The sequence below is a fragment of the Xiphophorus maculatus genome, chromosome 20, assembly GCF_002775205.1.
Source record: "Xiphophorus maculatus strain JP 163 A chromosome 20, X_maculatus-5.0-male, whole genome shotgun sequence".
Taxonomy (NCBI): Eukaryota; Metazoa; Chordata; class Actinopteri; order Cyprinodontiformes; family Poeciliidae; genus Xiphophorus; species Xiphophorus maculatus.
In genome coordinates this window covers 27,232,534-27,374,602 of record NC_036462.1, presented here as the reverse complement: position 1 = coordinate 27,374,602, position 142,069 = coordinate 27,232,534, and the positions used below count along the sequence as shown (strand labels likewise).

The 142,069-nt window shown below is 40.5% G+C and overlaps 8 protein-coding genes across 14 annotated transcripts; 4 read left to right on the top strand and 4 right to left on the bottom strand.

Annotated features, from left to right (window-relative positions):
- Positions 1-6,633: 6,633 nt before the first annotated feature.
- On the bottom strand, positions 6,634-20,660 carry LOC102226563 (RNA-binding protein 38). The gene is made up of 4 exons (XM_005800639.2): positions 19,910-20,660; positions 16,252-16,375; positions 14,261-14,315; positions 6,634-8,246 (listed from the first exon to the last, which is right to left on the bottom strand). The coding sequence occupies exons 1-4, from the start codon at positions 20,120-20,122 to the stop codon at positions 7,895-7,897; spliced, it is 744 nt and encodes a 247-aa protein (XP_005800696.1). The 5' UTR covers positions 20,123-20,660; the 3' UTR covers positions 6,634-7,894.
- Positions 20,661-22,173: 1,513 nt separating this feature from the next.
- Positions 22,174-28,462, bottom strand: rae1 (ribonucleic acid export 1). Of its 3 annotated transcripts, XM_005800638.3 has the most exons (13): positions 28,381-28,462; positions 27,706-27,824; positions 27,512-27,616; positions 26,731-26,823; positions 25,893-25,979; positions 25,729-25,815; positions 25,107-25,178; positions 24,921-25,028; positions 24,713-24,819; positions 24,530-24,605; positions 23,287-23,481; positions 23,110-23,195; positions 22,174-22,574 (listed from the first exon to the last, which is right to left on the bottom strand). In XM_005800638.3, coding segments are annotated over exons 2-13 (1,107 nt in total). In that variant the 5' UTR covers positions 27,796-27,824; positions 28,381-28,462; the 3' UTR covers positions 22,174-22,573. The 3 variants fall into 3 exon arrangements, with proteins under 3 accessions (XP_005800695.1, XP_005800694.1, XP_023180567.1); XM_005800637.2 differs by lacking the exon at positions 22,174-22,574 and having other exon boundaries at positions 23,106-23,195; XM_023324799.1 differs by lacking the exon at positions 22,174-22,574 and having other exon boundaries at positions 23,106-23,195; positions 28,351-28,432.
- Positions 28,463-32,184: 3,722 nt separating this feature from the next.
- Positions 32,185-45,875, top strand: LOC102234096 (bone morphogenetic protein 7-like). Its single transcript, XM_005800669.2, has 7 exons — positions 32,185-32,659; positions 39,230-39,419; positions 42,826-42,974; positions 43,937-44,143; positions 44,228-44,301; positions 44,385-44,495; positions 44,584-45,875. Exons 1-7 carry the CDS (start codon positions 32,275-32,277, stop codon positions 44,731-44,733), a joined length of 1,266 nt encoding a protein of 421 aa, XP_005800726.2. The 5' UTR covers positions 32,185-32,274; the 3' UTR covers positions 44,734-45,875.
- Positions 45,876-47,985: 2,110 nt separating this feature from the next.
- LOC111605914 (ataxin-1-like) lies at positions 47,986-58,917 on the bottom strand. 2 transcript variants are annotated; one of them, XM_023325636.1, is made up of 4 exons: positions 58,874-58,917; positions 58,550-58,651; positions 51,422-52,544; positions 47,986-49,759 (listed from the first exon to the last, which is right to left on the bottom strand). In XM_023325636.1, the coding sequence occupies exons 3-4, from the start codon at positions 52,412-52,414 to the stop codon at positions 49,421-49,423; spliced, it is 1,332 nt and encodes a 443-aa protein (XP_023181404.1). In that variant the 5' UTR covers positions 52,415-52,544; positions 58,550-58,651; positions 58,874-58,917; the 3' UTR covers positions 47,986-49,420. The 2 variants fall into 2 exon arrangements, with proteins under 2 accessions (XP_023181404.1, XP_023181405.1); XM_023325637.1 differs by lacking the exon at positions 58,874-58,917 and having other exon boundaries at positions 47,986-49,756; positions 58,550-58,695.
- A 3,580-nt stretch (positions 58,918-62,497) lies between these two features.
- LOC111605818 (dysbindin-like) lies at positions 62,498-81,157 on the top strand. The gene is made up of 5 exons (XM_023324645.1): positions 62,498-62,709; positions 62,817-62,863; positions 79,111-79,263; positions 79,352-79,495; positions 80,660-81,157. Exons 2-5 carry the CDS (start codon positions 62,821-62,823, stop codon positions 80,935-80,937), a joined length of 618 nt encoding a protein of 205 aa, XP_023180413.1. The 5' UTR covers positions 62,498-62,709; positions 62,817-62,820; the 3' UTR covers positions 80,938-81,157.
- Positions 81,158-82,706: 1,549 nt separating this feature from the next.
- Positions 82,707-93,943, top strand: LOC111605921 (cadherin-like protein 26). The gene is made up of 16 exons (XM_023325666.1): positions 82,707-82,820; positions 83,129-83,251; positions 83,449-83,598; positions 84,385-84,529; positions 84,615-84,778; positions 85,102-85,233; positions 87,389-87,571; positions 87,673-87,989; positions 88,602-88,744; positions 88,822-89,046; positions 89,125-89,343; positions 89,428-89,549; positions 89,627-89,689; positions 89,768-89,851; positions 93,097-93,312; positions 93,392-93,943. Exons 1-16 carry the CDS (start codon positions 82,800-82,802, stop codon positions 93,629-93,631), a joined length of 2,547 nt encoding a protein of 848 aa, XP_023181434.1. The 5' UTR covers positions 82,707-82,799; the 3' UTR covers positions 93,632-93,943.
- LOC102233839 (protein LSM14 homolog B-like) lies at positions 93,607-97,543 on the bottom strand. The gene is made up of 8 exons (XM_023325667.1): positions 97,010-97,543; positions 96,737-96,900; positions 95,767-95,893; positions 95,474-95,662; positions 95,168-95,242; positions 94,396-94,536; positions 94,193-94,319; positions 93,607-94,107 (listed from the first exon to the last, which is right to left on the bottom strand). Exons 1-8 carry the CDS (start codon positions 97,134-97,136, stop codon positions 93,951-93,953), a joined length of 1,107 nt encoding a protein of 368 aa, XP_023181435.1. The 5' UTR covers positions 97,137-97,543; the 3' UTR covers positions 93,607-93,950.
- A 978-nt stretch (positions 97,544-98,521) lies between these two features.
- LOC102233582 (transcription initiation factor TFIID subunit 4-like) lies at positions 98,522-115,906 on the top strand. Of its 4 annotated transcripts, none has more exons than XM_023325224.1 (15): positions 98,522-100,309; positions 100,624-100,757; positions 100,835-100,954; positions 101,754-101,843; positions 102,411-102,533; positions 102,656-102,745; positions 102,868-103,083; positions 105,019-105,160; positions 105,265-105,370; positions 106,419-106,591; positions 106,672-106,802; positions 109,185-109,310; positions 111,266-111,322; positions 111,418-111,540; positions 114,914-115,906. In XM_023325224.1, the coding sequence occupies exons 1-15, from the start codon at positions 99,547-99,549 to the stop codon at positions 115,076-115,078; spliced, it is 2,559 nt and encodes an 852-aa protein (XP_023180992.1). In that variant the 5' UTR covers positions 98,522-99,546; the 3' UTR covers positions 115,079-115,906. The 4 variants fall into 4 exon arrangements, with proteins under 4 accessions (XP_023180992.1, XP_023180993.1, XP_014324852.1 ...); XM_023325225.1 differs by having other exon boundaries at positions 98,524-100,309; positions 106,422-106,591; XM_014469366.2 differs by having other exon boundaries at positions 98,524-100,309; positions 109,182-109,310.
- Positions 115,907-142,069: the final 26,163 nt, after the last annotated feature.

Below are 142,069 nucleotides of genomic sequence, written 5' to 3'. Positions count from 1 at the left end.
GCATCTCAATGGGAGCTCCCGTCTGTAAAACACAAAGAAAACCAACATCAAAATCATCATGTTCTTCTCAACTTGAACGATAAAATGTCTTCTTAAATTGGCTTCAAAAGTCAAACACCCCCCCTTAAGTACTTTGTAGAGTTACCCTTATGGTGCATTCACACCAAATGCGTTTTGAACGTCTGGTTTACATTCAGTCTATGTGGAGCGTCGGATGCGTTGGATGCGTTGGACGCGCTCAACGCGTCAAACGCTCAAAACGGTTCAAATCTCGCCGCGCTAGACGCTCGAAACGCACCGCAACGGCCCTCGACGCCTCCACTTACGTAGACCAGACGCGCCTGACGCTCAAAATGTGTTTGGTGTGAACGCAGCATCACGTCATCTGCTTGGTAGTAAGAACTTGACTTTCTTCTTCTTGAAGTAGATGTCGCTTTCCACTGACCTGCAGGTTTTAGCCGATAAGTTAGTGTCCGCCCATTGACTGGTGTTGTGCAAAAGGAAAGAGGATGTCCCATGAGGCCGCGCGCTCTTCCTGCGTGTAATAATCGTTATCGAGTTAAACTTAAAATTGTAATTTGTTTCTGACATTTAATATTCGCTAGATAGATAGGCATATGTATATGTTTATGTATAAATAGAATGAATTAGTCCAGCGTTTCCCAATTCCGGTCCTCAGGCCTCCCTGCTCTGCATGTTTTAGATGTGCCTCTATTCTAGAGCAGCTGATTCAAATGATTGCATGACCATCAAGTGCTGCAGAAACCTGTTGATCACCCATATATTCAATCCAGGTGTGTAGCAGAAGGGAAACACCTAAAGCATGCAGGGCAGGGAGGCCTGAGGACAGGAATTGGGAAACGCTGAATTAGTCCATCACTAACCACACTCCATGCCAATAGGTGGCGGTAATGCTACTAAAAGTTTTTTGCCAACCGCCAATAAAAAGCAACAAGACATTTAATATCTTAAATGTCTATGATACTGATAAGTTTAAATACCTCTTTCTCAAACTGTCACATAAAATATTAAGTTTTTGCAAGAAAGATATTTTGTGAAATAATTACTTACCTTTTTCTGTTAAATAAATGTAAATAAAATTCCTTAGTTTATCACCAAAACATTTGTTAAATTTTTAAATAATTATTTCAGTACACCCTCCTGAAATAATCACTTATACGATATTCTGAGGTTTTATTAAGTTCATCTAACTTATAAACGCAACATTTACTAAGCCTCTGAATGAGTTTGTAGAGTGTAGACGGAAATAAATACAGGGACATTTTAGATGAACATTTGTTCAAGGCTGCAAAAGATTTGAGACTGAGATTGATGTTTACTTTCCAGCAAGAAGACAACACCAAATATTACAGACCTGCAGCTGTGACCACAGGAAAATGGTGGTTCAAAGGAGTATTTATTCTGGTGGGATTCGTGTAAATGAATGTCACACTTAGGATTTTTACATGTAAACTATTTTGAAGACCACATATCCCTTTTTCTTTCAGTTTACAGTAAAGGCTTTTTTTTTACTTTTAGTTCAAGGGGTACAAATACTTTCTCAAAGGATTGCATAAGCAAATTTGCAGAGACTACTTTGCCAGGAAGCATCCCTCCCTTAGATGAAGTCATCCTCAGAAACACCTTTTGTCTCGTGTTCTTGTCACTCTCTGCATTTATTTATGTCTGACTCTCTCCAGACCCTTCATTTTATCCGAAACGTTGGAGGTGCTTCAAAAACGGCCACGTGAGTCAGAAGGTGACGGCTTTCTGGAGTCTGGTCGCCTTCCAGTGAGAGGCCGGGTAAATTTAGCCTGTGGCTGGAGCTTATCTGAGGCAGCAGCAGCAACACTCCCCAGGCCCGGGCAGGCCCACTGAGGGGCTGAGTCACACCGGGGTGGGGGGCGGGATCTGCAGACGGGACAAGTCAGGTGGAACGGGCTCGGTCTGAACTTTACAGGGGTTCGATTTGCATAAAGTAATTGATTATTGGTGCTCAACGAAAATGCCCTTTTTGTTTGACTTGAACTTTAGGAAAAAGAGGATATTGTGTTTAATATTAAATATTTACTTTGTGTTTAACATAAGTAGATACGCTAGTTCTATAACTTGAGATGGTGTGTTGTTTTTAACCTAGAAACCTTTGTAAAGTTAGCGTTGCTGGAGTTGCTACTATAAACGGTTCAGCGAGGCTGAAACGGTTAATCGGATAAATCGCGATTAATTCGTCATTGAAATACTCATCAACTAATTCTGTAAATGATTAATTGTTATCTAGAGGATGCAAAAAAAGGCCATTTGTTGAAAAACATAGAGCAATAACTAAGCCAAAACTGTAGAAATATATATATATATATATATATATTGCATTTAAGATTTAAAAAAAACCCTCCTAAAACGGTTTAGCTCAAGCTTCACCCACTTCTGTAAAAAAAAAAATGTTTTTAAATTTTTATTAAGCTCCTTTTAATCCCAAAAAATAATCAACAGATTAGCGCTATACTGTGTCGATGTTAGGTCGAGCATGTTAGCATTTATTTTTAAATGTTTATTACTCTATTTTAAAAATAAAATTATACTTGTATATAAGTGCATTTGAAAAGTTTTTTTAAAAAATTATTTCTAATATCAGACGAGAATAAGCTTATGTGGTGAAATAAAAAGAAAACCGCAGAATGTGTCAATTTTTTATCCAATTAATTGTCCGCCGTGGTTTACGTCAAATCAAGACACAGAACTTCTCCAGTTTGTTTCTCACCTCACAAAAATCATAACGCATGTGGAAAGAACAGTCTCTTTTTTTTTTGATGCAAGTGTTTGACATCATGGAAACTAGAAGTTATCTCCAGCAGGTTGCTGTGATTACACTGAAGCTGCCGGCTGATAAGGAGCGATGATGATGTTTCTGAGGAAGCACCGGACGTCAGAGTTACACGACAGAGCGAGATGTGTGCAGGGAGTGAGACTCGGCCGTGCCTACTTTGTATGTGCATGTTAAAGTGAAGATGAGGTGGGAGGAGAGGGGGGGGAGGGAGAGAGGCTTTATGATGACCCAGCATTTAACACGGTCTGCTGGGCCTGCGTGTGACCTCATTCGTCAAGTTGACACCCGGTTCTGTTTCTGCCCTGTGATTCACCAGAAGGGAAAAAAACCCCAAAAAACAACAACAAAAACAGCGAGAACGGAGGAACTAGAGGGTGAGGCAGGGGTGCAGATGTGCAGTAAGAAAAAAAGAAAAATCCACAAATGAGAAGTGGGGAAAAAGTAAACAAATGTGTGTGAAAGACAAGAGAGAGAGGGAGAACAAACGGAAAGCGCGGGGCGAGATAGCGAGAGATAAACAGTGACAACGCGAGGAGGACGAGAGGAGGACCAGAGCCGCCTCGCTTCACTGACGTCCAGTAAACACCAGCAAGCAGCAGCAGCAGCAACGGAGACATCCATTCTGCTGAGCACCAGTGTTTGGAAAAACCGTGACATGATTCAGCGATATTTAAAATGCAGCTTGTCTTTTGGTGTTGGCATCCTGCAGCCTGTCCTCCTAACACATGTCATGGTTTCCATCAAAACCATTGTTGTGTTGTATTTTTTCCCCCCCTTCAGTTAGTAGAGAACATGTCTTCTTCCAAACACAAACGCACCGAATCATGTCGACATCAAAACACTTTGAATATTTGAGGCGCAGCGTCACTTTTACATGTTACCTTGCATGAGGGTCTTGCGGAAATATTCAAAGCCCTTGATCTATTTCTCATTTTTGTCACGCTTTGCCGCAAGCTTCCGTGTATTTCATTTTTTCATTTCAGAGTAGTGCATAACGACGAATTGGAATGGAGAATGTTATGGACTTAAGATTTTTGAACGATAAAAAAATCTAAAAAAAGAAGCCGCAGTACTCGAAGCGGCGGTCCTGGGTTCGATTCCCGTTCTAAGACCATTCGCTTCCTACCTTCCTCTTCTCTCTCCAACCTATTTCCTCTCCATCTACTGTTCAATCACTGCAAAAACACAACATCTTGCCAAGTATTTTTTTGGGGGGGGGGGTTGAGTTTGTAGTGCAAATATCTTAGCTTACTAAAAATAAGACAAAACTAGCTTACAAGTAACTTCACAGCATGATATAAGAGCTTATTTCAAGTCAATAATTCCTTCATATTGTTGAAAAACCACCTGTTCCACTGGCAGATTATTTCACTTGTAACATTTTCCCCACGTCATAAGTGAATACAAATGCACATTTGAGATTTTCATTCAGAAAACATACAATTTTCCTTCCACCACACACTTTGTGTTGTTCTGTCAATTAAATACTTTGACAAAATATGAAAAAACTGGCAGGGTATGAATACTCTCGCAAGATGCTATAGCAAAGCTGCCTTCATTAGCTGGACATCCTCAAAGAGAAATGTTTAGAAATCCCACTAAGTCCTCTTTTGTTTACTTAAATGTTGCTCGGCTCTTGCATGCAGTGATGTCATCTGATCCCAAAGCCAGTGTAGTCAAATATCACTAATTTACATTCATATTCAGCCCCCCCCTTTTTTTGCATGATGAAATATAATCCAAAGGCAATTATTGCTTCCTGGTTTGAGGAACGTGGGAAGTACAGCGATCCTCCCAGACACTACAACCATCCTACTGCTCCGACTGGTTGTGATGAATTTGGGATTTTCTCGTTTTCAACCTTCCCACACTTCAAACGACTAAAGCCATTCAATGTTTCCTTGGAAAGCCTCATACTGTAGTCTGATTAAATCATTTCTGGGATGCACGTTCAGACATGTTCCTTTGCATGTATCCCCACCTTAAGAGACAAATGACAAGAAATTGATACCTTAAAACTCGATGCTTAAAGTGAAAATAAAAACAGATTCTGGTTTAAAACAACCTTGTGAACTCAAGCTCCCACTAAGGACGGGGCTTAAGCCTTAAGGGCAACATGTCTGTGTAACAAGTGGAACAATCTTAAGAGTAAATAAGCTCTTAATGAAGTTCAATCAAAAGCAAACGCATTTTAGAAAAACCTCTATTCAGTTTAAAGCTGTGTTGTAAATCATTACCAAGTAGATGAATTAAAGCTAAAGAGAGGACAACAAGATAATGGATGGGCTTTTTGTCTCCACTAACCTTGTCTCTGTTGTGTTCTGCGGGCTCAGAGGAGGACTCTGAAGTGACACGTTTTGTGAAGCAGCTGATGTAAGCACAAACATGTAAAAGCGCTGCTGGGAAAAACTGAGCCAGCTTAGCTTGTTTGGCAATGTGGGGGGAAAAAAAGAATGAAAGAAAAGATTTTTACACGAAGCTCCGGGCAACATGGCTTTAAATTGATAGCTTGTGGTTTTTGAAGTAGAGTTCAGTTCTTATCTGCAATAAATAGCTTTCCACATTTCCAAACTAGCTGCTCCTGGGGTGAAGAAGCTAACGGCTAGCTCGAGAAAAGGAGATCCAAGGCTATGGCCTGGCTGAGCAACGTGTCACAGTATGCTTAATATCAGTCAATAGATAATTATTTTTTGTTTGAAATATATCTATAATATATCTACAAAACTGCCAAATTAATAGCATAGTCCGTTCACTCCACACCGTTTTTTTTTAATTTAATTTTTATTTTTAAGCAGGCGAGGCAGGTGGCAAAGCATAGAGCTGCTGCGGTGCACATTAACAAGGTTGTTGCTAGGTAACCAAAGCAAACGGTTGATCCAACTAGCCTAGTTTTATCGGACATTTTCAATCCTGTTTATCACATTGTTTATGATTTATTGCCCAATCCTACCAAGGATATAAAAACGTCATGGCGGTTTTACCCAAAGGCTATTTTACAACCACCTTTACTATTTCTGACTTGGGCCATTATTTCTAAAGACATTATTTACCCCTTCTTGAATACGCAGAACAGAATATAAGAAAAGTGTTCCCATGAGGTAAAAATGTAAAGAAGGGTACATTTTAAAATAAAGTTGATTTAATTTTCTTTTTATCACCTGCAATACTACCCTTCAGTGTCTGCGACTAACTAATCTGGGTTTAGAGAGTCTTAAAAAGATGAACTATCCCCTTAACAACTTTGCTACTAGCGCTCTCCTTATTCCTTCAAAACAGAAACGTCTCAGTAAACTAGCAAGGCCATGTCATGTGCCGGCCCAAGGGAACACCCAGCCTCCCTGGCAGGTGGTGGTGGTGGTGTTGTGGCTTGATAAAAAGGGTTTGGGCCCCCTACCCCTGGCTGATGTGCTGCTCCTGACAGCCTTGATAACAAACACGTATAACTGCACCCTATAACCTCTGAGTTGCTGCACACCCACAGCATGCTGCGTGACAAATTCAGCTGTTATGAAATATTTGCCACCACTAAAGACACCAGCAGTTAGTGTAGAAGCTAAAAGTTATTGTAAACTTTATTAAAACTCCAGAAGATCAGCTTGCATAATGTGTAAAGCAGCAGACTGCAAGCTAGCTTAGCCTGACTAATCAACCAGCAAATTACTTATGGTTCTGTTGCTCTAAAAAAGGTGTGTATTTTTCTGTAAATATTGTTGAGCCGCACTATTTTTTTTTAACTTATTTACATGGTCTCTATGTGACTTTTGTTTCCTTTATCATGAAAAAAAAAAAAGAACACACCGGAGGGCATCTTGAGTAGAAATTTTTATTCTTTATGGCTTGTTTGAAAGGATTGTAAAGAACAATCTTACTGGAAAATTAAAAAATAAAAAGAATTTCCAATGAACCCAGTCAAAGAGCCACTGGTAATATGATGAAAAGAACGACGACACTTTGTGGATCTGCAGCAAACGACTGCAAGTTAAATGACGTCAGTGTCACAACTACAATCACAATAACAAACTTTAAAATAAAAAAAAGGAAAAAAAGTGTTTTTTTTTTGTTGTTTTTTTAACTTAGTACCTTTTATAAATACCTACGTATAAATATTGAAAAATGCAGGTGGTGACATCTGAATGTGCTGTACATGGAGCAACAGTCCAACCATCTCAGTACAGAAACAGAAATAAAAACACTGGTGTTTTTGCTCAATGTCAGCGACCTCATCGATACACACAGCTCCTCACCCCCTCCGATACTGTTTATGATTATCTACATCAAATCGAAGTTAGCTCTGTTACAAAAGGGGCTCTCTGTCCTTAAACTTGGTTTAGAGTGGAGAGGCACAGGAAAAAATTATCTGGAGATTCTCTTCGTTTTATATCCATTTATTAAGGCCTCTTGAAATCAAATATTGGGGGAGTAAAAAAAAAAAGCTGTGCAGTCACTTCTCTGAGTTGAAATCTCTCCTGGTGTTCCTGCGTTGTGGAAGTCTGTTGGTGAGGCAGAGCTCTGCTGCGTTTCTCTATCGCCGTCATAGAAAAAAAAAAAAACAAATAAAAAAGACTAACATGAACGTCCCTCAGCATCTTCAAAATGTCTGCCGTGTCCAGCCAAGACGCTCTGGACTTTGAGAAAAATAAAAAAATAAATAAACCAATATCTAGCAAGGACATGCATGACCTCTGCTGATTGAGCTACAAAACGACGCCAACATGGATAATAATGGCAAACGAATAGTGACAAAGACATTAATAATACAATAATAGAGAACAATAAAATAATATTAATTATAATAATAATAATGATAAAAAATTGAAGTGTCATGTTCTGGAAGCCCTTGGAAGCAACCACATACTGTATGCTGGTTCGGCTTCCCCTCCTGTACTCCCAGCAGTCCTCCCTCCCCTTGTACCAATGAGCAAGCAGCCCATCTTAGTCGTATAGTGCAATAATCCCGACATTGTTTTTCCTGAAACCTGCTGCTGACGACAGCGGTGGTACCCTAAAGGGGTCAGCTCTTCTGTCCTCTTCCACTTCCTGTCACCCTGCCGTCCCCCGTCGCCTCTGACTTCACTGCATCCTCTCTGGCTGGATGTGCTGCTGCGGGGCGTAGTGCAGGAAGGTCGGGGCCTGGGCGGTGGCGGAGGGCAAGGTGGGGTGCACGGTGGCTGTTGCCGTGGTGGTGGCGGCGGCGGACGGGCCGGCGGACGCTGTGGGGCTGGTGGTGTAACCGTAGCCCAGGAAGCCAGCCGGAGAAGCGGCGTAAGGGTACTGCTGGTCGAAGGCGGCGTGGGCGTACTGGGCGTAGGCTGAGCTGTAGTCCAGGTAGGGGCTGGTGCCGACCGAGGCAGCCGACACCTGAGTGGGCAGCAGCAGGCTGGGCTGCACGAACGCTTGGGGGTAGATGTACGGCTGGGCCAACCTGCACAGAGACACGCAGAAAGGGGGGTTAGGGCCAGGCTACGAGAATTTTTGTTCCACTATGAGAATATTAGCAGAAAAAAAAAAAGAATTTCACAAAAAAACATCATAAAATTGTGCAAAAAATGAGAAAAGAAAAAGCTTACTTATCCAATTAGCTCAGTTTGTGCATTTCTTGGAAACAGTAATTTGCTTGATTATTTCAAAGACTTGCTACTGATAATAATTAGACTCTGACGTGTTAAAAGATGATGTTATACCAAAGCATAACTTCACAAGGTGTCCAACATTCCTCATTTTAATTTTTAGGACTTTATTCTGGTAATTAAAAAAATAACATAAAATTCTTAGCCTGGCTTTAATATTTTGTTGTAGAGTTGACCTGAATTCAAATTGCAAATAAACAGAAGAATCCAAACATGACTGTCAAAGAAGATCGTCACCCTGCGCGTGCTGACATCACTCTGAACGATGGAAACACAAACGGTGGATTGGTGGGAAAAACATATATAATTTTCCAAAACATAAATCTTCAAAAACCAAATATCTGATTAATCGATTTTAAAAATAAAAATGTATTGCCCAGCCCTAGAAACAATTAAACAAAGAGGTTAGTATCGAAGGTGACTCAATTCTCTGTGTAAACCAATGAGTTAAAAAAAACAAACAACAACCACCAAACCTGTTGGGTCGGACCTCCTGCGCTGTACGAAAGGGACAAGCAGGAGGGTGGGGGGGTAAATGACAGAGGCAGCCGTTACTGGCAGCTTTTCAAGCTCAGGCATCAGCAATGTTTTAACAGCTGCTGCTCTTCACCCTCTGAACACACACACACACACAAACGGGAGGGGGGAAAAAAGAAAAAAGAAGAAGAAAAAAAAGGGGAAGTGCTTTAAGGGAGGGCAGAAGTGAGTCTTTTAGTTCTCAATCAGTTTGTAACTCTGCCTCACACACACACACACAGTCTCACAGGTGGTGGTGGTAGCTGGGGAGCTGATCAGGACCGGTGGCTGCTGGGTGGGAGTGGTTGGTGGATGAACAGCGTTTATCCACAGAAGAAAGAGAAATGTTTTTCAGGTGAGATTAAAATATAAAAAGCGTTCCCCATTCCTACTCCAAAGCAGGTAGGGTTGACCAACGCTGCATATCAAGGAGTTGACGTATCTGGCTCTAGAGACATCTTGAACCCTTGACATTACAGACTTGGACCAAAAACAGCACGGAGAGCTAAGGTGGCAAAAAAAAACCAAACAAAAAAAATGTCACTTCAGTTGCATACAAGGAACCATCAAAGTCAACTCGGTTTCACCGTTTTGCCGCTGCAAACGGGTCCCATTAGATAAATATTGCTTATGAAAGTCACCTACGAAATCAAAGCATGCATGTACAGCGCCTTGTGAAGTTATGCTGCTTGGCGTTTCTCCACGTCGTCGCATTACGGCCAGCAACTTCAACGTATTATTGGAATTTTAGGTGGTAGACCAACACAAAGTAGTGATAATAATGATAATCAGAGAAACAGCCAGGAGGCATAAACAGCCATAATGACTCTGGAGGAGTTTCAGAGATGTATCCATTTTTGTATATGATTATAAACCAAAATGTCCATTTGTAGTCTGCCTGGGACCCAGTAAGTACATACAATGTGGTGTTCTGCTCAAATGAGAGAAAAAAAAAACTCTTTAGAATTTATAAAATTTATAAACCAGCCCTAGTTATTAGTTTGACACAAATAATGTGTCGACTAGGGCTGGGTGACAAATATAGAAAATATAGGAAATACAGTTCAGAGTGATGTCATCACATCCAATACCTAAGCTTGATGGTCAAGCATGTTTTACAGCTATTTATTTGCATTTAGGTCAACTCACACATGGGGATGATTGAAAATGAAAAATGATAAATAATAATAATCTACTAACATTTTTTTGTCATTTTTTTTTTTTTAGGAAAAAAAGGCAAGAAATAAAATTGGATTTGATATGAATGTAATCAAGATTTAATTTGTACACCACATTGCCCAGCCCTGATAAGCCATATATCATTTTCTCACCACTTCAGAATACGTCATCAGTTTGGTCCATCACATAAAACGCACTGAAGCCTGTGGCTGTAATGCAACAAGTTGTGAAAAATGCAGAGTATAAAACTCCCAAGGCACTGGATAAGGATGTACTCTACATACTTCCTGCGCACACAAACGCGCTCCGTTACCTCTGCTCACACACCAGTTACCACTGCAAACCCCCAAACCATGCCATAATAGGGAAAGAGTCACACCGCAGTCAGCATAAGCTCTTCAGTTCATATCACACAAACAGGAGAGGGGAAAAAAAAAAAAAAAAAAAAAAGATAAGACACTCCAGTCCATCACAGCACACTGCACTGCACTCTCAAGCCGTCACTGGCACCTTGTAGAGAGGCTGGCTGAGGGGAGGCAGGAGAGTGTGGGCAGATATTTTCCCAAACTGAGGGCATCACCTGATCCTGAACTGGTGCACTTGGTCAGCTGGCAGCAGAGGGCAACCATGGCATAAAAATGAAATTAAAGTGATTAATTTGCACACAAATAAAAAAAAGAAAGAAAAAAAAAAGAGGCTTGGGGTCAACGTGAATCCTCGTGCAACTGAAAGGAGAGTTAGACCTTAAATGCCCATATGAAAATCTACAAAAGCAAAAAAATAAAAACAAGAAACAAGGATGTGTTAAACAGTGCATGAACATTTGAATTGTGTACTAAACAAAAGTAAATGAGAAGTGAAGGGAACATACAGGCTATGGACAATAGGGGCTTCAGAGGAAGTAAAAATCCCACCACTGGCGAGCTTCATCCACACTTCAGCCTTGGGAGACGACTGAACGTCATTGGCTGCGGGGCATGAAAGCCCTCGCGCCAACTCTAAACGACCTCAACCTTGCGTAAGACAGGATGATGGTGGACCGCTGCTCTGGTGCAGGAATAAAAGACGAGAAGAAAAAGCAGGGATTGGGATCACAGCGAGTCCAGGGGGCAGCAGAGATGCCAAGCACGCTGCGTAAACAAGTAAAAAATAAAAACAAAAACGATGGGAGAGAGGCCATAGATGACAGCCGGAATATTGTTGGTAAGCTGGATTTCTGCTGACGGCTGGTCATAGCGGGGCGCTGAGTGGCAGGCCGGGACACCGGAGAGACGGGCTCGCCAGAAAACGCTGGCTGGCAAAGAGCGAGCCAGTCTAAAGGCTGGAGCGTTCGTCAATGAGGGGAGAAACATAATGAGCTGCTGGGGGAAAAAAATGGAAAATGCCTAAGAGACGTCGCACCAAGCAGCTAAATATCTCACGGATGGTCTCCAGCGCATGACTCGATGCGACGTGAAGTGTGAAACCAGGCAAGACTGAACTGGGTTGGTGTGGATGAGGTAAAGCCCACCTCTTAAAACGTCTTCCCCCCCCCGGAAGAACTGCAACGGTTCTTTGAATGGGGAGCGGCAGGGGGGGACAAAGGTGTTTTATTTGACACCTGTAGAGGCGAGTTACCATGGAAGCGCCCCATTAAACATTAAGTCAGAGGATCTCCCTCTCTCCCCCCCCTTTGATTCTACTTCTCAATCCCCCTCCAAGTCTCACAGAGGTGTCGGTTTTCAGAGACTCCATCGGATTCAGAAATGGAGGGAGGACTCTAATGGAAGAAGAAAAACAAAGAAAAAAAGTGGCAAGAATCCAACAGGATGGAGGGAAGGAGTCGATTCGTGATGAGAGATGAGTCGTCTACAAAGGCCGCAGCTCCGGTGACCCCGTCGGCCCACCCCTCCCTTACAGTCCACACCTTATCCACAGTAGTCTCTACATGCAGCATCAGCGCACAGCTCAAAATCCTGCTCAACACCCCGTCTTCCTCTCGCCATATGTCCACAAGCGTCGTGGGGTCGGGGGAGGGGGAGGTAGGAAAGAAATGCCCCCCCCCTTGTGCAATCTGCATCCTTAGCAACGTCTCCGTGTCCAACACTCGAGCCGTGCAGAGGAACCTCGGGAGGACAGGTGTTGGGCGAGCCTTGGAACGTCTCAGGGGCGGTGGTCACAGGAGATTACGGAGGGTGGAGTTACTGAGGGTGGAGGGGAGCAGCACCTGTTGGGCACACGCCTCAGACAGCAGTCGAGCAAAACAGAGGAAACATTCAGAGTTTGTCCAACCCTCTCTGGACCGGCGGGACGTTGACATGGACGGGACTTTCCTTTGTCCTCCCCCCTGAGGTTTTGGAACATGATGGGACGTGTTCCTAGTGGGACTTCAGCTAATTTAAGCAGATACAAAATCCTGCCAAGTTTTTTTTTTATTTTACTTATTTGTGGAATTCTATGAACATCTCATCCTTTTAAAGCTCTTCATCCGACGTTACTACAACCATCTCAATACAAAGCAAAAAGTTTAATTTCACTGTATTCAGAAAAGGGGAGTTTAAAAATTATATAGGCTGGTTTCACATATAAAAGTGTTTATTTTAGCTAACTTTGCTAATTATAGGCTGCAGCGACAACCCAAATGAGATTTTCTCAAAAATTCTGGTTATTACCTCTCCTCTCTACAATAAATAAAATTAATAACTTATTAAAAGGAAGAGTTACTATCCCACACCCTCCAAAGAAGGGTAACCCGCAAAAAGGTTTTTGGTAAAGAAGCTGGTTATTGGAGGTGCTATACACGTCCTGATCCAGCCATGTTGGTGGGAAGAAGAGAGGAAGGAGCAAAAGGGAAAATCAGAACCTGTCAGCAGTTCTGTGGAGATTCCTCATATTAAGTCACTTCTGAAGTGGAGAAAAAGAACCGGACTGTGACTCAGTGGTCCAAAGTCGGTTTTTCAGAGTAGATTTTACACTTCATTTGGAAACCAACTCCTCAGAGTTAGAACAAGTTGTTTGTCAGTAGTATTCTAAATTTCATGCGCTGCAAGCTGCGATCATCGAGATGAACAGAAATAAACACCTTAAATAGATCCATCTGTTATAAATCTATATAAACTGTGTCCATTTTTCAACAAAACTACTGAAATAAGTGACATTTTTAAGGTTTCCCACTTTGTATTATAAGCCTGGCTTTACTTGTGCCCACAACAGGCTTAGCGTTATTTATTTATTTTATTTTTTTTTTATTATTATTGCCTTTTTTTTCAATCTTCCAGTCTTCCAATAACGCAGAAAAAGGGGAGGGGAGGCCGCCATGTAAACCCAAAAACATGGCGGCCAGCTGGATGACTGTCTGAGCACCTCGAGCACCGGGCTTAGCAAGTTTTCTTGCCCTGCATCATGATAAGATTACATTTTTTTAAGATGACGTTTTTCATTATGTTAGTTTGAAACTAAATTGCTAAATTTAAAATCAATTTACTCTACAACTACAAAAATAAAAAACAACATCTAAACTTGATACTGACAAGTAACTTATGCTCTTACTGTTTAACTTTATTTGCTAGCAGATTAAGCGACTTGGAATTTCAAGCAACCACAACCACAAATGCCAAACAACTCACTCCGATTAACTTCCTGAACTCCTGCTCTTCTAACAGAAAAGGAGGCTGTGCATGTAAAATCCAAACAGGCCTTGGGCTGCAGCTTGGAGCTTGATATCTGAGAGCTGCAGGGGGAGTCAGAAGAGTCATAACAGTGAAATGGTCGTTAGCTGCTCGGCCGACCGTGGCTTCCAGACTCTGTGGATTTTCCCGCCCCCCATTTTCCACAACGCTGATAGAACTCCCCCGTCGGTGACGGAGCTCGCTCGGGCCGGACCACGAGTCAGGAGGCCCCTCACGGAGGTTAACGAGTGAGTCACACGTTCACCTCTGGAACGCGCGTCCATTACCACGGAGATCTCTACGGCCTCCTTGCCCCAGACGGGACTCGATGTATGCTAATGGCTGGAGTTGCGTGTAGACACTGGAACTGGCGTGTGCTTTCCAGAGGCTGCGTTTTGTCAAAGAAATAGCAGCCCGGTGGCATAATAGCAGAGAGCATAACAAGCGCCCACTCCCTGCTCACTTACCCATACTGCCTCTGGATGAGTGCCGGGTGGATGGGCTGCACTCCGATGGATATGCCTGGAAGAGAGAGAGGGAGAAGAGAGGAGGATGGCTGTCAGACACACATCTGCATTTACAGAGGAGGAGCAGAAGAACAATGCACAGAGGGCACTGAGACACAGAGGCACGGCCTGTTTCCAGCCTACCATGGAAGAAATATTTCAAATGTTCCAGAAAGCAAGCAAAGAAAACATATACGCCGTTTCAGAGCTGCGTGGTATTTGTCGCTTAAATCCGAGGTATGCGAGTTCCTAGATGGAGCTGCAGGCTGTGATCATGTGACCCGGCAAATTAAAAACAGCAACAGTTTGTCTGTTAGCCTGTAAAACAGCCAGTTTTTTAACAATTAGGCATCCAGCAGCCCTGTCAGATGCTTTCTCTCCACTATACCTGCTGCTAGGGACGATGGGCATTTATCATAATGTCTATCATTTATCGGCAGAAATTTCATACAAGATTTTTGATTTACAATAGTCACAATAAATTCTGTCTGTTTTGTTTTTCTCCAATGTTTGTTCAATGATGGAGCATCAATAAATATGAATAAATGCAGTTACTGTGGGCGTTTTAGAGATGCAAATCGCACTTTTGGATGTGATCGATGTCCCATAGAAATGGTGTGTTTTTCCAAGAGCGGCGTTTGTGTTTGTGGGGCTATCGACGCTGTGCTGTCACAGCCATGTAGTTACCTAAAAAAGTAGCAACAAATAGTTCCTATTGTTACTTTGATCATCATCACAATGCTACCACAAAATACCGTGATAAAACTTTATGCCCCCCATTATGTCGCCCACCCCTACCTGCTGCACTGGTGGGATAAAACAAGGGTTTTCAGGTTTCATCAACAAATTTAAGACTTTTTAAAAGTGAAACTTAAGACCTGTATCATGACAGAAATGTACAAAAGAATTTGTTTTGCGCAGAATGCCCACATCATCGTTTGGGTTGACGACAGAAGTGAGTTGGCGGCGACGATGAACTTCATCCAGCCCACCGGCAATAAATTTACACTTACTCATGATGGATGCAATAAAGCTAGCTCTCTAGCTAGCTATCAAGAGTATGTCGGAAGCTAATTAGCGATAGCCGCATGGAATAAAAATGTCTGGGTGCGACTCAAACCTTTGCCTCAGAAAAGCGGCGTGGGGAAAAACAAACCAGAAAATAAAAGAATAAATAGTCCTGCCACGACAAAATTTAAAACCTGTGATTAACATATTTAATGCCAATTTACTTTTTAAAATAAATGTAAGACATTTTAAGGCCTTACTTGTAAATTTAACACTTTTTAAGGATGCATAGACACCCTGTAAAATGTCACATTGCAATAAATCATTAAAATGATTTTAAAAATTCAGTATTTCATTAAAAAGTACATAAAATGTTAAAACCCTTAATTTGATGTTATTGTGGTGAAATCAAATGTATTGCAGGTATTCCAGTATTTATTGACTCATTTCATTTTCCTGTGCTGCAGAACATTGTCACTTATTCTATCCATCAGTCTCAGTGTGTAGAGCTAACACTGCTAAACATGCAGATTAACACACAGATTAGCCAATCAAATGCTAGGCTCTATTTAACAAACCACAGTGACTGTTTAGATTCAAGCTCTGTAGCACAGGACATATTTCATCATTAAATACCAGCATAATTACACATCATTTCAACCAAATGAATTTACATTTTTATGAATAATTACACATTTAATAATTTTATTGTGAATTAAAACATACTGCATGTGTTTTATATACAGTTATCTGTTCTACTTACCACAGTCATTATACATTGACTTAACCTATATAAAAAATGTAAAAACAGATATTTACTGCAAAATTGTTGAATTGTGGAACTGTTAGACCTCAATACTCATCACTGTCTGCAAAGACGCAGTACTCCCCACCCCTATACTTTCTAGCTAGCCTGAGCTCCGCGCAGCCCCTCTGTATCTCACCTGTCTGCAGGCTGCGGGGCTTGGCGCCCAGGTACGCCAGGTTGACGTTGGCCTTTCTACCGTCTATGATGGGGTTGGGATCCTTGCAGGCTCTCTCTGCGGCTCCTCGGTCAGTCATCGTCACCTGGCAACCACAGACCCAACTGATAATCAATCATGGTTTAGCGTCGTAGAAAACCCCCCAAAACAAAACATGTGCAACAGGATTTCAACTGGTCCACTTTAATAAGAAAGACCAGTTAAAAAGAACCCTGATATTTGCTTGTTCAGAAATAGGGCTAACTGCTCCGGTACCAGCTGCCTTTAGCTGGACAACCGGTTTAGAAAATTGCATTGGGTGGCGCTTCTTGAGTTTCTATACTAAAACTGGTTATTTGTGGCTGGATATGTGTCAAAAAAAGACACACTTTGTCAAAAATACAGCAGTTTCTTTCAGCCAGCTGACAGACTGTGCTTTTTCTGCCATCTCAGATTGAATTTAAATCATAGGAAAGACGAGGTTCGGATTTTAGTACTTTTGAAATGGCAACTTATTAGAAACCCCAGTGCACCCTGATCTTCTCACTTAGTTTGGGCCCGTTCATATGAAGAAAAACAGAAAACTACCACTGAGGCAATAAATAAATAAATAAAAAATGCCCACAGCAGCAGTAGCCAGCCTATGACTGCCACTCAGACATGGGCAGAGCTGCTGAAATATGGATCTGGCCAACAAGGAGCTTATCCAATTAGGAACAAAATAAGGAGATTGGTATTAGCCCACCCCACCCCTTCCCCCCGGCTCCCTCCTGGCATTAGATGAGCCCTTCTGCCTCGATTGCCACATCCCTGCCAGTTCTCTGTCTCCTCTGCACATGATCCGACCCGATCCGAGAACACGGAGCTGAATAGTTTCGGAGGACACTCTGCATCTTTTACGGTGAGGCTTATTGGGAACAAAGCCCACTGCGGCGCCTGTGTTGTGAACACACAGGAAGGAAACAGGCTGTGTTTACAGTGAAGCGCCTTGCTGCGGGGTTAGGGTGGTGCTGGGAGGTGGGGGTCCGCTAATCCACCTCTGAAGTGTGTTTAAGACAAAAAAAAAAAAAAAGAAAAGAAAAAAAAAGTGCACTTAGCTTCAGGCTCCTTCTTGTTTCAAGCCAGACAGAAAAAAAGCAAACAAAAAGCGACCCAGGAGTAAAAACCGGTGAGGTTAAAATCCCTGGAAGCAACCCGCACCGTTTGACGAAGAGCCCGTTTAACCTGAAATGCCGGCCCACCGACAGAAAGCCGGTCGGTACCTGCTCGACTCACCGGACAGCTTCCCCCTCCGACTTTCATCAGCTTACGTGTAAACAAGGAACAATTGTCTTCCAATTCCCCTTTAGAGGTACACGGAACCGTTTTCCACTCCTTCTTTGGCCCGATCAGACAGCCGAGCTGAAGCGTCTCTGCTAAGTTCTGGTAAATATTTGCATTTTTTTTTCTCCCCAACTGCTGCTTCTGTTCTTTATGGTTTCATCTCCCAGGGACCAGATAAATCAGCTATTAACGCAGCTAAAAACCCGATATTGCAAAGAATCTTGGGTCATTTCGAGTTTTTTTTGTTTTGTTTTTAAAAAGAATAAGTTGTTGAAGTTATGGAATTATAAACAAGAGTCATTTTCCCACAGAACTCCAAGAACTGGGATAACAAGGAGCAGCTAAAAATGCTAGGATGATTTCATTGGTCCAGAGAGATTAGATCAAAGAAAATGTAATCGGTTTCTAAAACTGGAACATGAAAAGTTGACATGAAAGCTGGGTAACGAAGTATGGATTTCTACAGCAGGATTTCACAGAAAAAAGAAGAAAGACAAAAAGAAGAACCCAAAACAAAAATGGTTCCCGTTTGTCAGCATTTGGCTGGATGGCACCACAAAGATCACACATCAGCCTGATCAGGTTGCATTAGTAACCATTGGCAGCAACTTTTATTAGACATTGACATAGCGATCCCGTCGAGTCCAACCTCCGGCGTTTGATTTTGAATCCTGCTTTGAGAATCAGGATCTAACGTCATTTTCAACCGTCTCCTCATGCTGTAAGTAAACGCGGTTAAACGAGTCCAGCGACATCAAGCAGTAGGAACTCACTTTGCTCCGATTGCCGTTTTGGTTCGATTGTGATGCACAACCTGTCATATTCCACTCAACTAGCCCAAAAAGGGGACCATAACCAAAACTATATGGACCGCAGAGCCACATCTATTCAGTATCCATGGATTCACCCAGTCGCGGACTTTCCTGTGGAAATAATCTCCAAATTAGTTGCCGATAATTTGCCAAGTTGCTTATTTTTCTACTAAAAACAGGCAAAAGACACAGGTTTCGGTAGCTGAAATACATAGCCGAAGTAATACTTTGCAAATCAGCCAATCCAGGCGCCCAATTTAATTTTCTTCCTGCTGATTGGCTGAAGCGTTTCCAATGTGCACATTAATGCATATTGAGGTATATTTAGTGTTCAAACTATTAAAAGAAGACAGCTACAAGTTTTTGTAGGGATTTTGCAGAGATTATATATTTTGACCCCCCCTGGAGTTTCCAGGAAATTTACAATGGAAGCATACAATAGATTTGACATTTCAATGGACTGCTCATAATTCATCAACATACCCAACTATGGAGGCAAACAAACTGGTACCATATGGACAGGGTACATATTGGAGGTAAACATGGACAAAACAGCAATGTAGTGGTACAAAATGAAGGTATAAATTGGGGGGCGGGGGGAAATCATGAAATTGTGATAACATTGTTGAATGTTGTATACGACAAATGATTATAATTAACCTGCATATTCTCCATCTCCAGTTCTCAAAGCTTGGTCACTAAGATTTTGAATATTTGGGCAGCAATAGTTTATCGAAACTGATGGGGTCATTACTGACATGCAGAGTCAGAATGAAGAGCACTTGCAAACATTTCAGTGTTGATTAGCTATCGACATTAACCCGATTAAATCATTTAAACCGACCATGACAGGTTGTTCTATAGCAGAAAAACTACATCTGAAGAGATTTTTCTGAAAACTCTAGCATTCATCTTAATGTCCCCTTTTCAGCAGCCCGAACTGTGATGTAAATCATGTCTTCTGGTTCCTGACAATGGAAAGCCAGAGTGTGCAAGGTCAACCTCCCCAGTGCTCTGAAATAACCATATAAAGCAAGCAAAGAGTCCAGCCTCTCTCTCTCTCTCACACACACACACACCCACACACACTAAATACACACTTCCAGAGCAATAAGCTGGGGCTGCTCAGGGTTGAGGGGAGGTGGGGGTGGGGGGGTTATAAATGAGGAGTGGACATTAGACATATGCTGAAATATAATCTTCTTAGTTACCCATCAACTTCTGTGATCCCTCATCCTCATTAATCGAAAAGAACAGCCAACCAGGCAACAAGACAAAAACAAAGATGCTGCGCAATTACGCGTTTAAGCCTGCGACGTCTGCACGAGTGACTTCAGACTTTAACCGTGTTCTATAGCCAATGACCCAGAAAACAACTTTTTACAAACTGACAGAAACTAGGATAAGTGTAAAAAAAAAAAAAAAAAAAAAAAAAAAAAAAAAAGACAGGTTTGATGGAGCTAAGCAAAAACGAGTGCGTGTGTGTCCGTGTTGTTCATACTTACAAAGCCGTAGCCCCTGGATTTACCGGTCTGCCTGTCAGTTATCACAACGGCCTCGTCGATGTCCCCGAAAGCCTCGAAGTATTTTCGGAGCGAGGCGTCAGTCGTGTGGTACGGCAGGCCGCCGACGAAGATTTTAGTGAACGTGGTGTCTTTCTGGACCGGCGTGGGAGGCATGACTTCCAGGGATCCGTTCATGTACTGATGCAGGAGCATTGGTCAAGGCGGAGAGACGGACCGAGGCACGCAGAGTAACTACTACACTAAGCGCTCAACTGTTCCGCCGACATCAAAAAAAAAAAAACAACCCCACGCTCTAAATCTCTAGTGGAGCGACGCCGTTTTGTTTTCGCTCTCTGTAGACCCTGGTAAAATTACACACAAAAAAAAAAAAAAAAGAAAGAAAGAAAAAAAAAAAAGTTGCGACAACCTGTAGGAATCCGCGCTTCACGCCGCGTGTAAGCCGTCAACAGCCAGCACACCTAGCCTGGTTTGTAGTCATAACGAGAAACCGTGCGAGGAGTATTTATACCAAACGATATGACTCCACCCCCCAGCACAACTGTTGGCCAATGAGCGCGGACTCTTCGTGCACAACTGTTGAAGCGGGTCCTCCCATTGGCTCATCGTTTCACGGTGCCAGTTGCACCTGCTTTTGTCTCTTTAAGCACAAAGAAAAACCTGTACTGTCCTGGACTGCTCTGAAACTGGAGGGGAAATACCACCGACCTGTCGCCTAAAGCCTTCCCTACATGTGATACTTAGTAGCACAAATTTGCCTTTTGCAGATATGACGTGGTAAATGTAGTCTAGAAACATAGACATTATAAACATGTTTAAGCCAATAGCGATCAAAGTTATTTTAGATGCAGTTTACACCTGCAGAAATGCTTTTGCTCTTTTGTGGTAACACATTTACTCAGGATAAACGCTACCCCCTCGAAAACAAACTTTACAAACTTTCATAACTCGGGTGAGATAACACAGAAAGAAACTAACAAAGAGTTCTTTTGAGTGCGACCATTTGCATTTGCTGTGTTCAGATTGTCTCAGTTGTGGGAGTTTGGATGTGGGACAGATGTAATGGTCCACTCTACTTGCAAGTCGGAAACCCAGCAAAAATGTTCCCCTCGTTGTTACGAGCTTATAAAATTGTGTCTTCATTTTTCTGCGTTCAAATACTAAACGAGCATGTTCAGAGAGATAATTTCTACTCATGCCGCTTGTGCTTGTTTAATGACATGGAAATACACTGAAAACATTCATGAACTTATTTCCAGAGGTGCTAATATTCTGATAACACAGCATTCCAAAATAAAAACAAATCAAAAACAAAACAAAAAGTTCACGCTTGTTCTAAATCTAAAGGAACAAGCAGACATTTGGACATTTGTTAAAGATAGATATCTACATTTTCTCACCATGGGTCAATAAAGGATCATTCTATTCTTGCTTTAAAGGAAACTATTTTAGAGGTTTCGTTGTCTTGAACGCAAATTGCCCGTTGCAACTTCAGTAGTGTGGCACATCACAACAAACATAACGTAAAGCTTAAATTCCAAAGAATCTGAAAAGTAATGCTTTTTATAACTCAGGTTAGTTGGCGCTCTACCCATTTGGCTGTTTTCTGCATGTGTAAGAGTTGTTGCATCTCCAGCTCCAGAGAGACACGTTAACCCTGCAGAACAAGCTGATTTTAAGACCTGAAGGGATTTTGTTGCAGCTTCGCTGAAACGTTGCGGAACCTGATGAAGTGAAGGTTGTTCTCCGAAAGCGTAGCGGGGACGTTGAACTGTGGTGGCTTTAAACCTTTCCGCCACCGTTGCATTGGAGGTCTACTGCTAACTACCTAGGGTCAGTCTGACAAAGAGGTGACGCTCTAATGACCTCTATAAAAAGTCACTTAACTCGCACCTCTACCTCTATGATCTGGTCCACTCTTCACACAAGGCCTTTGTAGTGGCCCCAACTACCTCATTCAGATCCTCCTGAAATCCTCGACCCATCCAGGGGAACTGGATGGGAGAGTCTCATCACACACCTTTGGTCCCATTTGTCCTGCTGAGTTAAAACTGTTGGGGAAAATACTCCACCTGCTGGTTAACTGTGAGTATAACAGGCAGGTGGGAGGGAGTAGTTAAAACATTTAGCATCCAAAACGTAAGGTGAGATCTTTAAATATTCCCTTTGTTCTGCAGCCTCCGAACACAGAACTTTACTGAGATCCTTTTGGTCACAGTTGACTGTCTTGTCGAAACACAACGTTGGAATCTACGAGGGCGCACTTATTTATTTTACATCCCAATATCTTTAATGGAACAATAACAGCAAAATTACAAGAAAATGAAAAACTTTTTGGAAGTTGGGGTGGGGTGGGGGTGGAAACCAACAAACCTGGACACAATGAAATAGTCATTAAAAAAATATCAAGACAAATATCAAATTAAAGCCCTCTTCCCCTTCTACGAAAAACTTAAAAAGGCCAACTATCATGCAACATCGAGATGGGTTGGCCCCTCTGATTGGTCCATGCAAGGCACCAGAGAGCCACGACATTGGTCCAGACGTCTGTCGAAAAGGAAGGAGCATGTCTCGAACGCATACACGCACACTAAAGCAGCAGGTCTTCTGCAATTCTCCACAAGAGGTGCGACTTGCCGCGGCGAATCTGGAGACAAGAAGTAGCAGTCAGTGACAGAGCAGCAAGGTTGTTTAATCGCTCGTTTATTTCTGAACAAAAGGATGAATGGCTATTCTACAGGCAAAGCGCTTACAAAATATGCTTGGTTTCTGTATTTAGGATATTTTTCATTTTTAAACTTCAATATTCCAAAAAACAACATCTTTAAGTACCTCTCCTTAACATTAAATACTTCATGTTTACAGGCTAGACTCCTTATTTAAGACAGAAGGCTCCATCCTTTACATACAACCCGGTTTGAGTACAAGAGTAGCTTGTGCACACACACATTTGGAGCAAACGACATTACATATTTAAAGTGCAAAGTGCTTTTACCAAACCGGGTGGCTACAAAGAGAGGCTGAATTAAAAAATATATATCATGTCAGTATCCTTACTGCCCACATTCATGCATGCCCTTGAGAGCCCACAGTCAGAGCCACAACAGCAATCAGGAAATGGGGCAGCCCCAGTCATTGACCACGGTCTCCACGGTAACAGACGGCGGCTGCCCTTCTCTCACCATTTCTTGTTCCGAGGCTTCAGCTCCTCAGCGGCGTTCCTCAGAAAGATGTAGTTCTTTTTCTGGGGGTTGTAGTACTCATGGCCCTAGAAGATCAGGACTCGTTTCTTTTTCTTTTTTTTTTTTTTTAAACTAAAACGATAAAGAGAGGTGAAAAAGCGACCGTGCGCCTCGTACCTTTGACCAGTCGTAGCTCGAGGCGTACGCGAAGATGTTGCCGTTGTGGTTGAAGCAGCAAGCTGTGATTGGCTGGTCGAGCTGCTCGGAGGTCTTCAGCTTGGTGCGCGCGTCTTTGTCCCAGAAGCTGAAGCGTCCGTCGGAGCCCACGGTGGCCAGCGTGCCGTGGACAGGATGGAAGGAGATGGCGTTAACCTGGTCAGGAGAAACGGAAGTGCAGTAAGGCTGACGACTAACGATTATTTTAGTGATCGATTGGAATAATCGATTATTCTGACGATTAACCGGAGAAGAAAATGTGGCACTTTATACAGCTTTCTCATTTAACCACTCAAGCCTCTTGTATACAATCTTAGAAATATATTGAAAGATACAAATAAAACAATTCAATTCTTTTTTTAATTAAGAAAAATACAATATAAGCATTCTTTTAGTGAATTTGAACTGGGTGAAGCTAAAACTGGGCCATTTGAGGAGTTTGGGGAAAACGTGTTTACAGACAACAGGTTTTCTTTATATTAAATGCGAAACATATACAGATATTACATACAGTTTTGGCTTAACTACTGTTCAGAACATGGTCTTTTCAGCAAACTCATGTTAATTACCAAATTAGGCAACAATTAATTCAATAACTGATTCAAGATTAATCCAGTTATTTGTTTTGTTAATCTAGCTAGTTGATAACTGTACAGTCTCCCATTAAGATTTAATGAGACAGACCAACAGAGGAAAACGATGCATCATTTTTTAAAATGGTTTCCACATACAAATCTGAAAAGTGTGTCACGCATTTCTATTTAGCCCTTTGTCTTGTCGATACAGCTGCATCTCTCATGACAGGTTTATGCTGTCAAATTGAAATTTCTGTTTCTTGTCCCAAATTAACAATTGGATTTAGGTCTGGACTTTGACCGGGCCACTATAACACAAAAATACATGTTAATCTAAAACCATTATGCCTGGGTGTGTAGGGTTGATGCTCTGTTGGGACTTGAACCCTCAACCCAACGCTCAAGTGTCTTTGAAGTTTAACATGTTTCTGATTTCCATCCATTTTCACTGTCTCTGCTGAATACAAGCAGCGGCATGATGCTGCCACCACCGTATTTCACCATAGTTGGGATGTGTTCCTGGTGATGTGTAGTGCTAGTTGCTTTTGCCAAACTTGGATCAAAAAGTGGAGAAAATCTGTATTCCATCCCCAACTGTTAATAGTGTTAATACAAGAAGATCAACTTACAGCATAGATGTCCTGTGGAGTGGTTGTGTTGGTTCCATTGGACCTGTGGCACTTGAAGGTGAAATTATCTTTGGCTCTAAAAAAAGATTAGAAGATACGGTAAAGTTGTTGTTTTTTTTTTTTACTTTTTTAGGTGTGGAGCAGGAAGCTTGTATGTGGGTTGTGTGTTTTAGAAAAACTCACGGGTTTGGCGGATTGATGTAATGAATCGCCACTCTGCCCTCAATGCTTCCCAGTGCAAAGCCTGTTGGCTTGTTCTGTTTGTCCTTAAATATGGCAACACAACGGTGCTGAAAAGCAAAAAAAATAATAATACAGACAACACTGAATTTGCATAACAATAAAACATTGCAACATTTTTAAAACCTCAAAGAGTTATAAAACAGCTCACCTGATGTTTGAGAGGGGAGTCTATTCTGCGAAACTCAGAAGGCTGGTTCTCTAACTGGTACACTATAAGGCCTCTTTCAGCTGTGGCTACCACTGCCATGGGATACACCTACGTCCAACAGGGTGAGTCAGTTCTCTCACCAGGAAGCTTTTAGAAATGACCTCATGCTGTTTATAACGGACTTACAACGTCGGCACAGTAGCATCTCTCGGGCATCTGCAGGGACATCATGGGGTTGGGGGAGCGGGTGTCCCAAAACTTTAAAGAGAAAAACGTCAATGTTTCTAAATGCGACAAAACGTCAGACGGATAGATAGATGTGTCTCAGACTCGAATTACTTTCTCTATAAATGCAACAAACAAATGTGTTCAAAGTGCTTAAAGTAGCAGGCTTTCCCACAGAGTTTTATGAGCCTGGCGGGCCACCAGGCTAAGAATTGTTTGTTTGTTATAGGGGTTTTTTATACACCAGTTTCTGCAACCACTGCCGATGTTTACTGGTCTACATGCCAAGAACAAGCAAATAAAGTTGGCGGATAAAGGATCAACAAATTTTGGACACTTCAATTAGTGTCTGAAACTACTGCTTTTTTGTTTGCCTTTTTAAAGACTTTACAGTTGGTGTTTAGGTATCGCAAATAATATCTTCCAATAACACATAACTACCTAGTCATATTTTCACATTTCCTGTCAACTTTAAAACATTTTTCACTCAAAAACATGGTGGGCTGCAGGATGACTGCCCTAGCGCTCCTACCACCGGGCTTAACAAGTTTTCTGTGGGAAACCCAGAAGAAGGCTGTCGTACTTTAAGCGTTTTATCCCAGCTGCCGGTCATGACACAGCTGTAGTTTGGGGCTTTTATCCAGTGGATTGATTTGATTGGACCGTCATGCTGGGGAGAGAAAGGAGGAGACGTATGAGATGAAATCAAGCTGATCGCACGGCGGACCCGGCGGGATCTCGGCCAACCTGTGCAATCTGCATCGCTTGGTTGCTGTTAAGATCCCACATCTTGGCCGTCTTGTCGCATGAAGCGGTGAACACCTTACTGCCATCCTGCAGAATAAAAAAAACAAACATGACATCATAAGCTTTTTTTTGCAATCCAGCAGCAAATATCCAACACATGGATTCAGCGTGCGTACACTTTTCCCACATTAAAATTCGAGCACTTTACAAGCATTTTCAAGGAATGGTTTTAAACTTTTCCAGCATCAAACTTTGAGGATAAAAACGACACAAATAAACAAAATTTTATTTTTTTTTAAGTTTCAATTTACTATTACATCATTTATTACTGTTAATGTCTTGTGAAAATAAATATTCATCACACTGATACAATATGAGGTATGATAAATGACATTGCTGATCCAATTAAATATTTAAACAAAATATACATTAGAAGTCACAAAAAATCTCCCCCCCCAAAAAAAAATTTCTTGCCAAGTTTTCTGGTATTTAGCAAACAGAGATAATTTTGTTCATTCTAACTGACCCAAAACATAAAGAGTTTAGTCTGATTTAATTACAGACAGTGAGAAAAAGTGTCCGTCTTTTTATTACCTGTACTAAAATATCACAAATATCACAACTGTAAATAATGTCAAAGTTTAGGACTTTAAGTGTTAGATTTCATTTTATTACAAAACTCTGCTACTGAAATATCAAACACTTTCAATGCCTTTATACATAAACCAAGCACTTTCCAAACCTTGAAAACACCTAATTGAAATTCAAGCGTTTTCAAGGATTTCAAGCACCCTTATGAGCAGTGTGGGTTGTTATATTTTTGTAAAATGACACCTACGTCGCTCCAGCAGACACCCAGCACCGGACCCGTGTGCATCTGTTGGGCTTTGGGGACGGTCTGTCCGTTGTCCTGCACCTCCCAACATCTCACCTGAAAACACACAGAAACAACAAAATGCGACTGCAACTGTGCGACTTTTGTCCGGGTTGTGGAAACGAAGCTGCGCTCTGCTTGTCATGCAACAGGATGGATTTGAGAGAAACACCTTCAAGTCCTGAAGCAAAACCTCTAAACCCAGAAAAAAAAATAAAGAAAGTGCTGCAAGTCTGGCTTTACGCAAGATAGTGACCCAAAGCAGTCCTCCAGGTTGGTCACAAACGTTTTAACTAGTACACAAAATGTTTTGTCTAACCAACCTTTATCTAGTCACACTTGGCACAATTTCATTACTAGCATGTTTAAAAAGGATGTTTTCCATCGTGCAACAAAAATGTTATTTTTAAATTTTTAACATGGAACTCCCTTTCTTCATCTTTTTAAAATGTGACTAATGCTAGAGCTTTTTGAAAGATATTGAAAGTATGAATACTACTTAAATAATGTATCACAAAACAAATACGGCATCCAATGACACTACCATAATAATGAATTTGACAGCTTGTCCCAGTTAAAGTAAGGACCTACATTCTCCACGGAACAGACCTTTAGAGCTCTACTGTAGCAACATTTTACAGCAGCTGCTCTCTAACAAGCACATTGGGTCACAAATCGTACACAAAATCCATCCTTGGTTTCTGTCGACATAGATTTCTACTGATTGACTCAACAACCAACTCACATCATTCGCCCAGGATCCCGCAATAAGGAAGTTTCCTGGCATGGTTGGAGGACTGAACGCCATGCAGCTGATGCTGTCATCTGGAGGCGAGGTCACTTCGACATCCTGTAAGAGAATATCCGGCGAACAGGTGAGAGAGGGATGCACGGGAGTCACGATTACTGCACCACGTCCAACGAGTTCTTTCCGTTCACCTTCATGGGATTATGGCTGTCGGTTGTCGTGCTTCCAAAAACACCAGTCCCTCCTGTTCCAAAGCCGGAAGCCGCTCCGAACAAACTCATAATGCGTTAAAGGCGCACCGAGTGTACGGCTGCGGGAAAAGGCGCAGAGATGAGAAACAACCCATTATTTTCATTTTAACTATTTAAATGATCCATTACAGACTAAAAATACATTCGCAAAAGGCAGTACACAATCATATGTAGCGAATGTTGTCACAGGTGAAACCAGAAGGTAATTTCATGACATAATATGGACTAGCTTTACAGCTAAAGTAACGGTCTTGCTAACAACATGTCAAGCGCCGACTGAATATGGTTTACTCTAACACTCTTTTAAACAAATAAAATAATAAATGACCAATTATAAATAGCACTTAAAGACGTAAAGGTATATGAAGCTAGTCTTGGTTTAATAAAGTTGAGAAATAAACGCGAATGAGCAGTTCAGACACTAATGCTAGCTCCGTCCGCCTGTAGCTGCGGGGCTAAATACATTTTTAACTTCTTCATTCATCATTTTAATATTAGCAGCTGTTTCTAGAAGCTGTATTAATAACGAAGCTCTAATGGGTTAAATTAGATCATTAGCACAAGGTCTAAATATAACAAACATACATTATTACAGAGCAAAGGTGTGGCGCTCACCACTGCAGTGCGTCTGTGTCGCAGTTTGATGACCTCGTTTAATTCGGCGATTCCATAGATGTTCGAAAACCAGCTGGTAGCCTCATTATCGCCGCCTGCTGGATTGAAATGTGAAAGACGAAAGGAATCCCTGAAAATATCCGGAAGCTTCTCCTTTAAGAGTTGAATGATTTTCCCGAACGACAGTGTTGGGATTGTCCTAATTTTTCTGTAAGCGTTTCGCATATTTCATAACTACAAACTTCAACATGTTTCAAAAGGAGTTGAAAGAGAAGGAAAACCTGTCGTCTAAAAGGTTTGGTGTGTGTATAGGTATTCAGGCTCCTTCACTTTTTGAAAATGGTTCGGTGCTCTTCAAATTTGTGCTTGTGCCACTATAGGCATGGTGTGTTCACGGCCAGGATGAGTGTTAATTTTAGCTGAGAATAAACTAGATTTAAGTGACTTGGCTCTGACTTTAATTTTAGGGCACCGTGACCTGCATGTGTCGGTGCATCTTAACACGAATGCATATGATATTTTTCAGATTTTTATATTAAAATAATAATAAAAAAAAAACATATCAATTTCTTTCATATTTTATTATATTACATAATACTGTTTACATTTTAATGAATGCAAAATATTATTCATAGATTATGTAGAATCTGTTTTTTTTTTAAATTCATGATACTAACTCCCTAAAGATATCAGCATATGATTTAAAAAAAGGTACGAAATGTTGTGTTTATATCACTTAAAACAACAGAAAAGTCTGCCTTACATTGTGTAGCTGTGTCTGTTTACATCCAGAGATAATTAAATCAATTTAGAGGAACAAACTGTAGTCTAAATAATTACAGCTAAGGGGATGCTGAGGTTTACAAATGTTTGCGTCCCACTTGGACGACTCGTGAGTTAATTTGAGTTTACGAGGGACGAGTCACATTACGTGACCTGCATGTGTAAACAACTTCAGCTGCGTAATGTCTGCTGCGGCTCAAACCGAGTTTTCTGCCAATTCAGAAGCTGCTGCTCATGAAAGTCACATTTTGAGGATAACATAAAATTTTGTTTTATTTTATGGGGATTTTATTAGATGAACCAATGCAAAGCAGTAGATAATTGTGAAAAGAAAAGAAAAAGATGGCTTACAACTTTTTTTTTATGAATATAAATATTTCAGCACCAGTTACACTGATGACTTGAATTAAAATCCATTGTTATGTCCTGTTACGGCTCTGAAGTGTGTTTGTTGTTTTTCGTGCGTTCCAGTAATGAATAGTAGGCGAGTATTGGGATCAACGTTGTGGAAGTCACAGTGTTCTGCCAAGATGACAGGGTGTGTTACTTTTGCCATGACGATACCGCCTCGTTTATTCATTGTTTTGCCTTTTTTGAATTTAAAGTTAATCTGTCTGCTTAAGGATGGGGGAAAAAAGTAAATTCTACAGTAAAAATCGGCTTCAGCTGTGGTAAAATTACGGGTAAAACACTTTTGCTTTCATGTTTACATGGCATTGTTTTTGTTGATTTTATGGTTATGAATGGTGCTGGAATCAATGTTTTACTTTAAATGAAACGTTTTAACTTAAGGAAAAATAAAAAAATTTCTAAAACAAATGTACAAATCGTTGTTTTCACTGCAACTTCATATCATATTTATAGTTCTATGTTTTTTTTTTTTTTTTTTTTTTATCGTTTACTGATTTTTCCTGTCTCAATTTTACAGTTGGCGTGAAATATACGGGTATTTGTTTTTAGGGCAGAGACCTTGAACACTGTTCCAGAGCTGCGTTGATGGCTTAGTTCAGGGGTGGGCAACTCCAGGCCTCAAGGGCCGGTCTCCTGCAACTTTTAGATGTATCTCTACTTCAACACACCTGAGTCAAATAATGAGGTCATTAGCAGGACTCTGGAGAACTTGACTGCACTTATGAGGTGATTCAGCTGTTGGATTCAAGCGTGTTGGACCAGGGAGACGTCTAAGAGTTGCAGGACACCGGCCCTCAAGGACCAGGATTGCCCACCCCTGGCTTAGTTCAAAGCATGCGGCCTAGTCAAAGTAGAGACCTAATTCTGATTGCGTAAACCTTAAGTTTGAGAATAGTATGAAAAGAAAAAAATGGAGAAAAAAAACAAGAATTGCAAACCTGGTAAAGCTCAAAATACTTGAAATAAATACACATGCACATATAATATACTGCTCAAAAAAATAAAGGGAACACTTTAAGTGTTAAACACCCGTTTAAGTGTTCCCTTTATTTTTTTGAGCAGTGTACTTTAGATTTGTACTTTAAAGTGACTTCAGAGTTCATGCCTTCTCCGCAGAGTATAATGTGCTTCTTTGTGCTGGTTCACCTCATAAAGCCTCACGAAAAACGCAACAAAGGCAACAGGTGACATGTGACAAATGTGGAAAAACTAAATTGAAGGTGTACAAATAGCAGCGGTGTTTCCTCTCATGCTTTACTTAAGCCGCAGTAAAGCTGGCCTCGCTTCTCACCTGCTCCCCTGCTCTGTGAAAGCGGAGCTGCGGCGTCTCTTTGGAAGCACATTTGCATGTCCCGTCATGCACCCAGACTACCGCTGATCACTCAGCAATTAGGGCGGGCCTCCCTTTATTGTCTCGGTTCAAAGAATTTCTGCGCCGTAAAGGGGATTATGGGATTTGCCCCTTTTTCAATGCAGATTGTTCACAACAATTCAAACCACTTTATGATAGACAGATAGGAGGGGGTTTGTGTAAGAGCTGGCCTCAGAGTCCCGAAATGCAAGAAAAGGACTTTAAATGCCGAACTACTTGATCCGGCTTTAAACAAGCAGCACCTGAAGCAGCCTCATCCAAACCAGACGGCACTCTGACCCCGAGCCTTCAACGGAATATCAAAGCTTCACACCCATTCATTTAAGATAAATGGCACTTTGTGTCTTCCATCCGCTCCTCCGTGCACTGTAAAAACTTAAGTTTTAGAGGGTACTAAATGCTGGCTATCAAAATAATTGGTATTTTAATTTGTGAATGGAATATTTAACAGTTCAATTGTATCACAATGAGCTCATTTGTGTTTTGAAAAAGAATAATAAAAATTAAAAAAAAATAATAAAAAAATTCTTAACACACACACTTTTTTTTTTGTAATTCTTATTTTTGTCGTACCTATCCAAGCAGCAGGTGAAGAGTTTTATCATCAGTGAAAAATAAATTCACTTAGCAAAGGCGCAGAACTGCCCTAACACTCGAACTGCGTCATCGTTTCTGTTTGTAAGTTGGATTTATTTCGGAAATACAACAAGATTTGTCCCCGAATCGTCAGGAAAATGACCGATATGTCACCCTTGTTAGAGAAGATTTTTTAAAACCTTCTTCTATTTTGGTTTCTTTTAAACAAAGCAGTGGGGGAAAAAAATCCAATGAGACGTTAGGAGAAGAAAATTTAGTTCAATTCACATTAGTTCACGTCTGTGAACAAAAATGGTTGAAATTTAACCCATTTATTTTGGTGTCTTTCGTCTGTTAAACGTGTATCTTTTTTTTTTTACTGGATTAAATCTTTAGAAAACCTTGTGGAGAGTTTGTTGTTTAAATGTCGCGTGTCGGTCCTTTCCTGAACCGCTCGCGCCCCTCCTCTGACGCAGCGCCGTCATAAAAATCTTTTCCCCGTGGAGCCGTCAGAGGAGCGCGCGCGGCTGTATCACGGTTGCACGCTGCCGCGCAAACTGGGAATTATGAATGAATGAATGACACACGGCGTTGATAGTGGGCGGCGTGTTTTTTTTTTTTTTTTTTTTTTTTTTTAACTCTCTGCACATGTCCGAGGACCGCCTGGGGAACAGATCGCATCTCCGGCGTCTCCTTTAAGGATTAGAGCCGTGCGTAAAAGTTGGGAGAGTTTAAAAGAAACATAAACTAAAATGCTTGTGGCTCTGCTCCTGCTGTCGTGCTGGGGATCCTGCGCGTCGGCCACGCGCGTCTCCTTCTCCAACTTCTCCGTGGACAGCGAGGCGCGCTCCAGCTTCATCCACCGGAGACTGCGGAGCCAAGAGCGCAGGGAGATCCAGCGGGAGATCCTCTCCATCCTGGGCCTGCCACAGCGCCCGCGGCCGCACGCCCACACCAAGCACAACGCCGCGCCGACGTTCATGCTGGATCTGTACAACACCGTGTCCACGGAGGCAGAGCCGCGCGCTGTCTCGCGGTACAGGGCGGTTTTGCAGGGTCAGGCGTCGGCGGCGGTGAGCCAGCAGGACAGCCGCTTCCTGGACGACGCGGACACGGTGATGAGCTTCGTCAACCTCGGTGAGCGCTCACACTGATTATTATTATTATTATTATTATTACTATCGTAACAATTAAGCTGCTGCTGTGTGTGAGACATGGAAATGTTTAATCTGGAAAACATTACAGCAAGTTCATATTTAATACCAGCGCATTCCTGATGGGCTAAGTGATCCCCCCCCAAAAGTGATTTTGAAAAAACAAAACAAAAAGCAAACAAATGTTTCCCCCAAACTATGATTTAGGCAAAAAAAAAAAAACAACAAAAAAACATAAAAAAAAAAATAAGTAAAAAAAAAATCACTTCTTAGGCCATTATTTTATGACGGTGACGCCATATGACGTCATCCATAAATAACAACAAAACGTTTCATACGTAAAGAAAGGACATCCTCTATCATTTGTCAGTGTTTACGTGCAAGATCCCAATAAAACATCAAAAAAAGCAGAACAAAATAATAATTTTTAAAAAATAACCTTTGATGAAGCCAAATTAATGTCGGAATGTGTGGGAAAAACAAAGAAAATCCACATTTCAGTAGCTTTTTCAGCCTCTTTTAACAGCAATATTTTGGATTAATTTTTTATTTTTTTTAAATTTATGATCAATGGCTTTTCTTTTTTTTACTTAAAAAAATTCATTGGTATACAGATTAGGTCATTTCCCAGTGAGTTCCAGAGCCCAGGGCCAAATCATCAGCACTCCACCACCGTGCTTGACATTTGTGTTGGTCCTGGTGCAGGCTGTGCTCTGAGCAGCCGGGCTTCTCGTTTTTTTGGGGGGTCTCAGCAGTTCAAAGAACATTGTTCCAGAAGTTTTGTGGTTCATTACAACGCAGCTGGGCAAACCCACAATGTTCGGCCCTTAAGTCGTTTTGGAGAGAAGACTCTTTTATTGTGGCATTCCTGCTGAAACAGCCGTTCGTCTTTCATGACTTTCTTTTTTTGGAGTTCTTTGTAATTGTACTGTCATTAAATTCAACTTTCTTAACATGCTAAGTGATGTATGAAGAGAGTTGGATACTCTGGCGATGGCCTTTCCATGCCTGGGAAGATTGTTTCAAATGTCTTGCGCTCGTAAATCATCTTTCTGTGTGAAGAATAATTGTGATCATAAAACTCGCTCCATGTTGAATTTCTCCTCTAAGACTGCTCACGCTGTTGTCTTTTGTTCTTGGTAACACACGTTTTATCTCGTGTGTTAATTCACGAGATGATCGAAAGGAGAACATTTGCACTTTTGCTGAGGTGATTACAATTGCTGATTTTCACTTGGCAGCACCTGATTCCTTTGCTCTTAAAGGGGCAGCATCATGAATTAACTAGGCACATAATGCCACATTAGAGCACACAATCAAGTAACTATGTTCCCTTCAGTTGCTATAGAAATGCTGAAGGTATTAAATGTGACTCAAAAGACATCTGAATTTGTGTTTCAGTGCCTTGAAACTGGGCCTCTGTCGCTTTAAAAACTCCTGCTCTTTCTGAAATTCTGCCTTCAGGAAGTCAACACAACATGGCTCCTCTATTAACCCTTAAATAACGTTTTTACCAAAGTTTCACTGAGAAGTAGCTTGATTAAAGTGCTGACCAAATGCACAGCTCCTGCTAATTGCTGCTGGCTAGTCTGAAGGAGCTGAGTGGGGGAGATACAAACGATAGCTGCTCTGAAGGTGAGCTTGGAAACTGCAGCTAAGAGAAGGAGCTTCATCCTCGAAGGCGGTGCTACGTCCACTCAGGCGTTTGGTACATCTGAATGGTTGCCATGAGAGATTAAAGGATTTCTTAAACATGCATGAAAGAATGAAGGCAATACCGCAGGTGTGGATTTGATAAGGGGATAACATTATTACATGTCGTAAAGCTCTAAATAATAATTTTAAAACTTAATATTGCCCCATTAAGGGACTATCAGATATTGAGGGTGTGGGAGCTGTCACGCGGTTTTGAGGCTAAATTCAAATGAATTTGGAACATGGTAGAAACCAGTTCTTATTGATTCCTGAAACTGCAAACTGTATAATTAAAGGACAGTGTACTTCCTTTCAAAACATATACCTGTACATTGTTACCCGTGGGTCACGTTCGTTGGGATAAATCGTTGCCATGCTGCACACGTTGTGGCCACATGCATACATCAGATTTCTCTGCTCAACCTTACAACTTAACGTGTGACTGTCAGTTTCCTGCAGTTATCAGAGTCGCCGCTGTGCATTGTGCTCCAGCGGTTTGTGATCAGTCGGGGACAGATGAAAAGTCGGGGAAACCGAAGTGGCATTGAGTTAATAAAGGGAGGAATCCAACTTGTTTGCCTTAGAGGAGGAAAGCTCTGAAGTGTGTGTGTTTGTTTCTAATACCTTGTGGGGACCATTTTCCTGACAGCGGGTCCCCTACGTTGTGGGGACCCGCTGCTCCTTGTGGGGACTGAAGCCTTCCAGACCGAAGCCTGGTCCCCACAAGGGGAATCGCTGTTTTTGGGTCAGGGGTCAGATTTAGGACAAAGGTGTGAATTGAGTTTTGGTTAGGGTTAGGATACCCTTATGAGGGTAAGGTTTAGGGTGAAGAAATGAATGGAAGTCAATGGAAAGTCCCCACAAAGATAGCCACGCAAACGTGTGTGTGTGTGTGTGTGTGTGTGTGGGTGAAGCAGCAGGCGGTATGGTGTTTGTGCTTGTTTTGTTACACTAGCAAACCTGCCTCGGGGCGCGGACCGGGTGGAGAGAATGAAACTAGTTTTTGCCACCTCTCTTATCAGCAGCGGGTTTCAAAATGTTCACCCTAAGTCAACGGTAAAACAATCGGACGTCGTGAGAACGTCCCACTCCACGCAGCTATAACGGTGAACTTTTCACTGCAGCTAACGAGATGTGGAAATATGTTTCCAAACACCAAAGGCACATTCATGCGGTTTCACATTTGGAGAGTTCTGAGGCAGGAGCGGGAGAAAAAAAGACAAAATACAGACAATTAGTGGGTGGCATTTCTTCTTTCGAGCTCACTTCGCCCAGCTGTTTTTCTCCACCGCATTTGACTGAAGGCATTGTTTCCTGGTGGCTTTGCAATCGTTTCAAGACGTCCCTCCAAACGTGGCCCGCCGATGCTGCCGATGGTTTGAGATGGGACATAAATGGCAAACAGGCATGCTGTAAATAAACACTTCGGTGCGTGGTCGCGCTGTTATGCGGTGCCAGCAAAAGCAGTAAGTCATGAAGGCGGTAATCAGTAGGTGGGAGATCTAACAAACCAGCACCCTCCGGTTGGATTTCATAAGCGCTCTGATGATTAAAGGCTGGTTGTGACAATTGATTTGGTCTACTTTTCAAAAAAACAAAAATTTATAAAATCTCCTTAACGTGAGGTCTGTCTCATATTGTTAGGGGACGATTAATTGAATAACCTTTCAGAATCACTCCTTGAAAATCCTAACAACTGAAGGACTGTTTAGTCATTTTAACCTTTTATTTTTGGTTGAAAACTTCACCCGGTGTTCTCCACATGAACCGTATGAATTTATGATATCTGGTGAAGATGCAGCTGACGAGTTGCAGAAGAATCGAGAAATACTTTTTGAACCAAAGCAGGAAGAAACAAGCTTAGACGATAGTAAAATGGGTCATTTTGATATTTACTTTAATTGTGCTATAAAACTTCATGCACCTACTTATTTATTACTCGATTTATGTGTGGTTTATTTAATGGTTGTCGTCGTTTTTTTTTGCATGAATATCAAACATCATAGTCAAAGTTTCCAGAAGGAGGCCGACGCCACTTTCACCAGGATGTTTGGAGTTCTACATCAATAAGAAATTTCACAATTCACTTCACTTATCAAATAATAACCTTTCATGAAGCGTAATTACGACCTCAGACTTTGCGACGAAATTGATTTAGTGTAAAAAAAAGAAAAAAAGAAAGAAAAAAAGTCCATATAGGTTCATTATAGCCGTGTTGCTGTGTGGCCCCGCAGCGTCGGGAGCAATCTGTAGTGTCGAAATGTCTCCCAGAGGGAAGTTTGCATATCTGAGGTCTGATCTGTGCAGCTAATGGGCCCAAACGTAAACACACCAAGTCCTTACAAGCAATTATTGCTTTCATAAAATCACCCCTCGTTCCCCCTGCAGCATTTAATTGCGGTCAAACAAATGACTAGCAGGGTTCAGAATGCGGCACTCGGGGCTCCTGGCATGTGTGTGTTTTTATGTTGTTAAGAGGAGTTTTTAGAGGACTGTGAGTCATCGTGCGGTGCCGTAAAAGAAACGTTCCGGATTTTTTTTTTTCCTTCTTCTTCTTCTTCTTCTTCTTCTTCTTCTTCTTCTTCTTCTTCTTCTTCTTTAACGTCAGGGGCCATGACAAGATGTAAGGATGTTCCTCTCAGATATCCGCAAACCGTCCGTGGGATCTCCGGATGATGTCATCGGTATGGATGGATGGTTGGCGCTTCAAACTAAAAGGGCGAGAGAGATCTCTACTTCTCAAGGGCGCACCTGGTTGCTAAAGAAACATCTCACCGCTTTTTTCCTGCTTTTTATTTATTTCTTTTTTAACTATTGGGGAGGGGAAAAAAACCCAAAAAACTCTTCAGGATGGGTGGAAACCTTTGTGGTGCCACCGGTTACCGCTTTTCCGCTTTCTTCTCTCCAATCAAAAGGAAATCACTGCGCGGCGACGCATTGCGAGATGATTACGGAGGTGTGGCGGGAGCCGACCCAGGCGGCGAGGGCGCGCATGAAATTGCCGTGTGGCTTTCCGTACTTTTGTGTTGCGCGTTCGAGGAAGCGCACTTGCTGCTGCGGTTTTCCGGGCAGAGCCCGAGCGAGGCCTTTTCTTGTGGTCAGCACATGTGTGCGATTTTAAACGGAGAGCCAAGGCGAGCCACGAATGTGTTTTTATCTTCACTCCACCCCCCGTAGTGGCATTTAAGGTGTGTGTGAGGGTGTGTGTGGGCGTGTGTGTGTGTGTGTGTGTGTGTGTGTGTGGGGGGGGGGGGGGGGGGTTGAGTTAAATAATGTTTACATTAGTCATTATTCCACTCATGGAAGTAGGATTTTTATTTTTTTTCCCTGACAGAGCGCTTCCAAGCTTGCGGGAAGCGGAACACCCAGCAGAGGGACGTTTAAATAAACAAGTTTACCGCTGACTGGTTTGCCATAATAAACTGCTTTTTATTATGCCTTTTATTGCCACATGCCCCCCCCCCCCACAATTGAATGTATCTCATTTGGGATTTTATAGGGCAGACCTGGGGTCACCACCTTTCACAATCCAAAGCACTTTATTTGCCTCTCGGTCTGATGATATGCAATTGGATCAGAGCTGCAAATATCTGCAACTCTCCTAAAAAAAAAAAAAAAAAAAAAATTTAAAAGGGTAACACCAACTTTTATACATGTGTAATACAGGAAATTTGTTTTTATTTTTTAATTAAAAAATAAAAACTAAATTTTTGTTTTTGGGTGATTTTAGAAAAAATGTAACTTGCATAAAAAGTTAATAATAATAATAATAATAATATCCTGTGGCACTCTATGGTGTATTTTGGAGACTGATGACACCAAAATGCACCACAGGAGATCACCTCTGCCTGTAGCCTTCAGATTTTGATTTTGAGTCTTTAAATCTAAGTTTTCCATGGACTAATTTATAGATTCATTCGTAGATTAATGTGCATGCTTGTCCTTGTCTTATTTTTATTTAGTTTTTATATATATATATATTTAGTCATATTTAAATTGCTTACAATATCACACTTATGTATCTATAATTAAAAAAAATAATTTGTCACTTGTATATGTAAAGTACTATTGTATTTATTTATATAAGTATAAATAAATCCAATGTGTAACACATTGGATAAAGTAGCTTGTCAATGAATAAGCAATTTCCCGTTGGGAAACAATAAAGTCTATTCTATTTTATTCTTTTTTTAAACACATTTTTCCCATAAAGAAGTCAGTCTTTGCGAACAAAATTGCAAAAACAAAGTACAAAGTTTGTAATCTAATATAACTTTTTTTTTAAATTAATTAATTATTATTAATACTATTTATTTATTTTTACAAACATTCATGCAATTAAAACATCTTATTAGCAGATCTGTAAAGACTCGGGGGCTTTATTAGAGGAGATTGATGAAACAACAGTATCATGCAGAGCGCGCAACACAGACAGTTGAGAGTCAAAGTTGTGGAGATTATTGGTGCAGAACCAAATTTTGCCTTAAAGGGGAAAAAAATGAGAGGTATAAAGCTTGAGTTGCATAAAAAAATAACAAACAAAAAAGGAATTCCAGTGGCAGTTTGCAGAGAAACAGCAAATGTGGAGAGCAAGGCTCTCTGAACAGACGAGGCTTGGAGGTGGATCATCCTGAACACACCATTTAGAAGGTAAAGCATGGTGGTGGTACCATCATGCTGTGGGGAAGCTTCTGTTTGCCAGGGAATCAGGTCAAACTTGATGGGAAGACGGATGAATTTTAGGCTAATTCTCTGAAGAGAACCTGCATGTGTGAGTAGTGGCATCGTCATTTGGACGAAGTTTAAATCAGAAGCTTTCTGTCACGACTGTCTCTCTCTCCCTTTCTCCACCTGCCAGTCGATGGGGATCGTGACCTCCTGGACCGGCCGCACGCGCAGGCGTTTCGGTTCGATATTTCCCGTATTCCAGAGGGCGAGGCCATCACTGCCGCAGAGTTCAGGATCTACAAGGACTTCATCCGGGAGCGTGACGGGAACGAAACCTTCCGAGTCAGTGTCTACCAAGTCCTCCAGGAGCCTCCAGACAGGTGAACATGTCCTGGTGTCACATTCTTCATTCTTGCTCAGCACATTTCATAGACGCCACCCCTCCCTCTGTCCCCTCCCCAATGCCCTGACAGTGCTAACCACAAGACAGTTAAGCGTCTTGTTTTCCATCACTCTTTCATTAATGATTGTGTCAAAACTTTCTGCAGTTTTGGGGACGAGCAGACTGGATTTTAATCGGTTGGGTCTGACTTAAACGAGATCCAGACTTGTTTATCGCAATTTAAAAAGAAAAATAAATAGTGCTAACATGAGGATACGTTTAATTTCTCTCAGACGGGATGGACTTCAGCATTGTGCAGGGTGGTGCTTCCATCGTGACGAGGTAGAAGTCCCTTAACTCGCTCGCGCTTAGCAAAACGAATGGAAAACATTTTCCAGGTGACCTTTAAAGTGCTATAAACGTCGGATCGGTTTGTCCGATTATCCTCAGATGGTCTAGATAAGCACCCGGGCCCCACACATGCCACTTCAGCTCGCGTGAATGTCAGAGCCCAAATGCTTCAGCAGACAGACATTAGTGTTAATTGCAGAAAACACAGAGACTTTCTCTACGGCAATTTTTGGCCTCGCCGTATCCAAACAGGACTGTTCTCAGGAGACCTGCAATTTCGCCGCACTCCTCGCACCACAAGTGATACCAAATATCCCTTGGACGTCACATGTAGTTACTCCTTCGTTTTGCCGGTCTTGCTTGCTGTGTTTTGTTTGCCAGCTTCTGTTTTGCTTCTTCTTTGCCACTTTCGATATTCAAAATACCGACTTTAATTACAGCTCGACGAGCAACTCCTAAAATTACACCTTCTCGGACTAATCTAAACCTCAGGCACTTAGAACACAACCGTTGCTGTAACGTTTGGATGAAAGAGGTCTTGAGCTTTTGCGTTGCTCCCCCCCGCCCTCCGAATCCCAGTAAATCTGCTGTTCTGTGGAACAAGTCTTGTAAAAAGTTGCAATTTGAGCAATCATTTCTTTCATGCTGAAACAAAACAATCAGCAATTGTCTTGTGGTATTCTTCTCCGATGGAATAGACAACATATTTTTATTCTTTTCGGTTCTTTGGCGTTGACTAGGGTTTTTTTTTTTTTCAAAAGGGGTGATTCAGTAATGACCTTATTTTTTTAAAAATTTATATTTTCTGTCGGTCTTTAAACGAAAACACATACAAAAGGCTAGTTAGAAAATAGAAAGACTGAAACGTTATCCTCACAGGCAAAGGGTAAAAAATGATTGAAGAAAATGTTCAAACATGTAGCTACTTCTATATAAAATGTTTCCGAAGTCATTCTCACGCTATATTTATCTATGCCAGTGTATCAACACAAATTAGTGCCTAATTATTAATCGTAAGACAAATCATACCTGATTTTCACTTGTAAACATCTTAAAAGAAGGATTATTTTCCCTGAACTTCTTTAAAAAAAATCCAAAGCAACCAACTGTCTTCAAAAGCCACTTCATTGGGAAGCAGAATCCACAAACCCAGCTGTTCTGCAAAGGCCTCAGAGGTTTATTAGAGAACAATAATGACCACATGCCAGATTAAGGAACACAGCAGACAAGTCAGGGATTAAGTTGTGGACTAGTTTAAGTCAGGGTTGGGTTGTAAATTAGAATCCCAAACTCCGAACATTTAACATAGCACTGTTTTGACGACTCATCTGAAAATGGAAAGACTTTGGCACAACCACAAACATACCAAGTCATGACCTTCTACCTAAACTGACAGGTGGACCAATGGGAGCATTAATCATAGAGAAGAGGTCCAAGGTAACGGTGGGGGAGCTGCAGAGATCTGAGAACGGGTTAACCTGACAACTGTTTGTCCTTAAGAAAACCGACTTTTACGGGGGAAAAGTTGAAAGAAAGCCATGAAAAGTCTCATCTAACATTTGTACCAAGTCATACAACAACAACGGGAGTCGCATGAGTAGATTTAGATTGATTGAGACCGAAGTCCAATTTAGCATTTCCTCTATAATCTGAAGATTGATTCTCGTAGATGTATTTAGCCTTTAGCTTTAGCTTAGACCTTTAGCTGCTCTGCAACAAGGAACGGACAACAGTTAAATAGGCAAAGTTTGTGGAGACATTGCGCCAGAGACTTGCAGCTGCAATTGTTGCAAAATGTTTTATAGTTGATGCGACTACGGTATCAACGTTCAAGAACAACATCATCTGCGTACAACATGCGCATTTTGAACTAATTCTAAATTGTTCCACAGTGACATTCAGCCTTTCTGTATGGAAAGAGCCAACAGCATGAATAAGAGTAAAAACCTTCATTTCCATTAAAAAAGGGTGATCATTGTGGTGCCAGAAGGTCGGTACTTAGGTGTTTGATTTGGGTCAGTCAGTCTGACGATGGTAGTAAAATAACACCATTGTCATTCACAGACAACCCCAAACAGACCCGAAGGCAGCAGGACAAGTCACCCTGACGTCTGCAAGCAGCTCAATTGTCTTTGAAATTCCTTACAAAGACAAGAGGTTTGAGAGCTGAATCCCTGTTTATGTGAAAACCGGTTTTGGAGATTGATCTAGATTTTTTTTCCCTTAAAAATCATATATACAGCTCTTTATAGGTTTATGTTTGAATAAAATCAACATTGCTCTTTTATTCTTTGAACTACTGACAACATGTCTCTGAAATTCCAACCAAAGATTTAGCATTTATTTGAAGAAAATGAGAAATGGTCCGAATAAAAAAAAAAAAGATGCAGCACTTTCAGGTCTCAAATATGCAAAGAAAACAAGTTAATATTCATTTAGAAACAACAAAACTAATGTTTTAACTCAGGAAGAGTTCAGAAATCAATATTTGGTGGAATAACCAGCAGGTTTTCAATGGGGTTCAGTGCAGTGGGCTCCTCAGTTTTTCCAGAGCTGTATATTATAATCTAAACACCAAATATTTTTTTTATACATTTTAAAAGACAAGCTTGTTTTTGTTAAATAAAGGAGGTATCTAAACGTCACTGTCTTGCATGTTTTCTCAACCCAAGAAAGGTTTAAATCTTCAATTATCTTGGTGTATAAAATAAAATATTTTTTGCTATTCTCAGCAATAAAAACTGGATGTGTCATCTTTTACTTGAAAATGCTTGTTGTACTTTGCCAAGTTTAAAGCCCAAGTGAGACTGAATTTATTTTAGAGTAAAAGTCCCTGGGTTTCTAATGTGAGATTACGTTTAGATTATTCATCTGTAACCTCTTTTCTCCCTTTTTGTTGAGTGGAGTCTACCAGCTTTAAAACAAGAACGCTGTCGACGTTCTTGTCGACGTTTTCCCCCCCCCCCAAATGTTTTCAACAGGTGGAAACGCTTCAGCGTGCAGAAACATTAATGTTATTGATTGAATATCACATCACATTTTTGCTCTTCCAGCGATGTGGCACTGCTACTTCTGGATCAGCGAGACGTTTGGGCTTCAGATGACGGATGGCTTGTGTTTGATCTGACCGCTACCAGCACCCTGTGGCAGCTCAGCCCTGAGCAGAACCTGGGACTGCACCTGGTTCTCGAGGACAACAACAGTCAGTACCAACGGTTATCCTGCACGGGCATCGCAAAGTTTGTATTTACAGAAGATACATGGAACCAGAGCTAAAAATTTAAAGGGAATCTGGATAAAAGCTACTTTGTTCATTTTTACACTTTTTCTTGCTTTGGGAGCTACAAGAACTGGAAGATTAATAATAGCAGAACCATAACTGCCAGTTCTTTGTGTAAATACCAATAAACTTTGGTCGATATCACCATTAAAGCCAGTTATTGAAGTTCAAGGGTTTATAAAACAGTGTTCCTATGATCTGAGATGATCTGTGCATTTTTCACATTTAGTGTAGAAGAATAATTCCCAGTTTTGTTGGAGCTTAGATGTGTATTTTTGCCACATTTAGCCAGCTCTTTATACTTTAAAATAAGATTAGGTATCGTTACTATGAAGATGATACACAGCTCTACAATACAACGTCATCAGGTGACTTTGAACCCATCCATGCACTGAAGAGACGCTTAGAACTAGTCAGTGTGTGGATGTGCCATACCTTCCTGATGTGGAACAAAAACAAAACTGGACTTATCAGCTTTGGACCTAAAGAGGAAAGTTCAAGAGTCAGCATGCAGCTTCTGTTATTACAGCTGGAAACTAGCGATCAGCCCTGAAATATGGGTGTAGCGATGAACTCTGACCTGAACCTTCATCGCTACACAAAGACAGTTACAAAGTCGGCCTTCTATCAGCTGAAGAACATTTATAGAATCAAAGGTCCAATATCCTGTTTAGTGGCACTGATTACTGTAACCGCACTGCCTAAACAAATCAGACAGCTGTTGTTGATCAACATATTTGGTGCGTATTTGCTTGATGATTTTGATGATGGCTTTTGACAAATTGGCTACAATGTTTTTATGACATAAAGCACTTTGAACTGCCTTGTTGCTGACATGTGCTGTACAGATAAACTGGACTTGACTTAAATCTTGCCCTGCAAAGGCCAGAAGAGGAATCCCAGAAGAGCTGGGCTGCTGACTGGGAGTGAGCCTAAAGACAAGCAGCCCTTTCTCGTTGTGTTTTTTAAAGTCAACGAGGTGCGGTTCCGTGGCGCTCGCTCGGCCCCCGGCCAAAAAGGACGGCAGTCAAACCGCTCCAAACAACAGAAAGCGGTCCAAGAAGCACTGAGGGCAGCAGAGGCCGGAACTGGTACTTAAGACGTTAAATATTGCCAGCATGGAGCGATGGTCTCCCTGATGTTTTGTGCTAAAACCTTGGGTTTGCATGTTTCAGATGCCTTCGGATTATCAAAAGAGGGCTGTAAGAAACACGAGCTCTATGTCAGTTTCAGAGACTTAGGATGGCAGGTACAAAGCAAAGGATATCATTTTACACGCAGTTTTATTGTAGGCAGCGTCAGTTACTGTGGTTGTGGTTTTCCTCTGATCAGGACTGGATAATAGCGCCGGAGGGCTACGCTGCGTATTACTGTGAGGGCGAGTGTGCTTTCCCTCTCAACTCCGACATGAATGCCACCAATCACGCCATCGTGCAAACTCTGGTAAGTCCCAAACAGTCCCTGATCGCTGGTACTTTCACAACAGCCTCCACGTGCTCTGCAGATTAACTCGTACTTCCTCTAACCGCAGGTGCACTTCATCAACCCGGAGACAGTCCCCCAGCCCTGCTGCGCCCCAACGCAGCTCAATGGCATCTCGGTGCTGTACTTTGACGACAGCTCCAACGTCATCCTCAAGAAGTACCGCAACATGGTGGTCAGAGCCTGTGGCTGTCATTAACGTTTTTTTTAATGCCTTTTGCCCGACTTCTGCAAGTGTAAAATAATGTCATGGGGCAGAAAGAGGAGTGGAGTGGCTGGACGCAAGAGAAGATGGACTCTCTGGTCTACAAACGCTTGAGCCAAAGTGGTGAATCGCTATGACAAGGAGCAGCTACAGCAGACTATGTCTAAAAGGAGAAAATTTCAGACTTTTGAAGACTTTTGGAGCACAAACCAAACTTAGAGGAAGTTAACAGTTTGCAGAGATTGGATCTGAAGCATCACGTACTGGATTTGCAGTCTTCTGAATGAATCTGGGTTTCCTGGGTCAGGTGTGCAACGTTTGACAGCTGCCCACACTGCCCAGCCAAAAAATTAGTCACGCCGGATCGCCTTTAGCTTTACGGCACTCGTCGTCTGAAAACTTCCGCAGTTTGTCCAGATTTGCCTAACTTTTGTACCTCCATATTTTAGAGATGATGGGAGAGTCACACTGCTCTGCACATCCCAAAGATTCTCTGTTGAGTTAAGGTTTGACCGCACGCAACTACTCTTGCACAATTTGAACCCAATGGATCCTTGGATGATTGCTTTTTTAAAAACAATTTTTTTTTAAGGGGACACAGCTGTTTAATTCTAATCCCTTGATTTTCCTTCGCGTTGTGCGTGTGGAAATGTTTTTTTACTTTTACAACTGAACATAGCCTTGAGTTGTTTTATTTTTTAACAATTTAATTTCATGAAAAGCTTAAAGCCACAGGATGTAACTTTTACAAAAGTAAGTTTTTTCCGTATTTGTTATGAAACGATCAAACTCCTCCCAGTGCTGCCGTTGCTGTCTGAAGAGATGCACCTCTCCCAGTCAAAAACAACCAATCAGAGACAGGAGAAGGGTCTTAGTGCTGTCTATCATCCTCGTCTACGTGCTGCTAAATGTGTTAATGGCGGAGAAACAATTTACCGTTCCAGGAAAACCATTTATTCACCATCATCGAAGCCCATGTTAGCTAGCCTCAGCATTCATGGCAGGCTATGTGGTCAACCAGTCTAGAGAGAAAGCGGAAGGGTGTGAGTGGCATTCGTACATGAGTGATTGACAGCGCTAAGACCCTCCTTCGGGCTCTGATTGGCTGTTTCTGACTGAGTGGTGTATTTCTGCAGTTAGTACTGGGAACACTGGGAGAAGACAGAGGAGAGAGTTTATCACAGATTATCTGTCACAGGGTGATAACTTAAACAAATATGTAAAAACATCTTTTTCTATATGTACATACATATAAAAGCGACATACTTTAGCTTTAAGTAATCTTTTTCTATGAAAGAAAACAATCGTGATAATTTTTTCCAAAAATATTTTTTACATAAAAATGATGGTTCTTCTTAATATTGATCCCAATTTTAAAAATGCGTTGGACGGTTGTTGACTCCATTTCAGTAGTTCCAGCGATCATTTGCCTTTGCTTGATACAGGCCAATAATTTGAGCTTCCTGGAGCCCATCGCCACATTTTCCATGATGCGCCTTCTTACATGGTTGTTCAAGAAATGAGATGCTACTCATCGCACTACTGAGGGTAAATAACTTGCCACCTGCTTTAAACTTACAATCCACGCTGTAATTATCCGGTGGGAGGCTCTTACCTATTTTCTTTGTTAAGTCCAGTTGATGACATGTTTTCCACCTGGCAGTGTAGATGGACAAGGTTGCAGTGATTCATCTTTATAGTGTCCATTACCTGTAAACAACAGTTGCCCTGAAGTATCAAACCAAAGCTGCAGAGGTTTAACTTTGCCTGATTAAAAAGGTCAACTGGAAACAGCGGATGCAGGCGGTGTTTTTATCTACAAGAACATTCACACATGGTCCTTTTGGGTTAGAAATGGCACAAAAACAAAAACTAAGTTAATTATGTAACTGGACCCAGCTAAATACCCTATCGGCTCAGAGAGTTACTCTTCATGTGTGTTTGTTTGCAGAACAACATGGAAAATCTACTGCTGCGCCTGGGTTCTGTGAAGTATTTATTGAACAAAAAGCTGCAGGTGGTGCCATTTCCTCAATCAGGAGCTCAAGAAATGAAGAGGGAGACAAAGCAAAGGTGGATTGAAAACCTCTCTGTGAGTTAGTTTTGCAGAGACGTGAACCAAATCAGCTCTTTGGTGAGTTATGGAAATCATTGCAAATCTTAACAAAAGGTCAAATATAAGAGAATGGTTAGAAATTGTGAAATTGGAGTCCATCTAGCTGGATGGATGGCTCAGTTTGAAATTTTTCTTCTTTTTATGTTTCAGCAAATGGAGTTAAGATTTCAAAAAAGAATATGTTAGTGGTGTCGAATCATTCAGACTGATCTCAATCTTAGGCAACAAAATAAAATAATGCTGCGAAAATATACTCTTTTGTGTGTGCAGAGAAAGATTAACGGATTAATAATAAAAGCATGGAATAGTTCAATGAATAGTAACTCTTAGATTTTGAATTAGAGATCAGATGCCGACCTGGCGATTTAAAAAAAAAAAAACCCAGCGTAAAATCTCTTTAGAGGTCTTGAATTAGGCCTCAACTTCAACATTGCTGTTTAGGTTCATGCGCAGCCATATTTTCTAATAGCGCTTACACTTAGTTAGCATAGTTGCACGCAACGAAAAATGTGGATCTGGTCGCAGCTGAAAACGTGATTTAATAATATTTATATTCTTCTGGTGCGTTCACATCAAACGTGTTTTGAGCGCCAGGCTTGTCTGGCTAACATTCAAAGTCTATGTGGAGGCACGTCGAGGCCACGTCATGGAGCGTTTTAGGCTTCTAGCATGGCGCGATTTGAACCGTTTGGCGCGTAAAGAGCGTCCAATGTGTGCCACAAATAGGCCGGCAACGGAAAACAACGGCTTGAGGGATTTTGACACGTTTGACACGGCTAACGCTAGGTGTAGAGCAAAATGTCTGCATTCAAAGTGCACACACGTCAAACTTGAAGCGTCAGATGCGTTTGGTGTGAAGTTGTAGTTTTTGTCCGGGTCAAAAACTACACCTGCTCGTCAGTATTTTTATTTTTGACGGGAATCCAGCCCTATTTATGCATGTGAATAAAAACTGATCACATGATATTTCGTCCTACTCCTAACTCAAATGGAATTTGTTCGCTAAACTCGTCGCTGTTGCATTTTTCCATTTTATCTGTATTAGATCATAAACGCTTTCTTCATCCAGTTGTTGTCAGCTACAAAATGAAAACAAAGAGAGATAACAAGTGGGTGCAAATGCTTACAGATGAAGTCACGTGATTCACTCTTTAATTTCATCCCATTAAAAATTATTTGTGTGGTGTTGTTTTTTTTGGGTTTTTTACACAATTTCAACTTGAAAGAACCAGAAAAAAAAATCAAGTATCTCTGCTTGGTGCTTCCGTCGTGTCACGTCACAGCCCACACAAGTCAGAAACACAGATCCTACATTGAAGAGAGAGGTAGAACGAAGCTTTACAAGTGTTGCAGTTCAGAATCAGTCGGTTCACATGTTATTTGGCAGTAGAGAGTTGAACTTTAGATGCAGTGAAAGACCTGAGAGGCATAAATCCCACAAAGGAGCAGATATCGTCAGAATTGCAAGAAAAGGAGTTTAAGTCGGAACAGTGCAACTCACCAAGGCAACATCAGTTCATGCTTTGGTTCTCCGTTATCACTTAACGACATATTACATGACCTTTAACCCTGAGAGGTGAGCTCACCGTAGCTGTCCTCTTTAGCTGAGACTACTTAAAAGCCAATAAAGATGACAAGTCAAGCACAGAAGCATGATCCAGGAGGTAGAAAGACAAGACGCTGATCACAGCACAAATCCAAAGAAATCCCAGATCAACAGTGCCTTACAAGACCGTTCCCACCCCTGAAATTTTTCCGATTTTTGTCACGCTACAACCACAAGTGCCTTTTTTTTTTTAGGAGTTTGTGTGGTGGACCAAAAAGAAATGCTGATGGTTTCCATGTTCTGTTTTTGTTTTAGAAATAAAACAAATTGTAGTTGTAGTTTTTGCTACAATTACAGCTGAAATTTTTTTGGGCCATGTCTCTATCATCTGTGCAAATTCTGGATAATTATTCTTGTGAGAACAGCTAAAGCTCAGCCAGACCGTCTACGATCAGAAATTTCCAAGTGTTACCACTGGGGCCAGATTTACAAGGATGTGGGCCCCTGGGCTGGAACCAGTGTTGGTGCACCAGACCTGGCTCCAGAGGAATTTTGCTGGGGGACACAGTAAAAGGAGGATTTAATTTAAGCAGTAAGACAAAACTGAGTAATTATGCTCAGATTAGTATAACCGTTAGCTCAGACGTAGCAGAAATCTAAAAATCTTTATCTCTGAAGTCAGTTTCTTTAAATGGAAAATAAATCTAAAAAAGAAAAAGTAGCAATAGTTCATATTACTTGTAACAGTAAAAAGTACAGTCAGCTAAAACTACTCCTATACATTTTTTTCCCTAAAAAAGTTACTCATGTAAATGTAACCCACCTCTGACAATAATGGAAATCGCCTGCTGTTTTCTTTCCACTTTCAGTTTTGTGCTACTTTGTATTGGTCAGTCACTAGGAAATTATTCTTAAGTTTGTGGTTTTAATGTGACAAAGTGTAAAAAGGTTCAAAAGGTGTGAATGCTTTTGCAAGGCACAATATATCATTTGAAAACCGCGTCCCTAGTGGTTGAATTTCACGGGGCCGAACAGTGCCTCCTGCGGGACGCCTTTGTCCCCGTTCTCTGCTCCCCTGAGAGCTCCTTCGGTTCAGGTAGAACCTGGCTGCACAGCGCAGCGTTTGCCTCTGGGGAATCAAGACTGTCCTCGGGTTCTTTGGGGGCAGTTTTTGGCCGTGGGGAGTCTGATGGCAGCGGCTCGGGAGCGGAGACGGGCGTGAGGGCCAAGCAGACGTCTCCCACACTGAGCTGACGGCACTGCAGGCCGCAAAGACGGGCTGTCTTCTGGGGGCTGCAGGACGACCAGCCCTGCCCGCGCACAAAGAAAGGGTACTCCACGTACACATCCACCAGCTCCTGAAGGGAGGACGTACACGCACACACACACACACACACAAGCCAGTTACACAATAATGTGTGCAATGTTGCTCTGTTAGAGCACTAAACTTACCTGCTATGATGTTACAGACGCAGCTACAATGATTTAACCCAAACAGCAAATTTGGTTCATGTAGCAATAAATACATTTAACTAAAACAGTTTAAATATTTTATCTAAATTTACTTAAATATCATATAAATTCAACAAGAAATCCTACTTTAAGTAGAAATCCTTATAAAAATACACAATCACAAACCAGCTGTGGTCTCAGACTGAGACACCTCAAATATCTGGACTGGTGACAGTCACATTTCACTGCAGGGAAAAGGAAACACAAAAATGGACCTGACACCAGAATGATACTTGGGAAGCACAGTTCATGTTTGAAGTTAAAGGAACAGTACTTACGCCACCTGGTGGCAGAAAGAGGAACCCCCAAGCACCAAAATATTCTAATAGTAGCACCACTTTGTTCTATTTTTACTCAAGTAAAAGTAAAAATTAGAAATTACTCAAGTGAGAGTGAAAAGGTACTGTGAAAAAAAGCTACTAAAGTATGGAGTAATTGATCAGAAAGTCTGACTTATCATTTTAAAATGACATAATTAGACACACAAAAAAGTAGCTAAGTGCATATTATGGTATTTTAAAGACTCAAAATGAAAAGATATATAAATAGCATCATTATAAAATACTCATTTTAAGCAGAAGCAACACTTAAAACAAAATATATATATACATTTTATGAAACCACTATTCACAGTAGGTAATGTGTGTCATTCATTTTCATGCATTTATAAATATCATAGTTGAGCTTACAAACTATTTATTTTCCAAACTAAAAACTTAATTTAACTTAATCTAAACTAAACATATAATGTTTAATCTAAATGTGTAGTTTGGTCTTACAAACTAAATATTGAGCTCAAACCAAAAATATCTAGCTTGCTAAATGTTTAGGTTGCCAGCTAAATATTTAGCTAATGTTTTAATTAACCTGCCGATAAGCGGAAGTGGACTGTTAAAACAAAAGCTGGGTTTTGAGAACTTTAAATATTTTCCTGCTGCTGGCGAGACTGAACCGCTTTAGTTGTCGCTCGGGTAATATTTTCTTCATTCCTTAAATCTTCGATTCTTTCACTCTCGACACGTCCAGCGTGTTATCTGAAAACGTAGGACCAAACTATTGCTGTTAATTATGTATTTCCCGTCTAACTTTACAAGCGGCGACCGCTCGTAATTAAAAGTGTAATTTTTGTGTTCAATTTGGAGAAACCACTTGTAATTTTGGTTGTATTTAACAATGACATCTGTTCTTGTTTGACTTGTTTTTTCCAAGCAGCAGCTGTAGTTTCAATTTGCAGTCAGTGTTGAATGTAGGTGGATATTATAGGAGATGCTAGCGGGGTTTGGTTACTAAAATCTACATTTATATTTGAAAGTGTCAATCTGTTTCTTTTGTTGGCTCATTTTCAAAAGCGTAAAAGAACTTGCGATATTTCAAATGATTCATCTTGCAACTGCGATGAAGTGAAAGAGGCTTGACGCGCCGTATAAAAGGACTATTAACAGCTATTTGTGCGGGGGCCGCCGGCCACGGTGCATAATAATAATAGCCACTGAGTGATTTCCCCTCACCTGGGACTGCTGCTCGTGAAGCAGGATGAGGAGGCGGGAGACGGAGGAGGCGGCTGAAGGGGAGATGCTCTGCACCGTGCAGCAGCTCAGGCGCAGGTCCGGGCAGGCCAGAGAGCCGAGCAGGAAGTCCTCGGTTTGCAGGTTCTCCACCCTCCTCAGCCGGCCATCTCTGAGCTCAATCAGGGACCCGGCGACGAAGTGGGGCAGCAGCCAGGGGAAGCGGTTAGGGCCGGTGGGAGTGGACAGGGGCACCACAGGAGACCTCTGCTTGTTTTCTTTCATGGGAGTGCTTGTGCCGTTTAGGCTGTTGGGGGAAACTCTCATGAGGGATTGTCCAGATGTAATTTTTGTAGAGTTGAACAATGAACTGTGCTTCAAAGTGTTGTCCTCATGCGTGGAGTGAGGTAGGTAAGCGCCTCCTCTTTCAGCTCTGTGCAAATCATCAGTTCTTCTTTCTCCTCTCCTGGCATAGGGACCTTTGTGAGAGCCATAGGTTTTGTCTTTTAACACTTTGAGCCTCTCCCAGCCTCCGCTCCCCCTCTGGATGCCCTCGGACATCAGAGACCCCGCGCTGAGTCTAGAGACATAGTTTGGATATCCAGAGTGGAGAGCCCGTGCTCCGGATAAATGGTTCTGCAGTTGGTACTGATGGGAAAAGTCCCATCTGGGAGGCAGAGGACTGAAGTCTCTCCACTCTGCCCAGCCGTGGTGCTCTCTGAAGGCGGACGGGATGTGCTGTTTGGGCCTGGGAGGGGGTTGTACCTGCATCCAGGGTTGGTACAGGGCCGTGACCCGCCTCGGCACAGGCCGAAACAGACCCATGTGGTTCGTCTTTAAGTCGGTGTGGCTCTTGTACGGATAGGGTGCCTTGAAGTTTGTGGCGTCGCATTGCAGCAGCTGCTGCTGCTGAGGGGAGCTCACTCTTTGGTCTCTCTTCTTAAACGGGAGGCTGTCCCTGTGTGGGACCAGAGCCGGGCTTGTTGTGAAGCTCATTGCCTCACCTTGCCTGTCATTCACTCCAAGAATACATAGCCTTCTGCTGAGATAGAGCTGGTCCGGAGATCGTGTGTCAAACCCGCCATTAGTCTCTTGGCAACTGTCACACACTCGAGGTCATCTTGATCTAGGCAAAGGAGACAGATATTGATGAGTTTCATTTAGTCAAGTTTAATTAAAACCCAGGCTGCACAGTGGCGCAGTTGGTAACACTGTTGCCTTGCAGCAAGAAGGTCCTGGGTTCGATTCCCGGCCGGGGTCTTTCTGCATGGAGTTTGCATGTTCTCCCTGTGCATGCGTGGGTTCTCTCTGGGTACTCCGACTTCCTCCCACAGTCCAAAAACATGACTGTCAGGTTAATTGGTCTCTCTAAATTCTCCCTAGGTGTGAGTGTGTGTGTGTGCATGGTTGTATGTCTCTGTGTTGCCCTGCGACAGACTGGCGACCTGTACAGGGTGAACCCCGCCTCTCGCCCGGAACGTAGCTGGAGATTGGCACCAGCAACCCTCCTGACCCCATTAGGGACAAAGGGTGAACAGAAAATGGATGGATGGATTAATTAAATCCCTCCCATGAAGGCACAGGAAAGTGCAAGAGCACGTTTAGGGTTTTAAAAATGAATTATTAGTACGTAGGAAAAAAACACGGCATCAACAACGCTTTGAGAAATCACCCGGTTTTCTTCAATCTTTATGCATTTTCTATGTTGCAGCCATGATCCAAAGTATTGTAATGTTTTATGTGATAAGCCATGATTACATGAGTTTTAAAATCTTTAGATAGAAAAATCTGAAAAGTGGAAAAATCAGTCAATCGTAGCTGCAAGTCCTCAAAGGTATGTCTCTACCAGCTTTGCACCATCTAGGGATGGTGATTGTTCTAGTTTAGATTTGTAGTGTATGAACAGTGCGGGAAAAAATCACAAGATAATAGTTTGAAAGTGTCTGCTGATCTTGCCAGCTGGGGACATCCCAACAAAGCATGCAGAAACTCAGGAAAATTGCAAAAATCCGCACATAGCTACGTCTCAGGCTCTGTAGGCCTCGGTGAGTAAACTTAAAGTTCAAGTTGGTTCTTGTAAAAAAAACAAACATAAGAATTATGGATCCCTTGGAAGCATTTCCTAGGCAAAGAATTTATCTTAATGAAAGATAACACGGCAGCACAGACTGAATTTGTAAAGTTGCATCTGAAAGAACCGAAAGACTTGTGGACTCATGTCATTACAAATCGAAAAGGTTTACTGGTGTTGAGAAACAACAACTCCAGAAATACCTCATGCTAACTGTTAGGCATGCTACTGAAAGGGTGATGATCTGGGTTTCGTTAGCTGGTTTACTAAATTAGCCACAATCTCCTTTTGTACAGAAAACAATCTGGAACTATGAGCAAATAAAATAAAATGATTCTGGATGCTTTGTCAGAAAGTCCTCCAGAAAAACACAGCAAATCTCAGAAAAATTAACAAATGGTGAAACATGTTTGTACAAGTTCCAGTTGCTTTATTATTCTTTTTAAATATGGGAGTAATTATTTCCTCCATGCTGGTTTTCTATTTTGGCTCCCCCCCACCTTCAGTAAATATTGGCAGCTTAAAATTGGCACTTGCTCACATCCTGTTGTCATTAAGTTTTATATAATCTCCGGATATGTCAAACTTTGCAAATAAAAGAGGAGATTCTCTTTTCTCCGTCTTGTTAGGAGTGAGAGAACATTTTTTCCCCAACAAAAAGTAACATGCAGTTAGATCACTGCCTGTAAATATCCCCTTGACGTGCGAACAATGACTTCACCATCAGCTCCAAATTACAGCTTTCCAACCACAATTTGCTGTTCTGAAAGTTTTTTTTTTCTTTTGATGGACATATACCAACTCCTTTGCAAAGAAGAAGAAAAAAAAGAGAAGTTACTATGGTTACAAAGTGCTCCGCAGTGTGGTTGATGAAGGAAAGAGTGCGGAGAGAACAAGGCAGAGTAAAAATGTGGGTAGTGGGTGTGAAGCTAGAGGTCAGATTAGAATGTATTTTTTCACACCCCTTGAGGTTGCGAAAGTAACATTTTCCAATAGAAAAGAAGAAGAAAAAAAAAAAAACGACGCCATAAACGTATGGTGGTAAACACACAAACCCAGGTTGCATCTGAAACACCCATAGATCCCTCTTCATCTACCGTAAGCGCTCGCACAGTGAGTCAGCTCACTTCGGTGGGATAAATATAAGAACCTTGTGGCCAGAAACACCACAGTGTGTTGCAATCAACGACTGTGTGTCGTGTTTTTAGATAAACGTGGCTAACAGCACTGGCCGTTTTATTGTTTTTACAGCCTGTCAATGCACAAACCTCGTCTCATTAAGACCTTGTTCACCACCAGGACTGGCAGAGTGCTTCACAAGCCTGTACACCCCTGGTGTCAAACTTCAAAAACTGCAGCATGTCATTGAGATTTCAACGTAAAGTTGTGCGCAGTGATGAAGCGACTGAAAGATGATGTATGCTTTTAAGAAGAGAAGACACGGAAAGGTGTGTAATTGTTTTTGCATTTGTTTTGTGAAGACTTCAGAGGTTCGACTGAGAACATTAGGGAACAAACAGCATCATGAAGACCAAAGAATAAACCATTCAGGTCTGGAAGAAATTTAAAGCAGAGTTAGGTAACAACCTAATGTTATCTTTACCTTTGAATATCTCACAATGCTCTGTTCATGGAAAGGGTGTCACTACCATTTTAAAATGTTAAGGTATTTATAAAGAATTTATTTGACCTTTATTTCTACAGGTTGGTTACAAATGTGTGCAAAACTTTGTTGATATTCCGATAATGTCCAAAAAACACAATTTCACTATTGCGGTGTTTTCATTAAATAAGATGCACAATTAAAATCAGTTGTGAATAAGTTTGTTTGCGCAATGAGTTTTTAAAAAATCATGCTGCGCCACCATCCTCTTATTGCTTCCTGTCTTTGTCTTTTCCGCCAGCAGTAGCATCGGGTTGTTGATCATGTGACTCGTGTGATGAAGAAAAAAAGGATTTCTGTTGCAGTTCTCCAAAATACACTATTAAAAAAACCTTGTCGAAAACCCTGTTTTTCGAAATCTGCATGCTTCTAATTAAACAAATTTATTTCGTTAATCTAATTTGTGCAATTTTAAGACCAATGAAAACGCAGACATTGAGATCCAGGATCACATTTTACAAGAGAAACCTATTTTGATAAAATATTGCAAAATAAAAAATTACAAACCCAGCAGTAATGCAAATGTTTAAGAAATCCGACTCAATTAAATAAGCTAATCGAATATAAGATTAGAGCAAGTTTCATGACAAATTTTCTCTTTAGGCCGTTCATCTTAACCAGCAGGGAGAATAAGTACAGCAACAATGAGAAAAGTAACAGAAAAAGCCCATGGTAGCTCTGGAGGAGCTGCAGAGATCCAGCACTCAGGTGGGAGAATCCGTTGGCATGGCAACTACCAGTCATACTCTCTCTAAATCTGGCTTTTATGGACGAGTGGCGAGGACCCATTGCTAGAAAAAATAATTATAAATTCTCAATACAAGCCAGGGGCTCTGCAAGAAGCTTTTAGGCCTAATGTAAAGTTTAACAGTGGACTACCACATGCATTGTGTTGTTTCTAACTTTTCTTTTTCAGCTGGTTCGAGTTGATGGGACCAGTGATGGACAAGGCTACATATTTGGTAAACCCAGAAGACAACCTGGGTCTTCTGAGGCTGCTGAACAATTAGACTGAGGTGGGAGTTTACCTTCTACCTGGACAACAAACTAACATGAAGCCAGAACAATAAATATGCTTAAGATTTTGCCTCAGGACTTGAAAAATGACATCAACAGATGTTCTCCATCCAATCTGGCTAAAATGTAGCTATTTTGCTAAACAAAAGTGGGCAAACATTGCCAAAAACACAAAACCTTACCAAGCACTTTCATCTAGTTTTTAGTGCCAATATCTTAGTGTGCGTGAAATAAGGCAAAGCTAACTTTCAGCAAGAAATAGAAGTCAATGATTCCTTAATATTGATGAAAAAGTACCAGTCCTACTGATAGATTATTTTACTTATAACACAATAAGTCAAACTTATAAAATTGTGTTATAGGTTCTACTTATTACATCTCGTCACACGTGAAGTAATCTGCCACTGGGACTAGTACTGGTGTGAGTCAGTTTTGTCTCAGTTCAATTGTTGTAATATATTTGCACTAGAAACTAGGCCAAAAATGTATTATTTCACTACAAAAGTTTTGTTTTTGTAGTGAAATATCTGTCTCTAGAAGTGCAAAGCTTGTGTAGAAACCTCATACCGACATGAAGCTGTAATTCCAGTGAAAGGTGGTTTTTACAAAATACTGAAAAACTTAATTTCAATTGAAAACCTTGTATTATTTTGTATTATTTCTGGGCTGCACAGTGCCTCAGTTGGTAGCACTTGTTGCCTTGCAGCAAGAAGGTCATGCATTTGAATCCCAGCCAGGGGTCTTTCTGCATGGAGTTTGCATATTCTGTCTGTGCATGTGTGGGTTCCCTCTGGGTACTCCAACTTCATCCCACAGTCCAAAAACAGGACTGTTAGGTTAGTTAGTCTCTCTAAATCGTCCTGAGCTGTGAGTGTACGCCCATGGTTGCCCACTGTGTGACTATGTTGCCCTATGATGGACTGACGATCTGTCTAGGATGTACCTTGCCTCTCGATGACTGCAAGGACAAATGGGTTTTGATAATGCATTGGCTGAATTATTCCCTCCCATCCACTATCCCAATAAAACACATTTTCCTTAGTTTGTAGTTGAGGCATCACAAAATAGGAAAACGTTCTTGGTGTATGACTACTTTTATCACAGCCCTGCAAGTTTCTGGTGTGAGTTCTGAATGGGGTGTGTGATGTGTGTGTGTACTTGTCTACCTATCCTATTCAGGAGCATTTCTGGGACATGTACTAACCCTCTGAAGACTGATGGGTAGGGTTGGGCGATCTGGACTGTCACGTTTTAATACTTGTGATAATGACAAACGTGACAGTAAGAACTACATATCACCTTTTCTAGGTAACTACGGATTTGACTGCATGGCCATCAGTCATAACCGCACAAACACGTATACAACTCTTGAAAAACGTCTGTAATGCGCTTCATTAGAACATCAGACACATAGAGAACTGTGATTTGTATCACTAAGCTGTTCACAGTAACTGCATTTAAACAAATGTCCAAATCTATTGATATTAACATTGATAAACAGTGGAGAAAAATAGAAAAATAATCAATGTGAACAGCTTTAGGCATTTTTAATCATTAATTGGAATTTTTTGTGACAATAAATCAAAATTTATCACAATAAATGATAAATGATATGATAAATGTCCACCACTACCGATGGGACCAATGCTTGGTCCTAACAGGGTGAATCCAATTCTTCAGGGTTAGGGGAGAGATTAAGGTGTGAATGAAATCTCAGGGTTAGAAAACAATGTCAGTGTTAGCCATAAGTGCGGTGACTAAAATGAATGCAAGTCTATACAAAGTCTTAATGTGAGTAGGAATACAAACTTGTGTGTGATGAGACTGTGTCCTCACACAGACACGTCCCTGTGTGAGCAGTCCGTCTCGCATAGACACGCTCACCGTGACAAGTGTTTGTCAGCTGAACGCCTGCAGTTTGCATGTAAATTCATTCAAATTGCACTGCTGTGTGGGCTCCACACTCTCACAGTGTGATCTGCACAGGTATGGTCACATCATGACTCGAACATGCCAGTGATGTCAGGCTTCTGCAGCCTTCTGCATCCATAAGAGGAGACGCTGATCACTACAGCCTGCCTATCTAAGGGAAATGACATGTAAACACATCAGTGTTTTGTGTGTTTGCTGCCATCGTTCTGAAGCTAATCAGGACTGTGGATGAAACTATTTGCATATCGGTAGTGGCAATATTGCTCTTGGTCAGTTTAATGGTTCCTTCTATGAAGAAGGGAGATAAGGGAGTTCAGTCTCTGGTTGTGACTGTCAGACTGACTCAGGCATCTTTTCAAACACATCACAATTGTCTTAGTCAAGAAGATGATGCGTATATAAACATAATTACATGCATACATAAAAAAAATCAACTGGTTTTACTTACATGTTGCCTCTTCCACACACCTGTGCCTCTAGTCTTCATGCTGCATGTCCATCAGTCATCCCTTCACACACACACCTGTGTGTCCTGTGTCATGCTCACACACTGCAGGTGAGAAAGCAGAATGAGCACAGGCATCCAGACGAGCTCACCAGACACTCCTTCTCTCCTCTCTCTTTCTTTCTCTCTCTCTCTTCCCTCCTACTCACTTTTACATTTTTGCACTCCCACTCTACTCACTCACTCAGTCCTGTTAACCTTTCTCAGACAGATTCCCCATCTCGTGCTCTCTTTCTCTCTCAGTCTCTCCCGTCTGAACTTGCTCACCCTGTTGCTCTTGAACCTCTCCTCCGTTCGCAATCAACCCTTCTGTTCTTCGCCGTTGTGCACGCTCCACGCCGTGCTGTTGTCGGGTGTATAATTAGAGATGAGAGTGTTGTGCAACTCCTTGGCTGATGGTAGGCGTATGATTGCCTGATGGCATTGGCGATGCGCCCGGTTCAGTAAGTTGCTTCAGACCGGGGTGGACACCAACATTCATGAAAAAAAAAAGAAACAGCGTTTTCGTTCGATTGAACTCTCTTGAATCTTCGTGGCGTAGACGCAACAGGCCGTTGGAAACATTTCTTTGAGATTTGTTTTACTAATAATCACAAGATAGCATCTCTTCACATTCATGATTCAAATCTCCACTTTCACTACATAACAAAGGTGCTCTACTGGACGGAGGTCTGGTGAGGCTTTTGGAGTAGCGTGAACTCGCTGTCACGTTTAGGAAACCAGACGATCTGAGTAAGCTTTGTGACATGACTCATTATCTTGTCAGAAAATGAGCAAACTGTAGTCCGAAAGTGATGGAAACGGACAGTGACAACACTCAGCTAGACTATGGTGCTCAGTGGGTACAACAGACCAAATCGTGCCAAGAAGATACAGTCCATACTGTCACACAAGTTTATGATGTAAAGCACCTTGTTGCTGAAATGTGTTATGCAAATAAACTTGACTTGACTACACCACCTCCACCTGTCTGACATAATGGTATCAATACTTTCATGTTGCTACACCAAATTCTGACCAAACTATCAGAATATTGAACCTGAAAAAGCCAAACTTCTTTCATCTCCGTCCTGAAGCACGGTTTAAGGCACAGAGACTTCTTCATGCCTAAATGCATTGAGTTGGTGCAACATGATTGCGCTGCGTGTTACGAATAACCAAAAAATCTCTACCCAATGACTTTGGTGTGTGATGACATTGACCTGCCGATCGTTTCTCCTGCTGTAACACTTCCTGTTTTTCTCTCATTGGTGGAACTTCTGTGAATTAATATTGTTTCACGAGTGAATAAACGAGAAAGTCCTTCAGACTGCTTTTGTTGAAATCACTGAAAGGTTGACATCAAAGATTCCAACAAGCTACAGATAAAAAAACCCCTGAAAGAAAGCCCTTTTCATGGTGGTGCAGGAAACTCGCTGTTTGTTTTATCTCGTAGAAGAAAGAGGACATGTCTTTTGCTCCGCCAGCCTCTGTCTCAGCTATTGATTTTGCAGGGCCTCAGCAGGTGAACCCCCAGTCATGAGAAAGCCCACGCACGATTTATTATGTGGTGAAGAGGATTTCTCACTTTGACTCACACTGTGCTTCCTCTGCCCACTCTCTCTTTCTGTGCCTCTTTTCTTCAATTCTCTGGTTCTTGTCTACTGACGAACACACACACGCACACACACGGTTGATGGAGCTTCATGGCAATGGTGAGAGCTTGCATTGCATGCCTTTGCCACGATTAGCATATTTAGGCTGAACCACAGCAACCGGTGACATTTATAACCAATGTGTTTTTATTGATAGAAATCGCCAGTCACTCCCACCACTTCCCAACTGCTGCACAACAGCTTGTACTTGCAGTTTCCCTTTGCAGCTTGGCACACAGACCAAAGTGAGAGTTTCACTCGCGATTCTTTATTTCCCCCATGCTGTGGTAGGGACAGGTTTGTTGTTCTCATACCAGACAAAAGGAGTTTGTTTTATTTATCAATAAATACATGGCTTCTTCTAGGAATTCAGAAGGAATATATTCGTAACCATCATGTCGTGTATCTTCGTACTGATTCGTGTCGCTGCTCTCTCCTGCGTTGACTCACAATCGCTATTTGTTCCTCCACGTAACTGAAACAAGACAGCGTGACAGCTTCTCGTTGATCTCAGTGCTGTGTTTTGGAATAAGAAAGAAAAAAAAAGAGATTTTCAAATATGAAGCTTTAAACTCCTGAGTGGAATTTAGTCTGGAAATAACATATTTTGTCCACTAGGTGGCGACAAGTGAGCAGTATGTTTTTATTTTCTTTCTTTTGTTTTTACGGGGGGTTTTTTTACGTTTCTATCCGGGACCAAAAGTGCCACAATTTTTCACCAAGTTCTTTAAGTAAATTTGTATGTGAAAATTTGATTAATCTTGGAAATTAATGGACTGAATAAATAAACAAAACTATCATGATTATTGAAATAATGTATTTATCATAAGCTGAAACATTAATACAATTATTTACATTTGTACTGGATACATGATAAAAAAAAAAAAGAATATAACTCCCAAAATAATACAACTGTGAATTATTTAAGCAATTATTTAGTTAGTTCAGTTATTTCTCATTTTAATGTCTATCTTTTAACATGTGTTACTTAAAGATATAGGAAACCTTCGTCTCTTTGGCACTTTGTTCGACATTTCATTAAAATAACTTTAAATCACTGAAGAAGCAGGACAAATTTCAGCTGTTTTGAAACTGTAACTTTTTAAAACTTTGCCATTCATTGATACTGGAACAATTCTCCCTTACTAGTATCAACATAATAACATGGTTTCACCTGGTTCTAAAATTATTTATTATATAACCACAGGTGTACAAAACCATATACCACAAACAAAACTGGTTGTTGCACCCGTACTGTACTTCTTCAGACAAAAGGGAAGCTTTATTATGAAGAAGGAAACATTCAAAATATTATGAAAGTCATGAAAGACGTTGCATTTGTAAAGAGTTCAACAGCTTAGGAGCCTAAAAATCGGGGCTTTCAACTCTAACACTGAGCTGCGATGTTTAAAATTACTCTTAAGAAGGGAAAGATATATAAATATAACAGCCACATCCAAAACCCGATCAACATGTTGGGTGACCAGGCCTTCCTGTAGCAAGACTAGACAAGGCCTCTTAACACAGTTTATGTCGGCAGCCTAACTTTGAGAAAATCATATATAGTTTGCATATGCCTGATAAAAAATACAACACGTCTGCAACTTTTCTTCAAATTGAGAAGTTCTCCTCCTGACAAAACTTGTGTAATTAACTGAGGTTTATTAGCTCACACAAATCTTTCCAGTTGTGCTGTGGGATTGAGATTAGGGTTTGGATTGTTGCACATTTGGAAACACCTTCTTCCTGACAGAGTGGCCTCATGGTGCAAATTATGAAAAGACTCTCCTACCAGCATCTTTGTATTTTGTCTAATCACTAGATGAGATTAAATATTAATATTTGTATCAGAACTGATTGATTTAATAAATAAACTAGAGTATTTTATGACTTAACAGCAGATTTGAATGTATGATAAAAGAATCTAGACAAATATCTACCAAGACACAATAACAGAATTGTAAGTCATTTTCTTCTGTTTCCTTCATAGTTAAAATATTTTCTAACATTTTTAACTTTCCCACTTTTTTTTTTTTTTAAAAAAGGGGAAAACAATAACGGTTATCAAATTGTGAAACTCAAGCGGATTCAATTTCAAAACACAAGCAAACAAGGAGAAGAAGAGGACAAAAAGACACAAATAGGGAGGTGAAGGAGAGGAAAGGAAAGGGGAGCAGAGAGACAAAAATAACAGAGGCATGTGTCTGTTCCTCCTTGGTATTTTCCACTCTGTTAAATAAATCCCTTCCTCCCTCCCTCCTCTCCCTGCTTTCCTTGCTCTCTTCCAGCTCCTCCTTCCTCCCAGTCATTGGTCAGCTGGTCGAATCAACAGAGCCACAAAGTTGTCCTCGCTCTCATCCAAGTGGCTCACGCTGCCCTCGGGGAGGAAGGAGAGAAGCAGGGAAGAAGGACCAGCGGGGAGGCGATCTATATCCGGATACTTTGGAGCGGCTGCAGAGAGCGGAGGAGGTGGGGGATGCGCGTCAGGATTTTGGTTCAACTCTGACTGCCTGGTAGCGTCTCCTCACCCTGTCGTCACGTCTGACTGATGGTTTTGTTTCCAACAACTTTCCCAGCATCATGAGCTCCTCCTCGGCCAACCTTCAAAGCAAACGCCTACCTTGTAAGTTTCTTTTTTAAAACTTTGGTTTGATCAGATTCAAGGCGTTAGCCAAAATGTTCCGATTATAAGCAGGGGCGGAAATTAAACATTTTCTCCACCAGCCACAGTGGCTAGTAGAGAATTTTTTTTTACCGGCCACTCAGACATTTCACCAGCCACTGTATTTTTTTGTCTTTCGACTACAAACCCCACAAGTACAAGCAAATGATAGAAAACGTATGATTTATGCTTGACTCTCTGAAAACCAGTTTACTGACAATAAGTTTACCATACAGATGTATATAGCCTATACAGAATAATTTGATACAAAGCATGGACACCTTAACAGGGTCATAGTGCAATAAGTTAATTTGAAGTAATCACTAACGGCAAACTTTAACTAAACAACCCTAACATTCTTGCAATCATATGTTGAACATTTCCACATTTTGGCAACAACTCTCCCTGATAGCATTTATTAAAGATGTGTCTAGTCATTTTTTAAATATTTTTAAATTGTATCAATAACTGTTTTCTAACTGTTTTATTTGTTTTCCCTCACTTATTACGTTTTCTATTGAAATGAACAATTACTACTAAAATATCTCAGAAGGTGTTCATTATTAATTCCACGGGCCGCCATCATCACCATCATCATCATTCTTGTGTTACTCCAGAGTTTTTCTTACTACCTGGGGCTTAGAGTTAGCTTCTCCCTCTCATACACCTGCCTTCCTGCCTGCATGAAACATTTTCTTTATGAACACTTTCACTCCTTCTTACCGGGCAGCAGCAGCTAACCTGAACTCTTCCTCAATCTGTCCCTGGTCACGTCTCTCTCATCATCATCCTCCATCGATATTAAAGCCCCTGAATCGCTAATTTCCTCTCCTTGTCCGCTACTGAATCTCTTCCAACGGTCAAAGTTAGTATGGTAATTAACATATCGGTTAGTCTGACACATTTCTCTGAATGGGCTTATGCGCTTTTTAGTTTTTGTAGCAAGTTTTTCTGACCCGCCCCGTCTCGTATCCCCTCATTTTCTCGGACTCCTGTTAGCAGCGACCGTTAGCTGAAATGGCTCTATTTATAACCTCAGAGGGGAGGGGCGGGCCAAGGAGGACTGAGGGATTTCATTGGATAAGCCCAATGTCCGTCAATAAAATCAGCCAATGGGCTGTCGCGGTCGATAAAAATTAGATTCAATATAATTTTTTTGTTATATTATGACAGTCTAGGGCCGCCAGACATGGACAGTAAATGCATCAGTCTGGACTCCAGACGGTCAGTCCTCCCCTGGACAGAAGTTCAAACTGAATGCAGCTTTTTTTTGTTTAAATTGTCAATCCGCCACAGTGGCGGTGCGTTGCTTAAAATTTTCACGCCACTTCATACTTTTACCCGCAATTTGCCCGGTGGCGGGTGCTAATTTCCACCCCTGATTATAAGAAACTTGTCTGCATGTCTATGTGTTTATTATTTTTTTTTACCTTTGCCAATTGAAATGGACCACAAAAAGAGGCTGCTGGGTTAAGACAACCTGATTGATTATTTTGTTAAACTAGCAAATTCTTTTTTTAAATTATTGGAAATAAATAAAACAAGAAGCCCACGTTATGGCAGTTTCCCAGCATCATGAGCTCCTCCTCGGCCAACCTTCAAAGCAAACGCCTACCTTGTAAGTTTCTTTTTAAAACTTTGGTTTGATCAGATTCAAGGCGTTAGCCAAAATGTTCCGATTATAAGCAGGGGTGGAAATTATGGCAGAGTTATGGCAAATATAGTCAACACCCTTCTGATTTAGTACGACACGGTGAATTCTACCAAATTCACAAACGTCACAAAACAGCAACGTATCAACAGTGAAAGACAAAGACTTTACTTTCTTTATTACTTTGACACATTTTTGACATTATGCGTGGGACAATAAGTAAAAGAGAGTAATTTTACGTACATTTTTAAATAATGCAACTAAAAACATTAATTTGTTGAAACACATTTATGAGAAATATTAAGTAGGAACACTACCTTGCATACCTACAGTACAGACCAAAAGTTTGGACACACCTTTTAATTCAATGAGCTTCCTTTATTTTCATGACTATTGACATTGTAGATTCACACTGAAGGCATCAAAACTATGAATAACACATGTGGAAATATGCACTAAACAAAAAAGTGTAAAACAACTGAAAATACCCCTTATATTCTAGTTTCTTCAAAGTAGCAACCTTTTGCTGTGATTACTGCTTTGCACACACTCTGCATTTTCTTGATGAGCTTCCAGAGGTTGTCACCTGAAATGGTTTTCACTTCATAGGTGTTGCCCTGTCAGGTTAATAAGTGGGATTTCTTGCCTTATAAATAGTCATGAAAATAAAGAAAACCCGTTGAATTAGAAAGGTGTGTCCAAACCTTTGGTCTGTACTGTATATTGACTTTATTGTTTGACAATTGTTTTGTTTAATTAGGATCACTGAACACTTGGCGCTAAAAGCCTAATGTGATGTTCAGTGAACAAACTGGTTCTCTTGTGTAAAGTAATGAACATAATCCACCTGTCCATTTATATCATTCCACGGCATTATTTTACCGCCTTAGCATTTTTTCTGTCTTATCAAATTGTTGTATAGTGCAAAATGGCCGCCTAGTAAGAATGATGAGCTGCTTGTTTGTGTCCATCCCAATAATGTAGGTCACACTTCTTGACCCCAATTTTTGGTTAAACGTATCCTAACAGAGTAAAGCCAGCATTAGACACATAACAGTTTCTGTCAACAAGGGAGTGATGGTGCTTCCTTCGTATATTTACTTTGGAAATAGATCTTAAAGTCATTTACAATAGTATTGTTGTAAAGACTAAGCTCCCTTTGTGCTTCATGTTTTCATGGGAGCCGGTGTGACGGCTCAGCCGGTGTTTTAATAACTGCCTTTGCGTTGACGTTCTCTGGTAAGACGGAACAAAGAACTTCAAGTGCCAAAAAATCTGAAAGGAATGTTGACTTATCACTCTAAGTCATATTGAGTACTACCAGATGAACAGGTCATACTCTGTCAGGAACGCACACACGCACGCACACGCCCGCACGCACACGCCCGCACGCACACACACACACACACACACACACACACACACACACACACTGACAGGTAAAGTTGGATTGGGATCAAAGCACAACTACAGACAAAGATCTCTCCTTCTTAATGGGATTGCGGTTGCAGATCTCGTCAGAATCGACTCGTCGCAGTCTGTTTTCAGAGACGAAGCGACCCAGATAGGGCCTGAAACTGCATTAGTCCCAAAGAGTCCAGAGATTTCACGAGACTGAAATGGATCAGGGTTCTGGCTCTGGAGAAGGCATCGCCCATCTGTTGTTGTGCCTGTTTTTTCCCGTGTATTCGGCTGCATGACGTTTTGATTTCTGTGTGAATGAGCCGGAGAGATCCACTGTGCCGTGTTTGGAGGGAAGGAGCTTGATACTGCGCCGAGACGCGAGATGCTGCCTAATGAGCATAAAACAGAGGATGAAAACCTTTATCATAGCTTAGCATAACTCTCCCAGATCACATTGAGGTATTTGTTGCCGTGTTTTATGCTTTTTCTGCTTAGGAGATTAAGACTTGCGCAGTAGAAGTAAAAATAAATTATTGAACAAGCTACAGAGTCTTGCAAAAGTCATGTTACAGCCACTAACTTCGATGGATTTTATTGAAATGCTGGGTGATAATTGTAAAGTAGAAGGAATGTTTATGGTTTTCAAAAAATTTTAAATTTTCTCCTGCTTCTTCATAAAACATCTGCATTATTATTATTATTATTATTAATAATAAATTTTTAAAATTATTTTTTTAACCAATTAATTGATTTAATTTTGGGGCATCAGACTATACGGGGCTTGAATACAATGCATGCCACACGTTCCAGGTTTTTTATGCTCAAATATCACATAAGACTACCATAAAATACATTAAAGGTTGTGATGTGAAACACTACAAAAAAAAAAAAAAATCAAGGGATATGAACAGTAACATGAGGCACTGTGAAGAAAAATGTGAAGCATATTTGCACTGCTCAGTGTTTAAGTGAAGGTCTACACAGTGCTGCTGAACTTGCTATAAACAAAGCTATCAAAACTTAGGAAGCCACTGGGGCATATAAATCATTTTATGAAAATATAGCAGCTGCTGAAGGAGACATGACATTAGGTCTGCTGTCATTCATAATATATTTATTGTGGTTCCAATTAATCACGTATGTGGAAAACTTGCAAAATATTGCATTGAAAATGACACATTTTTTCCATGATGCTCAAAAAATTGTGTGTGCCAAAAGGCGGGCCTCTTGTTCAGAATGTGACCAAGAACACAAGAACTGTTTTGTTTGATTCTTCTGGAAAATTATAAGATATTTTCGAGAAATTGAAAGCAAGCTTTGAATTGAAGCTGCTTTACTTTTTCTAATCTAGCTGGATTCTCTGTGATATTTCTCTGAAGTTGCTTCTTTAAATCTATCTGTCACAACCCTGGCTACATCACTTAAACCACACCTGGAGTTTTGTTTTCAGGTTTCACAATGGGAAATATTTTATTTTTAAGAAAATAAATAATAGCTGGCTTCTTCTTGCCAGCAATGCCTAAGGATATATTTGCATGAATGATTGTTACAATAAAGATAACGTGGATCAATGCTTAGATTACACCCTAATTGCTCTGCCGCAAGCAATGTCTTGTGACAATCGAGTGATTATTTAGTCACTGCGTGTAATTCTGCTTAACAAGCACTAATTAACGATTTAATAAGTTTAACTGAGAAGTTTAAACATTGCTGTCCCATGGAAACAGATCAGCTGCACCCATTATTCTCCTCTAGGGTGTCCACAGTAAAAAGAAAGACAAGCAAAAAATATATACTGCTCAAAAAAATAAAGGGAACACTTAAACAACACAATATAACTCCAAGTAAATCAAACTTCTGTGAAATCAAACTGTCCACTTAGGAAGCAACACTGATTGACAATCAATTTCACCTGCTGTTGTGCAAATGGAACTTTGTACAGAACAAAGTATTCAATGAGAATATTTCTTTCATTCAAATCTAGGATGTGTTATTTGAGTGTTCCCTTTATTTTTTTTGAGCAGTGTATATAGGTAAAGATCCGAAGGATTAATCCAGGTCCATCCATGATGTTTGACCATAAAGTTTAAACTTGATCACAACATTATTTTCCACTCGGGGTCATGAAAAGTGTTGCACAAGGCCTTATCAGGACATACCCTAAATTATGACTTGGTTTAATATTTGGACTCTGATGATAAATAAGGCCTCTTTTTTTATTTATATGTGTTTTTCTTGAATGGTAAATTGTGTGATTAAATATTTTTATGTCAAAAACTTACCTAAATTTAAACTAAATACTTTAATGCAGGTGAACTCAGACACCACTACTTAGAAACAGGGCCGGTCTGAGGGTAAGCAGGGCCCCGGGCAGGATGTGACTTGAGAAAGCATCAGTCTTGGCATTCATTGTTGCTAAGACAACAATGAATGCCATATGTTGACTACAGTATATGACAGTGACGTGAGTTAGTTGGACGCATTTATTTATTTTTTGGGACTTGGAATTTTTTTTTTTTTAATTATTTGAGAAGTAGATTCTGTGAATAAATTTGAGATGGGTTTGCTTCTCTGCTTCACAAAGTTTCAATTCAGACTACAGTAAAATCTATATTTGTTGGTTAAGAGTAAGCTGAAAATGTGACCCCACCTCAGGGACGACCTCCTCCTAACATCAGAAATAAAACTTTCATAGAAAACTTTCATACTTTTAAATTGTGAATTCATTTAAATGTAATATAATTTGCAATTTGAGGTAAAAGAAAAAAAGAAAAAGGCTTGCATTTCCTTATGGTTTTTTTCTCCCCCAAAAATTGAGAAAAAATCTTTTAAATCAGATAGTACCAAAATAAACTGAATTCTTAAGAAACTTGACTATACACAGCAACAAAAGAGACCTGAAGCCAGGCTCACAGTGTGGGATTATCACAGTCTCTGTGGTTGTCCAGAGTGATCAGACATGCTGACTGCTGATTCAGCACTTATATGACCAAACACTTGCTTCTGAAGTTAATAAGTGTCAGAAAAAAAAAAGTGAGTCACAAAACTAACAAAAGCTGCAGTGGGAGGGAAGATGACGACCTCCCAGGAGTTCTGCACTTCAGTTCTTGTTAAGTATGAAGCGACCTGGCCAGAGAGCACTGTGTGAAAGACTGAACGGTCCTCTCAATTCATCACTTCCATCACCAAATCTTGTTCCTGACACAGTGACGCTTAAGGTCAAGAGCCACCACAGGCAAACCTCAGGGCTGTGGTTTCACTGCCCTGCTCTTTTGGTTTGCTCACTGCGTTACCTCACTGCAGCTGCAACATCAAAGTTTTTCATCAAAATTTGACATTTTTCAAACGGCCAGCTCTTCTCTACAAAAGCCACAGCCATTTTGTGAAAGAAAAAAAGCTGAAGTTATTACAACCCCTCTACAGATTTTTATTAACGATTTGTATTTCTTCCTCGAACATTTTTACCGCAATCCATTCATGAAACTATTTCATGTTAAATAGTTTCTTGACAGTTCTTGCTGTAATATTTGAAATTTCAACTATGTCAGCTCAATCTTTCTGAGACAAAGACACAGTTTGCTCATCTGTTTATTAATCACTGTTACACAAGTGTGTTTTTTTTTCTTTTTGGCTGTTTTAGTAAATTCCAGTAAGTGGAATTACTTACTTGTTATTGTTTTTCAATAACAATGTGAAACCTTCCAACTCCAATCTAAATCAAAATGAAAAAACGTCTGAGTCATTGTGATTGGTTAAACAGAACATTCCTCTCGTTCTCCTGGGTTGTGTTAAAATAACTTTGAGCTGCTTCAAAAGTACTAGGAAACGAAACAGCAGACACCAGAATATGCAACCCAGGAAAACATGATGGTGTGGGAATTTAAAAAAAAAGTTAAAGTCTTTTATACATACATTGGTATGAAAACATTCTTGCTCCTTTACATATATCTTCTGCTCCTGCTTTTTTTTTAAAAAAAAAAATCAAACTTAAATGTTTCTGATCATAAGGCATATTTTGATGTCAGATAAAGATGGTAAAACTAAGACCTGAATAAATTTTGAAATAATTATTTTCATGAATGGATAAAGGTACTTAAATCAACCAGGCTCAATTTTTTTGCGCTATTTTTGCTACCATTAAAAGTTTGTGATAACTTTAACACCACTGGTTTTTGTAAACTAGCTTTAATTAAACCTCACTGGAAGGCAGCTTTATGAGATCTCTTAGCGGTCTTAATTATTTCAGCAACGCTGCATATAAAATATTTGTTCTGCAGTTCTTGCAGTAATCAGGTCTGGGTTGCAGCTTGTGAAATAGCAACTAGTTTTTCACAATAGTGTTTTTTCTTTTTTTCTGGTTTGGAATAAAACCAGGCCTGTCACGATAACAAATTTTGCTGGGCGATACATTGTCCCAGAAGTTATTATGATAAACGATAATACTGTTGTTTTGAGACCATTTTCAAGTAATATAATGGAAAATGGCATAATATTGCAAAAAATAATATTCTCAGAGATCAGTAAACTTTAAATTCCAATGAGCATTTAATAATGGAACTGGAAGACATTTTAAATGTCCAAAATAAACAACAGAAACAACAAATATTGTCCATCAAAAAAGGGACTAGTTGAGACCAATAAACCAGAGATACTGAAGGTTTTTAAGAGAACAATTATAAACCATACAAATGGAAATAATTAAGCTCTTTTTAATATATCATGCAATTAATTGATTTATTGCTTATTGCAACAGGGCTAGACAACTGAATGATTCTGTTTCCAAAACATATTAAAGTTAGAGAACTTCCTACTGGCTCTTCCCCACAGACCAACCATGAACTTTGTTTGAAACAAGTGGCAATTGGAGCTAAATGCAGTCATTCTGCTGTTCAGCAGTAACCATTCTGCCTAAGAGGATTTGCCAGTGCAGGAAACAAACATGGATCAGAGCTTTATCATCTGGTAAAGCCTATTGTGTTAATCAGAACTCACGACAGCCTGCCGGTGGACGTGTGGAGGGGACTGGGACAGGACAACGTCCTATAAACGGCCCTATTGTCAGTCATGGTGGGACCAAGAAGAGGCCTCCCGCTGATGATGTCAGCGCTGATGGACGGTGCTGGACACAGCTTTGTCCCGGAAAACATAGCCTGAGCTAATATGACGGTGGAAAGACCCCCCCAAATATAACCAAGCATCAGCAGGGGTCGTTAATAATTCACAAACTTTGCAACCCGATTCTTGTAAAGCGGGAGCTTTTTTAGTGTTCCGGCCAAAAAATTGAGAATGAAAGTCTGACTGCTCCACTTCATTTTTAAGGAGAGAGGAAGGGAGCAGTGCAGAGGGATTTTGGTCTCAAACTGCTTTGAGGCCTGCGTCTGTATCCTGACTTCTTGCGGTAGGACAAAGGTCAAAGAGTGATGCAATCTTTTCATCTTTGGACAGGACGCCCAGGGCATTCAAGGCCAGGTTCCACCTCAGGTAGATCCCCATGTTTCAAAATCTGGAGTGTGGACCGGCTAAGAGGTCACAGAAAAGATCATTCACTCCTCCGTATATGGACTCTAAAAATGTAAGAGACTGAAAAATAACAGAGAGCTGTAAAAAGCTTTGGACTATATCAGGGGTTTTCAAAGTGCTAAAAGTATGAACTACCCTCTGTTTGGCCACAGTTCATTTAGGGTTTTGGAAAAAGACTTTCCCAGTGCTTTGCAGACAACTATATAGCAGTGGAGCATGTTCACATCCAACCCATGAAAAACCCCCACTTTAAATAATTGTGGTCATACTTTCATCTTTTTTATTCTTATTTTGCCTCCTTACTGACTGTAGCGCTAGTAACTAAAAATCAGTCCATTTTTCTGACATAGGCTGGGTGACGTTGGCTAAATGTTTGCAGTTACTTTTTCTGCACGCCCCACACTTTGAAAAGCCCTGGACTGTATCAGTAATTTGCTACAACACCATGTTACAATAAAATCAATGAAAGTCAAGCCTTTGATTTTGGTAAATGTGGGGGGGAAAAAAACAATCTTCTGTGAAAATACTGGAGTAAAAAGTAGCATCTTTGGGTCATCAAGTTCTAAAACCCTTTTCTATCCTACCCTACCACCAGAAATGTAAACATCCAGAGTTTCCTAAACACTGTGGGACCGTAACTGGACCCATGTGCTTTTGGTCAGAGGAGATTCAGAGTGATAACCTCATACCCAAAGTTAAATATGGCTCCATTTTTGTTCACATTTTACAAAGTAGAAAGTTGCACTGGTCTTCTTCAGATGTTTTAGTGTCGCATCCTTCAGTGGTACTAGGTGCAGCGCCACCACAGGTGAAGAGGAGAACAGATTTTTCAAAGGGTTTGGATCGTTTGGCACAGTGCAGTGTGAAAGCGAACCAGACTAGCTGAAAATGTAGCAAGTGTTGCAATTTTTGTCCCCAAACGAACCCAGTTTACTAGACTAACAGGTGAAAACACCCATATTGACAACACATGTACCAATACTGGTACCATCACAAGCGCTCATATTAACTTTATTGTAACAATCCAAATTTTAAGACAGGAACTGGGTGTACCAAGAACTATAACAAAAGTCCAAATACTTTGTTTTGAATTGGCCTTTTATATAGGCATCATTCAAGTCAAGATGACTTCAAGTCAAGTGGATGACTTGATCCACTTGGGTAGGAAAACCACTTCCCAGCTCAGACAGAACAAAAGTTGGAGTGTGGCAAGCTACTCTGTAATTAAAGTGGAGAAGAAAGCAGTGATTCCCAGAAGTTTTAATTCTCCGCCGATATTTTTCTGTTGTTCCAAAACGACGGGAAAATGTTTCCACAGAAGTGTTTGCTTCTGGCCTTGACCTTCCCTCTCTTTGTCACAGGGGAGCTTCATGTGAGCTCACATTTTCCTCCAGCTCACTGATGGGCCTAATGGGAGCCTGTGGGCGACACCGAGCCCTCCTATCTCTTCATTTAGCTCAGGGATCAATGCTTTGCTGCGGCAGCTGACGGTTCTAACCTGGTATCTCAGCGGGCGGCTCCTCACAGAAAAAAAGAAAGAGAAAACAAGGGGGAAGAGAAACATGCGGCATCCACACATTAAACAGACACAAAGAGTGACCTGATTTTTCTTTTTCATTTAAGTACGTGTACTTGAAGCTGTGCCGTGAGGAGATGACGAGATTTAGTTGAGCTCTAAATGATCAAAAAGGGATGATGGGTTTTACTTCTCAGATGCTGTGCTGAGCCCTTTCATGTGGTCAGCCTCATCATGACACAGTTTTTGTGAAAATGTGACAACAGTATAATTCAGGCTCTTCATGCTAATCCCAACAAGGGCGCACTCACGCTGCCTCTCGAAAGTATTCACACCCATTTACTTCAAACGTCTCGTTAGAACAAGCTTATGTATTTTACTCTGATTTTTTTTTTCTTTGCCATAGATTTAATAAATAGTAGTAAGTGTAGCTAAGTACGGAAAAGTGTAGACTGTTTCTGATTGCAAGTAAAATTCAACATCACCAATTAATTCAGAGTTCACAAAACAAGTAAAGAGTCGACCTGTGTGTACTCTAATCCCAGGGTTAATGAAATCGTTGATGCATTTCCATTAAAAACCTGCGCAAAACTTTGTCAATATTCCACTGATGATGATGAAAAAACAAAATGTTGTAATTACGGTTTTTCCATGTAATAAAAAACGCAATTAAAATCACATGTGAATAAATTTGTTCACAGGATAAGTCATTAAAAAACACACCGCTCCGTCATTTTCATACCACTTCCTGTCGTCTTCTTCGTTTTTCCAGCAGTAGTAGCATCCAATTGTTGGATCACATGACTCGAGTGATGCGAAAAAATTATTTCAATTGCATTACAGTAATTTCGATGCAGCCAAAAAACCACTTAGTCCCGATGCAAAAGCGTATTATTGTATAAGACAGGGAAGAGATGATGGCACGATGGAGCGAATTAAGTACAGGGTAATCTTTGAAGAAAACCTGTTAGAAGCTGCACAACACTAGAAAGTGAGATGGAGGTTTGCCTTCCAGCAGAGCTGTTATGAAATAAACCAGATCAAAGCATTATTCATGTGTTGGTCCAGTCAAAGTTCAGACCTGAATCCAACTGAGAATCTGTTTGAAAACTGCAGCTCGGACTGGTCTTGAGCCAATTTGCAAAGAAGAAAAATCTCAATCTACAGACGTCACCAAAAACATACAGATGTAACTACAGCGAGTCGCGGTTCTGAAGAGCTTGGACTCAAGGGGGGATCGACTTCAAAAGCGCTCCACACTTTTCAGATACTTTTGGCAAAAAGAATAAAATAAAATCAATGACATAAAACTGACAAAAAAAAACAAACACACACATTATGTGGAAAAAGTAATGGGGAAAAGTTCAAGGGACATGAAGACTTTTGCTAGGTTCTCTACTTTTATCCGGTCACTCTGTCTGGAATTTTAGTGTTTTTTTGTTTTTTTTAAATCTGTCCAAATTACCCACTCTAGGAACTTGCATTATCTTTAAGGAGAGCAGTCAGTCCCATTCAGCTACATCTCTGCCTTTGTGTTTGCCTTGAAAGGGCCCTTTATTTGCCTGCTGCCTGAGCTGAAGATCTGGGTTTGTCTTTATGTGGGGAGACGGGGTGGCATGCAAACACATCCGGCCTCCTCCGTCTGCAGCAAACACTTTTCTGTCTGTTCCAGTCATTCTGTGTGTCCAGCTGGTCTTATGGACCTCTGCTTCTCAAGTCCCAGGGTGAGAGAGAGGAAGGAAAGATGAGGGGGAGAAAAACAGAGCCAGAAAAGACTGAGTGAATGAAATCTTTCACATTCTTCCTTCCTTCCACCATGAAACTAATGACTTCGTTGTGTGGAACTGATGTACAATAGACATGTAATCTCATCACCTTTTTTTTTTTTCTTTTTTTTTACTGAAGATTTGCCCACTTGAATTCCTGGGCTACTCAGGGGTCACCAGGGTCGCCAGTGGCCAAAAAAACGAACTCTTGGATGAGGAAGCAAAATCAATGTGAGGATATACGTCTGTAACTAACCTTTAGCTGCCCTGGGGCATTAGGCTTTCAGTGGAAACAATCAATGGCGTGATCAATCAGTGTTTAACTGGGTGGGAAAACACTCCAGGATAAGCAGCAGCTATATTTAAACCTGCAGCCTTAAAGAGAATCAATTTAATCCAGCTCAGGTTAGCTGCTTTCCAAAACAAAACCCTGTGTTTTCTCTCCGGCACGCTGCTCTCAGCTGGACGCAGCAAACATTTAGTCACATGTCAAGCAGGCCGCTTCTTATTGTGTCAGACATATCGCTTTGTCAACCCTGCAACCCTCACCTCCCGTTACAGCTCTGAGGAAAACTGTGTTTGTGATCGTGTAACAATTATAAATGTCCCTCTAGAATACTTAAAGGGGCGGTGTTATGCATTTTACAGCACAACAAAGTAGGTATGTTAACTTCACTTGTTGTATATATCAGATATTTAAAAAAAATTAAGAAAATGTCTCTTTATGAAACTCCTGCTCTTTCTGACACTGGCAAATCATCACAGATTACAAATTTGATTAAGTATACACACTAAAATATGTATCATTGATGACCTATTTTAAGTTTTATTTAAAAAACAAAAATCAATATTAAGATTCTCAAAAACCTTCCCAAAAGATATTTTTAATCTGCCCAGAGTTAAGCTTCCTCAAATAAAGGAGAGTTATGTTTTCTCAGCATAAATATCAGGGTAAATATTTATTAAAATAATTTTAAAAGATTCAACATGTAAAATGAACATCTTAACTTTAACTTTTAGAGGAAAGAACTTAAGTCTAATACCAACCACTAACCAAAAAAAAAGACTATGTCCAGCTTAAGTCTACACACTACTGATTTATTAAAAGCAAAATAAAACATGACCATCTTAGTCCACACCTGTTAATGTCAGAGTAATAAGAGTAAATTTGTACATATTATAGTCAAATGAGCGCTCCAGCTGTAGTAGTTTGAGTTGCACTGTTTCCTACTTTACCATGTATGCTGGTGTATTGAAAAGCTTGTTGCATGGGTCTAAACGTGGACAAATTAAGGGCATTTTGAGGAACATCTTTGACGTATGCTGTACTCACACACTGCTGTTCTGAATGGTGCATGTTTTTTGGGACCGAGGGTGTGTAATTCACAGTGTTCTGCTCGGTATCCATTTGGTGTCTTGGTATCCATATTTGGGTTGTCTTAACTCAAAATTAGGCCAATCCTAATTTTGCAAGTCAACCCATCAAAACACCGGGTTCCATTTGAACTAAAAGAAGCTGGTCTAAATCCACCTCCATCTTCATGCAGACAATTACAACCTACTTCTTTCAACATTAATAAATGTTGAAGAACATTAATATTCAACGTATAAAATCTGACGCCACCGAGTAAGGCTGGGGGTATCAATCTAAATATCGATACCAAGGTGAGTATTGGTATCGGGTCGACACTAGCGTGATAAGATTGATACTTTTGTTTCCTCTTACATATGTCCAGTAAATCCCTCAAATTTCCTCATAGAGTTCATACCAAGAGCGAACGTTTACATTTGGAAAGAAGGATTAAATACCTCCATAATGTTCACACTCAAAATGTCTGCTTTCTTTCAAATACAATTGGTTTAATTCCCCATGTAGCACCCCACTGCTCTGTCCGCTAGTAACTGGGACAAGAACTTAAACTCACTGGTGGGGTGGCTATTTGGGTTCGTTAAGTTCTGGTAGACACCATAAGCACAGTTTTATCATTATCTATTCAGGCAGCTGAAAAAATATATTAGTGGAACTTCAAAATACACATTTATGTAAAGATATATGTCTGAACTATAGACATATATCTATAGTTATAGATATGGCCATATCGACCATATCAATAGTCGATATGGCTGAATATCAACTATTGAGGGGGAAAAGGTATTTTTATTTTGGCAGATTAGTTACACACTCAGTTATAGTAAGTGCATAGTAGACGATAATAAGGAAATTCAGTTATTTCTATACTGCTAAATTATTTTCTATTGTAGTTAGTAAACACTTTTCATAACACTTATAATCAACTAACTGAAGTCAAATCACCAAATTATTCATTAATTATTGTTTTTAAGTATTGGTATCAGTATCGGCGATACTAGCCCTGTATTTACTTCCTATCATATCGATACAAAAATTCCCAGTGTCGCACATCCTGACTACGCAGTGAGCAGGAATGAATATTTCCTTATTACGGATGTAAATAAGCAGAAAGCAGGTTCAGCTGATTGTTGTTTCCGATGACCCTGGGGTTTTTAAAATGTCCTCCTCAGTCTTCCTTGTGAAGCTCTCTGTTTCTCTCCGTCAACAAGCTGTCAGCTCAGACAGGAGCTGCGGCGACAGGCTCCTGTCATGTCGCCGTCGCAGATGTGCGCCTGGCCGTGACTCATGGGGAGCACTGTGCTGATGCAGCACGCCAGACAGGCCAACCTGTTGCTCTTTTAGATCAGCTTTGCTGCCTTAGCACTTCCAAAGAGGGATTCTTTTTTTCTTTTTCTTTTGCAGCACTTTTTGTGCTACTTTGACTTAATAAAGTAGCACAGAAAACCTGCCATCACAGGAGCGTCCTCATATTGACACAAGCGATGACTCATCCGGTCTAAATTGCACTCGCCGGTGCATTTTTAGGTCGCTAAGCCCTACGCTGACTAGATAAGCTTGACTTTCCTCCCAGTTTAGACATGAATCAGACGGCTGATCCAATTACTTCAATCCCTGTTTGCGGGCTGGAATCGCTGCTCGGATCTCAGACACTCATCTGATGATAGCAGCTGCCAGTAAATCCACTGATTCATAGATCTCAGTTCAACTATCTACCTGTCTTTATTTCAATAGAAGATTAGTAATCTAAAAAGAGAGAACCTCGGTTCTCTTCAGCCTGGTCTCCACTTAAACTCCGGTTCGGGTTACAGTGATGCTGATGAGGAGGAAAATGGGATCACCCGGTTTCCTCAAACAGGATTAACTTAGCGAGAGGACTCACAGTTCGCCCTGTGAATCTTAACAGCAAGACTGAAAATGTGTGGGCGAGCAGAGTGCGGCTGTCTTTAATTTCCGTTCATGCGCTCGGTAAAGCTTTTCATACAAATGATGAATACAGGGGACTTAAAAACGCTGGCTCTTCATAGATGTATGCTTACAGAGTAGCGGAAAAAATAAAACTGCTAACATGCGCATCACTTTATGCCTGGCGTTGTCATATTTAGTGCTTACTTTCTACAGAAACAGAAGAAGGAATATAAATCTCGTTCTAGGCTACAGCTCAATGTCGCCCTCTTCTGGCTTGCTGGGCTGTGAGCGCTTTGAAATGAGTTTTCAGCAATGCACTGGTCAGGAGTCAAGACACAAGGATGTACAGAACAAGCAGAGAGGTCTGTTGACAGTGAGTCATTAGAAGACAAGCAGGAACCTCTCATGAACTTTATACACACTAGTAGCAAGCTACATTTAGTCATCTTAAAATAATGGCCTAAAATGATTTTGGAAAAGAAAAAAGAATCACAACCTCTTTACTGTCTAAAGATAACTTAGGCAACAACAACAAAAAAAACACTTTTAGCAAAAAATGACTTATTTTAGGAAGGTGACGATTTTCTGATGCCCATGCAATCTGTTCATATAACAAAGTATTTAGACAAGCGACAAACCCCGCCCCGATGTCAAAACAGCTCTGGAAAATGCAAATGTTTTGTGTTGCCAAAAATAGAATAAAAGTCTCAGTAATCTGAAAGTGTTTTTAAGAGTCTTTGTTGAAGAAGAATAATCCAGTTCGAATTTGACAGAAGTGATTCCAGATTGTTTGTCCTTGAGCCGTGTGCCAACTTGAGCGTCGTTAGTTATTTTCTGACTCACACGCGGGCAACCAATCGTCAATCACCAAGAGATGACAATACAGTACCAGATAACAGATTGGTACGGTGTAATTTGCAGAAACATGTTTTGTTTTTGTTTCCGTGCCGCTCCCTAATGGACTGCTGCCCTGGGCAGTGAGTCACATCACTCCTGTTGACATTAAACCTGTAAATGGGAAATGTGCTGCAGCAACGTCTGACTTCCTGTCCTGCTGCATCCTGCGATTCCCAGCAGAGACGGAGCATGCCCAGAGGCCTCCAGACATGGAGTCAGCGCAGCAGCTCAAGCTTAGGGAGCGACAGCGATTCTTCGAGGAGGTCTTCCAGCACGAAGTGGACGTCTACCTGTCCTCGGCACACCTGTGCATCAGAGACTACAGGAGACGTAAGCTGGACGTTTCGTAGAGGGCTTTCTGCGTCCACGAATAAAAATTTTCTAATTGTTTTTGGTTATTTTTCTTCTGATTTTACAGCGCCCATCGGCAGCATCTCCTCCATGGAGGTGAACGTGGATCTCCTGGACCAGATGGAGCTCATCGACCTCTCTGACCCAGACCCGGTGGATGTGTTCTTCAGCTCCGTGGGGGAGGAGGGGCTGCTGTCCTCGCCGCTGCCGGGTATTAAAACTATTGAAACTGGATCGTAATGCACTCTAAAAAAATTATACCCTAATTAAATTTAGTAACATGCAATAACATTTTTACAAGTAAAAATATTGAGTTTATTTGAATGCCCTCAGATTGGTTGGAACAAAACATTTGTAGTAAGTAAATGTAAGTTATGTTTTTAATTACATCTTAACCATTTAAGTTTTCTTAAATTGTTAATCTACTCATCAATTGAGTAGATTAACTAAAGGTATTATGTGAACCAGATTGAAAAGCTGAGCTGAAAGTATCAAAGGGCATAATTAAATAAAATTCAAAACATTTATAGGCTTTAACTTCAAAGTTACCAATGACCTACTGAAAAATGTGTTTAACAACTGATTTTTATTACTTAATTTACTACATTTGACAGTATTTAGTGATCAATATGTCACCAAATATAGCAAAAATTTACGTTATCCCTATAGAAAATTACATGTATTTCTAGCATCCCTATTAAAGTACTTAAGCAAAATATTTGTTGGGTCAGTGTATTATTTTGAGCTGGACTTAAGCAACATTAGAAGACATTCTCCTCCTCAATCGTTGCTGTTATTTGTATTTAAATTGACATTTGCCACAATGAGCACTTTAAATAAAAGATTTTTATCTCAGAATTCAGACTTTTTTTTCCCTCAAAAGATTGAAGCCAGAACTCCGACAAAAATGATTCTGAGATCAGCCAGAATTTTGTGAAACTGTCAAAATTCTGAGAATGAAGTCAGAATTCTTACTTTTAAATGTCTTCAGCACTCTTCCATATAGGAGGCATGCAACACATTTCCACCTCACTAATGGTGCAACGCAGGACATTACAACATGCCGCTAAGCACCCTGGGAAATTGTTTCCACTCCCGCCTTTTTCATGTTTCAGTTTTTAAGTGCAAACCTAAAATCCCTACTTTACTCAACAGATGGGACAAAATTAATAAAAAATTTGACATGACTTACTGCAGTAAGTTCAAAATATATTTTTTTGACTAAGTCAGTAGACAACTAAATGTTGCTCAAATGTTTTATAATATGCCCATATAGCCGTTTTTTTTTTTTTTTAGAGTGTGGCTCATACAAAACAAAAAATAAAAGCGACTTTGAACCACCAGTAACATTGTGCTTCCTACCTCCAAACATTAGCAGGCCACAGCAGCGACGAGGCGGCCGTGAGGAACGGGCTGTTCCGCCACGTCCTGGAGCGTCTGGACGGCAAGTCCCGCATGTCCTCCACGTCTTCGGACTGCTCCTCGGACAGCCAGGCCGCCAACGTCAACGGAGGGGACACCCCTCTGGTCGGGTCGGACAGCGAGGAGACGCCGAGCGGCGCAGCGGCGGAGAGAGGCGTGTCGCCGGGGGAAGGAGAGCAGAGAGCTCGGAGTGTGCGCTCCTACTGCGAAGAAACCTCCCGTACGAAATAACGCGGAGGCTTTAACAGAGGACGTTGTTGAGAAAAGACTTTTTAATTGACCCCCCGTAGGTTTCCATGGTAACCCGATGTGTACTTTTTATAGCGCGGGCCTGAGAATGTGTTGAGTGTAAATATGCCGATTCTGCTTAGACTGGTCTTCCTTCTTGTCATTTCAGTGTGAAAAAAATAATGGTTTTTGTACAGTATTAATAAAACTCTAAAACAAGAGACGACAGAAATTCTATCGTTTTTTATTTTTATTTTATTCCATTTAGAAAGCAAAGCACCGAGACGCCGCAAAGCAAACAAGGACTTGCTTAAGTTGGCATTTTACAACTTGTGTGTTGTACTGAAAATAAAGGAAGGCGGTAATGGAGCCGGTTCTGGTTTTGTAGGATTAATGTGAGAATGTGCTCAGCCTCAGACCGCAATTAAAAAGTATGCGCTCCAGGCAAAACTCACAAGCGCTACAGTCAGACTTCAAAAAGGCTTTTTCCACAAAAGAGCTTTCTGCAGGCCATCATGTCAGCATGTATCCACACTGACAAAAAGAGATAACATAGGCTTAAGAGTAATTTGAAGCACTGAAAATGTGTTCATTTACATTATCAAAGGGCAGTAGTATGTTAAACCAACTTCTTTTTTAGCTTTACATCATATTGTGTTATTAATTTATACAAAAAAGCATATCTGGAGTGTTGCCTTGATTTTTTTCATGCATGTTTGAGAAATCCTTTAATCTCCCGTAGCAACCATTCAGCTAAAATGCCTGGGTGGATCTAGCTCCGCCTTCGTGGGACGAAGCTCCTCCTCGGAGCTGCAGTTCCCAGCCCTCCCCTGCAACTCCTCCACTCAGCTCCTTCAGACTAGCTAGCAGCAATTAGCAAACGCCTGGTGGAGCTGCATATCAGCTGAGCTCATTATACAAGCTACTTCTCAGTGCGTGGTAAAGACGTTGTCAAAAAGCTTAATAGAGGAGACATGTTCTGATGACTTTCTGAAGGTGGAGATTCAGATTTTTAAAAACACAGAGGTCCCATTTCAAGGCATTAAATTATTAAGTCAAATTTCTCTTTAGTCATATTTTATATATACTGTATATAGCAATTGTACAACTGAAGGTAAATTTTGTCATAATAAATCCACAAGCTTCATACAGTTTATGGGGTTTAATGTAGTTCCTAACTGAGGATAATACATGACTAATAATTTTTTTATAGAAATAAGTTTAAATCAAAAAAGTACAGCATATTCATCCTCAAGGAGGTGCACTGATAGAAACTTGGTGGTGGTAGAGCACTTGCTCTTTCTCCTCTAAAAGTGCCCTTTTGACTTTATTTAATTTTTTTTTTACAGTGTGTAGTGTGTGGCCTAAGACAGCATTTCTGGGTGTTGAAGCTTATTTTACCAGAGCCCCATATTTTTGTAATTTAACCTGGCAGAACTCCGTTTGCCCCCAAATATGCAAGCATTTTGTTATCCAATCTGACTGAACAAAGGGAAAAGAAAGAACATATCCCTCTTCTGTCTGATTTTTACTTCCTTAAAAATGTACGAATCCATTTCCTTTTAACAGCTGTGAGTTGTTTCCATGAAACTCATCCTGCTAAACGAAACACTCCGCAAATAATTTGGCCCGACGCCACAGATGTATGCGTTATGCGCCGAAACCTGTTTGTCTGCTCAGTAATGGGAGCAGATCCCCTCCCCCGTGACGTCTTTAAAGCCATAATTTAAAAAAGATTGCAGGAAGCTGGAAGAGACAGTTGTAACCTGTGACTGTAACATTATGTGGGTGTGTGTGAAGGTTGGAGTCCAGGTTTATTGTCAACACACACACACTCTCTGAGCTGGAGGGACTAAACAAGCATCATGCTTCTCTTACCCCTGCTGGTATGTAGCACCTGTACTAAAGATTTCAGGCTTTACTCAAGAGGCTCTGCTTTACATAAGTTTATCTTTTGAATCTTGTTTTCTTTTAGGAAACGTAGATGTTTTAAATGTTAAGCAATTTTTTTTGTGTTTGTTTCTGGTTACGTTAACTAAAAAGAAATACTTCAAGCTACTCAGAGGAAATATTTCCAGTCGGCCTTTTTCTTTGTCACTTGACAGACAGAAAGCGTGTAGCAGAGCAGAAATAGTTGGCGCGTAGACGGCGGCTTTCACTGCCCTACTGGTTTGTTTGGCTCTTTATCTTTCAGATATTTTTGCTGCCTGGTCCGTCATGCACAGTGGCGCAGAGCCGCCAGAAGAGAGCCTGGATCATCGACTCTTACGAGATAGAAGAAGGGCACCCGGGGCCCTTTCCTTACGTGTTGGGCAAGGTAAAGAAGTCTTTCTTCATGTGAAAAAACAAGGTGCAAACGAATCGACAATCCTCCTCTTGAAAACACAGGAGCTATCAGCAATGCAACTCAGCTATTTTCACTGCAAATACAGGGATATGCTTTAAACTTAATAACTTAAGGAAATGTTCATTCTCGTAAAAGCAGATTATAAAAAAACAAAAGTCGTGTTGCAGGTGACTATCGACCGCAAATATCAAGTACTCTTCGACCTGAAAGGCCAAGGAGTGGACAAGGACCCGAAGGGAGTCCTCAGAATCGAAGAGTCGACGGGCAGGATTCTTGCCTATGGGCCGGTGGATTTCGAGGAGTACCAAGTGCTAAAGGTTAGTTTTTTACAGACCCTACACAAAACATCTCGGACGGCCAACGACTTCTGCATTTCAGCAGGCGTCAGAATTCGCACCTCAGGGGCCGTGATCCATGAACTTTTCAGTTTCTCACTCATACCAATCTGCTATATATTTTGTAGAATAAATGCGTTTTTGTTTTAGTTGGACTTAACTGGGATCTCAGAGCATATCCTGCACAAAGGGAAAAATAATGGATAATTGTTATTGTGAAATTCAAAACGATTTTCTTTACTTAACCATTTAGCCGAAATAAGCTTGAAGTTGTTTTTTTATTTTTATTTTTTCAAATTTTAAAATAAAAATGTGTATTGTTTTTTTATTTGCACTTTTGGATGAGAAAGTCTAATTATAACCAAACATGCATGGATCCTACAGGACCATACCTGCATACTGCAAAAAGTATGGACGCATAGAAATGTGTTGATTCATTTTGCCCTACAGTACATCGCCGGAAAGATGTCTTCATTTTTGATAACATATTTGCGCTAAGCAAAAATTGATTCTCTTTCAAGCAATAATATAACCAAAATAATAAATTTGCCCAGTTTGAATTTAAGCCTTTAGACTATTTTGGTAGCTTTGAAAGCTTTCCTTCTAATTGACTAACTTGGATAAACAAATTGATTTGTAGGTGCAAAACTGCTTGGTTTAAATGTGGTCTTGACTTAGAAATATCTGCATCTAATTGGTGGACAGAATCAGCATCTTATGAAGTCTTTTGTTTACTTTTGGTAACTTTGCTTCTTTGTGGATGTGTAGCTAAGTTTTGCAGCCAAGAAGCCGGAGGACCATTCGATTGACACTCAACTAGGAGTTGAGATTGCAATTCGAGACATCAATGACAACCCGCCACTCTTCGAGGAACCTCTGTATGAAGTCACGGTGGATGAGGCTCTTTCTCAAGGTAAAACGGTTGAGCAGGCCTCCTGTTTTTTTGTTTTTTTTTACTTTGTTCTAAGCCTTTTTTTTAAATCAATGATCCTCTGCAGGCTCTCATCTCCTCACCGTATTAGCCTTTGACAGAGATAAGCCAAATACCCGCAACTCAACTTTCCACTATGCCATCAAATCGGTTTCCCCAGAATCTTCGAACATCGAATTCATCCTGGAAGAAACTGGAGCGCTGTCATTTAAAGGCTGTTTTGATCATGAGGTAAGACACTCCCTTTTTCTAAACGAATAATGAATAGTTACATTGAAAGGTAAACAATAGCATAGCTATTTCCAGTTTGCCTAGATTGTGCCTGATAAGAAAACTATTTACAAGATGTGGTATGTATCCCAGCATTGAGGGTGTGCTCACTGTGAGTACTGTCTGACAATACAGAACGAAAATTACCTGGAGGGAAAACCTTTCTTCTGCTGCATCGCTCTTTATCTTTGTCTGAGGGAGGAGCGCAGAATTCCAGAGAAAAATACCTTTTTCTTTCCACCACACCCTTTATGCTAACAAGGGTGTCTCTTCTTACATCATAGGTGGCCAGCAAGCACACGTTGGTGATAGAGGCTATAGACCATGGTGAGGTCGTCCAGTTGTCCAGTTCAACTACAGCCATCATCTATGTGGAGGACGGTAATGACCACCTTCCAGTCATCACAGGTCAATCGGTAGGTCACCTTTTCCTTCTCCAGACTCAACACCCGGACGTTGTTATTGTGTCTTGTCTCTTGTCTTGTCTCTATGCTGTAACTGCGAAGTAATTTCCCTGCTGGGATGAATAAAGTACTTCTATTCTATTCTATTCTATTCTATTCTATTCTATTCTATTCTATTCTATTCTATTCTATTCTATTCTATTCTATTCTATTCTATTCTATTCTATTCTATTCTATCAAACCTGCGTGGGTTTGAGACTGATCATCCTTGAGACATTCATGGGCTTTCAACCGTGTTTCAACAAACGTTTAGAAGCCAACAGTGTTTAAATGTTTTCATAAAGACCTCTTACTCCTACTGGTTTTATAATTACTTTGGCTTTCATTTTGGAGATGATGTTGTTAAAACCAACTACCCTTTGGCGCCTTGCTATTGAGAAAAGACTGCTTGCTGGAGGCGTGGAGTGGACTCTGTTAAGTTTTCAATTTTACCCAGTTGTTGACTGTGAAGAGTGCCAAGTCACGCACGATGGCCGTTAATGTTAATTAAACGTTTGGAAGCATGGCCAACATAGACTGAACTGTTTTGTTCATTTCCTCCGCTGCCATTGCTAAAACAACAGGCAGAAAATTGGCGCCCTTCTGTCGATTATTGGTCCGGTTGAAATTCTACCAGAATCAAGAGATGTTGCAAAGCCAGTGACATATACTGAGACCATAGGGACAGATGTGCGAAACCCTGAAATATTTTGTTACATTGGGATAATCTCACAATTAAAATTCTTAGAATAACCAGAGTTTAAATTTGCCTACAATTAATTCAATTCAGTTTATTTATATTGCAACAAATGCCGTCTCAAGGCACTTTACAAAAAAAAAAAATCTAAATCACACATGCATTTCAATTGATCCTAGTTATCAAACAGAGAAAAAAAAATCCACAATAAGAAACCACAAATACATTTTTAACAAAATCAGTGTTGTCGTATCCAATTGCACTAATATGTTTCCAATATATGCAATTGACCCACAGAAATCCATGACTTCATGTTACGGGAATAAATCTGCATTGGACAAAAAGGCCTGTTACTGTCTGCCATTAGGTTGGATAAGGGATCATGTTTATATTTTCAACACACAGTGAGGACTTAAAAGATTTTTAAAAAAAGGAAAAAAAATGTGTCCAAAGCTAAATAACTCAAAAAAAGAGTGTCATTAGGTGGGCAAAAATCTCCATGACAACTATTATTGATGCTATCCACATGCAAACTGGTGGGTTGGTAGTGATGCCATTTTTTTCTGTCCTACAAACACAGAAGAAAGCATATCAAGTTTGCTAAACGCTACAGGGACTTCAGCTGAAGTCCTGCGGTTAGGCCACACAAAGCTAATATTTCTGTTGTATTATTGCACATCAGCCTTTTGCTTCAGGAAGTGACACATTTACTTTACCTTCCGACACATCAAAAACAACCATTAATCATCATAAATGATGTATGTAAGAATGTGGCTGTTCTTACTTTTTTTTTTTTTGCCTGTTGTTTGATGATTCTTGCGTTGTGAGACAGTTATTTTTTGTTTTTGGGCATGTGCACTGACTGATGGCACCCTTTGAATTTCGTTGTCCCTGTGATAATGACAATAAAGATTTATCTTATCTCTTATCTTACATTCAAAACTGTTGTATGCATTATTTGGCCTCTGCCACGTCCAGATTGCCATTCCTTTGTCGATACATGTAGAATTTTCTAGACCCGCTGCTGACGTCCTCACATGTACACTAATGCAGCAAATGTTTTTCATATGTCAAAATGCAGCGAAAGAAAAAAAAACAGTTTTGTGGACTTAGACTGAGCTTTTCGGCAAAAAACACTCCAACCCTAAATCCAAAAGCAAGAATGAAGGTTTAGGGAAAAATACTTTTTCAATAAACATGACCAGCGCTGCACCCTACACCTGCACATTTTTTTTAAACCCAAGCACATCAAACACACAGTTTAGATACCTTGGCACTCGAGTCAGATAAATTCCAAGTCAGTATCTTTATGTGAAGTCCTTTATGTGCTCCTGACTTTCTTAAGGTTAACATGTTTAGTCGGTTAACTTGAGACACTCCTATTTACCTCTGAATGTTTACCATCACCTTTACCTTGAATTTAAACAACAGGGCTCAGGCAAAGTGAAGGAAAACGAGTTTGGAGTCTCTCCTCTGCGCCTCCATGTGATGGACAAAGACATGACACAGAGCAAAGCCTGGAGAGCCAAATACACCATTCAAGGAGACAAGGGAGGATACTTCAAGATAGAGACAAACGCAGAGACTAATGATGGGATTTTGACTGTTGTGAAAGTAAGAAGTCTTTGTACTTGACGATATTGCTTCTAATTTTTTTTTATTTGACTTAAATGTTTTTGAAATGCAATTCAACTAAAAATATATATTTTTTTCAGCCATTAGACTTTGAAAATGGAGCAATGAGGGAGCTGAAGATATCGGTCGAAAATGAGGCGCCATACTTCTCCTGCAAAGTGAAAAGGCGGCCGTCCGCGGGCCTGTGGGATGTTGATTTCACCGAAGAGCAAATCGGTGGCAAGAACATTCAGCATAACACCACAACAGTTGTCATCGAGGTAGAGGACGTGAACGACCCCCCGAACTTTGTCGTGACCGTCAAAGAGGCCACCCTGAAGGAGGACGCGCCGATCGGAACCTGGTTGGAGACAGTGACTGCTGTGGATCGAGACGCCACTGCTTCAAGAGACTTCATGTAAGGTGGCTCTTTTTGTAAACATGGGGAGCAATGGCCAACAGCTTTGAGGTTATAGAGTTTAGAGTGTTTGAACAATCTGCAAAACAATTTGTAAAACAAAACCTAGAGAGAGATGCGGAAAACTGAAGAACTATGAAGTCCAGCTTCAAAGGAAAGTTGCGTTGTGGATTTGGCTTCTTCTCTGCTTCCCTTTAGACCAAGTTCAGGAACCAGGCAAAATGACAATCGTTGTGGACTTTTCCAGAATGGACAGACTGCCAGCCAGCCCCTTGCTCAACAGTCACTCAGAACTCCCCCTCGAAGGAATATTATGTATAAACGTGTCCCTAAAATCCCAGTATAAACCTTAGCTTCAAATTCAAAACCACTATCATTCAGCTCAAAGTTGTGAAGAATGTGACCTACATTCATGAACGCAGGCATTCAGAGCACTGGCCATCACTGGGAGGGAGGTAATGGTAGTGTGGTAGGTGTGCTAGGAAGCAACTGCCAGGGCGTCATTTATGTCACGATCACAACTGTTCATGTATTCGGATTGTTCTGAACATTTGCATTTTGAATTTCAATTTAGCATCTTCTTGCATTAAAGTGCGTTGCGTTTGTCAACAGCTACAAAGTGGGACACGATCCAGCAGGCTGGATGAATATCAATCCCCAAACTGGGAACATCACTACCAGAAAGATGGTGGACAGGGAATCCGTCCATGTTGTCAACGGCGTTTACACCCTGATGCTGCATGCAGTGGATAAAGGTAATCACAATTTCTATAATTCTCATTGTAGCATTAAATATCTCCATTGTGAAAGCACTATTTTCTACTTTTAACAGGTGAGCCACCAATGACAGGCACAGCTACACTGCAGATCCACCTTATTGATGTGAATGACAATGTACCAAAACTGGACGTGAACCATGTGGATGTCTGCATGTCCGACGGCCAAACTCCAACCAACATCTCAGCCAATGATCTAGACGGTGCTCCGTATGGAGGGCCTTTCAACTTTGAGCTGCTTGGGAACGTCAAAAGACGATGGAAACTGGATCCATCTTACGGTAAAACTGTGATAAAATGTAGAACAATCTCACAGCGACACAATCCAACCTCAAAGAGCTTTGCTTTTGTTCTTGTAGGTTTCACAGCTGGCCTGGTGAGGGATTCTAGTGTACCTGGTGGTCTTTACACTCTTAGAGTGAAGGTGTCAGACATGCAGGGGACTTATGGCATTTACTGGCTGAACGCCACCGTGTGCTCCTGCTCGGTGGTACGCCACTGCCGCAATCGGAACTCTGGGACGATTAGCAGCTACGGCGCTGCAGGCATCGCACTGGTTGCAGTGGCTTTATTCTTGCGTAAAAAATGAAAGCACTTATCTTTAGGCCATCCTGGAAATGTGACAACTCCTAAAAAATGACTTTTATTTTATTTTTTTGCAGTGGCGCTGTTGGCTGCATTTCACATCTCCTGCAAAACAGTGTTTATCCCCGCATATGTAGACTCTGAGGTTAATGGAATCCTAGTGACTTCAAACACTGAAGCACCAGGGAGTGAGATTGAGGTTACACATGGAAAACACTCAAAAATTTGACTTATTTTAGTACAAATCTCATGAACTGTTTCTTGTTTCTTGCAAAGTTAGGGGAATTGCCACTTCATGCCCAATCTGAAAACTTGAGGTTTACGCAAGACAATCGGAAAGTAGGTAGAGAGGAAATTACTTTATTTTTTCAAGTCAGTCTATAAAGTTTGACTGATGTTTGTCTCTCACTTCCACAGGGTAGAAGAGACAGCTTCAAAAGTAACGACTCATTGAGGTACGGGACGAGAACTATATCCAGGAGCAGTAAACACTGGATCAAGGTAATCTGCTCCTTCTGAGATTCACATCTACACATCTCGACTTCTTGGCCAACGGCTACTTCTTCCTCATAAACACATGCTACTTGTAATTTTGGCCTTTCAAAAGTGAGATTGCGAGATTCTGTTTCTAGGTTAAAATTAATATCTCACTTATAGTAGACGACTCTTAAACTAACATAGATGCATAGATCCAGAATGGTTGTTTTCAGAGGCTGAAGCCAACAGTGAACACTATTTTATGAACGTTAGTGCATTCTCAATGTTTGAATTAGGTGTTTGCATATTTTTTCAGCTTTATTGTACTAAATTTAAAACAGAGATCCTGCTTTTTTTGTGGAGAGAATAACTGTTAAACCCAAAATTATTCATATCCCTGGCAGATTTAGATTCGGGTTCCTTTTTGATAAGCAGAGAACTTTCTTGTTTTTATAAAATATTTCTCAAAAAATAAAAATAGGTCTCCAATTATAAATAGCATATCACAACTTAAAACAATTATTTGTATTAAGCCAATCAAACCCTTATAATTGCTAACCAGCCTTTGCATTTTTTGTGGATATTGTTTCTTGAGCTCCATGTCTCTGATTTTGGAGAGCCTCGTTGCCATCACCCTAATGTTTAGTTCAATCTCCGAATTCAAATAAATGCTGTGGCTCAGCCACTTAAGAAGTTTCTCTTCCAGTTCGCTTAATGTAAAATAAAAATACTATAAATTCAAATCTTCCAGGGGTATGAATAGTTTTAAGCTCAACTGTAATGGCTAGATGTTACACAATATGACCAATTCAACATAAAACAATTAGCCACTGACATTAACGGCACTTAAGTTACCAGCAACTTTCAACAATAGCACATGTACATTAAACACTCAACTCCATACTGGGCAGCAGGGCCGTGCAGAGACCTTTGGAGGGGCAGGGGCTCAAAGTTAAAAAGGGGACATTGAACAAGATCTTAAAACTCCGAACAACAACACAGCAACAACCCATGTTGATCAAGAATTTAATTGGATCCTATTATATCATTGCCATCATGCAGGAACAATGCAAAGCAAATATAGTCTATATTTTCCCCAACAGGTATAAAGTTTCTGTTTCTGCTGCTGACAGTCCTGGAGGGCTGAGCTGATCTGAGACTGTAGCTGTTAAACAGACCAGAGCAGAGAAGGTCAAAGGTTATAAAGTTATGAAATAAGCTAATTTGCTACCTTTTTACTAATTAAGCCCTAATAATATCTATTTAACCTCTAGAACAACCTGGCTGCAGACTGATTTATAGATCAAAAAAGCTCAAAGGGGTTAACTCTATATAATAGTTTGATGTTAAACCTCTGAGACCTAGAATTATAAGACTGAGATATCAAGGCAAAGAAAACTCAGTAGCTGCTAGTAGGGGCCATTCAGGGGCCTCCAGACATTCAGGGCCCCCTATAAATAGTTTAATTGTAACACAGATCATAGATCTAAACCTGTAGCATCATTTATAGAGAATAACAATGTTATTACATTTTATTTAATGCATTCAGCAGAGAAAAAAAAAGTACATTTAGGATTTAATTAGGAAGTTTACTTTGTAAAAGTTTATAGAATCATTTTGATAGTTGTGTTACCATGGCTACAATATGGTGTAATCTTTGTGTTTGTTCACAAATACATCACAGCAAATAACCAATAATTGATTTTAAACTGGGCCAATAAACCTGGTCTCCCTCTCACAGATTCACCTTATCTGTATTTAAACATGTTAGTGATGCTGAGGTTCTTAGTAGGACGGGTTCCGGGGGGTTCTGTCTAAGGCCCCATATTACTTTGGGCCGGCCCTGCATGAAGAGTTACTGCCATGCGCATCTCTGGAATCTACCTGGAATCCACCTGGAATCCCCCGGTGGCCCCCATCAGTCCCCCGATGCTTTGGAGACATTTTGATTCATTTTCTTGTGGCATGTTTGGCTTTTTGCTGCGGTTCTAATTATTGCTACAATATTTTCTCTCATGTTTATTTTCTGAACTCTAAATGGGCCGAATCTTCCTTTAACACTTGAGGTTCTGCAGTAACTTCTATTTACAGCCCAGAACCTCCAGCCCAGATCCCGTCAGCAGCAGCTTTAACCCGCCTGGTAGAAACGTTAAGGAGAAGCAGAGCGAACAGTCAGCAGGTGGTACCAGGTGGTACCGGGGCTTTGAGCTGCGTCGTGGTGACAGTCGGTACCGTGTCTTATATCAGGATGTCTGATATAAAGACAGATATTCTTTATATCCGTCGGTGGGACCGACTCAAGCTGCCTGTAGTGAACCGGGCTTTTAGCAGAATGATGAAGTTAAAGTCAGAAGTTTCTCTGCAGCATTTCTGTGTTTAGAGGCGAGGCGGGTTTTATCCCGCTATTGCAAGGACGATTATGAAAATATAAATAGAAACAGTTTTTCTAACGTCATCAGACCTACGTTTTTATTCACAAAACAAGGTAAAAATTATTCTTGGCCATAATTTGATAGAGGGCTCAGATCCGCTGCTCCTCCTCACCATGGACCCGGAGTCTGAACAACATGGAGGCTCTGAGAGACATTAGACTGAGGGCAGCCAGACTAGTTTATTTTGCTAAATTATATTTAGCTAAATATTATTGCTGAGGGACACAAGCAGGCCTTCTGACATACAGATAAAAAAGAAAAAACTCAAAAAGGGCACTAGGGGCATCAAGGATAAAAGGGGCAGGGGCTCAAGCCCCTTCCCCCCCCCCGCATGTGCCTGCTGGGCAGGACGTCCTAACAGACGTCCAACTCACACCAGGTCACTAAAAGCAATTTTGGCAAAATAAGTTTGAGAAATACTGCACTGCGACAGACTGGCGACCTGTCCAATGTGTACCCCGCCTCTCGCCGTAAACATTCGCTGGAGATGGGCACCTGCACCCCTCCTGACCCCGCTAGGGACAAGGGTGCTAGAAAATGGATGGATGGATGTTTCATACATTAAGTTGGTCGTCACCCCGTCTCCATCCTCCAGTTCCTGTATAAATAACACGATCCAAACACTGCAACAGATTAAAGGTTTATCCAGTGATAGGAGTTGGATTAAAGACTATAGATTAGGCATCAACTTGTGCTTCCAGGACAAACCAATCTGACTGAAATCAGGATACCAAGACAGATTCCAGCCAAGATACTAAGGCCTTATGACCTCTTAGCATAACCCCAAATGTAAAATTCCTGGGTCATTTCATTAAAAGAAACTTTTCCCTTTTTAAGACTGAAGAAAGGAACAATGCCCTGCGACAGACTGGCAACCTGTCTAGGGTGTACCTCGCCTCTCCCTCAAAACAGTCGCTGGAGATGAGCACCAGCACCCCTTTTTACCCCACCAGGGACAATGGCGTACAGATAATGGATGGATGGAAGGAAGAATTCAAGGCTCGGATAAACTACCAGACGATTTATGAAGCACTACTTCTCTACCTTCAGCGGGTTAGTATCACAAAACGCTCCAAAACCTTAACATAAATTAGCCCTTACAACTTCCCTTTTTCTTCTCACCCCCCCACAGAGGCTCTCTTCTTTCCAGGAACCAATGGCCGAACTGCTAGATTATGAACCTCACCTCTACGCAGAGGAGGGGGAACCCAACAGTCCTGCAGATCTGGATTACCTCGACATTCCTGATGAGCATGGTTCACTTCATGAAGTCCTTGAGAATTTAGGCCCACAGTTTAGTGAACTGGCTGCCTGCGTGTTACAAATCACAACCACAGGGACTAGAACCACCTTTACACAACATAGAGTTTAATAGCAACTGTTACACATTTCTCCACTTTTAATCTTTTACAAGGAGCAGAAAAAAAAAATCCAATGCCAAGAAAAATAGTGTCAAGACCATTCGAGTTACACATAAGTACATAGATCAATACACTAAACAGAAATGCTATCCTGATCCAGGGACAGTCAATACTGCCTGCTTCTAGTACACAGCTGCTGGATTAAAAAGAAATCGCTCCCATTTCATGTAAACAAGCCAAAGCTTAAATATTAAATGAAATTACATAGGTCAAGTTAGAGAGATTGATTTAAAGTAGAAAACATTTACAGTAGTATTAACAAAAAGGTTTTCACACCCTCCCACTGCCAATCTTGGCAAGGGTTTGCCCATCTGTGCTGCCCTCTGCTTTGCGCCCACGTCCCCTGAATCCTCTCCCCCTCAGAAAGCGACCAGGGACTCCAAATGTTTCCATGTTCAGCTTCTTCTCCTCAGCCCAGGTAGTTCTTCTATGGAGGTCACGTTGGGCGAAAATTAAAAATAAGACGAGCACAGAGCAAACTGGTACAAATGCAGAGTGCCAGATTATAGTACCTGGGTTTAGGGTCTGCTGAGAAGTTGTCAAAGAAACATTTAGCTTTGTTATAATACTTCTCTGCAAGAGTTTCCTCCTGTAGCTCATGCTTTAAGTGCTGGTCCTCCCAAGACTCCAGTTTCTCACCTGCTAGACAAAGAAAAATAAAGTCAACTTTTTTCCCCCCCGTTTTACCAATCTGACAAAGATTACCTAAACTTACCTTTCACCTCCTTTGTCAGATGATCTTTAAACTGAGCATTCGCAGTTTCAAAATCAAAATCTGCCTCAAACTCCAAAGCTGTGACTTTAGAGTTTTTCGCCAAGAGCTGGCCACGACTTCTGGTCCTGGGCCTGCGACTGCCTACGAATGTGCATCAGAACCAACTCAAATTTGACTGTTTTAAACTGGCAAAAAACTTCACCCTGGAAAAAAGTTTCCCCGGCTTATTTCCTTCTGTCAAAAGAAGCATCACCACATCAAGTTGGTTCTACCTGCCTGAGACTTAAAGGCTTTACTAGAGCGGTAACCATGACGTGAAGAGTGCAAAATAAAAGGATTTTTTTTCCCTGTTTTTTAATGAAAACATGCTCTACAACTGCTTTGTTTTCATACCAACTCCATACCACTGCAAGGCATTTTAAATTTGATGGATTTTCATGCAACATACACACACACCTTTCAAAAATAGTGTCATAGCTTAACCTGCAAGTATGTCAGACTTCACAGAAAGCCTTGCCCAAACACTGGCTTTCGTATATTTCCGTGATCGCTTTACGTTCACACATACAGACCTGGCATAAATGGAGCAGCTTTTTTTTGTCATGTTTTAGAATGAATTAAAGTATTTGTAAAAAGGTTTTGTAGAAATGGCTAAAAGAAAATAAAAATTAGGATGTGCCCACCTCTGAAACAGAGGAGCACATCCTAAATCTGACCCCTCATTTTTTCCAGTGGGGAGGGGAAAAAAAAAAAAAAAAAGGGCATTTCATACCTTGTTTTTGTCTCATTTTCTGATCATCAGAACTTTGGCCTTGTACCTTCGCTGCGGCTGATTTTGATGCTTGACCTGAAGAGCAAAAAAAAGGAAAAAAAAAAAAAACTTTTCCAAGTTGTTTGGTGCACTGACAGTTGTGTCCTGGCTTCAGAGTAGACATATTTATTTTTAATTAAACTAAAAACGGGGAGTTTACAAGTGATTCAAACTGGAGCCATTGAGATTTTTTTTTTCTGTGATTGTCATGTGTGATGTGAATAAAATTATTGGAGTTATTATTGGTGAAAGTTTGATTCTGCTTACTGGTGGGAACATTCTCCTTCTCAACCCGCGAAGCATCTCGTGGGGGGCCCCTAGACGGACGAACGGGAATCCTGCTCTGCGGTGGGGTTGGAGCCTTTCCCCTCCTCTGTGCTGCTGTGGTCAAAGGCATGGTTTGAACTGCCTGCTCCACCATAGGTGCCCTTCTGGCTGTACAATGAAGTACTGGCACTAGGGGACCAAAAAAAAAAAAAAAGAAAAGAGAAATGAGTTATCTGCAGGCACATAACCAAAAAAAACTCAGCTCTAAATCTTCAAGATGGAAGGTTCTGTACTTGGGTCTAAAGCTGCATTGTACTGCTGAGCCAGCAGAGAGCCAGCAGCCAGTTGGTTAAAGGTGGGCATCATTTCTCTGCATGGACTCCAACGTGGGTGGTATCCAGAAGATGGGCCCATGGATGACTGAGTTAAAAAAAATAAAATAATGCTAAATTGCTGAGTATAATTTCTATAGATAAAATTCAAAACTGGAAACACAGCAAGCTTACCTAAACAATTTAAGAGAAAGCTTATTAAATAGGAGTCAATTTTAAGTCTAGATAAAAGTTCATTCTGGAAGCAAAAATTGGAAGTACTTAAAAAAAAATTTTTTCCCCCCAGTTTTAAAGACTTTTTTTTGCTGTGTTCGTTCATGCTACAAATTAAACACGCCCCCTGCCCACCTTCTTCAAACCAGACAAAATTAGTGTCAATCAACTCACCTACGTTTGTGCAGCAAAAATTTCTTTGTTTGAGCCGCTTTGGCTTTGAAAATATTAGTGAAAATTTAAAGGTCAGAATGTCAACCAGCCCCCTCACTTTCACTAAATCAAAATGACCTTTAAACTTTCATTAATATCTTCAAAGCCAAAGCAGCACAAACAAAAACAAATTTGCTGCACAAACATTTGACACCAGCTTTGTCTGATTTGAAGAAGGTTCCTCCCTCTTCTACATTTGGGCCACTCAGACTGCCACGTAAAAGTCAGAAGTAGATTCATATGGGCAAACAGAAAAGAGAGAGAGAAAAACAAATTGCATTTCTCCACTATGTAAACATTGAACATAGCCTTAGATGTTTGGGTTAACAGTGAAGTTGGTTTGAACCATTTCACAATAGATTGTAGCACATGAAATTTACACTTTTTAAAAAACATATACATTTTAAATGACAACTGTGTACACATTAAGTATCAGAATGTGGCACTCTTGGCCTTCCATACCACTATCGAGCCTATACGGCTGCGGGCTAATTACCTAGCATACCTGAACAATGGCAGGATCTCGGGGTAGTCCGTGGTGTGGTTTTGGGGGTTCAGACACAGTAATATCTTTGATATCACTTCCTCTGAATATTATATATTCAAATATCTCATCTTTTGAAGGCACTGGTCTCTCCGTGTGCCGGTCCTCTGTACCAAAGGATTTAACTGGTTGAAGAAAGCGTACGTTTCTTTAGAATATATACCAAATAACCGACGAAAAGAGGAGTTAAGAAGTAGTATGTTAAAATATTAAATAAGCCGTATTTACACATACCTTTGGCCAAAGTAACGGTGGACCTCTCCGTGTCCACAGAAGACAGTATGCCTTCATATCGAATCTGGGCCTTTGAAATCAAACTTATCTTACTGCCAATATAAGGAGTTCCACCTCCGGCACTCATAGTTGCAGTTTTTTTTTTTTTAATGAAATAAAGGAAGCAGTAAACAATAAGTGAATAGCTTCAAACAGACATAAACTGCTTTATGTGCAATTACTGTGCACCTGTGCGCTTTATAGGATCTAATCTGCTCGCAGATGAACGAGCCACCTGTGCTGAAGCCAGGGTTAGTTTGTTTAGCTCTCCAGCGTACACCGACACAGACGTTAAGAAACGATTTGCGATTTGTTTATTAAATCAACGACAGACATAGTACAACTTCTATTTGTGAACATGGTCCTTTAACGTTGACAAATAGAATGTAAGAAATTGGCAGAACTTTATTGTTTTAGACATAAATAAACAAATAGTGACACACTGTATCTACTGCAAGATTAAAAACAGACTTTTTGATACTCTGGTATATAGCCTCATATATACATACATACATACATACATACATACATACATACATACATACATACATACATACATACATACATACATACATACATACATACATACATACATACATACATACATACATACATACATACACATACATATATATATATATATGAGGCTATGTGGCATATACATGTATGTGTATATGTATACATACATCTATATATATATGCATATATATGTATATATATATATACATATATATATATATATATATATATATATATATGCATATGTATACACATATATACATGTATATATACATGGACAAACATATATACATGTTTGTCCATATATATGTAGATATCACTGTAAATATCACTTTTTTTCTGTTTGTATTGTATATTTCTTGTTTGCAATGTGAGAAACTGTGGTGACACTATATATATTAGATACATTTATTTCAAAACACTGTTGTCTCAAGTAAACAGGATGCCAGTTAATTAATTGGATTAATTGTGTCGTGATTTTATGATACATAGAAAGTATCTTTTTAGCTTTAATTACGAAACCATAGTTATCCATATTGATGAAGATTGTTATTAATTTCAAGAGTTTTCATTTACTTTTTTTTACTTCCGCTTAAAGTATCTAAAAAGAAGCTACATTTAAAAAGTCAGAATCTTTTTCCTGAGTCAGCGAAGTACTGCTGAGCCCAATGGAGGAGAAAAAGTTGTTCTACTACTGTACTAAGCATAGATTTGAGTTACTTCCTCCACTAAAAGGTTGACTCCATCCAACTCATTGCATTAACAGGGTGTGAAATATGTCTGCAATCACTCACTAAAACAAGCTTCTGTGGGAAATACACTACGTGATTTTCTTAAGAGTGTCTTGCCCCAGCTGCAAAAAGGTTCTACATTATTTTTTCAATAAATAATTGAAAACTTATGCAGCTGACAAAGCTTTTTTTTCCAAGGCAGAGCTAAGTACCCAAAGGTTCAAGATCTTAAAAACGCCCCTGGATGCAGATAAAAACACATATTATCATTTACTAATAAGGGATTGTAGATTATTATTAATGCTTTAAAACATGAATATAACAACATTTATTGTTGAGTATAAAAGTCAGCGCGGAGCGTTTAGTCTTAGCTACAAAGCTCAAGACTAAACAGTCATTTTTTTAAAAGGGTGGGGCGTCTTTATACGTCTCTGTACAACCGAAACCTCATTTCGCTGCAGCCATCTTGCCCGGTGCATCCAGCGTGAATAAACTCTGAAATTTGAACATTACGCTTGCAGCAAACCTGGGTATTTATCCACCAAAGGTCACAGGATTGAATTCTGAAAAGGATTATCTGTAGTTTAAGACAAAGTATGGTTTCTAGTATGAAAAAATTCGGTGAAAACATATCGTCCCGGTGAGATGCTATACCCTCTTCCACTTCTCCCAGAATGACAGCTGAAGCCATTGGTACCGCCTTTTAGCAGACGGAGCAGCCAATCACCGCTCAGAGAGCTCCCCGGTCTGTGGACTTTCGGCCGTTGTGCGCAGGCGCACGTCAGTTAGTAAGTACCTCACTTTTCACAAGCTCGCAGGAGTGCGAAGATGGCGGTTGGCCCCAGTCTGCTGGATGAACTCTTTTCACAGACGGGGGAGAATAAAGCGGTAGTTTGCCATCCTCCACGGTCTGTAGAGTCACAGCTGTCCTTGTTTATTAGTTTGAGTTGGCACGAGGCAGCCGTTAATTACATGGTTATAGTTCCGGGACGGGGGGGTAGCTCGAGCTAATGTCCAGCTGGGACTTGGTCAAGACGGTTGCTAAAGCAGGTACGCCGTAACTATTAATATTGTTTTCCGTACTTGTTCTCTGGGAACAAACGAGAAGCAAGCGCCGGAGTCTGCAGAGAAAAGCAACAGACGTACAGTAGTCTTCCCCCATCACATTCGAGCGTGTGTTACTCCCGGTTAAACTAGTTGAAGTGCAGAGGGGGGTCTCCGCTTAGCGAGTTCCCAAATGGTTCAGCCATGGACGCATCGACAGGGAGCACCGACACCAAAAGGGGACACGAGCCGGGAAACCCACTTGTTGTCGGTGACGGTATAAGTTTCCCCCCTAACCAACCGGGGAAAGTGGCCTCATACTCTGTGCAGACTTTTAATGGGAGCCAAACTATGAACTCTCACAATTCAGGAAGCGTTGCCCCTCTGGAGGGGGCGAAAGCGACAAGTGGCACTGGTAACAACAACAGCAGCAGCAGCAGCAGCACTACTGTGATATCAGCCGCGGCTGTCAGCACCGGAGCAGTGCTGTCAAAAGGGCTGACCGGCGTCTCGTTGCCCCCCTCGTCAAACAGTGTCATTCAGACGCCGCTAATGAATTCGGACGGTGTTTCTGCTGCGAGCCAAGCAGCAGGACCCACGGTGACGCTTGTCAGGCCGCCTATGCAAACAGCCGGGTCGGGCACAACTTTGAACGGCAGCAGTACCGCGAGTCCCGCCGCGGCTGCTAATGCGACGAGTCAGACGGGCACTGGCACGCAAAATCCGCCGGTAAACAACGGGCAGCCCGTCAGCGCAGGTTCGCACATCATTAAAGCAGAGCCGCCAACCATGATAATCCAGTCAGCACCACAGCCCGCTGCCGCCGCCCCCAGCTCCATCAGTGCTCCCAGACCTCTTGGCATGTCAGCCGCAGGTGCGCCCGGGATCACAACCCAGATGCTGGCTCCGAGGCTCCCACAGGCCTCTCCGGGACAGCCCAGTGTACACAACATCCAGATACCCCCGGGTAAGTGAGGTTGAGCTGTCTTTTAGCATTTTATAAGTTATTGCAAGTTTAAACAGAAAACTTATTATGTAAGTTTACCAAATTTATGAACTGCAACTATAACGCTTGTCTTTAAAATAAACACATGAAATAATAATAACACTATGATAATACTTTATTTGTATAAAGAAATGTTACAAAGTGCTTCACAAAATACAAAAAAAAAAAAAAAAAATCAGTGAAGCAGCCCGTCATAATTCACACAAAAATAAAGCATAAGATGCCTTTTTAAGTGTTTTGCTGTCGCTCTCACTCAGCTTTCTGATTCGCTTCAGGTATGGTGCTTGTGCGCAGCGAGAGTGGGCAGCTGTTGGTGATTCCTCAGCAGACTCTGGCCCAAATGCAAGCGCAGGCGCAGGGAGGCATGGCATCTCGGACCGCCACGCCAACAAATGTGTCTGTGGCACAGGTACCGTTAGTGAAGGAAACTGAAGAAACTGTAAAACCTTCTAGTTGTTAGTCTGTAATTGCTTCTTTTTGTTTTAGGCTCCTGGAACCACAATCATCAGCCGACAAGTTTCTCCGGGTGCCATCATCCGACCAGGCTGTCCGCCCCCAGTATCACTCGCTGCGACCACTGCTCTTCACAGAGCGCCTATCCTGCCGGTGTGTAGATGCTCTCTACGCACAGGACTCTGCAAACGTGTTCTCTTTTAATGATATGGCGCTTTAAAATTTGATTTATATTGTGTATTATAATCCCCAGGCTCCTCTGACTGTGTTTCATTAGATGTTTAAGACTTGGAGAAACTGGACTTAATGGGGTTATTGTGAAGGCAGTTGGTCGAATTTAATGTAAAGGTTATCAACGTAAATATGGATAAATACAATTTAGGCTTTCATTTGAAAATAAATGTAAAATCCATTATCGATTTCCTTCCGTTTAACGATAATGCAGTACTATGTGTTGTGAAAAATACATTATCGAAAATGACAAAAAAGGAAAATGTCAGGGAATGTGGATACTTTACTAATGTATTATGCACCGTTTAAGCAAACCTAAGCTCTTAATGTGTATTTACATAATTACAGAATAACATATTTATTATGCATTCTATCCAATAGAAATTATTGCTATGTACAATGCATGGCTCAAAACTGCTAATTTGCATTCTGCTTTTGCATTGATACAATTGCTGTGAATACATACATATTTATGTAATTATTGCATAATTGCATAAATATTACGTAATGCAACACAAGGCTGCGGTGGGGTTTTCCCCAGAAACAAAATTGCGAAGAAAAAACACGTCTGGTTTGCTCTGTGGAGCATTTTACCTGCTGTGCTGTAACAAAATATATTTCTAACCAACTAGGACTTCAAAGTTGTGATGTTGTCCTCTACAGGCTTTCATTCTGATAAATTTTTTAAGACACACGTTTGTTTGTTTTTGTCTCTTCCCAGAGCTCTGTAGGGGCCACAGTGCCAGGACTGGCCCCTAGAACGCTCACTCCAACACCTGGGACCACGGTTACCTCTGTAACTGTGAGCAAGGTAAGAAGTGCTCACTTCAAACACTTCTTTCAAAAGGGCTTATAGGGGTGGTAGTCCAGAGCTCCAATTTTCTTTTTTGGGGGGAGGGGCGGGGGGGGATAAGGAGTTGCACAAATTTTTATTTTTCATAAATGCATGTGTTTTACAACCATTTACTGTACGTAAGAGTCATACATCAAGTGAGTTGTGATAATAATTTGGGCTTTTCTTTATGAATATAAACAGCACTCAAGTATTAGCAAATGATGAAATAACAGCATTTTTTTGTTTGTTTTTTATTTTTTGGGCAACAACATGGAGCTACTGGTCAATGGACGTGTTAAATCCACCATCATCAGTTGGTATCATCAATTTATAAATACGACTGCCTATTAATGCACTGTAATTTTCATTAGCGAAAGAACTTTTCTTTTAGTGGATAGTGCACCAAAATGGTTTCCAGCCCAAAAGGCCCACATCCGTGTAAATCCAGTCATGCACACTGATTGTTTTGTCCTGTGACGTACACCGCTGTTATTTTGAGTCTTCAGGCTTGTTTAAAATGCGGATCGTCTCTGTTTGCCATAGGAGACAATGGAGAATGTAAAGAAATGCAAGAACTTCCTGTCTACACTGATCAAGCTGGCATCCAGCGGGAAACAGTCCACAGAGACTGCAGCAACTGTGAGGGAGCTGGTCAAAGACCTGCTGGTGAGTGTGCCTCATACAGTGACATTTACATTTGCAATTGTGAAAAATCCCCCGAGACACTAACAAAGTAAGAAAGTATATTCACGTAAATGTAAACCCTTCGATTTTTGCTGTTTTCCCAGGAAGACAAGCTGGAAGCTGAAGAGTTCACCAGCAGATTGTACAAAGAGCTTAATTCCTCACCCCAACCATACCTAGTGCCTTTCCTGAAGGTGAGAACGCCCATGTATTTCTGTCACGTTCAAACCTTTCAGCCAACAGCAGCACACTTTAAGGTTGTTACTATGCTACGGCTGCACCTTAAATAATTTGCCTACTTTTATTAATTTGGTAGAGAAGCCTTCCAGCCTTGAGGCAGCTCACCCCAGACTCGGCAGCTTTCATCCAGCAGAGTCAGCTTACTCAGCCGGCCTCAGTGGCCGTCTCCTCCACCTCAGCCATGTCCACCACGGTGGTCCTGGGCAGCCCCGGCCCCCGCCTCACGACTCCACCACCAGGCAACAGAGCCCAACTTCAGCAAACAGTCAGTCAAGGACAGACTACGTCACTGGTAACAATGCACAGCATTAATCTCAGTGTTTCATAGCGATTACAGCGTAAAACCTGAAGAAAGTCATTCCACACTATGATGATTGTTGATGAACCGTGTCGACTCAAATGTCTTGTTCAGTCATAGCCGTAAGAGTGTCGGCAAAAAAATGTCATATTCAATCTCCTCGCCTTTCGTGCCAAAATTTGTGCTTTTGAAAATACTCAGTTGGCATAAAAATCTTAGTTTATCATTATTAAAAGTGTAAAAATATAATATAGCTAATGATAAAAACAAAATAGTCACATTTTTCTAGAAAAAAAAAGAGCCCTAAGTCGTTTCAGAGCCAAAGCATTAAGTGTCTCATGTTTGTGTAAATGAAAAAAAAGCATGCAACTTCTCAAATCTTCAAGATTCTTGTATTGCAGTGCGGGCTTAAGCAAAGGGCCACATTGGCCCAACGGCCACACTTTGAACACTTTATTAACTCATTTATTAACTCATTATCTTCAAACACCTCCAGCTGTAACAAACTGTAAATGCATTTCTCCAGTGCAAAAGAGAAACAAATCTCTTTCTTCAATCTGAAGAAGCCAGCAGGATAATGAATAAACTTTGACCCCAGTTGACCTTTTTTTTTTTTTTTTAACTCCTATCAGTGGTTTTTGTCTCACAGGCTAAACGTCTCTGCTCCTATTTTTCCTGTCGGGATGACAAGCTTCTGGCAGAACTTCAGATTATTTCTTTGAGGACACTGAAAACATAACTCATATTTTTAAGATATTGAAACATTATCAGTTTGAATTCCTAAATAAAGGCTTTAGTGAGAATGGATGCTGAAACAAAAAAACCTACACTCGATTAAAATTATTTTATTAATATTTCCAAAAATGTTAGCTGATTTTATTCATGTATGAGCTCTAAAATGAGGGGTTTTCAACATGTAGGTCCTGACAGTCCAAATCGGCCTAATCTTAAATAAAAATGAATGCAAACTTCAAGTAGAGGAGCATCCTAATGAACCGGAGCAATGTAACTACAGCTTGCTACAGTTGATTATTTTACACTATAATAATCTGCACCAGTGTTAAATCTAGGATGCCGCCATCTAAATGTTTCCCCATTTTAGAAACATTGTTGAATGTGATATTTTCTATGTTCAACTTGGGTTTTGTGCTCGTCTTCACCGCTCGGCTTTAATGAAACCGTTTCTCCCTGAAGCCGTTCTTTCCATTGTCTCGAATCAAGCCGAGCTAAACAGGCCACACAAACACAAGAGGGTGTGGGGGGGTGGAGAACAGTTAGTTTTATTGAGAGTGGTCGGTGTACTGGGGGGGGGGGAGTGGACTACAAACATAACATATGGCAAATCTCTACTCATCACTCTATAAGCATCTGATGGGTCCAGAATTACAGTTGTGTATTTTTTAAAATGTTATTTGTTAAGTAGCTTTGAAAGGTAAAGGTATATAGCACATTTTCAGCAACAAGGTGATACAAAGTGCTTTACAGGAATTAAAAGGAAATACAAACAAAATAACAAACCAAAAGAAAGAGCAAGAGAAGAAAAGGTATCTAATGTTGATCTAAAGTATGTAAACTAGGTGCTCCTGTTCAGGGTTGTTAAGTATCATCTGGTCTAATTCCATTTCTAGGTTGGAAGAACAGGAGTCTAGAGAGTGGTCTAATAATGTTGATCCAAAGTATCTAAATTAGATAAACTATATACTCTTATTCAGGGTTGGTAGATAGGTATAAGTAAGTATCCTCTGGTTTTATTTCATTTTCTGGGTTGGAAGAATAGGAGTCTAAAGCGTAGTTACTGAGGTAGTTTTTCTGGATTCTAAGTTTGAAATGGGGAGGAAAAACACTACATGCTTTTGCCCTGTGCGTTGCATGGAATCAATAGCTGCCATTTGATCTGGTTATAATGTGTGAGTATTAAATCCCCCTCAGGTTCTCCAGCCTCAGCAGCAAAGAGCAATGCTGAGACCTCAGGTAACTCTACCAACCGCCCCCATGATGGCTCTGCGGAATCAAACCCCGGGTCGCATCATGGTGGGACAGCAGCAAGTGCAGCTTAAGGAGCTTCAGCCAGGTGAGGCGTCACCCTGACAACGCCATTGTTTTGTTTCTGTGTCCTTCTGCATCCACGTAGTTTATTCTGTCATTTCCCCTCCCCCCCTGCTACCCACATTGCAGCGGTTCAACTGAGACCCGAGGTGGCACTTGTTTCCAGGCAAGTCTCCGCCGTCGCCTTGACGCAGGCACAGAAGAACAAGCTGAAAGAAGCGGGTGGCACTTTCAAGTGAGACTCTTCATCTCTTCTTCTGCTGTTGGTACCGTGCCTTGCGAAAAGCACAGATGCCCTTTGAGCATTTTCCAAAAAGTGTCGAGTCACAACCCACAAATTATTATTTGGGATTCGGTCCTAAAAAGAAAAGGCACCGACAGTCATAAGATTTGACTTCTTCAGGCATTAGAAACTCTTCTTTTTTTTATTCATCACCCAAACTCTTTTATTAAATCAGTCTTACACAGAAGTTGGTAAGGTTTTCAAGCTGGAATACAAAGATGAACCCAGAGTGATAGAACACGACAGACCCAGCTGTTTCATGTAATAGGCCAACATGAATGACATGAAATGGGGCACATTTGTAAAGTCGAAGGAAAAATATACATGTTTCAGAATTATCTCTGTAAATGAAAATCTGAAATGTCTCTCACACATTTCTATTTAGCCTCCTTCAATACTTTTCACTCATTATTGCATTTGAAACTTTTAAATTATTGTCCAGAAACCAACAGCCGTAGGAAAAGCATGTATCAATCCTCTTTTTTTTGTATGTTTCATGTTTTTTTTTTGTTTGTTTTAAAGTAAAAATAAAATGATTGTTCGTTAAAATAACCCAAAATTTTCTAATGCAGGCCTTCATTAAACATTTTTAAATTGTCTGTTCATAAACAAGTTTTAGTCTATAACTGTTTTGTATTTAGCTTCATTCATCTTCCTATCAACTTTGACCGATTTGAAGAAAAACATTCCCACAGCATGATCCTGCCACCACCATGCTTAGTAAAGGGGGCTGACTTTTTGAATGCTAATCCGCATTTAATTGGCCTTCAAGGTCAAAATGATATACTACCTTATCACATTAAATCTAAATAAAATACACTACAAAGTTTCCAATCGGCATACATAACTCTGCACTCGCCGTCATAAACAGTTCTGTCTTAATATAATTTTGTGAAGAGAGATGAATGTAGAATTATTGCAGAAAAAGCAAATAAGTCTTGCCGAACAACAACGTTGACTGTCAGATACTGTAACCACAACACGTCTGCTTCTGCATCAGCAGAGATGACGATGACATCAACGACGTGGCCTCCATGGCGGGAGTGAACCTATCAGAGGAGAGCGCTAACATCCTGGCAACTAACTCCGGACTCGTCGGCGCGGTGACGCATTCCTGCAAGGACGAGGCCTTCCTCTCCTACGCCTTGCTGCAGAGGAGAATGCTGCAGATCGGTGAGGCTCTAGTCCTTCCTGATCGTACGAGATCCTCCGATCGGTCAGTCTCTCACCGCACCGTTTGTTTCGTCCTCCAGGTATGAAGTATGGCGTTACGGAGCTCGGCACCGAAGTGGTGAATTACGTCTCTCACGCCACCCAGCAGCGACTTCTGAACTTACTTGAAAAAGTCTCCCATGTAGCCCAGCAGAAAAACATCAACTTCAAGGTTTGTTGATGAATTACACCAAGTCAAGCTTATTAGCAGAGCGCATTTCATCACCAAGGCAGCTCAAAGTGTCTTATATCAGTGGTCCCCAACCCCCCAATACCGGTCCGTGGACCAATTGGTACCGGGGCGCGCAAGAAATAATTAAATATTTCCGTTGTATGTATTATTTGAGTCTGGAGGAGCTTCTATTTTAAAAATCCTTTAACCAGATTCTCTCAGTTACATCTTGCGTGCCAACATTGAGCCACAAGCAGCAAAATGAGTAAGAAACAGATCAGATTCTTTGGAAAGTTTCTTTGCGAGCGGAAAAGGCCCAGAGAAGAGACAGGAGAATGGATTTATCCCGGCAGGTGATTCCCACAGTCCAAGCCCGCTCTGCATGATATGGTGACCGGCTCGTTAATGAGGGAACGAACCCTTCAAACTGCTTCGCTACTTAGATACCAAGCACGCTGTGCATAAGCAACACTTCGGGTGTCATTGTCTCTCATCACTCCCAGATGGGATCGTCTCGTTGCAGAGAAACGAGCTCAGGGCTCCCATCGTTATCGTGAGTTAAAATTTTCACAAAAGTAAAATGTTTGTTTTTGTGGCGCATCTGTATCTTATTTTGAAGGGATATGTAAACGTTACCATAGTGACCAGAATCAGAGAGCATTAGGGCAGCGGTCAAGACTAGAGGAGAGGAGAGGAGCTTGTGAGTTTTAGGTCTGGTTCACATGGCAAGATTTAAGGATTATCGGCCGATTTTCCAAACCTCTGTGACCACAGAGACCTGATAAAGGTACAACAGGTTCGATCGGTTCGTGTGTCCAGCCACACGGCAGGAGCAACACACCACACACGAACCGATTAAACTCACGAACACTCAGTAAAACCCCCCAACATACCATACGTGAATTTAGAATAATCAAACACGGATGACGATGTAGATCAGTAGTGATAGTTTGTGGCTGATTTTAAGTGATAAAAGACGTAACAAAAAGAAAAGGAGTTTGATAAAAGACGGCGGGAGCAGCCATAGTGTTTGCTGCACTATGATTTGGAGGTGAGCTATGTTTTTTGTAGTTAATATTTTTAACTGAATAAACATATAATAAACATATAAAAATTACCTCTATATATAGTAATAAACATTTCCACATATCACCTCCCGATGTCCACCGGACTCTCAGTTGCTCCATGTCAACTGTCTGGGATTCCCCTCCGTTTTTACGTCACGGTGCTTTCTGATTGGCTACCTGTCACAATCAACAGGCTGCGTTCTCGCTCCCAGTCAGGGAAAACCTCACAGGCTGCGATAATCGGGCCAAGACAATGTTGAATATGCCCGATTTTAGATTGGGCATATTCAACACATCACCATGTAACACACCACACACTGCAGGACGTTGTAAGAATGTCGTAAAGGGAAAATCGGGGCAAAAAAAAAAAGAAAAAGGCTTTAGCTGGAACGCCAACATGCAGAAGTATTATCTGACCCCCCACCCCCTTCCTTGGGCTGCAGCAAAATTGCCAAGTCTTGACCGGTCCACGGTACTAAAAAGGTTGAGGGCCACTGTCTTATATCATAATATAGAACCAGTTATGAAACATAACCATTACATTTTGTCAGATGCCATCATCAAAATCACCATTACACATAAAAAAATGTTGATCAGTGTTCCATTTAACATTAATCAAAAGTAACTTTAAACAGGTGGTTGTTTGGCCTTGATTTAAAGGAACTCAGTTTGTTCAACATTAGTGGGGCATAGAAGCTTAATGCTGCATCTCCACCAGATTTCTTAAAGGGACAGCTGCTTTGAGCTTCCCCTTTAAGACAGCTCTTCAAAAACATACTGGGAGTGTTGCCTTCATTCTTTCATGCATGTTAGAGAAATCCTTTAATCTCCCATGGCTACCATTTAGTTGTACAAAGCGCCTGGATGGACCTAGCCGTCCCTCCTCAGAGACGCTGGTTCCGAGCTGCCGCTTCACAGATCAGCCCTCCCCTGTGACTTTCTCACTCAGCTCCTTCAGACTAGCCAGCAGCAATTAGCAAACACCTGTTGGAACTGCTGAGCTCATTACATAAGCTCCTTCTCAGTGCAACGCTGATTAAAAGGTTGTTAAAGGGTTAACAGAGGAGCCATGTTGTGATGACTTCCTGAAGGAGGCGTTTCAGAAAGAGCAGAATCTCCTTAAAGAGAAGGAGGCCCAAATTCAAGGTGTTAAATTATGTCTTTTTTTTTTTTTTACATGACTGAAGGCAGCACAGTTACTTGATTGTGCCATAAATGGAAAAAAACAAACATAATACGGCTTCAAAATGATTACCAGTAGGTTCAACGTTGACTTCTTCTGATGTAGCATTGTATCGACGCCGTCTTTTAGCAGGAGGATGACAGCTATGAGCAGAGCAGTGACGTTCGGACTCAGCTGAAGTTCTTTGAGCAGCTCGACCAGCTGGAGAAGCAGCGGAAGGAAGAGCAGGAGAGGGAGATCCTGCTGAAGGCAGCTAAGGTACGCCATCATGAATCTAAATAACGAAACCTGTCGCTTTTCTTCATTAACACACGTTAATGCCTTTTGTTGCCTATTACAGTTGTGTGGTCACCATAAACAGCTGTCTTAAATGTTTTGCCTACATCCGACATTTTAGTCACTCAACAGCTTTTCAGTTGACTCGAGAGCGCCGAGCGGTTTGACCCCAGGGTCAGCTGGGATTGATTTATGACTCGCCAGCAGGGAGCCCGCTGTCAGCAAGCGTCCTAATTGGTATTTGGGTTGAATTTCTAACATCAGATTTAACCACATGACATTAAATAGGTAATGATCCATAGATTTTAGATTGTTGAAGCCAGAATGTGTAAAAGCTCGCTGACGCTATAAGAGTAAGCTTGAAGAAAACAAACCCTCTCTGTGTTTCAAAGTTTACATTTGAAGACTTCTGGTTGTTGCTGTTTTGTTAAGAACGACTTCAACTGTCCAGGGTTTCTGTGGGGACTTAAAGTCTGAAACTGAGTCAGAGCCCTGAGTTTTAGGACTTTACGTTCGAAGTCGTAAATTCCTGCTCTTGATACTGGCTCATTGTAGTTTGTTGGTGAATTTAAATCCCAACATGCTACTTTTGTTAACCAATAGGAGCTCCTTTGTCATGAGGAATCTGTGCATTTAATAAGGTTTAGCTTGGTCACAGGGTTTTAAATTGTTGGTTATATTCATGGTCAGTAACCGCTTTGAAGCTTAATGTACATGAACATATCCCAATGTATTATTGAAACATTAATTTATTTAGGTAAAAAGTGAAACCTGTACTATATCTTTTCGTTATTCAAACAGTGATGTGTTTGAAGTGGGTTTTTTTTCTATTAATTTTGATGATTGTTGCTTGCAGCTAATGAAAATCCAGTTTCACAGAAAATTAAAAAGGACCAAATAAAAAGAATTTCTAATAGAGATTCATAGGGATGCAACTAACAATTATTTTAGTAATCGATTATTCTGACGATTAATCTGATTTAAAAAATTTTTAAATGGGCTCATTCTACAGATTTTTCATTTTACACTAGAAATACATTAAAGGACGAAAATAAACAAATAGTTCAGTTTTTCAATAAGAAAATAAACATTTTATTGCCTAAAATGAAAATGAAGTTTACTAGATGATTCCTTTAGTAAATTTGAACCGGATGATGCTAAAGCTTTACCACTTGAGGTATAACTATTAATCGATTACTAAATTAGTTGACGATTATTGATTAATTGGTTCAGCCCTACAGGTACATCCATATACTGCAGTCTAAAGTTCAGCTCATAGTTATCTGTACACCTGGCCTATTTTGTTTTTAAATGACTGTCATAATACTCAGAGTTGTTTCTGATAGAAATCAAGGCAGCCATCTCTCAAAAGGGAATTTGACAATGTAAGAAGGCGTATCAATCTAAATATATATAAATTTCGCGTTTTTTTGTTGTTGTTTTTTTACATTTTGATAATACAAAAACCATTTCAAATACCATGACAAGTCTTGTCTGTAATCAGGACAATCTTTCTGATAATCCCTAATTTGTTGGTATTTACAGTATTAATTTGTGGCGATACGCTCTAACTTTTTTATTGTTGTTGTTGAAAGGCCTCTTTGCCATAACCCTAATCTCCACAAATTCTCAATCATGCTTAAGTCGATCAAAGTGACTTCAGAAATGAAACCTGTTATTGCCATCATTTAGCACATACTGTATGTCTGCTTGTTTGTCGTGTTACATTTCTGTCTTTACCATAAACAGTCGACTTAACACATGTTCTGCCTACAACTGTGACTCCGCTGAGGTTAGATTTAACAAGTGGTTTTAAGTGGTGCAGCACGTCAAACGCTTGATTATTTAATAAGAGCTTTTAATTGACACCACTTGCCTTTTAATTATCTTGTGCAAAAATAAGTGGGGTTTTTTTGCCTCTTTTTTCTTTTTTTCAGTCCCGTGCGCGGCAAGAGGACCCGGAGCAGCTGCGTCTGAAACAGAAGGCGAAAGAGGTACGAGTTGAGGCGGAGCACGGTCTGCAGGTCTCTCTGTCACGTTTACGGCTGATTCAGTTTAAGGTGAGTGTGTGTGTGTGTGTGTTGTCCAGATGCAGCAGCAGGAGCTGGCTCAGATGAGACAGAGGGAGGCCAACCTGACTGCTTTGGCAGCCATTGGCCCCAGGAAGAAGAAGAAGAACCTGGACTCTCCATCCTCATCTGCTTCAGCTGAGGTAACAATGAAGACGATAATTAATGTTTGCACGATTTATGCCTGTGCACCTGCAGCATCCATGGCCGGATGCATTAGGTTTCTGGGTCATCTCTCTGTCTGTCTGTTTTTTTTTTTTTCCAACCTGTCCTGTTTTTATTACCGCAACATCAGGGAAAAACGCAAAAGGATTAGTTGGAAAATATTCTGTAATTGCATGTTTTGGTTGTTATTTGACAGCACAACTCAGCCATAGTTTATCTTTTCACACAGTGCCTCGCAACAAATATTTAGAGCATCTAAACCTTTTCTCATAGTCAAAAACTTTTATGCATTTAAAAATATCTAGTAAACAAAAAGTGTCACATAATTGATATTGATATTTACAAAAACGATTCATGGCTTTCATTTGCAAGTCTTTTGAGGTATGTTTCTTCTGGTCTATAAAATCTGGAGACTTTTAGAGGCTGCTTTTTGTATGCGTTTTTTAAAAAACAGACGTCTTTTTGCCCGTAATTCAAAAGGAAAAGATTTATGGATTGGACAAATGCAGCTCCTCCAGAGTTATATTGGCCCATCTGACTTCTTCTCTGATTAATATTTCCCTTGCCCAGACTTGTCAGTTTAGGTGGACAATCAAGTTTTGATACATTTGTGAACTTAAAAAATCATTTCGCCTACCATTTACAATTGTGTCCAATTTTGTGTTGGCCTATCATAATTCTGTCACGATAGCAAATTTTGCTGGACCATAAATTATGCCAGAAAGTATCACGATAAACAATAACATTGTCATTTTGAGAACATTTTCAACTAATATAATAATAATAATACTGACATACTAATGCAAGAACACCATCTCAAAAATCAAGAACATTTAACACTGGAACTGGAAAACATTTTAAATATCCAAGATAACCAAACAAAACAACTGAGACAACAATAATGAGAATAGATTATGAAGCATCTGGAACCATTCGAAAAAATATGAATCATTCCTCTTGGACAGGGAAAACAAAAGAGTCAAGTAGAATTTTTATATGGGAAAAAAGTGCAAACTAACTACTTCATAGTGGATGTCAAATGTTTCCAGTGTTTTTCAAAATGGCGGCTTTTCAACAAAATTAAAAGGGAAGTGTCTTTTTAAAGATTATTGTCCAAGCTGAAATGATCAAGCTCATTTTTAATTTAGCGTGCGATGAATTGATTTATTGTTTGTCGTGACAAGATCACCCCATCACAAACTAAAATAAAAAAAAAAAAGTCACACTGACGTCTGAGGTTGTAATGTGATTAAAACGTTAAAAGAAGAGATACGAATACTTTAGCAAGGCACTGGTATCAACAGATCCTTTCTGGGAGTCACTGAGTGTATTTATAGCTCCAGTTTGAAACATTCTTTTTGTTAATGGTTACAAATGTTAGCGGTGAGAGTCGAGCCTGCTTCCCGGTGGCTGTGTTGGGGATAGACAGCTGAATTTGTCAGCAGCTGTCACCGGCAGTTCTCACCAACTGCTCTGCGTCTCGAGCAGAGAAGCGTGCAGAGTGTCGCCTCTCATTAGGTCAAGCAGAGTTCTGTTCTCACTGCAGCCGTCAGCTGATTCCTGTAAACACACGTCGCATCATAACAAGTTCGATTAAAGTACGTCTAATGAAATGACACATTCATTTTAGACTTTCATCCTTTATTCTCCCTGTTCTTGTGAAGAAAAACTTTTTTTCAATCTTTTTTTGGAGGAAACTGTTCATTGGCCTTTGAGAATTTGCCCTTCCTGCTGCTTTTAGTGCAGTTTAAAGTTACAGCTAACGCTTTATGGCATACTTGGAAAGGTGTCACTTTTTTTAAAACCGCAAAATATTCACATTGACTTTTCACCTCGCACTAAAAGGCGTTTAAACGTACCTTTTTTTTAAATTACCTTCTATCTCCTTTAAATGATTTTACTTCTGCTTTGCCAACATAATCATTCGTTTTGATTGAGCTAACGGTCTTTATGAGCTCCCTCACTCATCGCTGATCAGTGTAATCTGCTTGGCTTTGGACCGCGGGTGGAATCTGGAAGAGAAGTGTGCTCAGAAGAACATGCAGGCTCTAACCCAGGGAAAGCTCCGGCCATATGGTGCTTTCTGTCCAAACACTCAGTTTGCTCTCTGATGCTCAGTTGTACGAGTAAAAGCTGGAAAAAGCAGAGTATCAGGAAAAAAGTTCAACGTTTTTTGACACTCATTTTAGAAAGTGGGACTCATGTATTATATGGATCTGTTACACATAGAGTAAAACATTTTATGCCTTTTTTTCATGTAATTATGATGATTATGGGTAAATGATGATGAGAATCTAAAAAGCAATAGCTGTGTTTCCATTACAAATGTGCGCAAAACTTTGTCAATATTCTCCTAATGTAACAAAAAACTCTGTTGTCTTCTCAGTCTTTTCCGTCAGTAGTAACAACCTGTTGTCTGCGTGACTCGTGTGATGCCAAAGAAGTGTTTGCAGGACTGGAGTTTGACACCTGTGCATTAGATAATTCCAAAGTCTTGGAAAAGTATTCATACTGTTTGAACTTTTCCACATTTTGTCACTTTACAATCCTATGAGACCTAAATACAGGTTTCTTGGTCGATATAAAAATTCCTAAATGAAGAATTAACACCAAAATTGTGCATCAGTCCAAACCAAACAACATCCACAGTAAAATCTTTTGGTGGCAGCATCATTTTCGGGGGATAAAATAAGCTGTTATACAAACCAGGGTGTCTACTCATCCTTAAAAAGTCTTAAATTGATGTATCTAAAATGAAGGCCTTAAAATCTCTTAGAAAAACGTAATATGGTCTTTAATATACTAGTCACATGTCTTAAATTGTGTCTTAGCAGCAGGATTAAATCTCAGGCAAAAGTTTGAGTTAGGCTCAGACATCTTCTTTGCTTCACTGTTGAGGCTACTGGTAACTCACAGCTAATGTACACTTGCTAGCTAGCTAGCTTTTTGCATCCGTTATGGGTAAGTGGGAAATTTACCACCAAATGGACGATGTTCGTACATTTCTGTTGAGATACAGGCCTTGCGGTACAGTCTTAAAAAGTCTTAAATTTGAGTCGGTAAAAACCTGCAGAAACCCTACAAGTTGTACACCAACTGCTTTACATTGCATCAAAGTGTCATATTTTAAATGTTATCCAATGAAAAGACATAAGGTATGTACAAAAATGTAGTGGGTGTACTCACTTTTGTAGCACACTTTTTCCATTCACTGCACAGTTATGCACTAGTACGTTTGTAGTTGTCACTACACTAGTGTCACTAGTACGTCACTAAACGCGGAGATGTTGTCATGCGCCGTCAGGATCAACTCACCGTTTCCTTCTTCCTTAACTTTTCCACATCTTTCAGGGATCCGGAACAGGCTCGTCTCTACCCGGCACCGCTGGTTCCTCCGGCTCCAGACTCACTCGGCAGCGCATCACGCGTGTCAATCTCAGGGACCTGCTCTTCTGCCTGGAGAACGAGAGATTTACCAGTCACTCTCATTTCCTCTACAAGGGCTTTCTCAAATAGCCTTGATGTTAGAGAGAGAGAGAGAGAGTAGGACTAGAGGGGAAAGAGGGAGCGACGTGAGTGGAGAGACCAAAACGCTCCCACTTGGAAATGACTCCTTTGGGTAAAAAGGAGAGGAGATGATCTATTTGGTGAATTTAAAGGTTCTTTAGGTTCACCTGCTATCATAAAATACAATCGTAGCCATACTGGAAGGCCTCTCTACCTCTCTCCTCAAGCGATGCCTCTTTTCCTTCAGAGCAGTCGTTCACTAATACCCCTTTATCTGCCCTGTTAAAACCTCCTTTTCTTTCAAGATGGTGCAAAAGTAAAACGTGTTTTATGAAGGTTTTATTTTGTGTGAACAAAAGACATAATGTACAACTGTGCACTGTATCATAGTTTGGTTTATTTTCTGAATATTCGTATGCAAGCTAGGCTTTAAAGCTATGAAAATCACTTGTGTTAGACAACCGGTTTGTTTATGTTTTTCCTTTTTTTCTTGAATGATGATCTCGTTCTAGTTTTTGTTGATTTTTAGTTTGAACTCCAAACTGTGTAACCTGCTGAGTTGCCTTCCTAACTTTGAATAAGCCATACAACCAATTCTCACACAATTAACCCTGCTGTAAGCTCACTCTGTTCATCTCCATTACCTTGCGGCATATTTAAAATTTACATCGTATTTATTTACTAAAAATCAAAGTTTAAATTAATGTTTAGCTATTTATTTATTATGTGACGCTTCAAGTGTGTCCTATTGCTTAAAGCTGAAAAAATAAAATAAAAAGTACACCCACAACAGGATATGTTTGAAGTGACATTTGAAATTTCAGATGCTTAGAGTTGGGTGTTCTTTATGTTAATCTATCCTTTCGATTTAAACTTACAATTTCTAATACTAATAGTTTTTCAGGCTTCTAACCTTTGTTGCTATACCAAACTTCTTCTTCTTCTTCTCCTCCTGCAGTCTATTTCTGTTGCCTCCCAACACACATTTTTACTCCTGTTGCAAGCTGACAGCGGTAATGTCACATTACTGCTTTGGTGTGCTACTGGACAGCCCTGTAGGTCTTTAGCGTGTTTGTCTTAAGAAACTAGAGTTTCTTCTTGTATATTTGTAAATGTTTCATCTAAAGTTTTACATACGGTTTTGTATAGAATTTAAAATTTCCGCCTACTGCATCAAGAAAATCTAAATTTCTCTATTGAAAAGTTTGAATAAAGGATGATTTTACATATTCCATGTATTGATGATTTTTGCTTTGCTTTTCATGAGGGGGCAGCATCTAAATATGTGCTGCATGTCTACACGGACTTATGCATACTATGGTGTATTTAATTGCATGAGAATCAGCATTAGCAAGCTACCGGACGGAGATAGTAGCTTTTCATGGGTTTACATGTTGGTTTGTGAATTCTTATGCCATTCTACTCGCAGCATTGCAGTTGTTAAGAGCACACTTGTAAGACAATACACTATTTATCTGTTTATTTCAGTTTTACGAGGTTTCTATAGAATAATGCAAAGGAAGTAAATCCATATCCATCTGTCTAGCAAGAAAGTGATGCAGTCAACTCCACGTCTTGTGAGGACAGAACACACCCATTTGACAAATTCCCATCAGACAGGTCTTTAAATTTTTTTTTTGCCAAGTAAATAATCAGTTTTCTTTTCTCAACAAAAAAACAGTTGCAGTACACAGCTCCAGATACACATACCAATCCATAAATGGAAATGCATTTGTGCTTTAAGTAAGGCAGGGCTCCAAAGGCTCTTCTTGTGTCAAAGAAGTACGTCATAAAATTACTTTTCTGCTTTAAACACAATTTGAAAGTGCACACGTAAAAAATTTTTGATGCACTTTTTTTTGGGGGGGTCTGTATGCTTTTCTGAACGACGTTTTGTATGGTCTTGCTGTTAATATGCAACTTTTCTTCTTCCCACTATCCAAATCCATTTACACCAGCTGTGAAGTTGGAATTCACTTAGGGCTCGTTGAGCTGTGATTTTTGTCTCCTCCAGGTCTGTGACTCTGCTGTGATGCACCAGGGTGAGCTAAGCAGAGCCCAAAGTTCACTCTTGCCTTCAGGAATGCCATGAAATGTTCTTCCCACAAACAGTCCTAAAATATTCATCTCACCTACATTTTCGTCAGCTGCGGGTCTGCTCGGCAAAAACAAGAGAAAGGACAACTCCTGCAGTGATTTATGACTAAAAGCAGAGAATCGCTCAGCCTAATCGATAGATATGGCATGACATATGAACTTCAAGCCTCCTGCTGTTTTATTGGACGCCTCAGCTGTCTTACTCTGGCTGTGCGCGCCTCCCTCTTCATCATCAATCTTGAACCTGATGTCTCTTTCTGCGCCCCTCTTCGCCAGAGAAGCATGACTCATCTGAATTAAAGATGGACTCTGGACTCGCCATCGCTCACCGCCTTCAGACGGCTCTGCCACATGTGGAGATTCTCTAAATGATTCTCTTGCTAACAAGTATGTGGACCAACAACTCTTGAAATAGTATGGGTTTGCAATTTTACGAGACAATCCTGGGTGTGTTTTTTTTTTTTTTTTGGTGGATCAGTAGATGTTACAAGCAGTGCTGCCCTCCAAAGCTTGCTTAAAACAAATAGGCTTTTACTGACATCTTTGCTTGGACGTAACCTTGCAAAGTGTTGTATAACCGTGAAATCAGTACTAATACGTGTAAATTTTCTATACAGTTCATTACAAACAAGCTGAGCGAAAACTATTTAAAGCCTTTAAAGGGATAGTTTGACTTCTTTTTAAAGTTTTTTTTTGTAAAGTCGTGATTAGATGAAGACAGTATACCTGCAGTAGACAGCAGTGTTAACGTCTTTAGTTTAAAAAATAAAGAAAAAACCCGAATGACCTTGAGGAAGGCCACAAGTTGAAACGTCTTGCATATGAAGTTGTTTATTAGTACTTCAAGTCTTTCCCTCACCAGATCTTTGACCCTCTCCGTGTACCGTGGGGTCACTGTGAGGTTATGCCAAAAACCATTTGGATTTCTCGGTCAGGAAAACAGAAATAAACTAATAATCTTGGGCTAATTAAGACTATTGTGCATCCAGTCTTGGCTAAATCAATTCTGAAGGCAGCTGCTGATCTGATTAATGGTAGGCCGGCGCTGGCAAATGAGAACAGACTATTTTTGGGTTAGCATTGAAGAGGCTAACAGCTGGTAGGCCTAAACTGGTCACTGGCTGGATTGGACTTTTTTTTTTTTCTTTTTAAGAAAACTTTATCAAGAAAAATGGTTGACATACAATATCTGTAATATCTTATAAAAGTTTAAAATTAGAGTTTTACAAAGTGTTGGAAATTCAACCTGTCCTAGGTTCTGGACTGACAAGCAAACAGCATTTGTCCAATGGTAGAATTTCTCTCTTCTCTGGAAAACAAGCTTAGATAAAACGTAAATTTACTGCAGGGTGACAAACCATCCATTTATAGATTTCCTGTGGTTTCCAGTTCTAAAGGCATTTTGTTCACTCTCTTAACTCTTGAGCAAACTGTTGACTGTGGACTTTAGGAAACACAGTGGACTAACACCAGGACATGATGGCACTCCAGATAATAACTGACTGGAGAATCGTCACATTGGACTTCAAGCAACATGACTTCTGCACTTTTCCAAAGAAAATTCAAACTTTACTTTCATCTGCAAACTTTGGACCACTGAACAGGTTTCAAAGCTCTCCTTCTCCTTAGGCCAGGAAAGCTGAATCTCATGGTGCCACTGGTTTAGGAGTGGCTTCACATAAGGTCACTTTTTTGCCAAAGGGGATTTTGGCAAAAAAAAAAAAAAAATCTCTCTTTCTAATTATACATCATTTTGTTGGTTGTTGTGTAAAATCCCAATGAAATACATTGACGTTTGGGTTTGTCACATGACAAAATATAAAAAATAAAAAAAAAGTATATTAAAACAGAACATTTTTGCATTAATTTTATTCAGAAAAACCTTTCTTAAAGAGTATTTATTAAAGTTGGCTAAACAGGCACTTTCTCTGTAATGACATTTTTTTCATTGTTTTTCTTTGTAATCCTAGAAAATATTCTTGACTCATCTCAGTTGGCCGTACTGCTGTCCTTCCTTGAAGCAGGTGCTCTTTTTTTTCTGACCCTGGACAGGTGGCTGGACGGCCGTCAGCGTTCACATGCGATCTAAGAGCAACCGGCGCCTCAGAGTCACAAGAAAAGTTCTGCTCGTAAAAAAAAACAAACATTTGTGAAATCTCGCCGCTCGCTGAATTCAGTAATTAATTCAAATGCTTGCGACTACTTGAGGATCGATTGTGGCTCCGTGTGTTCTTCCCACATCACTGGCCTACTACACGTTTCCTTCTTCCTGGCAGGTCATGGAGGTCACCCCAACTCCCACTGCAGTGTAGATACTCTCACAAACACTTTCAGTCTGCAGCCCACATTCTCAGTGTTGCTTCAATTTAAGGTTTTTTATTTTATTTTATTTGGGATGGGTGTAAACTTTCAGCAGTTGGAATTTTACACCTTAACATTCTGGAAAAACTTCAAAAATACCTTCAGTTCTAGTTTTATGAGTGGACTTTTACTTACAAGGACCTGATGTTGGGGAAATGGTACAGACAATGATAACTGTAATAAGGATATGGCTGCCAGCCAGCTACCGCGCTTGGCTCAGAATTCCTCCAACGGGACCATGCAACACCTGATTCCTTGCGAGTGTGCATATTTTTAGATGAACGCGAGGAGAAATAACTCAGTTCAACGGTATTAGATTTGTGCAAATTAGCAAATGATACTGAAAAGATATAAATGAGCTTTGGGGCGCAGGAGCTGCATAATGCTGTGAGCGTAGCTTGCACTGAACCGCTGCAAACACAAGGCTATTGGTGCTCTGCTGGGATTTCACAGCACACAACGCTGGAAACAAAGACACATTTGATTTATAAATGGTACAGCGGCTCCATGGTGGCACAGTTGTGAGCACGGTTGCTTTGCAGCAAGAAGTTGTGTTTTTTTTGTTTTTTTTTTTAGTTAAAAGTAGAGTTTGCATGTTTTTCCTGTGCAGGCGTGGGTTTTCTCCAGGTACTCCGGCTTGTTGTCACAGACCGTAAACATGCATGTTGTGCTAACTGCTAGTAATATCCTTTACTGTATATGTGTTGCAGTTGTGCGTTTTGAGATTCTGTGCTGAACTGCGACGGACCGGTGAGCTGCCTACGGAGTGCCCTGCCTGTACGCAGTGATTTCTTGATTCCTGCAAACCTCAAAAGATTAAAGATGGATGGATGGAAACACTTCCTTGCAAAAGTTCAAGCCCTTCTTGAACTTTTCCAGTTGTGTGACGTTGCAACCAAAATCTAAAATGGTTTTCGATGTGGTTTTATGTGACGGACCAAACGCAAAGGGTGACACAGTTACAAAACGGAAGACAAAGGATACGCAATTTTCAAGAATTTGTTCAAATGAAATCATTTTAGAACCATCTGTGACTGCAGTTAACGTTGAATATCTTTTGGGCCTCCTTGCTCATCTGGAGGCAGAAATAATGGCCCATTTTTCTTTGCAAATTTGCTTAAGCCTTGTCTGATTGGTTGGAGGGTGTCACCGCTTCTCAAGTCTTGCCTCAAATTCTCAGTTGACTTTAGGTTTGGAGTTTGACTAAGCCATTCTAAAACACAAATATACTATGACCTACACCACTGGATTGTATCTCTGGCAGTGTGAACAGACTTGCTGTCCTGCTGGAGGATGAACCCCCCTCCGCCTTGCTCTCTTTCTCAGCCTCTATCAGATTTACTCCCAGCATCGCCTTCGCTTTAGCTCCGTCCATCTTCCCTGTCGCCATGTTTCAAAGTGGGGATGGTGTGTTCACAGAGATTTGCAGTGTTGGTTACAGGCAACACATAAAGACCCGATTTGAAGCAGAGCACCACCTCTCCACACATCTGCTTTGTCCCCCTACAGGCTTCAGGCAAACTTTGAAGTTCCTTTAAAGCGTTTTATTTTTTTTTTAAAGACCAGATTTTTGGTGCTCACACTTAACGTGTAGTCGTGCCGCCAACAGATTATCTCGCCTGAGCTGAGGATCTCCGCAGCTCCTCCAGTGTGTCGCTGGCTACATTTACGATTCCTGCTCTCCATGCATCCCCTCTGTACCTTTTCTTTTTGTTCTTCTACTGTTATTTTTTTTTCTCAGCCAACAATCTCAAACGACTATTCTCTCGGGCCTTCACAGAACAGCTGTATTTATACTGAGATTAAATTGCACACAGATGGACTTTATTTAGTAATTAGGTCATCCATGTGAACTAATAAAAGCTGCCTCGATGTCCGATTTCCCTTTGGGAATAATGAAGTGTTACTGAATCGAATTGAATTAAACTGAGCAGTGACTTCTAAAGATGATCGCATGACTTTTATTTAGGGTTGTTATGTCTACTTGTAAGAAAAAAAAAAAAAAAGTTAAAGTAGGGCCCCACGGAGCCATCATCACAGTGAGCAACTGAGACGCAGCGCAGACAACCAGCAATGCTTTAGGGCTTGTTTCCACATTCATCAAAATTTCAGCTTCTTGTTATTATTTTTTGGGGGTGACCTTAACGACTGTCTAGGATTATGAAGTTCAAAGCGGCGGTGTTATGTAAAATTGACCTTTTTTTTTTTTTTTTTTTAAAGCTTTACATCATGTGATTATCAAAAACATACCTGGAGTGTTGCTTTGATTCTTTCATGTATGTTTGAGAAATCCCCTATTGTCCCATGGCAAAACCATTCTGGGTGCAGAAACGGCCATTTTGACAAAACTCCGCCTCCAGAGCTGCAGTTTTCAAGCTTCTGAGCTTCTGCATGACATAGCAACCGTCCGCCACGGCGGCCCCAATCAGCTCCTTCAGACTAGCCAGCAGCAATTAGCAAAAACCTAGTGGAACTGCGCATCTTCTTAGTAGCTGCATTTCAATTACAAATATGAGCAAAACTTTGTCAATATTCGCTAATGTCGGGAGAAAAAAAACAACACTATTTGGCGATTGAAGGTGTTCTGGTTAAATAAGAAACTGAATTAAATTCACACAGAAATAAGTTGGTTAATAAATTAGTTATTAAAAATACAAGCTGCTCTGTTATCTTCTTCGTCTTCGTCAGTATTAACCGCAGGTTGTTGGTCACATGACTTTTGTGATGCACAATTCCATTTCTGTTCTGAGAAATGCGCTCATTTCGATACAGCTGGAAAACCATCTCATCCTAACGCAGAAACATTGATACGGTCAACGGAAAGGCAACTAGATCAAAGCGGTAAAGATGTTAAACACTTGATATAGGAATGTGGCGATGGCGGCAAGAGCTTCTTAAAGAGACAGACTCCCAATTTCGAGGCATTAAATTGAGAAGTCAAATTTCTTTTAAGTCATAGTTGATATTGCTACGGCTGCAGTGGGTCTCTGCCCTTTTTCCTAGTAGAGGTCTGGAGACAGGCCTTCTGCAGGTGTTATGTTTTGCCCTGATTGGTGCTCTGCTGCTTTAAAGCTGCCATGCATGCAGCCGACAGGAGGCCTTTTCCTTCTCCCTCCTCAGAACTCCATTTGGTTTGGTTTGTATCTTACGGTTGGGTTTTGTTAGGTTTGTTTTGCATTTGCTTTACTTCTGGTTAGCCATAGGTTTTGCATTCATCTATTTCGGTTTCTCATTTCAGGTATTCCTTTTTCGGGTTTCGTTTCTTTAGTATAATTTAATAAGCTCAATTTTCATTTAATCAGAAAATCCTTGTGTGGTCTCCTTTAATGTTACCCCACCAAAAAGAGCCTGGTGGACGTAACAATATATACGACATTTTTATAACAACTGAAGGTATTGCAGTTACTTGATTGTGCTATAAAGGATACTATGTCTGGAAAATACATAATACTGTCCCTCTAACACTCTATTGCTTTAACAAATAGAGGGATAGAATTGTTTTTTTTATTTTACAATAAAATATTTCTCACATTTTTTATGCATATTAAATAGCTTAAAGCAATCCAGCACCAGCAACTGTAGCTCATGTATTCTATTATTTGTTTTAAAAAATTTTTTGAGATTTATTTTGACATTATCATAAACTATATAAATCAGATGACTGGTTTGAGATAAGCTTGAGTCTACAATTCCTGCTTTCCAACAGATCAGTGGAAAGCAATCCAAGGCTGTTTGAAGCTCACCACTTCATATAGAGCACATATAAAATTAAATGCAACCGCGGTCAGAAAACTGCGACGTGAACAAATCGGCCGCTGAGAAAAGCTGCACGTTTTAATGTTGGCGAATGACAAATTACAGCCACGTCGCTGTGAAAACCAGCATGTCTGCTTCCAGTGGTTTCTGTTGAAGTTTTTCTTTTTTTTCCCGATGAACTTAAACACTTTATCAAATAAGTCATATTAAAAAACAAGACGAAGACAAAAAAACAAAAAACAGTTTTCAAATCATGATCATGATTTCATATATTGGGGGGGGGGTCTGATTGCTATGAGAAACGGCTATCAATCCCCTGCTTAAATGAATTAAAAGTAATTAACCCAATTTTTGGAAACCTGAATTTAATTTTTCATTTGTGTCACCCTGACCAACCCCCTCACCCCCTCCAAAAAAACATCAAATATGGCTGATTTTCTCAAAAGCTATTTTGCAAAAAAAAACAAAACAAAAAGTTGTTCAAAGCAACGCAAATGACACAACTAGTTATGTTTCACTTCTTCTTCATTTGTAACCAAGTTGGTTTCGATACCTTGCTTTGCTTAATGAATAAAACCAGTATTTTAATACTGCATTTCATTATTTACTTAGATTATTGTTGATAGTGTCGTAGATAATTTGAAACAACCAAAGCGGGAAAGGACAGATGAGATTCATCGACATGAATCTCAGATCAATGAGATTCATTCTAGTCCTCAAGTTAAATAAAACCTTCATGACAGACGTGCACATAGAAAGTGCTGCTTTAAATATGTATTTGATGCATTCGGAGGCAGCTGGAAGCAAATTGGTGACTGCAAAAAAACAAATTGATGAAAAAGATTATTTATCGCCAGCAGGGGGCGCTGAAGCATTGCTTCATTTTCCAACTGATTTGGATCGAAGGCTCTGGTTTTCGGATAGATTCAGGCGTGGCTTCAAATCTGAAAACCTGTGGATCCGCATAAACTGACCTCGACCTCCACTTCACCTCCAGTCTGAATTGATTGTAAAAAAAAAAAAAAAAAAAAAAAAATGAAAGAGCGAGAGAGCTGGATGCTGAACTCCAAAAATATTCACCAATCAAATGTAGCTTTAGGTTCGACTCCTGTGTGGCTCACTGCAGAAAATAAGAAGCAAACTAATTAGCGAGCACCATTAGTGTCTAAAAGCTTTGAGACATTGGTACTGATGTATAACATGCTCAAGTGAGACATTTCTTCTTTATAATTGGTAGGAGCCTGCCACCGTGTGTATTGCAGGCTTGGTGAGTTCACATAGTGGCAGATAACTGCTAATGAGCAAGAAAGCATGAAGCATTTAGAGTCAGAAGACAACAAAAAGTCAGATCTAAGTGAAATTCAAATGGCTCTGCAAGAGATAAAAAAAAAGAAGAAGTAAATTACACAAAAGTATAGAGCAACAAATAACAACACTTAAGAAACAGCAACTTTCTTCTATGTGCAATATGCCTGAGACACTTCAGCTGGCTCCTCTGTCAGACAATCTTAAGCTTATGAGTGTTGCCTCAACACGCTGCGCAACAGAAGAGCCGCATCTCAGTAAATTAGACTTTCACGAAAAACTATCGATTTCAATAATTCAAATAAAAACCGGCATTCACATTTCCAATGTTCATTTCTGTTCATTTGATTGTCATAGCTAACAGGTATAATACAAAATCAATATTCGTCCATAAAAGTAGATTAGCACACGTCATCAAAAAAAAGGATTTGCTGTGTCCATGCTGAGGATCTGCACAATCACAGGGGAAAAAAGTTGGCTTGATAGTCGTCCAACAGTCACCGACAACCTCCACAACTGACATGTTAATGGGAAGTTCAGTGGAAGGAAAAAGTGTTGCAAAACAGCAACAAGGATCAATGGAACCTTGAGGGGATTGTGAGGTAAATGTGTGAGTTTGAGCGCGGACTGCTTCAACAGCCACCACACACACACGCACCTGCAGGCGGTAGGCCGCAGCTGCCGCATTGCTCGTGTTAAACCGGAGAAGGTCTGAGAGGAAGATGGTGTACAGAAACACCTTCATTTTGAGTTTATTGTTTTCAGTGTAGCTGAAAAAAACTGGACAAGTACGCCCATGCAGGATTAGAAGCGAATGTAAGATTCACTGAGGAGGTTTTAGTGTCGGGTTTTGTGTGGATAATGCATCATTATTCTCCACCTACAGAACGAAATCTCCGCGGAGAAAACTTTTGTACTAACAAGACAAACGCGCGGCTGCGGCGCGTCTGAAAGAGTCTCTAAAATAGCAGCGGTGCCGCGGTGCAGTTGTTTCCCCTGAATGCAGGGGGGAAAAGAGGAGGTGCACTTGCCATCTCTCAGGCCCGGCGTACACAGCGCCGCATTGTGAGTTCGGAGACAACCGTTCCTGTAACCCTATTGTGACTGGCAAACACGGGGACATCGCCGTTACCCGCTGGCAATGCTGCAGATGATGAATGATGCTGCGCTGAACTAGTTTAAGAGGAGCATCGCACAATTGTTCATTTGAAAAGGCGCTGCTTCACACGGTGGCCTGGGGAACGGCATGGAAAGTAATATCCATCAACAGCCAGCCAAGCAGCAGCGCCATCAGCAAACACAATTTGGAGCTCAGAAACATTATTGTTTCTCCCTCCGTCCTCATTTCGTCTCACTTCTGCGATGAACTGCCTGAGTGACGCTCGCTTGATGAATATGATGTTCCGGTCGCGATAATGGGAACCTGGTCATTATTGGGAGGAATCGAGTTTGGACGATGGGATGCTGCGTGAAAACAGACAGGTTCTTCTTTCGACGAGCGTCAACGTCGGCGCAAACCATAAAGATTATTCTGCTTCGTTATCCTAATGACAGTTGTCAAACTTTTACGCCCTTGAACACACACATGCTACATAAAAATGAGATAGTGACAGCGAAATACGACTGCAGATTACAATAAAAGCCAAAAAAAAAAAAAAGTAATATACAACGATTGGTGTGTAATGAGACACGAAATCAGAAAATTACTTTTGGATTGTGTTTCCCTGGTGCAGGAGCTTTTAAGACAAGTTTGACCTGACGCCTCAAATATATGCTTTTAATATTTATTGAAGAATATCCATTACTGATTCTTGCGATACAGTCTGTGGATCTTGGACATTTTCTCATGTCAAAGTTGGTAACTTCAATATATTTTAGGGGAATTTATTTGACAAACCAACAAAAAAATAGTGCATAATTATGAAGTACAAAGAAAACAATGTAAGATTCTCAGTATCTAACGAGTAAAGAGGCCAGCTGTGGGAACAATGAACACAGCAGAATGGTCAGAGATTAAGTTGTGGAGATGTTTAAAGCAGAATTAGGTTATAGGGTTTGAAAATCTCAAATGTGTCAAATGGAGAAACCTACCAAAGACAAGGTTGTCTCCTAAACCTGACAGGCTGGGCAAGGAGACGTTTCAGGTTGCAATTTTTAAAGACGCAGCTATGAGCCATTTATCATCGGTAACACAGTGAACCCTGTTGAAATTTCTTGAAGTGTGATGCAGTGGTGTCACAAAACATGAAATATCCAAACTACATGATCTGATATGTTGCACAACGTCTTTTCAACAGATAATTAAAAGCAATTTGGATAGTGTCATTCAATGGACCTCTTACATTAACCAAAAACAGAATCTCAAAATGCAAAAAATAACCCAATGTCATCAGGATACGGGCGATTATCTCAATCATTTAGCATTCCTCAGCTCAAGGACAAATGAAAGCTTTCCCTCTGCTTCAGAGGTGGTCTTTTGGTGCCCCTCCTTCTGCTACCATCAATTAAATTGCAGGCGATCTACTCAGATTCTGGGCAGGGAAAAAAAATCCAGAGCACTTTCCTGCAAAACATGCAGTTTAGAAATGCGTCCCATTTCTCAGCAGGACGCCTGGGACTCTTCCCACCGACTGCTTAAAAGGAACAGAAAACTTGTTTAGGGAGTCATATCTTCTAAAGTCGTGCTCGTGACCCCCCCACATCCCTTTCTAATGTAGCCCTGGGTGTAATGCCTTTTCAAAACTGAACTGATTTTCTTCTAGTTGTTGAAAACATTCTTTTTTTTTATTACATAAATTGTATATTAAAACATTTCACTGCATTTAGGAAGAACAACACATGTATCCGTAGCCACGTTAGCTAGCAAGTTCCTGACCCTGTTGTCATGTTTGCCATACGTACAATATGTGAGCAGGATTAATACTCGTGTTTAATGTTGAAAAATAAGCGCAAGTGTATTTGTGAGTCTTTTTTCTTTCTTTTAAAGACTTATTTCTGGAGTTAGATGTGATGACTTAAAAGAAAGGTGACGTTAACGATGGTTCTCAGTCTGAGTGGATGTTTTTTTTTAAGAACTGATGAAGATGTTAAATACGCCATACGTATTGGGATAATAGGACTTCTCTTTCCTATTTTACACATATATCCTCATCTAATGGGCTCTTCAGATGACACTTATCTCCATATCTGCAGTGAAAATTTGCATCCGCACGCTCGGCTTAACGACGGTGAGCTCACGTCGGGTTATCTCCGTGTCTCATCCACTTCACCAGGAATCGTGGCGTGACGAAATTCAGCGTTTGCTTTCTGCTCGGAAAAGACAGAAACAGGATTTTCCCCCTCCGAAGGCGATCTCACACTTATGAATCAAAGGATTGTTTGTGTCGACTGCAAAACCTTGTAAAAACAAAACAAAACAAAAAAGAAGAAGGAAAGGAGAAAACGGCTCCAAAGAGCGATGAGAGCAATAAATTCCAGCCTGAGGCTTATTGTATAGGAACAACACGATGAACGCTGTCACAACTTTAACTAGGGAATATGTGATTGGTGTATGAACTATGTACGCCATATTGCAAAATGTCTTGATATATCCGTAAAATTGAATGACATCCCAATGACATTGGGTTTAATATATGGCCCAGCTTTGTAACCATAGCAGCTTCAACCCTTCTGGCATGGAAAGTTAGGGAGTGACGGATTTTGGAGCACTATTTCAACAGAGCATTCATGAGGTCAGGCACTGATGTTGGACAAGAAGGCGAGCATGATGGCTTCGTTCCAAAGCTATCCTGTGAACCTAAGCTCAGGACTTTGAACTTTGCCGTTTTACCCACTGTTTCCTCCGGAGCTGTTGTGCTCATTTTCTCCTTCTACTCCACACTATTTGGTTTATTATTATTTTTAAAAAATATTATTATGAGGCATGGTCACAAAACCTGAAAGCCTCAAGTTACTCAACTGGTTGTTGCTAGGTGATCAAAGAGCGAGTGAGTTAGTTGACGCCACCAACCTAGCTTAGCTGGCTGTGAGAGGTTGAGAAGCTGAAGCATTTCTTCTGCCTACATCTCCCAGAATGCCGTGCGGTTCTGTATTGTAGTTCAGTGGAATTTCATTCTATCTGCCATATTTTCTGTTGATATTGATCACGTGTTTGTAGTGATACTGTATATTGCTGCTGATTTACCAAAATGACACCGCGCCATTCCTCCCTCCTGCAACGGACATAAAGCCATTTACAATTTATTTATTGAAATTAAAAACCAATTTCTATTTTCAGGTTTTATAACTTGGACTTGCAAAGAGAGAGGCTATTTTTCGCAGCTCAGACACATTCCATTGCAAAAAAACAAAAAAAAAAAGCTTAAAAACAAACTTCTACCAGCCTATTTCCCTGCACATTCATCATTTAAAAAGTTTTAACATTTAATTTTGAGTTACTGGGAGGCGAATGGGCCACGTGTTGCTCTAGGAAGTGAACTTAATCATTTAGACAGGCGCCTCAACACCTTTCATAACACAGAGCCCTTACAGCTGAAACAAATTTTGACACCATTAGAGTCGTCTTCCTTTTTAGGCTAATCCCTAAACCTTTTTATTGGGACTCTACGTCCCAAATGCCGATTTTGCACAGCTTCAGATCTTCCATTCGTGCCTTAAGCGAAACAACTCTACTCGGCAGCTTTCAGAGGATAACATCAAAAGGTCTCTGCACGCAGATGAGGGGCTTCATACTCTGATAACTGGCGCTCAGAGAGGCAAAGTGCTTTCTGGGGTTTGCTCATTATCTGTCTACATTACTCATAGCAGCAGTTAAAGTGAGGCTACATGCAAACATAATTAAGTGGATCTTAATTAATGCTTCCCCTCTCTTTCTGTCTCTCTCTGAAACGTTTCCTCCACGTTGTTTTTATGAGCGACTGATTTGTCTAATGACATTGTGATCATGTAAATGCTCCGTCCTGTAAAAGGAAACAAATCAGATTAAAGTACAGTCGCTGCGCTCGGAGTCGAAAGCCTGCACCAGCCAACCCTCTAATGAACGTACGCGTCTATTCATGGATTTTCTCTTAATAACTTATTTGCCCCGAAGGGAAAAAATATATAATAACCTAAAACGTAGGTGTGTGACGATTCTTACCATTAGCTTGTAATGATTAGGTTTCCAGAGCTTAACGGAAATAATCATTTTAACTGTACATTAATCAGACGAGGACGAGCAGGTTGAGGGGGAGAAAGAAAAGACGCAGAAATCTGCCAGTAGAAAAATGCACACCTATTTTTTTTGTTTTAGCTCAATTGTTGCTGCCTTTTTTTTTTTCGTCTTTTGTCCTCTACTTTGAACAGCACCAAAGCACAAAATCCGCCCACTCCCGTCGGCCCCCTGCCCTAAAGTGGAGTTTTAAATGTTATTCTGTTTGAGTATTTATCCTAAGCGGAGATCATCCCACACGGAAGAAGTGAGCGTCCATTCCACTGTGTTTTCTTTTAGGGTTTTAATCGAGCGGCTTATAAACTGCAAACAAAGTGCACATGTTTAACAGACATGCTCACATGTGGTAAGGCTCTCCTCTGTTTTTCACATGTAGCAAATTGTGCTCTGGATATTCTACAGATGTGCTTTCTGTAGTCTATTAAAAAAGAAGAGGATCATTCAATGCTAGCTTTGGACAAAACGTTTTGGCTCTTCCTCTTTTCTCCCCGAGTCCTTGGCGAGTGACGCTCTCCGTGCAGCGACGTGCAACGACCGCGTGCTGGTAAAACGAAACAACAACAAAGCGTGTTGACGTCACAGATCACAGAGTTTAATCTCATACAAAGCAATCGACAACAAAGCTGCAGAGGAACAGAGATATGCATTTTATCACAAAATAAGACACACAAGGGAAGACAAATGAACACAAAGACAGACAAAGGCGCCCACGTGGAGAAAAGATGAAAAAACTCTCAACTCTCCGGTGCTGACCTGAAACTATAAACCAAAAGGGTGTTTCCCTATTTAATATATGCAAAGAAGGCGTTCTGCTCTTCGACCAATTAGAACTCCCTCAGGCCCCCAAAGAAAGTTGGGACTTCCTGATTTATAGCAAAGGTGTCTGTTTTTTTATCTAAGCAAAGGGCGGACTACCCCGTGGTCATCTCTGCCTGATACGGAAGATCCCTGGCGCCAAGAAGTCTCTTCTGCTCTATCGGAATTGTAAATTTTATTGCTGTGTCTGTCAAAAGGGGGAGGAAAAAAGGGCCCTGCCTGCCTGTCTGCCATTCCCAGTTCCCACATGCTCAACAGAAAACCGTTCCAAATAAAAGTGTTGGCTATACCTTTACACGTGTCGTATATTAGCTGTATTAAACGCCAACAAATAATCATTTTCCTTTACAAGTCCCATGTGCAGCATGTTTCACATGTGACTCCACAACACGCTTTCTGCACGCGATCTTCACGTTAAACGTTTTGCAAAAAATTCTTTTCCACCGAGTTTTGTTTTTCTCACACGTGAAACATATTTCACATCATACAGTATTAATCTCCACATGCAAGCCACGTTTTCACACTGCTGTGACTTTTGTCTGCACTTGTTGTCATACATGTTGCCCATGTTGATGCACAGCGTAGTTTTCACATGTGAAGCACATTTTGCAAGTTACATTTTTTGCTTAGATTTTTTTTTTGTCAAGCTAAATAATTTCCAAGTGGAACATTTTTTAGATTTTGCCGCATGACGTGATTTCCACATGTGAAACACGTTCCACCGCGCTGAAACTTTGGTGCTTTTTATTTACACTTCTTGCCTGTTCACATGTTAACACATGAAATCTTATCCACATATGTAACACACTGTTCACATTTCAAACCTTTTCTGAAACTGCTTTGAACCGGGTCATTTTTGTTCCCAGCCAATGCACAATACACTCACTTTTATTACACAAATGCAACACATTTCCTGTAAATTTTGTGGCTGACGTGGTTCTAAAAATGTACAAAAGTTGCCGGCTCAACCTTATGCAGTCCAGTTTCGATTCATTTCCCACAGGCAAATTAAATGGCAGCAGACAGAAAAACAAAGGACAGCCACACAAAACGCCAGCAGTTCTTCCCTTAGTACGACACAATTACAAATTCCAGGAGAGATAATCAATCATAAGCAGACACTGCTATTCTCAGATGCCGTTGATGCGCGATAAGCTTGAATTATTGCATGTAATGCATTAATGTGGATACTGCTTCAAGGATAACGGGAACATCAAGTGCGATTCAGTTCAAAAGCCTGAGAGGAGGTTCAGTCTGCATAGTGCAGTCCAGGTGATTTAAGCTTGTTAGCAATGGCAGCAGGAATTACAGAAATCCTGCATACGAATGTCAGACATCCTACAACGGAACAGAGGGAGATCAAACGCACCATAAATTGGGTGTTCAGGACAGCTGAGGATAAATTTAGCCCCAGTTTTTACTCGTTTAGAGTATTTAATCTAGAGCTAGGCTTTGCTGCATTAATGAGCCTCATCAGCCTGTTTTTGCTAGACACAGTAAGAAAACCAACCCAATCTACACAACAGTAACAAGAGAACAAACTCAATAAGGCAATGATTAAATGGGGCCATTAATAAAGTACAAACTTTAAAGGAACTCTGTTTTCGTTAAAAGAAGAGCAGCTGCTGGACCTGGTTTCTCACTGCAATTCGGCGTTTGATTCAAAGTTCAGCTCAGTTTCAATAACAGTTCCTGAGTATTTACAGTTTTTGATTTCTGCGTCCTGAAAAAAAAAATTCTGCTAGAATGAGATTGTCGAAAGTCAGCAAGGATGTCTTTCGCTTTTCTTTGATCAAATCAATTGTCAGGAAAACGTCCTTGCACCCAGCTATGAAGTCATCCACTACAGCACCCGAGCTCAGTTTCACTGTGGTTTATTGTCAGAACGGCAAACTTCAAAATGTCTCTGTTCTGCTTGAGTGTCGCTGCAAGAATCCATATGAAGAATGAGCAGCAGTGAAGAAAAGGACGCAGCCCCCCGGAGGGGAGCCTGTGGACGAGGAGGACCTGGATGACAGCCCACCGTTAATCCTCACACGTTCTGACCGATCTGACAGGAAGTCTCACAGCCAAGATCTGGATTCAGATGAAACTGTGACTCAAGTTTCTCTGCAAGAAGATGTTGCTGGACGGTTTGAAATGCACAACTACAATCCAAAACAAAGTGGCTGTATGAAAGGAGCAATTTTGCGCTTCATTCATAAGCATATCATGTTTTTTTTTATATTAACATTAGTCTTAAAGTTAATGCTATATGTCAGGGGTGTGAAACTCTCCTTAATTTTGGGCTGTATCAAAAATCTGAATGCTCTTAAAGGGCCGGTTGTGCCACAATGTATTGATAAAACCCATTAAACTGTTAAAATATTGATTGGATTTTGTGATTTTGTATTGTAATCAAAATCACAGATTTTGTGGAATTTTTATGATATTTGCGCTAATGTATGATGTTAAATGTGACTTTTTATTATTCGCCTTATCGATCATGGATGATAACTTGACATCAAGTGAGGTCACTACAGCCCAATGTTTTTGAGAAAAAATTGCAATGAAATCAGAAGAAATGTGAGGATTTGATGATTTTGTGTGAATTTGTATGTGGAAAAAAACAGAGGGACTTATTGATGTAATTTGGAGTGTAGAGGGCCACTTAATAAGCTATGGCGGGCCAGATTTGTCCCCTAGGCCTTGAGTTTGATACATGCGCAATATGTGTTATGTGAACTTAATTAGACATATCGTCACCTTCCTAAAATAATGGCCAAAGTAATTTTTTTCCTAAACCAATTTTTATTTTGCCAAAATCACAATCTTTTTTGGGCCAAAATACGATTTATGCAAAATAAATAAATAAAATCTTTTGGCAAAAAAACGACTCAGGCCATTATTATATTAGGAAGGTGACCATTTGATAAGCAGGAATTTTGACATACTTCATTTCGAGATCTACCTCTGTTTTTTCTGAAGTTGCCAAAATGACAGTTTTAATTGTGCTAGCCGTGAGCGGACGTTTTCTGTGAATACTTTTCCCTCCATATTCATGTCGGTGTACGTTTGAATGTGTGAACAACTGTGAGTGTGGCTTGGTGAATTTGACTCAAAGTGTAAAAGCACTAGAATGGTCTGAACGACTTTAAACTCAGTTAAACTCATTTACCATCTGAGATGTTTCAACATAAGCATCACATGTTCTAAATGCACTTTGCCTGGTTTTCACATTGGTACAATTTCATTAACGTGATTAATCTCAACCACGTGAGCACGCCATTTGAACTTCTTAAAAAACACTTCAGATAAACCGTGAACCCCCCCCCAATATATATATATATATATATATATATATATATATATATATATATATATATATATACTACTCAAAAAAATAAAGGGAACACTTTAAGTGTTAAACACCTGTTTAAGTGTTCCCTTTATTTTTTTGAGCAGTGTATATATACACATACAGTATATATACAGTATATATATATACATGTATATATTCCGTTCACAATTTAAAAGGAAACGATGAGTAATTTGAGAAGTGATGGTTGGAGTTAAGACGGCTAATAACTGTGTGTCAGACTCTCTGTGACTCTGAACGTCTTCTGCAAAGGAAATTACTTTCACTGTGAATCTCAGAAGCTGCCAAAGCACAAATCCAACACATTAGTAGCAAGTTTTACACTAATATTTTTCACCCATTCATGGACGGTTTTCTCTATCTGACACATTAGGACTGATCAGATTGATGCCTGCTCTCAGTTCTTTTCCAGACTAATTTGAAAAACGATTGCTTCAGAATCCAGTAGCCAACTGCTTGCTTTACTTCAATGGGGCAGCATTTTGTAAAATCGACCTTTGTGAGCTTTACATCATGTTATTATATTATTCCTTCATGAAAAACATACCTGGAGTGTTGCCTTGATTTGTTTATGCAAGTTTGAGAATTCCTTACATCTCCCATGGCAACCATTCAGCTGTGAAAAACTCCTTAAAGGCGGTGTTTCCAAGCTCCGGCCTCACAGAGCATCCCTCCCCCACTCGGCTCCTTCAGACTAGCCAACAGCAATTAGCAAACACCTGGTGGAACTGCTGAGCTCATTATACGAGCTACTTCTCAGTCAAACGCTGGTAAGACGTTGTTAAAGGGTTATCAGAGGAGGAGTGTTGTGACGATTTCCAGAAGGCGGAGTTCCAGACAGAGCAGGAGTTTTTAAAGAGACAGAGGCCCAATTTCAAGGTGTCAAATCAGGAAGTAAAATTTCTTTTAAGTCATATTTGTTGGAAACCGGGGTTTTTGGTTGTCTTTGTGGAGTTTTTCTCTGTTTGCCTGCTGCTTCGTACTTTATCCACCAGAGGCTGCACACCTGGAGGGGCGGGCCAGCTGACTCTGTCAGCACACCTGTGACTCATCACCCAATCATCCTGGAGCTTAAGAGGAGCAGACAGCCAGCACCTTGTCGCCTGGGTGTTTGCCAGAGAGCAGTTAGCTCTCTGTATTTTCCTTATTAGACCTTCTAGTAATCGATTCTTGTTGATCAAACTGCTCTTTGACCAGTTTTGTAAGACTGGCAAAGCTTGAATTCTCTGCGACGCTCTCGCACTTCCGGGTTTTAGCACCGAAACTTCCAGGTTTTGGTGAGCTTGTTTTTAGCTGCATCAAAACAAGCGCCCTTGTGCAGCCGGGTCCTAAAAGCGCAGCAGCGGCACGACGTGACGAGGGGTTACAGACGGAGCACCAAACACTGTAGAAAAGTGAAATAAGCGGGGAGGGAGCGTGGGTTGCACGTACTGTACTCCTTGCCGTCTTGGTAGGAAAGTTCTGTTTGAACAGTGAGTGACGGGGAAGGGCGCGAAACCTCCAGGATGGATTGTGAAGATTAAATGCCCCCCCCCGATTGCTGCTCTCACATCACATCCCCAACCATCAGGGGGGGAATTCATTTACTCGCACAGAGACGGGGAGCCAGCAAGAGCACAGAGGAGAACTGACGGAAAGTGGAAAGCGAAGGCTGTCTGGAGGCTTTGTAGGAACGGAAAGCAGCTGAGCGCTTTGAGGGCCTGGTGGTTCGCCTTAGAGACAACAAACCAGAGGCTGGGACTCTACAGTGAATTCACCGCCACTTGTACTAGTCAGATTCTTTCTCTTGCTTCATTCGGTTTGCATTTATACAGAAAGTGAAGTACAACTCAGTTTATATTTGAAGTGTTTTTTTGTTTTGCTTTTTTTTTTTTGTAAATTGAGATTTCAATTCGCATAAGAAAAAGGCAGAAAGAAAAACACTCGTTTTCCCTTGAAGCTCTGAACCAGACAGTTTTATCTTCAAGAATATTATTTATTTCAAGGGTAAAAAAGGAACATGAACAATTAGCTGAATTCTGAATATTAAACATTCCAGTACATTTTTGTTTCTTTGTATGTCGGAGACTGACTGGTTCATCTGTCTCTTCCTTCAAGATTTCATCTGGATCATCAAAACTATTGTACTCAAAAAAGTATGTGCGTCCTTCCCGTTTTCTTTTGTTTTGGTGGGGTTTTTTTGTCACACTTATATATTTCATGTTGGATTGACTTCAGTATTAGATGAAGATACTCTAACTGGAGTAAATGCTAAGAGCGGTTTCAACTTATTTCAATTATTAATTGAAGAAACCTGTTTAAAGGAACCTGATCCTGTGTAAACCTAACAACGTGATGTGCTATCCTGAGCAACAACAACTATTACCAAACATTTGTGATCACTAGAAATTAGTCTTTTACATCACAGTGGAGAATTTTTTTTTTTCCTCACTTGAACTGCATTTGTTGGTGTGATGCACAACCCATGTGTGATTTAGCTTCAGGTCACAAACTGATGGCTACATAAATTCCTACAGGATTTTCTGGTAGAGAGCAAAACTCGTAGTTCCATCAGTTACGGTAAGTGGAGCTGGTCCTGAAGCTGTCTCACAATCACTAGGCCGGTGGCGGTTGGCATGACGCTCCTTTTCTGTAAGACTGCTAGCTTTATGCTACATGTAACGAGAAACGTGCCTTTTAAAAAGTTTCTCTTTTAAATTGTCAATCCCAGGGGTGCCGTAAAGGGGGGAAAATTAGGACAATTCCAAGGGCCATTGATAAACAGGGCCCCCCACACAATAGGTTTGGGGCCCTGTCAATTACAAAATTAATTATATTGTGTTTTTTAAATTTGTTTTTATCAGTAAAAAATAAATGTTACCCCTCCCAGACCAAAACGCACACATCTATATTTGCCCTGAACCCGCCTGGATCTGCAGGAAATGGTTCGTTCCTGCTTGGAGCGCTTGACGGTGACGATGTTCAGCAGCAGGAAGTACAAGACAAGAACGAATGTGGCTGTTACTATACTGCTAAGAAAAATAATAAAGTTAGGTTTTCAAAAGGAGAGGGAGAGAAAAAGACAACGGTGTCAATTTATAACCCAGTTCTTCTCCAAGAGAGGTGAGTAGACTGTGAGATTATCAACCATTTAGCATAGTTAGCTTAGCTACAAACTACCGTTTGCCTCCATTTCACTAGCATTTAAAGAATGAAGGGGGAAAAAAATCTACCAACATATTCATATATTTAAATGTCCCTATACCTTTTACCACAATTCACAACATATGAGCCAGTCAGCAGCAGCTCTAACCACCAAATCAGAATAATCCCTCCTTCCTGTCCCAGTGAAAACGGTGAGTAACACTGTGTTCAGTGACAAGCTAGTTAGCATCATTCTAAGGAGTCTATGTAGATTTTTCCTGCCTCACTGCTCTTTTTACAATTACACAATAAAACAATATATTTATTAGTGACAGAAATTCAAACAATCTTTATAAAATTATAATAATAAACAACCTCTTGTCAGTCCAGATAGTCCTGCCTTAGCTTGCATTCAGATCACAGGTATCTGTTGCCACGTCCCTCCTGACCCGTCCACTCCTCAGTGAAATTAAAGCTGCAACATGTAACTTTTATTAACAAGAAGAACACATTTGTTAAGACTGTCAATATGTTGAGAGAATATCTGAGAATAATTTAATTCCTCTGCCTCCTCCCAGTGCTCTCTAGAAACAACCAATCAGAGGCAGGAGGTGGGTTTTAGCGTTGTCAATCACAATCTTGATTCACCTCCACCTCCTCCCTTTTCACAGATTATCTGTTTCATAACAAACTGTCATGACAAGAAAGCAAGGCAGTTACATGCCTTTAACATTGTGTTGCTTTTTATGGGTCAAATAGACTCAAGAAATTGCAACAGCAGAGGGGGCCCAATTCAATTTTTTGTAATGGGGCCCAAGTTTCCTGGTGGCGCCCCTGGTCAATCCACAAAATCACTTACCAAAACTCCTCAGTGCCATCTATTGGTACTTTTGGTTAGCTTCAGATTGGCTGTTGTGTGATTTTCATCCCATCAGTACTGGATTTGGCCTTGGAGCTCTCATGAACGCTCCCATGTTAGCGTTCATAGCGGTAGCCATGAGCGCTAACCGTGACTGAGGGAAGAGAGGCAGCCTGCAGCAGTGCAGTTGTTCTTTTCTCTCAATGTTTTATTTATTTATTTTTTACCTAAGAATAGAAAAAAACTATTCCTAACCACCCCACAGAGGGGAAATTCAGGTTTAAGTAGCAAGCTAAGCTAGGTGTGAGATAGGATATTTACAGAAAGTTAAGAAAAAGCAAAATCAGAATAGAAGGTTGTAAAGTAAGGACAAATCTACAACATTGAACTAATTAAGGATACACAATATATTGGCACTATTATCACTATTGACCAATATTAGTCATTTTTTTTTACATATCTGTATCGGTCCAACAATAAAACCGGGCTGATATTAACAATTAATATTTATTTTTCTCTTGTTGCCATTAGTTTCTGGAGGTTGAAAGAGTCATGTGGTATTTGTTTCACCATGTGACAATGACAGTCACAGTGGAGTTTAAGTATTTTTAAAGGTGTTGAAAAGTCAGTGAAATATATGAGAACTATATAATATTGCTAAATATCGACTATAACAGCAATACTGATGTTATATATTGGCACAAATTTTCAAATCGGTGCATCTTGAGTAATAATACCCTGCACTTATTAAAAATAGCTTTCTCCGTTTAAATGAAACGTTTGGTTTGGCAGAATAACGCACGCAGGATCCTGAATGGTATTTGTCTTTTTTTTCCCTTCTACAACCTGAAACATTTAAGTGTGCAAAGTAAATACTTTACATATTAAAGTTACACATAACTGCTTTTATTGCTTTTCTTAACCTCCTACACAGTACTGTTTATCTGAGCCAACAAGACAGAATAATAAAAAAAAAGAAGCTAACATAATGCACAGCTTCTCACAGCTGATGGAGAATTTTCATAGAAGCACGTGTAAAGACTAAGAGTTAAAGAAAGACAAATGATTTGTCAAAGCATGTCTCAACATCCATCTGTCGCCGATTATTATTCACCGACAGCTTCAAATGTTGGGCGTAAAACAGTGCTTGCATTTAATTCATCCAGGAGAAAAAAAAGTGTCATTTGCCTGTAGCTCCTAAGAGTTTCAGGCTAGATAATAATCATTAGTGCCAGATAATAATTAGTGCCAAGCATCTCAGCTCATTGTTCATGTTGACTTGCAATTAAACAGGAAATAATGGGAGTGAATAAACAAGGGAGTGGATTCTTTACTGGCCTGTCCACAACTCATCGTTTTGAGTTTCCCAAAGGAAACTCTCAAAGTGTGTAAGGAGGCCAGGATGGCCGAGTCAGGATCCGACCAGGAGTCTCTCTTTCTGGACCTTAGGAACGAAATGAGACGTCATCTCTGCAGGTCTGGACACTGGATGGAGAGAACCGGGCAGGGAAGTGGAGGAAATGAGGCTAATTAACAAAGAGAGCACAGACAGAGATACATTAAACACGAGGGATTTACAAACCGGAAACAAAAAGCCTAACACCAAACATAAGCCTACAAAGAAAAACGCTACAGAACATAAGAAGTAATAAGTAAATTCAACATGTCTAAATTTGGTGAGCATGGCCTGAAAATGAAACAGGATTGTCCAAAACCCCCAGAAATTATTTGAAAATAAACACAAAAGAAAACCAAAACACACATCTACGAATCATGAGCAAGTCAAATGTTTTCCATCAGTGGCATTCGCAGAATAACAAAAACGAAACAACCACCTAATTCTATTGTTTGGTTAAGAGAAGAGGACACAAACCATGATCTCTTTTGTTTTACCCCACAAGTGAAAAAAACAACAACTCCTTTTTAAACAAGGTAAACCTCCAGGAGAGTCGGATTCCTCAGAGCGTTGCCTTGATTAGTTAGGCTGCTTGAGCCACGGCGAGGTTAGAGATGAAGAGCAGAAATTTAAAATCCCAGCTCCAAAAGAGAAAGGATGCAAATTTAATGACATGCTAAGGAGAAATACAAGCACAGAAGATAAAAAGGGAGGAAAACGAGAAGAATGGAAGTAAAGAATAGTTCACTGGACTAAAGGCCTGACACCTTGGTCTTTCTAGCAGCACAACTAAAGAGTCCATTGTTCACCCAGGAATCAGTCCAAACTTTAGCACTTTGTTAAAATGAGAGCTCAAAGGTCTGCATTAGAAGCATGCTATACACGGTATAAGCTAAGACTACATGTCAGGGATCAGATTACAAACCTCATTACACCAGTAGGCTATTACAACACACACACATCAGTGACAATTCAGACTATAAAAACAATGTATTCTTTTTTAAAATTTTCTGAGCAACAGGTAATTTTCCCCCAGCTAGTTTTACATATAAACATGTCTTTTGGTGGTGGATTTTAGGGAGTGTTAAAATCTGGGGGGAAAAAAAATCTGAATAAACTTAATTAGCCAAATTTGTGGACACAAACATTTGGTGGAAAATAAAAAGTAGCTTTTAAAGAGAAATATGTATATTGACGGTATTATGTATACTGCTAGCAACCATAGATGTATCAAAACACTTAGCTGTTGCTAACTAATGTAAACAGAGACAAGTAAATAGGAGGAAAGTTTATAGCATTCAGCGAACAGAGGAATTACTGAGACGAAAAGGATGTCGTCATAAAATACCAGAGTAATTAATGCGATTCAACTCTACCAAAGCAGGGAAGTCTCCGTTGAACTTATCCTCATATTCCTGATGGAAGAGTGGTTTACATCCTAACACTGATACTAAGGTTAGATTGATGCCTAGACGGATAACATTTTTAAAGATGTGAGGGGGGCATCACATCACGTCAGTTTGACCAATCTAGGCAAAACTAGACTTTAAACTTTAAAAGTTTGCTCTATATTCCTGAGATGGAAACAAAACTAATGACGACGCAACGTTCGGTACCAGAGAGACCTTCAGTCTGTGTGTATTAGAACGGATCATGTTAATGATCATCACATTAATTCAATAAGAATTTTCCATACAGCAACAATATCCTGGTTTGATGATAAAGGTCTTCATCGGCTTGGAGACGAGTTGTGGATTTTCTTATTGAAAGATTTTGAGGCAAGAGAGAAATACCAAAATTAAACTTTGGTACCTCCCCAATAGTAAAGCTGACGTGTTTGCTTTTGTCCAGGACACTGACATTTCTTAACCAACTTGATATTTGCTTAAGGACTCTAATTGAGACCATATTTACTTGTGGTCTTCTAATATGGATCTAATCCATGGGTTACATTTACATTACAATAATAAAAAAAACCATTGTGCGTCTTTCTCCATTGCAACAATTGAAGTAATTTATTTTCTAACATGGCTGGTAGGAACTTTGGATCGGACCATTGCCAGCATCTTATGTTGTGAATATGACCCAACTCTTTACACATCAGCTGAATGCTAAGGTAAGTGATAGCCCTTGAATGATGCAACTAGTTAAGATTTCCTGAATTTCAAAATCCAGGAAGCATTTTTCTTGCCGTCATATACGCATTGAGGTATTGGTGTACATCCTGGACGAGTCATTAGACCGTAACCGGGCCAATACAGAGAACCATGCTCTGGCACATCCAGCTAACGGTAAATTTGGTGAAGAGTTTATAAAAACTCTGCGCCAAAAGGCCCCAGCTGAGAGACAGCCCACTCTGCAGGCGACCAGGAAACAAAAACACTTAAAAATGAGTCTTAGGACATAAGCGAAACACGGCCATCCATTTTCTGCTGTGAAAAAAGTCGCGAGGGGTCCGGCGCCAACCTCCAGCGACCATCGGTATATAAGCTGCTCTTAATTAGGATTCAGCATAGCATGCCTTTGAAAGTGGGAGTCGAAAGTGGAGATGATGTCTGTCCCCTGAACACTAAAGCTGAGAGCCGATTCCACTGGAGATGAGGCGATGACTCTGCCTCCTGTCATACTTTTTGACATGTCAAGATGACTTTTGTGAAAAAGACCCTCTCAGCACACTCTGTAACACTCACCCAGGTATGAGAAGAAGGCTAATAAGGCAA

Bases quoted from the DNA above. Each gene is read 5' to 3' on its own strand.
- LOC102226563 (XM_005800639.2), bottom strand. From the start codon at position 20,122: ATGCTCCTGCATCAGTACATGAACGGATCCCTGGAAGTCATGCCTCCC. The intron at 16,376-19,909 runs GTAAGTATGAAC...TGTGGTTGCCAG, and splicing joins AATCCAGGGGCTACGGCTTT to GTGACGATGACTGACCGAGG. The intron at 8,247-14,260 runs GTAAGTGAGCAG...GTCTCTGTGCAG, and splicing joins CTCATCCAGAGGCAGTATGG to GTTGGCCCAGCCGTACATCT.
- rae1 (XM_005800637.2), bottom strand. From the start codon at position 27,795: ATGAGTTTGTTCGGAGCGGCTTCCGGCTTTGGAACAGGAGGGACTGGT. The intron at 25,816-25,892 runs GTTGGCCGAGAT...TTCTCTCCCCAG, and splicing joins AAGCGATGCAGATTGCACAG to CATGACGGTCCAATCAAATC. The intron at 25,029-25,106 runs GTAAGTCCGTTA...TGTTGGACGTAG, and splicing joins GATGCTACTGTGCCGACGTT to GTGTATCCCATGGCAGTGGT.
- LOC102234096 (XM_005800669.2), top strand. From the start codon at position 32,275: ATGCTTGTGGCTCTGCTCCTGCTGTCGTGCTGGGGATCCTGCGCGTCG. The intron at 39,420-42,825 runs GTGAACATGTCC...TTGCTCTTCCAG, and splicing joins CTCCAGGAGCCTCCAGACAG to CGATGTGGCACTGCTACTTC. The intron at 44,144-44,227 runs GTACTTAAGACG...TGCATGTTTCAG, and splicing joins GGCAGCAGAGGCCGGAACTG to ATGCCTTCGGATTATCAAAA.
- LOC111605914 (XM_023325636.1), bottom strand. From the start codon at position 52,414: ATGAGCTTCACAACAAGCCCGGCTCTGGTCCCACACAGGGACAGCCTC. The intron at 49,760-51,421 runs GTGAGGGGAAAT...TCCTCCCTTCAG, and splicing joins TTCACGAGCAGCAGTCCCAG to GAGCTGGTGGATGTGTACGT.
- LOC111605818 (XM_023324645.1), top strand. From the start codon at position 62,821: ATGAGCTCCTCCTCGGCCAACCTTCAAAGCAAACGCCTACCTT. The intron at 62,864-79,110 runs GTAAGTTTCTTT...TGCGATTCCCAG, and splicing joins TCAAAGCAAACGCCTACCTT to CAGAGACGGAGCATGCCCAG. The intron at 79,496-80,659 runs GTATTAAAACTA...TCCAAACATTAG, and splicing joins GCTGTCCTCGCCGCTGCCGG to CAGGCCACAGCAGCGACGAG.
- LOC111605921 (XM_023325666.1), top strand. From the start codon at position 82,800: ATGCTTCTCTTACCCCTGCTG. The intron at 87,572-87,672 runs GTAAGAAGTCTT...TATTTTTTTCAG, and splicing joins GGATTTTGACTGTTGTGAAA to CCATTAGACTTTGAAAATGG. The intron at 89,550-89,626 runs GTTACACATGGA...TTTCTTGCAAAG, and splicing joins CACCAGGGAGTGAGATTGAG to TTAGGGGAATTGCCACTTCA.
- LOC102233839 (XM_023325667.1), bottom strand. From the start codon at position 97,136: ATGAGTGCCGGAGGTGGAACTCCTTATATTGGCAGTAAGATAAGTTTG. The intron at 94,537-95,167 runs GTATGAAATGCC...GCACATTCGTAG, and splicing joins GAAAATGAGACAAAAACAAG to GCAGTCGCAGGCCCAGGACC. The intron at 94,108-94,192 runs GTACTATAATCT...TGACCTCCATAG, and splicing joins TCAGCAGACCCTAAACCCAG to AAGAACTACCTGGGCTGAGG.
- LOC102233582 (XM_014469366.2), top strand. From the start codon at position 99,547: ATGGACGCATCGACAGGGAGCACCGACACCAAAAGGGGACACGAGCCG. The intron at 111,323-111,417 runs GTACGAGTTGAG...TGTGTTGTCCAG, and splicing joins TGAAACAGAAGGCGAAAGAG to ATGCAGCAGCAGGAGCTGGC. The intron at 111,541-114,913 runs GTAACAATGAAG...CACATCTTTCAG, and splicing joins CCTCATCTGCTTCAGCTGAG to GGATCCGGAACAGGCTCGTC.